Here is a 144,179-nt window from a genome sequence, read left to right as displayed (position 1 = left end):
TAAAGCAGCGGAATAAATTTTTAAGCTTGAAAACTAGACAAAACCGAAAACATTCGAACGTTGTACGTTTTAAGTTCGCATGCTTCATAATAAGTCGTATTACAAGTCTTAAGATTTAATTTAAGACTTGAAATATTTAACACTTATAATAGGTCTTATAAAAAGCGTTAAAGACATACTACTTCAACGAGATAATCTTTTTAAAGTTTAGCTGAACAATTTTAAGATCAGTTTACCAGCGAAACATTTTCTTCAAAGTTGTGAGGGCAACTATGAATGTCTTGAATTAAGACATGAACAGTAGCTTTTATGTAGAAATAAAAAGTTTTGAAACATTTTCGCTGTCATAAATGCAAGAACGAAACAAAATCACTGTAAGATGATTAAATATTATAGAGCAAAGCATCAAATATTGTTAAATAAAATTCAATAATATATTTGAGCATTTTTAACAATTATTGTAATTAAATAGCACATTCATTTGTAAAAGATTAGGGGGTAATAAATTGTGGAAGCACAAACATAAATGTATCCTCTATTAAAATAACGCCAGTTATTAATTGAAATAACGCATTTGCATTCATAGTCCTTATTAAGAAAAATTAACAAACGAATGTTTATGAAAAATTAATTTAATGAAGCCGGTTAAATTCAAAACTACAATGCACAAATAAAAAGTTCATTGGCAAATTAAAAATAATAATAGCACTTACTAGTGAACCCTTTGCCGGCAAGAACAGTATTTTCTAATGTTTAATGATGTCTCTCTCTTAAACAAACCAGAGCTTAGCTTAAGGTTTTGTATTTATAGTTCGCGCAACCTTGCTCCCACCAAGAATATTGCGTTAAATCTTCTCCGCCAAGAAAATGCCAAAATTCCCCAAGATAACACAGAAGGGCAGCCAGAATCTCTACTTCATCACGACTTGGCGCCAAACAGGAAATTTTCCCCTGACCTCTAAAAGCGTGGAATCGTGAGGCATTGATAAAAAAGGGAAACTGGATTTGTAGACGAAACACGTGTGGAGAAAAGCGCTGAAACTTTCTCTTTCTTCTCCTCTTCGCTTTCTCCCTCAGGACTTAATTTGATGCTATTGATGCGGGAGATCATTAGTTGTTTACAATAAAAAAGCCTTATGTTTTCATAAAAATTAGGAAGGTCGTTTTTATACAAACATCGGAAAATATAAGACAATTCGTTGACATGACCGACATACATTTTTTTGGTTTTGTCTCTCTTTCTGGAATTTAGTTACAAAATAAATATTATGATTATATGGATGTTTCTGAAAGTTTCAACTTTCAAAATATACATAGGGTAACATCAACCAATAGACCGATACCTCCTATATTGGATATCTGGTTTTTTTTTTTTTTTTTTCCAATACATACATCCGACATCTGCGGAGATTGTCGGAACTAATAGTCTTAGAGTTGATCCTCTGTGTTGCGACCGGAAACAGTAGTCTGAGCTGCAGTTGGGGAGGTTATTGGTGTTTACTTGTATTACTTCCAAAAACAGTTGCTGTCCACCAGTAACAGACATCGCTTTCAGGTTAACTTAATTTTCTAAGCCTTTTAATGTATTTAGACTTTTAAAACTATTTTTCCCTCATGCTACTACATCGCATCTAATGTTTGGCAGCTTCTGGATCCTCTGAATTAGTTGATTCCATTTTCATTTGCTCGATTTCGAATAAAGGTCCGACCCCCAATAACAGACACCGAAAATTCTGATGATACCAGTAACAGACAGGGTGAGGAAATGATGAGTAATGGACATAATTCCCCTTTATTCCTCAAAATGTACAAAAGTTCTTTATTTTTAGATCTAAAACCTTATTAAATTCAAATGAACATGAAACATCGGCTGGCCACGTGGGGGTTGTTCATAACCTTCCACCACTGCCTTGTAAATAATAACTGGCTCATAAAATTCACTCTGATAACTCTAGATGGTTGCCCCGTATTAACGAGTCGCAACAACATCGGTTTTACTCGCCAAAAATTCGTATTATTTGAATCCAAACTTACAACTGCCGGTTACTGGACCCTTGTCTGTTACTGTGTGGTGCCGTACTCCCGGAAATCCATTATATACACACAATATGTGTATGCGATCATATATCACGTAATGTAACGAATCAATACCTTTGTACTTGAAAATTAAATGAATGAATTACCATTTTTTGCAGTAATTTACAATTTTTGTGCAGTAAAACGTTGGTAATTCATTCATTTAATTTCCATAATATGTCTAAAAAATATATGATAGTCCCTGTATATAATAGAGATAGAGGTGCCGTGAGAAAAATTCTTCCAAGAGTGTCGCGAATCAGAAAAAAGTTTGAAAACCCCTCATAATCTTTCTGTAATTTCATAGTAGTCCCGGTGAAGAAACCTGAATCTGTGATGCTTTTCAAAACTTATTTACACATCAACTGCACAAATTTCTAAAATATTATTCACCTGCAATCTTACTTATTCCTGGTTTATGAAGTCATGCGCGGATCCAGAGGGGGGAGAGGGAAAGGGTATGAGAATCATTACTCCCACGGGCGAATACAGTCTACCATTTTAGGGAGGATCATAATGAAAAATGCCCCTCCCCCCTTTGAACGAACCTACGGTTTTGGGTACGAAAAATTTCTGAAACTGCTTGAGTGTCAATAAAAAGAACCAATTCACTCAGGAATAAGAGATAAGACACCTATTAAGTTCATAACGTTATTAATTACTTTTATAAGAAATGAAAGAAGAATTATTTCAAATGTTTACTATGAAAAATAATTAATGAATTGAAAAGATTACTAAATCGCCTGCATTTTATTCGCAAATTTTTGGACACAATGTGAACCGATAATATTGTCGACGATTTGGGAGAGGGGGTTGTCATGACCCCGATAGCCCTCTCCTTGGATTCGCCCCTGGTTACTCCTCCCACTTTAAGTCGTCAAAGATAGATTAAACTTGCGTAATAGGGACTTATATTTTGAAAAATTCGTCACAAACCCCTATATGTATGAATGATTAAACTTGTGCCCCCACCCCTTCTGGAAATAACACAATCCAAAACCTCAAGATGGATCCGCCCTTGTTTGAATCAATATTGTACCTCATGAAACAAAGAGCGATGTAGATTGCATTGCTTCCATTGAATTTGTCATTTTAAAATTTGAGCCTTGTCATAAAAGAAGGGGTGTTGCAATTACATCAAATTAGAGCACTTTCTCTCTTGAAGAAAAACGTTATTTTTGTTTTGCTGTCAAACCTCAGGAAAACTGATAGCTCTTCGAATAACTACGGTATAGTCCTATACGCATCACTAACATTTTTTAAGCTGGACACGTGCGATCAACTTTAACTTTGCAATAGTAACGCAGTAGATAGATACAAAGATTGTCTTTCAAAATAGTTTATCTCAGTATTACATCAGAAGAAATCCACTTTCTATTATGAAAAACCACAATGAAAAACCACAGATTATTTAAGAGTTTAAGAGACGTATAAGGAAGTCATGTGGTGTCCGCGTTAGATGACTTTGCTATAAATATTGAAAGCGTTTTATTCATGTTTAAAAAATAATCCCCATACAACGAATTGCATAGCTATTCGCAACTCCAACGAACTATAGGGGGCACTGAAGTCACTGTCTAATGGCGGACTTAAAAACTAAAACAAACGCACATGGTAACGAAGAAAATGCTAAAAGTGTTGTGATTTTTGTTCGTACGTATGATTTTTTCGCTTTATTCTTTTTAAATTAATTTTCGAAGTCTTGTGGATATTCTGGCCCACGTAGAAAGAAATGAGAATTCAAGAAGCATTACTAAACGTCAAAGATTAATGCAAACTACGTAGTTCGTAGTTCTAAGCAGCTATTTCCACGATGTTGAATTCGATATTTATCAATTCTAGATAAAACTAAATAATAATTGTGGCCTGACAAGAATAACAATAAATGCTAGAAAATTCAATATGACATTACAAATTGTTATCGAAAGAAGATGATACTTTTTTGCCTTGCTTGGCTAGCGCTTATTGTTTTCATTTGTAGCTGAGTTATTTCTCTCGAATTCCCGAATCGGTTAATTTAAAAAATTTCTGTTTCGATTTTTCTAATTTCTGAGTTACGATTTAATTGTGTCATGTTATGCAAATCATCAACAAAATTCTCACGGATATATGGTGGTAGTTTTCTTTTCAGTTGATTGACCATTATTTCTTTTCACTTATCGAATTCTGTAATCTTACTACCATTTTATTCCACTCATGATACAAATTAAAAATGGTTTAACTAAAAACGCGAAATCTCGCCAAGGCTACTTTGCTCGCACTATACTAAAACTATAACCCTAAACAAATTTGGCGAAACCTTTCAGCTGAGAATAAAAGGAATAAAGTAAATTCTTTCTCGGTTATTCATTTTGTTCTACGATAATATATTCAAGAAAATATTTTGCATACTGTCCATTCCAAGTAAATGCTGCTGTAAAATATGGTAAGTTTAATTAATTTAAGATTTAAAAAAAAAACCCATATTCTTACAAATTCGTACAAAAAAATAAAAAATTTTTACCTTGTATAACGTCATCCAAGTTTGTTAATCCAGAATTTTCGCTTTCACCAATTATTAAGGAAATAATGAAAACTAACATTATTTTGAGAAGCTCGAGAATACTACTAAGGGACGAATTAATTTCTGTAGCTGAAAGCAAACTAGGACACATCGATTGCGTTAATAAATACTCAGAACAAACTGCCTGTGTTTAAGTCAACAGACACACGTGGAACGCAACGTGGCAATGTTTTAGTTTCATTTGCAGTTTTGTAAATCACCGCAAGGTAGCGTATTCGAGCGCGAGTTCCGAATAGATGCAACTTAATATCAGAGAACTTGAAGTCAGAAATTTAAGAATTTCAAAAATAAAAAATATTATGTGTAAATAAAGAAAATAAAATACGTACAAAATATACACAAAAAAGTTATAGAACATTCGTTGCTTACGTGAAAGGTGCTGCTTTTCTGAATTGGCAACGTATCTAAAGTGCCTCGTGACGCCATCTTTTAAAAATGATCTCATCCAAGGTACCACAGATTTTCTCTTCGATATACTAAAAAGATTTAACTAAGATTTTTGTCTGCTTGAGCATAAAATGCTTGATTGATAGTTTACCGATCACATAGGTGTCAAATTCATGCTATTGGCTCTAAATTAGGACTTTTTTTATTTTTTCTTTCACTGAAATTTTTATATAATGCGTATCTTTAGAAATTTGCATAGAGCATAAACCATATAAATTTACTCTGCAAAAAAATTGTGAAATAAGCACATTTATTATTTCTATTATTTCATTCAAAAGAAGCAAAACTTGAATTTTATCGAAACTATAACCAAAAAAAAATTGCTACGATAGGATGAAAACATGAAGAAATACATCATGGCAAAGTTCTTGTCAACAATAGCAATTTGGATCCCAGGACGTATAAGCTAAGAAGTGTTGGGATCATTGAGAAGGAATACTAATGGATGGAGCCATAGCAAATGTCTCAGTGAAATAAGCTTGGGACCCAATGTTTCCCAGGTCAGGTGACTTGTTTGGCTGGGAAGTTGTCGCGGTTTGGCACGCAATCGCTTTTTTGGTATTAAATATTTTTCAGACGACGCGACGGCGCTTATTATGAAGTCGGGGCTACAAATCAGAGCAAATCTGGCTTCAACTCCTTTACAGCATAATAATAAATAAATAAATAAATAACGGATACAAATACAGGCTTATCATTCAAACTCCCTCTCCCCACTTCTTTCCGGCTTTTAAAATATAATGTAATTGCATTTTTCATGTATTTTGATGTTTATTCCCTGAAATGGTGGGCATGTACAAATAGTTTAAAGTGTTCTGTTATTGACTGAAAATTTATGGATTCATATGTATTGTAATCAATGTTTTGAAATGATTTCATACGCAGGCATACTAGTATTTAAACTGAAGCATAAAAATAGCAAATCTTTATTCTTGTGCATCTGCTGTTCACAGGAGCTTGGCGAGAAGATACTCGCCAACAAAGCAAATGTACACAAAATGCTTAAGTGCCGTTAAAATAATTACTAGTTAAGTAAAAAGTGTTTTCATGGAGCTAAAATGTTATTTGCACTCAAGATATACAATGTTTTATAATTCTATAGGTAAAATAAGTACAAAAATTTAAAAATTATAAGCAACTGTGGAATATGTACTCATTGAATGCATATAAATGTTATTTTTTCTTTATTTAGAAGTAAAAAACATTCGTACATGCTAGGGAAAAGTTACTGGACCTCCTGGTGTGACTTTTTCCTCACAATTTACAATGCTAGAATACTGCACTATTACTATAAATCTAATTTTTCCCTTCTACAGTTAAAGGTTGTTATCATGCATGGCTTCAGTTAATGAAAACTTCTTCAGCGGTTACGGTCAACTCGAAATTGCTCCCCAGGTCACATGGTACTGTTGCTGTATCGAGATAGTAGGATTGCACTCTCTCCATGTATTCCTTCTCAATGGTTGGGAGGAAAGAGAGAGAGAGAGAAGCTAAAAGAGAAGAGTTAGGTTGAAAGAGTCCCTCCCCCTTCCTCAAATGGGGAACCTTTCATTTCTTTTTTGCTGCAGCTCGGTCTGTTTAGCTTAGAAAATGTTAAATCTGCGGATTGATTTGGCCTGTGAAGGACAGTGGGAGTAGTAGCAGATTTACTAGGGGGGCTATGGGGGTGATCGCCCCCTCCGTAACCGTCATTTTCTGAAAACAATAACATGAAATTGAAGAAACTAATAGCAATAGCAACTATTTTAAAGAAGTAAATTCTATAAATTTGCTTTAAATTAGTTTTAGACAGTACTGTAGTTGAGGATGGACGGCGTTACCCACTTTTTAATTTTAACATAAGTTCGCCCCTTACCCCCCCCCCCAACCCTTTTTTTAAAAACTTTAATAACACTGCGCGGCAAAAGAAAAAAAAAACCCTTCAAAATACTTCTGACATAACTCCTGCTGATTCTTAAGTAAAATGATCCTCTGAATCCAAATATTACTACTGTTTTCCCTCTATACGCGCCACTTTTTAGAAATGGTCCCCAATTGTTTTCAGTTTTCGACAGTTTTATAGCCATTATTTTCATTAGGAAGGAAAAGGAGCATTGTATTCGCAATTAACTCTTCTGAGAGACTAGAGAGGTTCAAAGTTTTAAAAAAAATTAACATTTGAATCAAGTTGGGAGACTTATGGGGGTATTCCCCCTTAAATATTTAAAAAATCAACAGAACAGATCTTTTTTTCCTAGTGACTTGTTTTACAATGTTTTCAGTTATTTTCGGCATAAAACCAGAATATAGGACTCACTTCTATGAGCCCCATGTCCAAAAAATGTTCACTTTGTTAAAAAAAAAAATCTAAAAGGGTGGGGGGAGAAATTGACTCCCTGACTCCCTCCTACGTGACGAGTTTGGGGGTGGCTTTACGGTTTTCAATCGCCACTCCCTTGACTAGACTAAATCCGCCCCTGAGTGGGAGAACTAACTTTTTATGTGCTTGGGTTGGTCCTTTAAATCATTATCCAGTTACGAGGTGAACCATTGAAGTTTTTGAAATTAATAAAATTACATTGTTTAAAATTTTTGCAATTTATTTTTCCAAACTGGCAGGAAATGCTTGCAAATTAAACTTATTTGTAGGACGTATGTCTAAGTCCACCCTGGCCGACAAAAGTGAATATTATGAAAGTTGAGATTCGCGAGTTCTTCAAAAAATACTTTTCAGACACGACAGTGTCTTTGATTTCCTTTCCTCCCTTTCTATCAATTGATATGTATCGGTATTTTTGTACTTTTACGCATCATTCCCAGAACACCTTTATTGGCTCTCATTGATTAATTAGTCCAGTCATATTATACTAAAAAGGCCTAAAATCGCAAAGCACGATGTAGTTCTGATTTTTTAATATCTTGTTTGGGTCTGTTAGGGTAGTGTAAATCTAAGTTTGCAGCAAGGGCGCCCGTATGCAAAATTTAAGGGGGGAGGGGGGCTCAGATATTTTCCCCGTGGTTTAGCAAGATATTTATCCCACAGAAACCGATTTCAGTACAGATTAGAGTTATTAAAATTTTACATTTTTAATTACTTATTCATTAATTGCTGGAGAAGAAATGTTTTTACATTTTTGCAAAGAAAAAAGTAGTAAAAGCAAGGAAGTTCTAATTTCAAAGGGGGGCCTGAGCCCCTCTTGCCCCCCTATATGGGCACCCTTGGTTTGCAGTTTTCAAAAACCTGTGCTCGCTGCGTAATTCGCGAAAAGCTGCGAAATTTTCGGACTATTTTTAGTTGTTCCTTTATAACTTCTAAACTATCCCACTTTTTATGCTAAATGTGTTACCCATTTTAAAGCTCATGAAATTTTGAACAATTTAACCTCAAGTAGTGCTCTGTACGACCAGTAGTTTATGGATATCGTACTTCAAAAATTTGCCTTTTTTGCAAAAAATTGAAAAAAAAAATGCTTCGATCACATTTCAGGTCCAACATCGACATAAATTCCTACTATACAAGCCAAAATTGGTTATTCTGTTGCAGTAACGTTATTTGGCTTCCATTTAAGCCCAAAACAAAGTCTGTAGATCAGCGGTTCCCAACCCATTTGCCGCGGCCCACAAGTGGGCCGCGAACAGTGTGCTACTGGGCCGTGGACACTGGTTGAGAATGTTAACCAAGACTTTGGGTGTCAATTTCCGTTTTTTGCGAAAATTCACCTTTTAGATGTACCGTCATTCAAAAACTCACTCTGGCTCATCATAGCCAATAAGGAACTTTGAGATTAAGATTTTTCATATTTCTGAGAAACTTTCCCCTTCAGAATCAGAAACTTCTCTAAAGAAAATTGCCAAAGAAACTAGAATTAGCTTTAAGCTTCTAGTTAAAAATGGTCCTCCTTTGTAGAACTGGCATGAGTAACTAGTGAATAGAGTCACTTGAGGGGCTCTTCGACTATCTACCTATTTGAATGAGACTTTTCATTGAAGTTTTTTTTTAAAAAGTTTGAAAAAAGTATTTAGTGGGCCTCAATGGTGTTTTCCACAAAACTGGTGGGCCGCACAACTAAGAAGGTTGGGAACCGCTGCTGTAGATTTATTAGTTCTTTTACAATCGCAAAACAAACAAATAATCTGAAAAATCGATTTTTGAAAAAATGAGACGAAACACTTCTCAAAACAATATAAAAGATCCTAATTTTAAAAAAGGTGCAAAGAATGACATAATACGACTCTCGTGTGTGTTTAATAAAGTTATCTGTGCTGGGGAAAACATACTGTTTATGAAGAATAAAAATAAAATAGGTCAGTAGTCGACAACCCTATGCAGGTAACGAAAGCATTCTCTCCCCTCCCCTAAGTATCTATACCTTTCACATTGATGAATTTTTCGCCGCATTTCATTTTTCGACTGAAAAGTTACCTACTGAGTTTTATTTTGAGTAGATAATATTTTTGAACAAAAGACTTTTAAAACAAAAAATACAACATTGATATACTTCTTTTTTTTTTTTTTTTTTTGTCCTTTTTGAACAGTTTTTTAAACTATTTTCAAAGATATAGATATGTATTTGTGTACGTATGATGACGTATTTTATCATTCGGTAAAATGGGAATTTAATTCGGTAAATTGAGAATTTTTGCCCTCCCAAAAATTTTAGTACTGGGAGCCCCTGGCACTATTGATACTGAAGTTGTTAAAACAGAGAGAGAAAGAGAAAAAAAAATAATGAAAAAGTTTTAGACAAATTTGAGAAAATATTTTTCATTCTATTGCATCAGGTTATGCAATTGTGTTTCGGCGGCACGATCAAAAGTGTCGGAAAATTGAGTAAGTACTCAAATGTTGTGAGAAAAATCGAGCAAGCAAACTGTTAACAGCATTTAGCTGAAAGAACCAAAAGCTGCAGATCCTTTTTTCTCCCTTCCTACTGATAGTTTACTTACGTTCAAAAGTATGTCAAGTATAAAAGCTCGTTCGTTGGAGACAAAGAATATCTCAGCATATAAAATAGAATACATAAGAGGAAAAGAAGAAGAAAACTACGAGCAACGCGCGAATCAAGGAGGGAATTTCCTTTTTTGTGATAGCTTCTTCAATTGTCGTTACAAAAATTATAAATAAGCAACTAATTCATTTATTTTCAGGATGCTTGAAGAAATTAATACTATTCCATAAGAAGCGATAAATCTTCTTAGGCCACCACTACGCTTTTTCTTTCCCAAATTTCTGTACTTAAAGGTTTGGATTAAATTTCAAAGGAAAATCAACAAAATTAAACAAGCACACAAACATGAAAAATATTGAAGATCCGTGTTTCGGAATTACAAGGAGCGTTTCTGAGATTGCACTATTCTCACTGCAAAAAAGACGTGAACTAGTTGATGTAATGACATCCTATAAAAACTTTAATGGATGTCTTTTCATCCATTAGCTCTTTGTTTATGCACTGAAAAGGGGTTTTCTTGAAGCCCCGAAACACGTGTCTGGAATTTTTTTACATGTTTATGCCTACTCATGTGGCTAATTTTACTTTTACTTGTGTGAGCCCAAATGTATTTATATTTTCTAAGAATAAAATTTGTTAGAAAAAATTACATATTCAAGCTAATAAGCAATAAGAACAGAGAACTTTGTATGATGGTTCTTGTAAACTTTAGTGTCATTTCGCTAGCGTCATTAATTAACCAACGCCACCCTAAAATTGGGTAGGACCGCATTGTTTTGCTTTAAATTTGTAATTGAAAATTTTGATATGCAACATTTTTAAAAAATCTAGGAATCGGAGTCGGTCATTTTCCCTCCGCCTACATTAGCCCTGGATAAGCAGTCAGTGTTAATCCACTCTCTCTTTTTTTTTTTTTTTTCAAATTTGATTTTACTTATCTTAACCTAATTTACTTTGTTTTGTTTTTGTTTTTGAGAGAATTATTCATTGATACATAATTGCTTTGATCTCATTCCCATTGAAAATTTATTTATTTGTTTTTACTGCGTTATTTACATTAACGGGAAAACCTAGAGAATTGTCTTTGTTCCGTCAATTCAACGCCAGCCTTGGTGCTATTTTCCTCGTCGCATATTTCATTACCTTTCAAAAAGTCCAACAAATTTCTAAAATAGTTGCAATATAACTACGTCACACTAGCGAAATATACTACGTCATTTTTTCTCAAACAATCAAGTCAAAATAAAAATGTTCTATAACATGGTAACAAATTAAAATTGAAATTTCTTGCGTTAAATGTATTTTATACAAATGAAATTGCAAAAGTTAATATTTTAAACTTTAGGAACGTAGTAATGATCTGTAATCGGACCATACATTACGTCACGTTATTCAGAAGTCATCCCTATTCGTCAGTTTTAATACGAATTCTTTTTTCATTCACATTTAGATATTTAGAATGGCAACAATATTCGAGAAACTTGTGCAATTTAAATATGAAGTTCATGGGGGAAAATGGGGTCCAATTTTTCATTCGCAAAAGACCTTTTTAGAAACATATTTTTTTATTACCGGTGTGACGTCAATGCAATGAAAAAAAAAGTTATCAAGAAAAATAAAGGAAGGCTTGTTTTGAAAAGTTCATACTGAATATTAGACGCTCGGTAATTGGAGTAGAAGTAAACCGGTAAAACTCATTGTATTAATTTCCTAATTCCTTTTCATTCATTCCTTTTCTAGGTTCAATCTTCAATGTGTTCTTGTAGTTTTAAATCATTTATGTAAGTTGTCAATCATTCTGCAAGTAGGTTAGGAAAAGTTAGGAAAAAGAAAGCTCTCATGTTAAAGCTTTCTTTTTCCTAACTTTTGTAAGCCTTCCTTTTGTAAGTTCTAACTTTCGGGAACATTATTATTTTCAAAAAAGGTAATGAAATGTTCATAAAACCTTACGGGAAAGATCACGGAGGAGGGAAGAGGATCATGGGAGTGGATTTATGTTAGAACTTTTTATTTCTTTGTTTTGTTTTTTTTTTTTTTTTTTAATTCTTAAATTTTAGCATGAGGAAAAATTATTTTGCTGGAATTGAAAAATACAGCACCATAGAAGACAGTCAGTGTTTATTCCACTTGGAAGACGCAAGCCAAGTTCACGTGATGAGTATGGATTTAAGGCAGCAATGTACGGTTTCTCATGAAGAGAGACCCTTTAATGGCAAGGAGTCCGATTTGGTCTCGATAGATATCAGTACCACTTCCACAATTTAGGCATCGTTCTGAAAGGGAGGAAAAGTCTTCATATAGTCTACTAGTGACCGACTACAGGACTTTTGTACCGTGTTCCCCATTTAACGAAGACTATGCACTGGGTGGGCATTCAGTAGCGTCGGACTCCGAACCTGAAACTCTCTTATTTCAATGTCTCAAGTTCAATGCCTTATCCACAAGGCTACCACGAGCCCAATTAAATATTCATGAATGAATTAAAGATAACGTGCGTAATAACGGAACATTTAACAAAAGGACAGTAACTTTCAAACAGTTAAAAAATTCGGAACCTTTAAAGTCCAGGGGTGTTCCCATAGGATGTACTCCATATATGCCGTATGCTCTCAAACATTTTTTTATACATATAACGTATACCCTCAATCTTTAAAAACTTTCTTAGAGGCAGTGAGAAACAAAGGGATGTAAGTGGACATTTTCAAGTTTTGAGTAGAACGCGTTTAAAGATAAGACCCTAGGTAAGCTTTCATTGATTTTTTTTTCTAAATCATGCTGTACAGCAGCAACTATCAGGGCTACTAGTACTATATCTTGCCCCAAGACAGAGGAGAGGTTCCCCTACCATTTGTACTTGTTATCACCATTTTTTAAATTTTGCCAATTACATCCCTTTGCTTTTACTGCTTCGTATTATGACATATATGATCGCATACACATATTGTGAGTAATGAGTTACTCGGAGTATACCCTCAGAAAAATTGGTGGGAACATCACTGTTAAAGTCACATTTATCAAAAAAAAAAAAAAAAACAGTAAAGCATATACTTTACAATTCTTTTTCAACAGAATATACGATCTGTAAACAACAAAACTTATTCAGAAACAAATTACATAACAAATCCCATTTCTTTATAACCGTTTAGAAGTTTCATTTTTTATTGAAGAAAAAAAGCATTCAAAAAATAATAATTAATATATATATATATATATATATATATATATATATATATATATATATATATATATATATATATATATATATATATATATATATATTTGCATTGCCCACTATGTAAAACTTTTATTTTGTGATACAAATCGTGAAAATATGCTTGACTAAATTTTTGAAATACACTATATGACCAAAAGTATTGGGACATTTTAAAAAATTCACATTTTTACGGATTTCTTGAGAAATAACAGATTAATTGCTCTGTATTTTTTTCACATAAAAAGTATACTACAGCTGTAATTTTCCAATAAAAATTAAGTCTACTATTCAATTTGGGGGACCAACAACAAATTGAGGAAACAGTTTTTGATCATTTTTCATTATTAATAGCTGGGAATAAGCTATAAATTTCAGAAATAAGTTTAAAAACTATCAAGGATTTATTTTTATATTTTCGTGGAAGTATCTCTTATACCCACGGAGATATAAGCATTTCTTTCAAAAACGAAAAATTTTTTGAAGGATTTCGGCTCATATCACGCAGAGTTTTCCGTCAAACGTTACTAAACTTTCAGAATATTTGATAGAACATTAGAGAAACCTAATAATAAATTTTGAAGTTAAAATATTGAAAACTTAATGAAATATAAATGTTTTAAGCTATTAATTTTTCACTGCGCATGCGCGAAAGATAGCAATTTATAACTTTCATAATCCAAAGCTCAGATATATCCTACAACTCATTAAAAAATTCCATCTCAATATCTTTAAAATTCAAAAAGTTATCAGCGATCTAATAAGGCGAATTTCTATAATTCTTGGATAGGTGACGAATGGTAAGGAGTCGTTTGCAAACTGGCAACACTTTCCTGCTATCGTTGCAGAGTGATTCTTGATATAAGAAGGGATTATTGGCGAACGATGCCTCACGATTCGTCGCCTAGCCAAGAATTATTAAAATTCATCTCATTAGATCGCTGATAACTTTTTATATTTCAAAGATATCCATGAGGAATTTTTCATGAGGTGTAGGATATATCTGGGCTTCCGATTATGAAGGATATAAATTGCTATCTTTCGCGCATGTGCAATGAAAAATTAATTGCTTTAAACGTTCATATTTCATTAAATTTTCAATATTTTAACTTCAATTTTATATGTTTATCTAATATACTGTCAAATATTCTAAAAGTTTAGTAACGTTTGACGGGAACTCTGCGTGATATGAGCCAAAAACCTTTAAAAAAAATTGCATTTTTTAAAGAAATATTTATATCTTCGTGGGTATAAGAGATACTTTAGTGAAAATATAAAAGTAAATTCTAGATAGGTTTTTAACTTATTTCTGAAATGTATAGCTTATTTCCAGCTATTTACAATGAAAAATTATCAAAAACCTTTTTTTGTTTCCTCAATTTTTTGCTCGTCCCCTAAATGAGTAGTAGATTTAATTTTTGTTGGAAAATAGCAGCTGGAGTGTACTTTTTACGTGATAAAAATCATAGAGCAATTAGTCTTTTTCTTTCTCGAGACATGCGTAAAAATGTGAATTTTTGAAAGTGTCCCAATACTTTTGGTCATACAATCCGATTATAAAAGCGTGAAGCATGCATGTAGAGGCGTTTAAAATGCTTGAACTGATTGATGTTGCTTCAGAGAATAATTCTGTGTAGAGTTACGTTATTCTAAATCAAGCTCTTTTTAGCACGATTTTTGAATGTGTACCATAAAAAAAATTCTCGGAGGGAAGTCGTTTGCAAAAGGCGTTTTCTTGTTTAACTTCGTTATTTCCTTGAGTTAGGAAAGCAGACAAACGGTAAAATTCATGTGCACTTAGTTTCGTGTTGTCAGTGTTTTTTTTTTTTTTTTTTTTAACTGTATCTTACTAATTATCTTTTATAATTCAGCGTCATTCATTTCTTGAAAGTAATCGGCTTTTTATCTATTTTATATATTTCATCTTTGTTTAACTAAAAATCAAAAAAATATCTGCTTTAAGCAGATCATTCTTAGAATAAGTAAACTCTTAATTAGCTATCAGATCCCAAACTAGATATTTCTCTCAAAAATTAGTCGAAAAAAATAAGAGACATTCTGATAGAATGATTCACACCCATTTCCCATAACTTAACAACTCACGATCCACCCCCCCCCCTCAACTCTTTCCCTATAGAGTAATTTTTTTTTCTTTTTTTTTTTTTTTTAATGTTTTACTTCGTTGCTTTTTGTTAAGGAAAAACAAGTTAAAAAGCTCTAAAACATAGATCCCGGGGGAAAAATGTCAACTTTTTTGTGGGGCCAAGGGTTCTTTTCTTTTCTTCTCCATGTTAATAATAATACATGTTCATTTGTAGAAATATTATGATTCCATTGAAGTAAATGCTTGCGCTCGAAAAGGACTAATTAATGAAAAAACTTATGCTGACCAGCGCGAATTGCATCAAAAAAATATCATGTACACGTGTTATATATGATGAGGTGAGACTCTTGGGGTCGGGAGCAATGATGGGTTGTAAATATTAATTTTTAAATTTAATAGTGTAATTAATATCTGCACCTCAGAGCCAGAATAACATAGGTTCAAAAATGGCAATTTTCAGGTTATTATTGCATTGTTTGTTGTAGAATCCTACTCCGCATTGAGCCACAACAATGCAGGGGAGCAGTGGTGAGTGAGACAACAGCAATTTATTTTCTGTTTGGATATTTTCAGCCTGGTAAAACTTATGAAAAGTCAAGCATGAACAATATTATTGAAAAAAATGTTCCTTTTAAGTATCATGCAAGAAAAAAAACTATATCATCATAGTTTGAACCCATCGAAGTAAAATATCTCAATTGTCTGTTGCACCGTTTGGAAACTCTTATATAAAATTTAGATTGGGGCCATTCACGGAAAAGTAAACCCTTTGTCCCCGCACGTGACGGTTCATATATTTTATTAAAAAGTAATACTTTTAAAGGGTAGTGGCTGAATTCTTCGTTTAATAAATCACACATAAGTTTGTAATTTGTTAAGCAGAAAAAGTCTGTTTATTAGTATTTTAAAGTATTAGAAAATCGTCCGTCAAGATATGACGGATGAAAATTGCTTCTACATTAAAACGAAGCCATTGCCTGTGTGGTGATATTTTGATAGTTCAAATTTTAGTCCTAACTCCAGTGGATTAATTTTAAACTCCGGTAGATAGCGGTCATTGTTTACTACTTTTCTGTTTCTTCATTCCCCAGAAACGACACAGTCTTACCATAAACAGTTAAGTTACCGGATCCAGGAGCGCAATGAAAGCGTTTCATCTTCATCGATAAAGAGGCCTACAGGAAAGATCTTTCGCTTATTAACTTTCTTTTCCAAAATAAGCAACTTCTTTTTCCCGCCTTATTAGAGAACTGGCACTTTTTGGCCATTGAGTTCAGTTTATATGTAGTCAAGAATTTTATTTGTAACCAGGATCATGTGTCACTATATGTTTTTGTCATGTACTTATGTTTTGTTTTCTAATTAAATAAACACGTACGTCGTTCAGGGCAAACCAAACCGAGAAGATCTTACAATCATTCGGGCCCTGAAGGATGGCGCTTATCAGCCTTGTCACAATAAAGCATTTCTCTGCTTGTTAAACATTACCAAAACATATTATCAAATTATCATGCCGTGGTGCGTGTTTCATTGTTGATGATGTTACTCGATCATTGGCTATTATATGTATATATATATATACACATTGGCTAGTATATATATATATATATATATATATATATTATATATATATATATATGAGGATTATTTTAATGAAATATATGAGGCGTCCCGTGCGGGACAAAATGACCTTTCTCAGTGGAGTGGCCAATTGGTGTTATTAATCTTACATTAGCCTGCTAACTAATGGTTATTTTAGCACTAGAATGATGTTGTTAATTTTTTTTTTTTTTTTTTTTTTGCCTGAAAAGGGTAGCTATTGAGTTTGTATTTCGCAATGAGGGAACAGTGCGACAGGAACCGTGAGACACTATAACCACGTTGCTCACTGCTCTCATGGCACATTCATATTCAAAGTTTAGAAATTACACTCTGAATTAAATTCAGTTACAACTTGCCTGCTGATGCAAATAATAACAAAATAATTTTGAAAACACCGCATCAACAAAATAAGGATGCTTGAATAGACTTATGACTTTTATAAATATACCATTTAAATATTTCCGTTTCGTACTTATTCTATTTAAATTATTTTTTTCTATTGTTTCATTGCATCATGCTACGTGTAAAAATGTTTCTTCACATTTCAACCTGCCTAGAAAAAAGGAAGTCTGGTAAGCTATTTTGGAGATTTTCTGAAACAGAGAGGAAATAAGCTGTTGTACTAGTGACAGACAGGCTACAGTGAAAGCGCTCCATCCTTGTCAAATGCTACATCACAGGAGGACACTTTCAGTCAATTTACTAATCCAGAATCATTTTAATCATTCTATCTCAGTCCCAAATAGAACCCTTTAAAAGGGACAAGCCGACTTATCCAACATTTTGGTTCCAAGACCGTCTTGGAACCAACCCTGTCTCTAGTATTTATAATTACGTTATAATATTCACTGATTGCTATGTCGTAAAAAAAAATTGATGATAAGTTGAGTAAAATGTCCCTTAAGGTAAATCTAAAATGATAACTTTGTTCACAAATTCAACAAAAATGTATTGGAAATTTTTTACTGTAATGAACCTTCTTTTCACACTTTATTTGTTTTTAATTTGTATTATTTAAATCTTCATCATTTACAGAATCAAAAACTCAAACATCCATCAGGCAACACATCTATAGCTTAGGCACCTGTTTTCTGCAACGAGGATTTTGTACAAATAATAATTTTGCCACCCGACAATTGTGGAGCCAAAATGTCGGATAGGTCAGCTCCCCTTATATAAACCACCTTAGTTCAAAACAAACACGCGGTAGATAGCTCATACCAAAACCAAACAGTAACAATCATTCATATTTTTCCAGGTAAACGTAGAATTTTTCAAAATTTGCCAATTCCAAAAATATGTGTCTCGGGGGGGGGGGGGGGGGGGGGGACAATGAGACAAAATTGCATTTCGTTTTTATTTTTTTCCTCGTTTGTGTGAATTCGTAGTTTTTCTGGATCCACTTTAAAAGAACCTATTACAGAGACAAATATTGCACAATTCAAAATAAATTGATTTCTGTGTTTTTTAGTAATAAAAAATGTAATTGAATTTTCATGTCTCACTGCACCCACTTTTCCCCTACTTCCAAAAAGGTTTTCTTTGTAAATTATTTGCTGTTATAAGAGCAGGAGTCTCACCCTTTGTATGCATCAAACAAGCGTTTTTACGCTCTCCTGAAAAGTAGTGGTAATGTGACTGACGTTAGTCAGGCTTTGAGGTTCAAATATTTTCTTTTGTTTCGCAAAAGTGACACCATTTTCTGGAGAAATATACGTACCCTATTCTATCATTTTCTCTAATTTTAACCCCTAAATGCTAAGCACTCGTTGAAAAGACAATAAGTCAAAATTATTTTAACTTGATTATTATTTTTACTTAACTACTCTACATGGAATTTAAAAGCAACATATCAATCCAAAGAGAAAAAAAAATAAGAAAGAAAGGGAAACCTGAAAGATCAAAGGAAACAAAATCTAACATGAATTGATAAAAATTATTTTAAAAGTGTTTATACATGTATGTATTCATTCAAAATACATAAGTATACATTAGAGAATCTAGAAATCCTTTAAATAACATAATCTTATTTAAATACACATATATGAACGACTTGATAAGAACGTTGAAGTAAATGCTCAATAAATTACAATCTCTTCAGAAAGAAATATTCTTCAAAAGAATATCTCACTCGAACGAAATTATAAGATTTGCATAATTGTCCTCGGCAAAAAAAAAAAAAAAAAGTCATTTAGCGAGAAGAAAAATCGCAAAAGATAATGTTCAGCGTTTTGAATTTTAATTGAGCTCCAAGTCATTTGTTGAAAAACAGACATCGTTTTTCTTTTTTTCTTTTTTTTTAACTTTTTAAAATAGTCTTTCCCAAAACATCAAATCTATTTCTCAAAGACAGATTATGTTCCTTTCCTTTTGATGTAACGTCATCATATGAAACGATACGATTGTTTGAAATTAAAGAAGTTTTAACTTTTTAAGATATAACTGTAAAGAAATAAAAAAAAAATCATAAGCTACGTTCAACTATTAAAATCTACAATTCAAACCCTACCGAATGCCAAAGGATAACAAATAATTTTTTTCAAAAAAACACGTTTTGCACCCTAAATAAAATTACAGTAACATATATCAGAGCATTCTAGTTCTGCCCAAAAGTGTCAATTAGTCAATGGGGTGGTTTCCTTCAGTCAAAAGTACTACTTTCAGTCATTGAAATGGATAGAATGAGCAAAAAAAAAATTACAAGGACCTAGAAAATACTTTCATTTTCCCAACAGTTTCTTTTTAATTGACTTTTTAAAATGTCCGATTTTTCAAACAAGGCGTGATCTTTATGACTTCACAAATGATGCACTTTGCCGCATCTTTCTACTACGTTTCTACGTTATGATAATAAAGCGGCGTATTAAAATTGCGCTCTACGCTTGCAACCAACCATATCGTTGCCAATACACATGAGTAAAGATGCGAATTAAATATTTTGGACCGTGAATGGCAACACTGAATGGCATTTCCTCATTTGTGATGTCATCGGCAAAAACGTTAAACGATAAAAGAGCACCGATTTAAATAATTTTTTTAAAATATTAAACTTAGTCAAATTACTTAAAAATTGGTCAGATTCTATGTTTTTAAGCAGGCTCTTTCCGAAAAAAAATACTTTTAAAATTTTGGAAACGACCCCATTCAAACCCTGCCGAATGCCAAAGGATTACAAACATTTTTTTCAAAAAACACCTTTGGCACCCTTAAAGAAATTACAGTAACATATATCAGAGCATTCTAGTTCTGCCCAAAAGTGTCAATTAGTCAATTAATCAGTCGCTGCAGCCTTGATGAAGCACGTGTGCGAACACTGGCGGACCGAAAAAAAAAAATATTAAACTGGCTAACACTTTCTGTTTGAAAAAAAATCTTAAAAGCAAACTGATGTTTTAACTGCTAGCGAAATCCTCCCTGTCTCCCTACAAGTTCAGTGGTCAGATACTAACAATGCTGTTGTTTCACCTTTGCGACATCAGTTGCTTCACATCCATCCTAACAAAAGATTAATCGCTAATTCGTTCGGGTGAGTTTTTTTTTTCTCTCTCACTCTTCTTTTCTCTCTTTTTCTCCTCTTACTTTCAAAAAAAAAAAAAATGCGGATTAGGTTCAATTTCACTTTTAGTTTATTTATGGGAAATTGAAAAATTCAATTAGGATTCACTATTTAAATCCCGTGAGTCAAACTTGTTGCGCTCAATGTCATCCTTGAAACAATTTGTGGAATCGATTTCGATAATTTAGTAAGAAGTTCAGAAAAAAAAGAAAGTCAATGGATGGGGGAGAAGTAAGATAGAGAAATGAAATGTAAGTATGGAAGAAAAAACGACCTGAAAATACACGTTTAAATATATCATTAACATACATTTTCATCCAAACTGAATTCGGGGCAAATTACATTTTTAGTAAAATTCCCACAAATTAGGTATAAAATTCTATTATAAATCAAAAAACCACGTACTCGCATCATTGGCGGATTGGAGGGGGGTCATGTTACAGTTAAAGGAGTAAACTCCTTTTAATTATGTTTGCAATTTATAAACTCTCTACTCTATTTAATTATGTATTCTATTAATGATGTCCTCAAAAAATCCCTGTAACATCCAAATAAATGCGGTTCGCAGAACAATGGGTTCAACATATACGATTTTTTAAAAAAAAAATGGAATCATAATATGAGGCAGTGGGAAGCAAAGAGATGTAAGCGGATTTTTTTTAATTTTGAGTAAAATAAAGACAAAGTTCAAACTGCAGGTAGGTTTTATAAAAAAGGTTTTTTTTTTTTTAAATCATACAATCATACTGAAAAGCAGCTTCTATCAGGGCTACTAGTACCACCACCTCTTGCCCCAAACCATATGAGTTTTTTATTCTACCATTTGTACTAGTAATAGTCATTCCCCCCCCCCCCCCCCCGTTTTGATTTTGGCACTTACGGCCCTCTGCTTCTGGACGCTTCATTAGAAGTGTTTTTACAAAAAATGAATGGAAACCGAACTTGATGAATCACGGGATGTCACTTGATGATTTCAAAACAAGGTTTTAAAAAACTGCCCTGCATTAAACGAAAACAACATGGGCTCGTTGTTTTCAAAAAATAATGAAAATTAAGATTCATCAGATCATATATTGTTACTGCAATTTAATCTTTGATGAAATATGCTATTTTAGTATAAACAGATGCTTCTAGATTTAGTGTGATTAAGTTCCTTGAGACACTGGTTTCTAGATTCCCCGAAGCAGCCGTGACCACCGTTGTCAACACGTGCTTCCAAGACAACAGTAAAAAACGTACCAATCTACACCGTATGAATTCTTAGCAACTGCAATTAACTTTACGTGGACAAACCAATCGAGTAAGTGCCAATAGGGTTGCAACGTCCTCTAACACGCCTATAAACAAATTAAACCTTCTCCTTTCCAAAAGCGGACCACAAGCCGGACGGTTGTGTTTACTAAGTTTCGCAAGTGGCTCAGCGTAACCTTGCAGCGCGGAATCGGAAAATAAATGGCAAAAAAGAAACAGGTCTTGGTCCAACCCCGAGGGTGACAGTCTGCGAAAGCATTTTTTTCAGTTCAAGAACACCTCTTTAAGTCGGCTCTGCACGTGCGAGAATTCTTTGTCTCAAGAGTTAACCCGTACCGAAGATTCATGACAAAACGTTCAGAGCCAAAGGGTAAATGTTTTTTCCTCCGAGTACGCTGACGAAGATTAGATAAATCAACCAGTTTAATGCGTCAGATCGGCAAAATCAGAATACAATCAAGTTCATCAAGTTCTTTGAAAATATAGGAATTGCAATCAAAACTGCTTAGGAGACTAATTACAAACATTTTTGTCAGTTCGCGTTCTTAAAACAATAATTATAAAACACTTAACTGTATAACTATTTTTTATAAAACTAATGTTCTTCTATGAAGGTTTCAGTGCAAAGTCTATAGCTTTCTCACATTCAAAGCTTTTCCATTGTACTAAACCTCAACGTTTGATTTGAAAAAGAAGATCATACGGGGAGGAGGGGTTAGCAATTAAATGAGTGTATGCCGCACCACAAAGGCATCAAAAGATACAAAAGAAGAGGATATCTGACACCAAAAAAAAAAAAAGTCTGGATCTTAAATTATAGTGAGGTTATGGGCAAACAACCATTTGCATATAATCATGTTTGTTTCATACAGTCTGTGGAACAAGCTGTTGAAGATGATGAAGACGAAGATTGTAAAATGGCCATTAAAATGAGTGACAGAATTGACACCTTCGGATCAACGAAGTATTCTGTCATATTAGTGTCCATTATTGAAAAATTCTAGTGTATAAAAAATTCTCAATGCCCAGATGTCAGCATTAGCCGTCATAACTTTCCCACCTAAACATGTTCAAATAGACAGAAAAAAGTTTTCTCAATTGAGGCAATGAGAAGCACGGGAATGTAAGCGCCAAAATTTAAAATTTGGAGATAACCAGTACGAATGGTAGGTGAACCACTTCTTTGTTTCGGGGCAAGCGATAGTAGAAATAGCTCTGGTAGGTACTGCAATTCAGTGTGATTAAGAAGAACTTTTCAATGAAAGCCTACCGCAACTTTAAAGATGTTTTACTTAAAACTCTTAAACGTCTACTCACATCCCTTTCCCTATCATTGCCTCACATGAGGAAGTAGAAGCAAAGCATATAAGTGCCAGAATTTAAAATTTTATGATGGTAGAATGGTGATCCTACCACTGATGGTAGACCTCTCCCGGTTTTCGATGGTAAATTCGCAGCTCGATTATTCTTAAAGAACTGCTTGTTGAAGGTTTAGAGGGTTCAGAACTCTGCACTAGAGTTATGTGAACTGCTCTATTGAATTAAACAATAAAACATAAATACAATACAATACAATACCGCCAATAAACAAGTAAATTCCAAACTAAAACTTCGAAAATCAGAAATCGAAAAGAAATATATAACTTCATTTTTTGCACGACCAGTTCAATAATTTTTTCATGTGGAGTAAGACACGTTAAAAATCCTTTCACTTCCTCAGAAATACGTCTTTCTTAGCACAAACTATGGTCCAAATTAGAAATTAAATTTCTTTCAATGTGGTCAGAAGTTTCAATGGACTTGCTTTCTTACTGACAAAGTTCTTCCTGCACTAATAGAAACTCATTTTACCTACATCAGCATCCGTTTTGTTTTTCTCTTATGAGAGACCTAAGGATGATATATAATGCGTTGAATAGAAAAACACAGATGATATATACAGTGGTGCTCATCCACCACGAGCAAGGGCAACCTCCCAAATTGAAAAAATACACCTAAAAACAACTCCCAAGAAATTTCAATGTCTCCCTCACCCGGTTACCCCCCCCCCCCGATACATAACACAAACACGTGCGAACTATGTCACGTGTTCGTGTTATATATCATTGTTACTTCACAACTATCTCGAACGACTTCTTTATTAATTGATAGTATCATACAGCTGCTGGTGCATAACTTGTGACCTTCACCACTGTGGTGGCAACTGAGGCGTGAAGCAACAAATTAGGACAACTAAATATACTCAAGCGTAAAAACAAATGAAACTAAATTGCGTTACTATGAATGTTTTGCATAGCATACATTGTGAGCGAAGTCTCATTCTTTTTAGACGAACTGCCTGTCCTCAAACTAAGGCTTACATGAGAAGATAATCTACAATTGTAAAAGAGATATCTTACACATTAGGGGTGCGATCCCCCCCCCCCCCCCCCATTGCCCAGATTGCGTCAGTGAAATCTTCAGGGAGGTTCTTTTTCTCCACTTTAGTGCTCTTGTTCTTGAGGGGTGATTCGTAAAATTTAAGGGATTACGCCATCGTTCTTGTGGATAAGCATACCTGCACTTTTGAAAATACTTTTTTTTCGGAACACAGCTTACACTTTTAGAAATTTAAACCGAAAAAGATAATGATATATAAGTTGGAACAATCTCAAAGCATTTCCCACAAAAATAATATAATATGAATTTGAAAAGTGAAAAAACAATACCAGCCGAATATTCAATTGCTGATTTATTGTTGAATCTTGACAAATTTAGATTTTTATCTTTAGGTTTAAAAAAATCAAGATAATTTCGAATTACGTATGGTAATTTTTTCTGAAATGTTGCGAGCAATAATCTTAAATTGCTTCCATTGAAAACTATTAGCAACATTATTTTAAGAAAACGTTTTACCATCCAACAATTCATCACGCAACAGTGAGAGGGCTATCACCATTCATACAGCGCTTCTTCCGACACGTACACAATTACATTTCAGTCATGAAAAATAAAATGCGCTACTTATGGGAAAACAATGTTTGCAACATCAAAAAAAAAAAAATCAGGAATATATAAATCTACGCACATTTTTACCGGTGTGCTTTTAGCACATTGCCTTAGGATTGCAATGTATAGCATGTGTTACCGTTAACTTAAAAGTTTAGGGGGGTGTTTTGGGGAGGAGGGTCTTGCAGAGACTGATTTACGGTAGGACATTCGGGGCCCGGGACACCAAAGGAAAGGGGACAATAAATTTCTGTGAACAAATTTTTTTTTTTTTAGAGACCAGTGTTCTTGGAATCCAACTAAAGGGAACAAAAAATTTTTGTCATATGACAATTTTTTTTATCAAATGAAAGCACATTAGCCAATTGTTGCGGAGAACGATCATTTTCGCTATTGAAGAGAATTAAGAGTCCTTTGCGTACTTTCATTTCTGATGGTAAATTATCTTTATTAGCTCTATTACCACTACAAGAAAGTTTGACCTAAAACTTGATTATGAGGACATTATAGATGAATCCACTACAAGAAAACAAAGGAGAAAATATATAAAGAATCATTGATGCGCAGAAAGCACATATTGATTTATCTTTACCATTTGTATCATGGTTTTTCCATCTGCGACTGTAAAAAAATTTCTAAGATGAAAACCAAAATTTTCTTTTAGATTTATATTAAATGATTTTTTTGCAAGACGTCTTAATTATTAACTTTTTTCGTATGAAATCTTTATTTTAAACTTTTCTTTCTATCAAAATAATATCCAACACTTACCTTCATATTTTTTGTATGGGGGCACCATATTTGTCAGTGCCTGGGGCACCCAGGTGTGTAAATCGGTCCCTGGGGTCTTGATCTCCACCACTCAACCCTTGATCCGAGTTGGTTATCCACAATAAATTCGAAGAATTGAAATAACTTCTTTTGTTATCGATGTCAGCAGATCACTTATTTATTTTCTCCTACACTGAATTTAACCACGCAATAGTTGTAAAAGCGAGCTCATTTTCTGATCAAAATCAAACTACGCCTTATCTGACTAATAAAAGAAAAGGAATCAGCAGTACGAAAATAAAAGTTGTGTCAAGTGACGCATGTTCATCAAAAAAAAAAAAAAACTAGTTAAGTTTTTTTCCTTTTTTTAATAGTATAAATTTTCCCGTTAACGTGTAGAAAAAAAAATTTATGATTCAAGATTGAAATTTAGGCCTCTTTAGATTTTTTTTTTTTTTTTTTTTAATTCTAGAAATTCAGCTTTCGTCAAAATAGCCCAATTTTCCCAGCTACAAGTGCATTGAATTTACTCAACCATTTGGTGGAAAACCAGATTTTTTACTTGAAATATCTACATAATAGTTCTAACTTAATTACGTTTTTTAGCGATAATGTTGATTTAGAAATGAAATGGTTTCAGTTAAGAAAATTTTCTTTAAAACCGATATATTTCAATTAAATTACAGAGCAAAGGATGAATATTACTCGATTGTATTTCCCCTGATTTTATACTAGATGTGCACGAAGAATGGGTCGAAAATGTTCCGGTGCTAAAGATTCCATTTGTCAATGCAATGCCCATGTTGTATTCGCACAAGTGAAACAAAATCGTACTCGTATACCAAATGTTTCAATCATTTAGACTAGAAAGAGTTTAAAGCCGCATACAAAGTTAGTTCCATGTCCGGATCACCACCGATATATAGAAACAGTACTTCCGAACGTTACGGCAACACCTTTATGTACTTGCTCTTGCTTCGAAATACTTTCAATACTGCCGTGCTAAGCACAGATGTGGTATATGCACATTTTATCAAAATTGAGTTATTGTCATCTGGTGGTCGTTGGTAATTTAATTTACCTAAATCTCAAGTTTTTTGGCGATTTCTGAAAGCGATATATTAAAAAAGCTTTAAGAAAAAAGTCGTAACTGCACATTTTGCGTAGTTTGCTAAGGCAATTTGAACGTAAGTGACAAATACTAAACCTTTAAAGTGGTATCTGCGCAGTTACCACTTTTTTCCTTAGTAATTATCTAGATACGACTTTTATACCTTAGTAAAGCAGCATATTTAATAATGTAGCAGTTTATTGTAACAGAGTAGGCTAACATTAGTTTACCGTTGAATAGTTGATATAGGTCGATAATAAAAACTAATGAAACTTTTGCATAAATAAGAAAGTAAATATTCAGCTTTGTCTATTTAAATTTTTATTTAAAATACAAATTTTTAAAAATGAAATGCATGTAAAATATTCATATCCAATTCGCAACTCCAGAGCTCGAATACGCTACCTAGTGGTGATTAACAATATTACCGAAAAAGGGAAAACATTCTATTCCATGTGTTTTCTTTGGAGTAAATTACAGGCTTCAGACAGTTTGTGGTGTAATGTAATTTCAGAAGAATAGAAAAGAAAGCTTCCCACAAACACGATGAAAAATTACTGTCATTCACGAAGTGTAGATGCAAGTTATAAGTTACGGCATTTGTTTGTTTTACCTTTTTCATCCGCCATTAGACAGTGGCTGCAGCGCCCCGTATAGTTTATTGGAACTGCGAATCTAGAAAATAAAAGATTATAAATGATAGAATCAACACATCCTTTAATATAAAGAACAGAAAATTATTATGGTTTACAGTTTCCGAATTTTTGAAAATGGTATTTTTCAGAAGGTAGATTCTGTTAGATTTGTATAAACAAAATAAAGCGGCAGCTAAGTCCAAATAAAGCAGAGTATTATTTAATGATACATTAAGCGCGTTTTTCGTTTTACTATGCTATTTTTGTCGCATCTGGGCAGATACCCCTAAAAATAATTACAGTAGAACCTCCATTAAGGGACACCTCCGAATAAAGAACACCTCTATTTAAGGGACTTTTTTTTTTTGGTCCCAGTCCCTTTGAATAGGGGCTTCCATGTATTTATCTCTAATTAAGGGACACTCTGTTTAAGGGACAGTCACAAAACAAAAAAAAAAGCAAGAAATAATGTAATGCAGAACCTTTTATCCGGGTACCAAAAAACCGGGAAACCAGAAAACCGGCAACCTTTTGCCGATTTTCCCGTCATTTTTTAAAAATACGCATTTTTTTTTTTTTCAATTTTTGAAAAACTAAGCTTTTTTTTTTTTTTTTTGAAATACCTAAAAGAAAATGAGCGGTTTCTTAATATATATCATATTACTGAGCTATAACTCGGGAAATCATTTACAAAATGAACTTCAAAGGGTTGTCTTTAACGCAGGGAAAATTTTCCAGAAGATTTTCTTGAACTAAAGTACACACGTAAGTCTGAAACTTTTGTGTTTTATTCCAACTGAAAACTAAAGAAATAAATATTGTCACATTATAATGCAATATTTTATTGAACGGCCTTTAATTAAAACCGTTTAGAGCGAAAGTGACGTCGCAAAAACGCGTGAAACGCCGCGATTCTCGAATTTTCCGGATAGTTGATGGTGGAATGTAGAAATAGTTAAGCACAAGACTATAATAAGACTGCTTGAACTCATAAATTAAATTTCAATTGGTATTAACTTAGTGCAAAAGCAATAGTTATCAATAATCGCTAACGCCAAACCTTTACAAAAAAGTGAAAAAACAAAACGCGTTCATGAAAACAAAGACTATAGTAGAAGGATAGCACATTTACGTTCAAAAAAACTTGTTTCTTGTCCTTCCCTTCATTCTCTTTAACTTTACAACATCAAAACTTGGTGTTTTTCTTTCCTTTTCAAAATGAATGTGAGGGTCTCAGGTCTTATTAAATAACTTAGGGTTTTTGGTTTTTAAATTATTCTTTCACTAGTAATTTTTAATGTTTCGTTATTGATAAGCATTTCCGAACTGTTTTCTTCTTATTTAAATACGTATTACTATTTATTATAGTAATTCAAGCTTTATAAACAATGAGGCAAAAGCTCTTTTTAGTGATCCAGAAAACCGGGAAATTCAAATATCCGGGATAGCTATGGTCCCGAACTTCCCGGATAATTGATTCTCTACTGTATAAGCACATAAGAAATAGTGAATTTACTGGAATTCACATTTCACTTTTCCCTTAAAAATTAAATGAGGTAAGTATGACATAAACATATATGAAAGAAATAAGTAATGCATTGTAAAAAAAAAACTTGCTGAAATTAACATGCATAATTTGCCTTCTCAACAATTTATTCAAGTATGTTCAGGGCCGACAAAGAGTGCACAGCAACTAATTAGCTTTGTATATAAAATTTAAAAAATTTGGACATTAATTGTAATTCACATATTTTTACATTGCAAATTACATGACATAAAGCAAAAACATGTAATGATTTACTTCAAAATTATTTCTGTATGCTACAAAACCTTGCCATTACAAAATTTTTGATTAAATTTTAATAAATAAAATAATATAAACTTAGAAATTTGAATAATTATGAATTTTATTTAACCTAATGAGACATTTTCAGTATTTAATCTTAAGCATTAATAGTAAATGCTTATTGTGATATTATACTAAAGTACACAGCATGCATCAGTTCATCCACCTCCGAATAAGGGACACCTCTATTTAAAGGACAAAATGTCTGGTCCCCTTAGTGTCCCTTATTGAGAGGTTCTACTGTAGTAATAGGCATTACGGTGAAATTAACCTAATATTCGCAACTCCAATAAGCTATAGGGGGAGCTGCCGCCACTGTCTAATGGCGGATGAAAAAGCTAAAATAAACAAATGTCGTAACTTATAAGTTGCTTTGACGATTAGTGAATGACATTAATTTTTCATCGTTTTTGTGGGAAGCTTTCTTTTCTATTCTTCTGAAATTACATTACGCCACAAACTGTCTGAAGCCTGTAATATACCCCAAAGAAAAAAACGTGGAATGGAATGTTTTACCTTTTACGGTAGTACTGTTAATCACCGCAAGGTAGCGTATTCGAGCTCTGGAGCTGCGAATATGAAAAGGTTTTGAAGAGAAAATTTATCGTAACTGCATTCATTAATTTTAAATTAAGACTTTTACAAAAATACGCTCTTATGTAGGTTAGATAAGTTATTTACGAAACAACTACGGGTTGAACATTTAATTAAGTCACAAATCAAAGAAACGAGTTGTAAAACTTTAATCGTGAATTTCTCATTTTGAGCTCCACTGCAGATACCACTTTTGCGCTTAGCACGGCAGTATAATACCGTTCGCTCTCTAAAAACTTTTTCTCGGTACGCCCTTGAAACCATTTAAAATACAAATGTCATTTTAAAATGTTCCCACATTCTGAAAACTTCAAGTTTAGCAATTGAACTACAAGGAAAGATTGCATTGGCAAACTTTTTTTTTAAGATAGCAAACTATATTGCATTATTCCTGTCTTTTTTTTTTTTTTTTTTTTGAAGTAGAGTCTTTATTTTTATCGAGCCTTCTCCCCATTTACGAATCTAACTAAAACCAACTCAGAATTGAAAATGTGGGCAGTATTCACAGCGCGACGTTGTCCATCAACAAATAAAAGACTTTTCCCAGCAGGTTCAATAAAAGGAGCAAGTAAGGAAAAACTACTAATTTGCGTCATATAATTGCTTGTCATCCCCCTCGTGCCACAAAAGCTTATGGACAGAACTATTGCAACACACTCATCGCGAACTTCAAACAGGGTGATCATTTTACCTATTGCAACCAAGGTCATTGACTTCAACTGCCATTTAATTTCTGCCCCTATTGACGTCATTATGACGCATCGGTTTTCGACCTCCCCTAAGGGGTGTAATTATGCTGCACCTTAATTTTATATATTATGTTATAATGGATACTCGATTTTTCTGGTAAGTAGTAATATCGGTAACATTGCACATTAAAGCATTTGTAGTAACAAAATTAGTCGAAGGAATTCCCCACCTTTCTTCCCTCGACCTTGACTGAGAGCTGTGCAAGTTTTTATTTAGACATGGAAAATTAAAAAATGAATCATCATCAAAGAAACAATTTTAATAGTTAGAAGAAATTAAGTTTTTCCAGTTTTAATTCAATATCTATAATAGAGTATATTGAAGCAAATATTTTGCGAAGTAAAACAACATATTTTACTTCGCTGCGGTTGCTTTCATACAAATTGGTTGTAAAATGAAATACTTACTTAAAATTTCTGATTCCAGAGCATTTACTTGAATGTAGATACGGTGAATAACGTCAACTCTGACAGACGGAAACTCTTGACTCATCCCCTAATTCCTTTTTTTTGGAACAGGGTTTCCCAAAATTTTTCATCATCAACCGTTTAAAATGAGGGGGAAAAAATTCTTTTTGTTAATGGATACCTGAATAAATTTGTACAGCCATCTTTTATTCAGTTGAGTAATGAAGAGGGCAACTTGAATAATTCGGAGTTGAGAATCACCGGCACCGGAGTTAGGCACATTGGGGCAATGTGATGTGATGATGCGTGATGGGGCAAAAAGGAGAAAATTCTGATTCCGATATCTGGCACAAAGAGATTGCGGTTTTTAAAATGAAGGCATTAGAGGTAAAACAGCAAGTAACAGAATTTATTTGTGTGAAATAATTTTAGTAATTCATTTCAAAAGTCTGCGATAAATATTACTGATGACTACTGACATAATGGCAGCAAATATAAAGTAAAGGCACTATTACCAGATTTCTGAAATGTTCAACCGGTCAACCGGGACATCGGAAGCTTCCCCCCCCCCCCCCCAGCGTCGCTAGAACTCAAAAGGGTACACAACTGTGGCTGATTTTCGGAGTAAAGGGCAGTTTATTCCCAAAGCTATGAATAAATGGGTACTAACTATGATCCCAAAACAGAGGTAATAAAAAAGGCCATAAGCAGATAAATTTGAACACTTCACTTCTTAGATGTAAATATTTACAATTTATTTTAGTTAGAAAAAACACCTTGAATGAGGAATAAAATATTGAACACTTTTTAGATATACTTATCATTTTATAGGACTTTTTTAGAGTCTTTTATTGGTTTTAATCTGGTTGTAAAAATATTCGCAAACTAATCCGGTATTAATTTTCCAAGTCAATATTACAAATGAGGCAGTGAGAAGCAAAAGGATGTAAGTGCACATTTTCAAGTTTCGAGTAAAACACGTTTAAATATAACATCCTAGGTAAGCCTAAGTAATTCCTAAGTAAATTTTTTTCTAAATCATGCTGCACAACAGCAACTACCAGGGCTACTAGTACCATCTCTTGCCCCCCAAGACAGAGGAGAAGTTCACCTATCATGTGTACTGGTTATCTCCAAGTTTTTAATTTTGCCACTTGCATCCCTTTGCTTCTCACTGCCTCAAATGATGAAATAATTATCCAAAGCAATTCTTCACAGTTTATCTTAGACCCTTTTGGTCATTCGTAATCAAATTTATCTTTTTCTGGGACGTGAAGTAAACCGGCTGGGACACCGGGATTTTGTCTGAAAACCGGGACGTCTGGCAAGCCTACGCAAAAGAGCATGGAATTTCATTTGAAAATTTTTTCACTATGTGATTTTAACCAAAATAAAAAGGAATTTTATGTATTTGTTTTTTTAAAAAGTCTAGTAAGCATCAAGAATGAGAAAAACCAGACTCCCACATCGAAATCAAAGATGACACATTTTTAAAAATGAAGGCAGTTATAAGTATAGGAACGGGACATTAAAGAATTTGTTCAAAGTAAGGAAGAACACGTACTTTGCTTAATGAAGAATAAGAATATGACGCATTTGTTGAGGGATAATCATGATTGTGGTGCTACTGGGTACACACCAGGAGAAGGGTTGCATGGCGCCGACTGCAGAATAAAAATTTTGGGCGGCTTTTACTCTTTGAGTAGATTTATGATATTTGAGGAGTGTTCCTTTGATCTTGGATAGATGAGCACCGATGGATATTGGTAGTTATAAATTAAATTGCATCTTGAATTCACCGTTAACAATAACAAACACCAAATACGAAGCATCTAGTAGGGCCTAAGTTTGGGAGGGAGCAAGGGTACAAAAGCATAGGGGCTCAGAGCTCTAACCAGAAGACCCTAATTTAATACCAATATAGATTTAATGAAATCTGATCAAAATCTAGATGTATTAGTAGATTTTGGTTGCTTTTATGATATGCTAAATATATTTATTTTACTTTAACACTTAATTAAATCAAAAGTTCTAAAGTTAAGTTTTTCGTCATTGCGAAGAATTTGGATATATATTCTATTTCTCCCCCCCCCCTTTTGTTTTATTTTATTATTTTTTTTAACTATAGGTAAAGTTTGATGGTAAAACATGCACTTCTTATCTTTACTAAGATTTCGTATATGCATTGTGTCCCCGCTTAACCTGCAAGACCTCTATTTTCTTAACTTTTAGTCCTAGAACATACTTCCAAATACAAAAATGGTCAAAATAAGATGCAGAGTTCAGACGTTGAAAATTTGGAATGAAAAAAATTTTAGTTATGAAATCTAAAATCTTACTTTTTATATGGCCCCGGATTCATAAAGTAATACTTTGGGAAATTACAAGCATGCAAAAACAATTAGAATTTAAAAAGTTAGAAATTAGTAAGACTCGGCAGCGCCAGTGCCGGACACAAGGGGGGGAGAGGTCATGACCCCCCTCCGCCAAATCCGCGACAATATTTGAATATTTGCTTAAAAAAAATTAAAAATTAAAAAATTTTAATTCAAATTTTTTTGGACATAACATGAAGGTGTGGATACAAGGAGTGGTCATGAGTGTCACGACCCCCCTCCCTTAATCTGCGACAATACTTTGCAACCGTAATATTAATTTATTTTTATTTGTAATCGTTCATTGCATTTGAGCAGTGAAAATGACTGCTTGAAAGAAAAAAAGAAACCTGAACGAGAATATTAGAAAAAGTAAATAACTTTTGAATCCCTTTTTTGTGGCATTACATGTCATTTTTCTATTGATTTAGCTCTGCTTGAGACAGTTTTTCTACGGCAATGTCTTCAGGCGCCAGAAAATGAAAAGTAACGAAGAAGTGTCTGCCGCCCTAACGCTTTTTATGCAACAAATTTAATTGACGATCGTTGTTGTAAAACTATTTCCAGAGCTACAGGCATCGCTTCAATTGATAAAGCATTTGAGTGTGTAAATATTTTTTATGTAAAATCTGTGAATTATTATTCTTTTCTGACGTGATTTTTAGACAGTTTTGTTTTTGCTCGTGCTGAGTTTATTTGTAAATGTGTTGTAAACAATTGATTAGATTAATCATCGTTTTAGATTTTGTGTCGTGCAAAAAATGTAAAATTTTCGTTTCATGTTTGCGTGAAACCTCGTTATACGAGGGTTCCCTAAAATTAACCCTTCGTATTAGACGGAAACTGTACTGAAAAAAGCCGCGTTTATCAGAAAAGGACTACCTATTACAAAAACAATGAAGCTTTCGAGTTACAAAACATTGGTTGTCTATTTTTGCAAAGTTAGAAAAAGCTGATGAACCCAAATCCGATGGAAACATATTCCGAGTTCCTGTATCAGACTCTGAGACTAGAACGTCCTCGTCCACCTCCGATTTTCCTACAACTGGGGGGAAAAGAATCAATCTGTGAGTATTTATCAATGTTCGAATTACATTCATAAAATATTTAATCTTTAATTAAATTTTCGCCACATTTTTAAATGAAGTTTTAATAGTTTATTTCTGCATACAAGATGCATGTGTCGAATGAAATGAACCTTTTTTATGGAGATATCAGTACATAAAATCTAAAAAAGTGCAGTGACCATCGTAAGAAGCTATTATCATAATGTTCATTTTATTATTATTAATATGCAATAACTTTTTAGTTACATCAGTTAGCAGCACAAATTCAAAGTTCACCCCATTAGAACAGGAAATATCATACTGTTCCTTTACGGCTTTTACAAGATGAATCCCAGAGGTCCAAACCAAGTGATTTATTTTAATGATTATAATTTTAATTAAATTTAACCCAAGTTCAAGAAAATTGTCGTACGTAAGACTCCATTCTGAAGCATGACCAAGGGGTGTTCGTGATCCGAAATTTTCGAAAATCTTGGGTTACCGTTTCTGAAAATTTAGGGCTGACAACACATTCTTAACATGAAAAATTATTTTTAAAAACAACTTTAAAAATGGTTATTTCTATGGTTTCTGTATGCAAATTTGAATTTTTTTTACGTGAGGAGGGTGGGGGGGGGAGTGTCGAGCTTCCTCATAGTTTCCGAAATTTTTAGACTGTTTTCAGAAAATATTACTTGAGTCCACTATCACCTCTGGCCATGACATCCCCCCCCCCACCCCCAAACCCCCAAAAAATGAAATCCTGTATCCGCCCCTGAACAGCATAAGGTCTATTCTGGTGATGATTGAGGGTACTTTTGCATAAGATAAACTGCATACTGTGAACCTCAAAATGACTATGATCAAGATCCAAATTCTGCACTCCTAACCAAGAAAGGCGTAGCTAAAAATAAAAACTTTGCTTGGGAGATTTTTTTCTCAAATATTTTACTGCTTCTCTCGTTTGAAACCTTCCCTGCACTTGATATTTCCATTACTTATCCTTATTTATTTCAATCTAACATGTTTATAATTATATTGTGTCTTACAAACTTCCGTCGAATCTCGATAACTTGAAGCTAATAACTTGAATATTCCTTTATCTCGAAATTTTCTTCGGGTCCCAAACTCTTGAGACTGTTGTGGAAGCTTCCCCATAATTTGAACTACCAATAACTCGAACGTTTTGGCTGGTTTCTCGGGACTTCCAAGTTATTGAGAGTTGACTGTACTCTGAAATGGGGAAATGCTTCACAACAAAATGATGTCCTTTATGCTTAGGAAAAGTGTTAACCTGGTGTAATGTACAATTAAAATGCAATTGTATTTATTACATTTATTCTTTACACAAGCCATCATGACAAGTTTTAAAATATTTTAGTTTTCCATCAAAGATAGCCTCAACGTTAAGATTTTTATTTCAAAACATTGTGAGTGAGATTACCCGAACATTAACGTCACCAAATATAGTTTAAATTTTCATTTTTAAAACTTTTATTTTAAAAATTTGCGAGAGAAAAAATTCCCGAACGCACTCCATCTTTCCTTTAAATTCATGGTTGACTTAAATTTGCATTATAAAGACTCCAGTTTGAGGATAAAAATTCAGAAAGAGAATAATTCCTTTAGATAGCGTAAAGCTGCTTTTTATGACTCCTTTAAAAAAAAAAAAAAATCCGGAGATCTTTTTCTGAAGTCCCCAAACGAAGTTCAAGACTGAGATCTTAGGATATCATCAGTTCAAAAAAAAAGGGGGGGGGAGAATCTCCAAACCCCTTCGTTCCTCCATAAGTCAATAACAGAGAAGTCTGATATAACGTTTTAAAAGATGTTTAAAAAACCTTTTAAACTTTGCAAAATTTCTGAGAGAGAACCCTAAACCCCTTCCTCTAAGTTTGATCAAGATGGCTTTAATATGCGTCTTCAAAACATCAGTTTAAGATTTTTTTTGCCGAGAAGAGCCTTCCTTACCTTTTCATTACCAAAGACAGTCCAAACTTCTTCGTTATTATTATTATTACTAGAAAATGGCCTGTCAAGATATGAAGGATGAAAATTGCTTCTACATTTTAACGAAGCAACTGCCTGTTTGATGATATTTTGATAGTTGAAATTTTAATCCTAACTCCAGTGGATTGACCCAAAAGTCCAGTACGTAGCGTTCATTGTTGACCAATTTTTCGTTTCTTCATTCCCCTGAAATGACAGTCTTACCAGTAAACCAGTGAAGTGACCGGATCCAGTTCAGCCTTGTCAAAATAAAGCATTTCCCTGCACGTCAAGCATTACCAAAACATGTTATCAAATTATCATGCTGTGGAAAGAGTTTCCATTGTTGATGACGTCAGGAGCGTTACTTGATCATAGATTATTGGCAATAGATATATAAAGATTATAAAAACTAGACTTTATTTTTTTTAAAAAAAGTGTTACGGGGACAACCCTGGAAACTCCTCTCCGTTACCCAAACGTTGACAAACTCTATTAAAACGGCGTTTTTAAAACTACAATTCCAAAACAGTTACACGAGAAAACATCAGAAGCCCCCCCCCCCCCCCTCGTCACTCAAAACAGCCTAAAAAAGTCTTCAACTTCCTAAAAAAATTCCATATAGCATGTTAGTTTATATGATTATGAACAGCTCTTGTTCAATAATTATTACTGTCTGACCACGGATTGTATGGAAGGACAAACATCCGTTTTACAGCCGGAAATGGACGAATCTATTATTTTTTTACCGATGTCAGCTTTTGCAGAAGCAGAGTCTCATTCAAATGAGCGGAATACGCGCATTAAATTTTTACTTTTCCCTCTTATTCACATAGATTCGTCTTATCTGGACGTTTGAAAATTCCATGCAATCCGTGGTTAGACAGTAGTATGCTCCGATCCCTGCTCGTTGACGCTTGCTAATCCCTGGAAATGCTGACCCAGTCCCATAACGATCGCTGCATTTTTTTTGGTCTAGCCACAATGAGCCTTTTCAACTATTTAATACAGGTTATATGAAAAATTATCATATAAGCTTTGTGCTACAATATGATTAAAGTGAAAAACAACGTAAATAAAGCACAAATATTGAAGAAGATACAGCATATAGCTATTTCAAGGCTACAATGGAGCCTCTTCATCAGTGCAGAAAGCTCACCAACACAACCAAAAGTTGCAGGAGAACTGACAACTCTCTTTGAGTTCTCTCGCAGGAATTACAAAATTTGACAGATTTTTTATGTTACTCAATAGGCCCTAAACAAAAGCATGTTCGATTAATAAATTTAAATCTTGGCGGTTATTTCATTCATTGCCGCCATTATTATAAACGCGGGCTACTTTGGCCCTTGGGTCCTTCTTTGGCCCAAATGGAGAAAAAGAAACGTTGTCAACCATCAGAGGTTCAGGGCGCAATTTTCTCAGCATATTTTGACAGATTCCACTAGAGAGCAGTCCCAAGCACTCAGTAATGTGCACTCAGGAAGGAAGCATTGGATTGAAGTGAAATTTAATGTACAGAATAATACAGATGAGAGATACACTTGATCCCAAAATCTAGACAATTAAACTAATACTGGCTAAGAAACGAGATAAATACAGTGGTACTTCAATAGCGCGTTGGACCCCCTTTTGCTGCAATACATGCCGCAATACGGTCCGATATTGAGCTAATTTAACTTCTGATGTTGTACTTAGGCAGATGGACCCCCAAATTTTGAACAGCCACTTCTAAATCTTGTAGAGAGTAGCACAGTGACATCTGGGATTTCAGCTGATCCCATACATGCTCTATAGGGGACAAGTCAGGCGAGCGGGCTGGCCATGGAAGAGTCTCGAAAGGATGTAAGTCTTGAGCAACTCTAGCTGTATGCGGGCGAGCTTTATCTTGTTGGAAAACTGCTCCTGGACGGTCCTAGATGTGGTTGCAGAACGTCATTAACGTTACGCTGGCCCGTTAAGGTTCCGCGTACCACAACTAGAGTTAGGTTTTAAATGACTAAAACCGCGCTTTTCTTCGTTTGTGGTGTCATTTTCTTAGAACTTTTAAAAACTACAGGAATACTTAAATTGTCCTTTCTGATCCCGAAAAGTTATTTTGTCCTTTTGAGTGCATTATAAAAAGTGCTTAGTATTTTCTTTTTTTTAAATACAGTTATTTTATTCTTTTTTAGTGTAAATGCATTTCAGAAATAGAATAATGTTACCATCCCGAAATTTCACCTTATTTTTTCGTATAAATGCTCTGTACTAAGAGGAAAAAAACCTATATATGTGCCTAAAATTTTAAACAGTTGCCACTAAAAATTAATTCTTGTTCCTCTCTAGGATTTATTTGTTTGCTAATTTAATTAAAACTATTTTAATATTAAAGCATAGCTGCCAACATATCAACTTTAAAAATCTTACAATACATGCCGTGGGTGTATTTGTACACTTTTTTAACCAACACACAACAAACCCTTAAAACTAAAAACATTATACTTTCAAATCTTTACTTGTAATTAATCAGCACACAAAGGAAAAAAAAAAAACTGGATTCACAAAAGAGAAACATAGGATTACAATAAGCAGTTAGTTTCAAAAGGGCAGGCCTGTGCATTTAAAAATTTAAGAATACAAATGTGCAATTTTAAAATATTTTTAAATATTTTTCTGTAAGTTGCATCATTTAATATTAATCTTTAAAAATATTCTTTTGGAAGAAACTAATTACTTGCTGTATTATCTTACTTTTTCTTTTGTAAATTAATGCAGTCAGCTGCTTTTGCTGAAACTTATTTAACTAGAACTTAAGCTTTTTTAAGTTGCTGACTAAACATTCAAAAATTTTATTTCAATAACTTATCCAAAACAAAAGTTTTTTTTTTTTTTTTGTAAGTTCTTAATGATTAAAATGTTATCCAGATTATTGTCAGACAGAACTGCACAGCTCTGTCCTGCTCTTTCTGACACTACTGAATATTATTTTGCACTCTACATTGCTGTGAGGTATGGCTAGAATGGAAAGCATAGAAAAGGAGAGCCTTTCATACTTCAATAAACCATTGACATCAACTAATTTCTTCAAAGCAGCCTTTTTTTATCGATCCTCTCTCTTTTTAGCACAACATCGGGCAAATTATCTATTTGTACAGAGCGAAATTCACTTTGGAGCTTATCTTAGGCTCTTCATCTGCAGTTTATCTATTCTTCTGAAGCAACATAACAGGAAACTCACTAAAAAAAGCAATACCAGAGATCTAAAACCTAATTATCTTACAATTATGCCATAAGATCTTACAAACTTTCAATACCTCCAAAAATCTTACAATGTAAGGCTAAATCTTACAAGATTGAAAAGCGATAGCTTTGTGCAAGGTATATTAGATAAAAATGGAACAACCTTTAAAAGCACAAAAAGGATAAAAAGTTTTTTAAAACGCAGACATGTTTCGGAGGCAATAGCCTCCTTCCTCAGTGCGAAATGAACAAATGGATGAATCAAGGTCAGGGGAGAGTTTAAATGCGTAACCGGAAAAACATTGACCAATCAGCTATCAGCGAGTGCTGAGGCAAAATATGACATATTCTAACATGCAAGATTGAATAAGATTGGAGAAAAATGTGGAACAACAAAAGACGCATTGCAAAGATTATTTAAGTTTTTATGAATGTAAAAGGATTCCAGAAAATCTAATTCACCTACTGTTGTAAGTCTGCAAATGATCTTAGCCTCCGAAAAGACAAAATTGTGCCCTGTGTCCCAACAATGTTTAGCAATTGAAGATTTGTTCAGTTCCTATTTTTTAACGTAGTTTTCATGTTCTTTCAAACGAAATTTAAGCCCCACAGTTAAGTGATATATGCCCCACTGATCAGTGGGGCATACATCACATTCCTTGTCAATGTAATATTGGTTAAGTGGGACAGACAAGGCGTTCACTTAAATTTCGTTCGCACAATTTTGTCTTTTCGGAGGCTAAGATCATTTGCAGACCTACAACAGTAGGTGAATTAGATTTTCTGGAATCCTTTTACATTCATAAAAACTTAAATAATCTTTACAATGAGTCTTTTGCTGTTCCGCATTTTTCTCCAATCGTATTCAATCTTACATGTTAGAATACGTCATATTTTGCCTCGGCACTCGCTGATACCCGATTGGTCAATATTTTTCCAATTACGCATTTAAACTCTCCCTTGACCTTCATTCATCCATTTGTTCATTTCGCACTGAGGAAGGAGGCTATTGCCTCCGAAACATGTCTGCGTTTTTAAAAACTTTTTATTCTTTTCGTGCTTTTAAACGTTGTTCCATTTTTATCTAATAAATCTTACACGTTGGCAGCTACGTTACAGGCTACTCTAACTTATTGTTCAAAACATACAAGTTACTCATGATAAAGATCCTCGCGATATGTCTCTTTACTTAGCCCTGTTTATCGATTAATGACGGTGAATACATTTCATGCTTGCTTCAGAGAAGCCTTGATTCAAAATTTTCACTATGATTACTACAACACATTTACAATTAACATTACTGTTGCATGGCAACAAAATTTGTGACTATGGGTATTATACTTGAACCTTTAATGGGGGAAATTACATGAAATTTTCTGTTTTCCATCTTAACAGAAATAATTTTATTTTAGAATTTTAATTTTTCAGCGTTAAGTTGTACCTTAAGATTAAGCTTTAGTGAAATCCAGAAGTCCCTAAGTGGTCTAGTTTTTGAGATAAGCAAAAGCAGGCCTCAGATTTTTCCATGACAATCAATCCAAGTATAATAAAAGTGCTCAAAAAAAGCTAAAAGTAAAACTCAAAGCATAGAAAAACACAAGAAAAAAACTGGAATTCTCAGCAACGGATAAAGAGAGCGATTACAGATTCAACTCATCAAGACTCAGTTACATGATTTTTACTATGGAAGATGAAGGGAAACTAAAAATTGTAGCAGGTTTAGAAAAAGTTGACCCAGTTGCATCTACTTCTTACAAATTTTATTAAATTTCTTTAAAAGTTGGCAGAAAATTGTTGTAGAATGGAATGAGCACAGATTTTTGGGGATAGCTGTTGATGTAGAAGAAGGAGCTTGATATTAAGAGCAAAATGGAGCACACCAGCAAGATTTGATAATGGCCGACAGTTTAGAATCCTTTGTTTTTACGAATGATGTTCTGTTAATAAAATTATTCAGCCTCCACAACTAATGAAATTATGACCGTTCTCTGCTGAAAATTTCCCCGAGACAATAACTAGGTATGCATCGACATTTTAAAAAGATTTTAAATTTTCCTTTAATCAATTATATGACTCAAATTTCTTGTAAATAAAATTTATTTTTCTTTCAAATAAAGAGTTCATATGAAAACATCTTTCTTTGACTCTAGTTAGTTCTACAATGGCTTAATGGTCAAAAATTTTCATTTTCAAATGAAAGTTAACTTCTGTCAAAATTTGAGGCAATTTTTTTTGATAGATCGATATTTCTTTAGCAGTTACTTAAATATAAACTAAGTCAAACATGTTACAGATCTAACTGGAATGGTCATCATGTGTTGATTTATTTTAAATAGGGAAAATCACTTAGGGCCAAAGAAACCCAAACGCAAGGCTAACATTAGCCCAAATAAAAAATGGTAATAATGCAAAGAAACAAAATGATCACTATTTCAAGATAAAATTAAGAGAAATTTAGATGTGTAAATTAAGTTTCCGCAGCATAAAAATATGAAGTTACAAAGTGATTGAGAAAAGTTCCAAAATGTGGACCAAAGTAGCCCTTGTTTACGGTACTTGGTTTGGCGACAAAATAGGTTTTTTTGTCCTTTTAATGAACTTTTAAACAAAACTAAGAGTTCCGTTAAAATAAATAAAAATAATTTGCCATTTTAAAATAAGCCATTAAATAAAGTGAAAATCTTGATTAAAGTAACCTGCCATCTAGACAAAACATTTAAAACGCCATTAAAATGTTAAATAACCGATCAAATAAAAATTGTGAAATAAATTAAGATAGAATTTATTGCCTAACTATGTAACTTTTATATACATAGATTTACCTAGGGGTGATAGCTTAAAGAACTAATATGTATATAAAAAAACAAGTCTGGTTGTAAAGACTAAAATTTAGACATAAAAATATCTACAGCTTGAGGCTCTTGGCCAATGCTTTTAGTTTAAGTACGATGAAATATAAAATTCTAAAGCTCAACATCATAAAAAATAGCAGAAAAATCTACAAATCACGAATTACTAATCCTTTTATATGCTCACCAAAGCTCATTTCTTTTTGAGGCTCAAATCCGGTTATCTCTCTTTTAGTTCAGGTGATATTTAAATGATTGAAGATAAATATTCAGAAAAAAGTAAAAATAGTACATCCTTTACAAGCAGAATTAGAAGAACCCAATGCAGTTTCATACTACAACAAAAACACGGAGCCCTATACCATGTCACACAATATTACATCGAAAGAAACTGGTGCAAAAATTGAAAGATAAGTGGATTGTCACATTTTAAATATAAAGCAATGAAAACATGAAAAACAGATGAATTGTTTTGATTTATTGCTTTATTTCTCAAAGAAACATACAATTCAATTTTCTATATTGGCCATAATGAAATTTTGTTTCAAAGCAACCAGTAACAAAATATACAGTATGCAGGCAGAGTTTTAAAATGTAACATACAAGGAACTTTTACTCAGTAAAATCAAAACTAAAATATAAAAAAATACAAGTTTTAAGACCTTTCAATTATTTTTATTCATTCAATTTATTTTACGAACATACTTTTTTACATTAGAATGTGTGACTAAATAAATGAGATTCTAAGAATTGTTTTCAAAAAAAGGTATGCTCTTCAGTTTTAACTTAACAATAAAAATATAAAACTGAAATAAACAAATAATTTGATAGTTTTACAAAAAGTTTTTGCATCTTTCTTTTTTTAATCATCATTAAAAATTACTTGCATTGGCATTTAAAAATAAAATATTTATTTATGCATCGTCATCAATTTAAATATTTATACCTGAATAAAATTTACTTTAATAGTTCCTTTTGCATCAACTGCTATGTCTTCACATTTATAAAACGAATTAAAACTTGTGAAATTAAATTTACATTAACGTCTTTATGACTTCTGAGAAAACTAATTGATTCAAGAAGGAACATTATGAAAAGGGCATTTTTATTTTTTATTTTTTTAATCTTTATCTTTGCGCAAAATATTTAGTACAAGCAAGATCCATATCAGAGTCTAAAAATATGCAAAAACATCTATCAAATACAAAAATATCAAATTTTAAATATCACAAAATATCAAAATATAGGTGTATTAAAATTAAAAAAGGTTCTGCACAAAAAATTTATATTCTTATTTTCAGCATGTTTTCAAGCTTGATGGCATCAGCAGCAAATTTTCTAATACCATCTGCCAATTTATCACAAGCCATTGGATCATCATTCAATTCCCATCTAAATTTAGGTTCATCAAAAGATACTTTTTCGATGTTCATATTTTTAGCTACAAAAGAACAAAATATAATCACCATTATACAAAAGAAAAATGAAATTAAAATGATTCAAAATCTGTACAAAGCCTAGTCAATAGTTTAGATGATCAATTTAGATTTAGTCAATAGTTAGCTAATGCCACTATTGTCAAAAATAAGCCTTTTTCTTAACATAGTTTCTATTGAAAGCTGCATCGGTAGAAAAACAAGTGACTCCTAAAGCTACATACAAATAGAGAAATCTGTTGTATTTAAACCCACTGACTACATTAGGGGTCTTCAACCTTTCTGTATCAAAGAGCATATTCTGAAAAAAATGGTCCGATGGTGGGCACCATTTTTTTTTCTCAAAAAGTTATTGTCATATACGTTAAAAGTACATACACTTTATATACGAGGGCTATCCAGAAAGTAGATTACGTTTTCGTCTGTGTCCGCTAGGGGCGGGGCTAGCGCGGCCATCTTGGGGTCAAAGCGTTGCGCAGCTCAGTCTGCATCTAGCCGTGCTAGTGAGAGGTTCGTGCTGTGTTCGTTCAGATACTGTGACGGTTTGAAATGTCTGCGTTAATTGAAAATCCCGCGAGCTGCGAGGTGCGCGCAGTAATAAGGTTTCTGACTGCAAAAAACTGTAAACCGATAGAAATCTATCGGCAGCTTTGTGAAGTGTATGGGGACAACATTATCACTGAAGGTGGAGTGCGTCAGTGGGTCATAAGATTTAAAAATGGCCGAACCAATGTTCACGACGAAGATCGAAGTGGGAGACCCAGCATAGTGAACGCCGAACTTCTCGAAAAAGTCGATGCTAAAGTCCGGGAAAATCGAAATTTCACAATAACGGAACTTTCTTTAAGTTTTCCACAAATTTCGCGAAGTTTGGTGCACGAAATCATCAGCGAAAAGCTTGGTTACCACAAGTTTTGTGCAAGATGGATTCCAAAAATCTTGACAGAGGACCACAAAAATCAGCGAATGGCTGCAGCGTTGAACTTTTTGGACGCTTACCATAAGGATGGTGACTTTTTACTCGATCGCATCGTTACTGGTGACGAAACATGGGTGAAACACGTGAACTGTGAAACGAAATTGCAATCAATGCAGTGGGGGCACACAAGTTCTCCCCAAAAACCCAAGAAATGCATGCAAACAATGTCGGCAAGGAAGATCATGGCGACTGTTTTTTGGGACAGAAAAGGTGTGATTTTGGTGGACTTCCTGGAAAGAGGCACTACAATAAACTCTCAAAGGTATTGCCAAACTCTCCAAAAACTCAGAAGAGCAATTCAAAACAAGCGCAGAGGAATGTTGAGCTCTAAGATCTTGTTGTTTCACGACAACGCCCGGCCCCACACGGCAAATGTCACTCGTAAAGTTCTTGAATCTTTTAAGTGGGAGTTGTTTCCTCATCCACCGTACAGTCCCGACCTGGCACCGAGCGACTTCCACCTATTCCCAGCAATGAAGAAGTGGCTGGCTATGCAGCGTTTTGATGACGACGCACAGCTGCAAGAAGAGGTAACGGAGTGGTTGAAGGCGCAGGCGGCCGAATTTTTCGACGAAGGAATTTCCAAGCTCGTACATCGCTACGATAAATGCCTTAATTTGTATGGTGACTATGTCGAAAAGTAGTATTTGAGTGTGGCTTTCATCTGTATATAATAAAAAAAATTTCCTATACTTTGTTTATTTTTTATTCCAAAACGTAATCTACTTTCTGGATAGCCCTCGTATTATTAAAAAATTGTTCTAAACTGATTAAACGCTTAAAAACGTTAATGTTTTTGAGCAGAATAATTATTAAATAATTCATACACAATCACTAGGATATAAAAAAATAAATTAGAAAGACAATGATTTGACATTGCATTTCAATGGCCAATTGCACAAGTAAAGCAATCGTCATGTGAAATACGGGATCACCGTGACGTGGATGATGATTGTCCGGGTCGGGATTTGAACCGCAGACCTTTGTGATGCTAACCCAGTGCTTTAACCACTGAACCAAAAGGACCTCAAGGTTGGGGGGGGGGGGCAAAGTTAGCCATTATATTACATCCAGGTAACCACTACAGGTACTGGTGTTTTAATGAAGTCAAGTACCTGCTTAAAGTGTAAGCTATGACAGGAATAAAGATTTTCTTTTTAATTTTGTTACAAAAATTGAGATATATATGCACTTATACATTTTTAGGAATAACTATAAGAGTCGAATTCTCTTTGCGAGCAGTGACAAAATAGAACGCGCAAGTAAACAAAAGCATGCAGGTACAGTTGCAGTTAAACAGAGTTCGAGTTCAGTTCAGTTCTTTTGATTAGAAAAGCTAACACCACAGGCAAGATGCTGGCGAACACAGGGTTGGAGACCCCTTTACTACCAGGGTTTCCAATCCGATGCCAATCTCACTTCCGCAAGATTTCGGGATAGTAAGGATCCAATCTCGCGAGATTCCGTGACCCCACAGGATAGAATTTCTTCTGAAAGTTGATTTTTTGTGTCAAATGGAAAAAGTTGCACTTTTTAGGAAGGACTGCTTTTGTCGTTATCTCGAATTCCATACACTAATGTAATGAGTACTACAAAGTCGCATCTCAATTAGCGGTTATCATTTAGTACAAAAAGTGTTCTTTTAAGTCCAATTTGTCTTAAAGCATCGCTCGCATGGGATGGGAAAAGATTTTTGCAAAAAAAAATAATGGGCTTGAAAGAACGTGAAGTGGCTGTTGGTTTTACTGGAGATTAAATAATGGTGGACGTTTAACAAAAGATCCCCAAAAACTTCACCATCTTCTAAAATAGATTTTTCTTTTTTTATGTGGGTCATGTTAAAGGTTTTTGCTCATGAACTTAAAATTTCGTACAAAAACGATGTCTGCTTGATTTTTGTATTACTCTATCCAGTTTAACTTGCATTGTTGCTTCATTAACGTTGGTCATTGCATTAATGCTTTTGATTTATTACAGTAGGGGGTGAGGGCTGATCGGGTCTTAGTCTCAATAAAAAATGTTTAATAATTTCGCTAATTTTACCTCATTTTAAACAGACAATCTAAAACTTCAGCAGCTTAATGTACTGCACTGTCGTGCAAATCATCTAGAGTTCCATTCAAGTTTGTGTCGCCTCTTTTCGAGTCGTGCTAAATATTGCTCAGCTAATTCATCCAACATAATTTTCAAGTTACTACCCTCATTTATATTATTTTTAGTGACAAAGGCATCGAAAGGCACTTTCTACAGTGCAGAGAGCATAAATTTAAAAAATGTCTGGTTCTTTATAGTTTTCTTTAGAAAAAAATATTGTGGCAAGTTGAAGGTTTTGAGCGCATAGCAAGGAGAGCAACATTGCATTCAGGTAACAGCAACTAATTTTGGACTCTGTAAATATACTTTCTCAATTTTTTCTAAGGGCCAATTTTCTGGATTTCAATTTTTAGTAATGGTTTTCAAAAAGGCTTATGAGAATACCAATTAATTTTCAAAAAAATATACTCTATTTTTATTCATTTCTTAAATGGTTAATCTATTGTTCATCATATGAGACATTAAGTTTTTCTTGCTCTTCTTGCAGAAAGGTGATTAAAACTTCAGATGATTCTTGCAAAAAAATTCGTTTTATGGTTGGCGATAATTGGGAACAGTTTTACATGGAAAATATTTGCGGGATTGGAAATCCAACTATATATATTATGGGGGATTGCGCAAGAATTGGGACTGGAAAGCCTATACACCATGTGCAATTCAAAGTATGAAAGTAAGACTTAAGGATGTTACATCTCTTGCTAAAATATCTTAATAAATTCAAGTACTATTAAATTAAAAAGATGGCAAAATAAGAAAGTCCTTTAGGACACCTTTAAAGGTGGGAAGCCTTTGTTCAAAGGATATTTTCTGGTCAGAGCTACTTTGAATAAGGACTTCCATACATTTGCCCTTGATCAAGGGGTACTTAAAAAGAAAAATTACATAAAATAATGCATAAAAGATGAATAATATTGAATGTGTTGGAACTACAAGACTCAGTTTCTGTCTAAAAATTAACTGTTGCAAGTGTGACAAGTGAACAGGGTTCCAACAAACCTTGAATTGCATTGTAAATTGCATGATATCACGCAAATCCACATAACAAATTACTTCAACATTATTTTGATAAGCTACTAAACATAACTAAATTTTTGAATCAATCAAATTTTTAACCTGCAACAGGGGAGGTGAAAAAAGAGGACCTAACAGGGGACGTGATGTCTCAAAGCCCGCTCTATTTGAAAATTTCTTAAAAACTGTGTAATTATGATACATTCCTGTAATTTGCCTTAGATGTTCTTTGAAGTTTTATTAGCACGGGGAAAAAATATTTTTCAATTTTATATTGAAATATACCTTTTCCAAGGACATTTTGCTAGAGTCTTAAGTTTTTTTCGAAAAAAATCACATGCTGCAGTAAATGACGCACTACTCATAATAAAAATGAATCTGTTATTTATTAATGATTTCATTTTAGTTATTAAATACGTAAAGAACATTTTAAGACCGGAAAATTGATTATATCACCTTACTGGAAAATTTTGACAGCACCTAAACTATTAGTATATTGCGTCGTATTTCCAGAAATGATTAAGCTCTCATTGTCCCTTTAACATTCATTGCGTACCTTTTAAGAACATTTTAAACAAATAGCAACCTTATTTTGAACAATTTGCATCTCTTCTGCATAACGCGGATCAAATAAATAAATCCATATTCGCGGTCCAAATGTTAAAAGCCGTGTCTACTACTACCGAAAATTGTACCACTGAAGGGGAGGGGAGGTCTCACAGACCGCTCCTAAAGAATGCAATGAAACTTAAACAAGATGCACCTGCCAAAAGCCACTGACAAGCAAGGGAAGTGTTCAAGGTCACAAAACAAAAAACTATTGGGAAAAACCATTCAATCAGAATAAATATGAAGTAGGGGTGGTGGGATAAACTTTTGAACGGTCTGTGAGACCTCCCCTGTTACGGGTTAAATATAAATCACCATTCCAAATTTTATTTAGCACTACATACGAAACATTTTCAGTATTTAATAATTTTAAATGCTAATATTTTATGTTTATTATAAAATTATATCGAGTTAATATCGTTTTACCATGCATGCGGGAAATGAGCGAGGTTGACCAGCATGTCGGGAAATTCAAATTTTCGGTTAATTTCCTGGTGTGATTAAATTGCACTTGCAAAAGCAATACACATTCCTTTTTACTTTTGTATCTTTTTTCTTATAGGACTGGTACAATGACACAGAATCAAAAGTTTCATTTTTGCTTCTGCCTTGAGCAGAGTTCACATTGAACATTTCTTAAAATAGCCAACTATATAGTGTCACCTCAGAGCAACAGTACGATATCTTAGTGTTATTGCTGGGGTTAGATATCTTACTGTTGCTCTGATGCGATGATATATGTCAGAAATAAAGAATCTATATGTTAAGATAACAGTGTTATCTCAGCACAAAAACAAGAGTTACATTCAAGTGCCTTTGTCAGCTTTTACCATATAGAAAATTTTTTCCAAAAAGCTTTGAAACAACTGATTGCTTGTTATCGTTAAATGTGTTTATTTGACATTTCAACTGCATGTATGAATTAAAAAGTTTATAGATGTTAAGTGTTAAAATGGATGGGAGAAATTGCCTGTATTTCTATATAATAGCAACAATTAAGAAATTTCAACCTACCAGTATCAGGATTTAGAAATTTGAATACTTCATCTTGAGACTCTGCTAACTCTTGAAGTAATTTCGGACTAAAAATAAAATGGTCACAAAAATTATCCACATTATATAATTTCAATGAGAAACAAAACTAAATTATCATTAATAGATTTCAATAGGTTTTTTAACATATAATATGAACCTCACCTAATTGTTAAGAGATCACAGCCAGCCAATGCCCGAATCTCTCCAACATTTCGGAAAGAAGCTCCCATAACAACAGTTTTATATCCATGTTTTTTGTAATAATTATATATTTTGGTAACACTTTTGACACCAGGATCATCTTTTGGTTCATAAGATTTTTGATCCGTATTTGCAACGTACCAATCTAATATTCTACCTACGAAAGGTGAAATCAATGTAACACCAGCTTCGGCACATGCAACGGCCTGAAACAGAAATTACACATCACAATAAAGGATACATAACCTATAAAATACACTTGAGGGTTTTAACATTTAACAAGTATATAGTATATCACAAGAAATTCTTAGGAACTTCCAAACATGTTTTATTTGCAATCTTTCTTAAAATGAAAACAAAATAAAAGATCTGAATAATTTCAATACCAAAATTCAGACAACAATGCAAATATTCATGTTGTTAAGTTAATGTTATAAATAAAAAATCTTTATGAAATATATGAAGGTAAATTTACTCTTGAAGCATTTTTACGTAAATAAAATGCAAATGAAACATACATACTTGTGCAAAATTAAATAGAAGTGTCATATTGCAATGTATTTGATACTTTTCTTCTAATTCCCTAGGGAAATATAAAAAAAAATTCAGCAAATGTACTTAACTTAATATCCACATTTAAACTACACTCAAAACTTTAAGTGAATGATGAACAGGGTTATTATAAAACAATGGTGGGGCTTCAAACATGCATTTTTTCAGAGTAACAATGGAACGGAAACAAATATGTCACATTTAAATCATTCTAAAGATGTTGAATGGATCCTCCTCCTGACACCTGAATCACACACCTATACTTATACTCCTGCTGAACATGTTGTAGCATATGCGCAATCACAGAAGCAATTGCTGCTGTGATCCAATTTTTCAGCTGGTCAAGATTAGCAGGAAAGGGGGAGGGGATATAAACACCTATTTTCTTTTGTATACTCCCTATGTATATTTTATTGGGAAATATATAATATATTTCTCTTATATCCTGTATATATACTATTAAGAAACAATCACATGGTGTTAGGCCTGGTGACCTAGGAGGTCAAGAATGAAGTATTAAATCACCTTTGACTTGATTTGAATAACTGAATAGTAAATTACTGAATACTTACACATCATTTTGAATAACTGAAGACTAAAGAAAATGTGGGACACATTTGATAACATGTACAGACATATGGTGATAGCCAATTTAAACTTGACAACCTGCTCTTTTGTTGAAGCTCCACCAGAGAACAGCAGGTTCAATATTCCCTACCCTGTAAACTTATAAAATCCCCCCATTCTTTTTGAATCACCCTACATTCTTTTTCCATCAATATGATTTAACAAACAATGTCCAAAGCATTTCTATGGGTCATACAAAGAAACGCAAAACAAAAAAGGGATACTTCTGTGGGCTCTCTTTGTTCCATCTGCCTGCCTGGATGAATTAAACTGTCTCCAACACTGTATGAGACAATTTGTAGAGAAGGCATCAATAGATTAATGCAGGAGGTGCATGCTTTGTTGCTATGTTGGAAATATTTTCCTCATACAGAGATAAAAACTGGGGATAAGACCCCCTCCTGTCATGGTACAGAATGTGCTATTGTAATTTTTAGGGCGTGCTTTAAGGGGCTCTGTTTTGGGCGAGGGGCTCACTTTTGGAGGTCTTAGTGGTTTTTGGGAGCTGCACCCTTGTTCTTTGGGGACGGGGGAATGGCACTCCTGCATAAGGTTTCACTTAATATAAAGGGGGCATGCTCCTGCATAAGGGTGCACTTTCAGCACAAAAGCTTTCTGATTTATTTCGTTTAAATCGATGTACAGTATTTCAGTTGAGCTGTAATTTTGGCAATGGTTAAAGGCAATCCACAAATGATGCCATGCTTTGAGGTGGAGGGGGATTTGTGAAATTTCCAGTTTGCAACAAGGGGAGGGGGAGAGGGTAACAAGAAATGCGACAACACGCATTTTTTAAATAAACATATGCTTTTGAAAAACATGGCAACACATGCAACCAGGAGAGGAGAGAGAGAAAAATGCAGTGTATAACTTTAAGGCAAAGGAGCGAACAAATTTGTTGAAAAAAAAAGTGCGACATCATTTTTATGAACAGTTGTTTAATTCTTTTTTGGAAGTTCCATTAAAAAAGGATGTGATATTGGGCAAGATTCAAGTTGGAACACTTTTGCAAAACTGCTAGGGAAGTAATTCAACTCAACTAAGTGCCAAGTACCCTTCCCTATTTCCTAAGGAGGTATACATTGCTCAACAGAACTCAATTTATCAGGGTCATACTATTTATTATACCTTGGGTACCCTGTAAATATCCTGTTTTAATTTTTTCTAATTGATTTAGAAATTTTTGCTATAAGTATTTAAATGCATTTATTTTCATGAAAATTGCAAGTAAAAACTCATAAAAGCTTGATGTACTTGTAGGACAATAATGTTAGGGTTCAATTGAGGCTTATACTAAACTCTTGTGTGAGAAGCAATAAGCATTTTTGTCAAGCATATTTCTGCAGTTCCTAATGGGTAGGCTTCTAATAATGACTTTATTCACACATACAGCAATAGCGCTTTGAATCTCTCTATCTTATAGATTTAAAGCAACATTAAATTCACTTCCAAATCCAGCTAGCAGTCAGAATGGTAGCTAGGTATTTAGGAACTGCCAATCTTGATAGGTGGATCACTCAGCCAATGACAGATGGTAGTACAGAGAATTTAATGCTCATATCATCGAGGTACAATAATTGAAGATACGGTTTGCTGCTTTATTCCATATACTGAGTATACCTAACACAAGAAAACTTTTCCCAGGCCTTCAAGATGAATGAACAAGTTTTACAACAAACATAGGCAGCCAATGATTTACCCTGATTTTTGATGTTACCACCTAAGTAGAGTGCAGTTGTATCTCGACTTACGTGAGGGATGCCTTCCAAGACCAGATTGGAGTAGCGGAAAAGGGTATCTGTATGTTTTTTTTTTAACATACCTAATTATTTTAGGCAGTCATAAACACCTCTCAAACTGCTTTAAACCATTTATTGCAAACAGAAGGGAATTTTTAGTGTTTTTTAAAAAGCTGTATTATTCTACATAAAATAGTTACCTTGCACAAAATCAATGACAGAGAGAGACATAAAACAGTACGGTACGTACACTATATAGCAATATTTAAATGCAACCACATAATTGTACTGTACAGAAAATACAGCAATGACATTTATAACTTAAAACTTAAAAATTATTTATGCTGCGCTATCAGATTATCAGTCCATCCCTGACAACGACTGCAATCAGGAACCTAGTCTGATGAAGAGATAGATGAAGAAAGAATGATGAACTGATCTTCTGTTTTCTGTCCAAATTATTAGGCTAAAAATTTTTAAGTTGTGGGCGAGGAATTTGCCTATGCTCTAAAATTCATTACTCGAAAGAAATTCCTGTAACAGACATTTCGCGTAAGTCAAATCACATTGCAGCCAGAGTCGACTACTGCATTTCTATTGAATAAAACTACTAGCTGATGTCAGCATACTTATGTAACAGAAATTGGCCAGAGAATGTCCACATGAATAAAGTATTGTTGTATTCATACAATTCCGAAAACCACCCACTTTTAATCTCTCCCCTAAAATATATGACTCTTAAACTTTGATCTGGGTTTTAGAGGACGAAATATAACGTTTTGTATTACATTCCTGCTTTATTTATAATCCTAGACCAACTACATCTTGTTTTGGCAAAATCAAAGCTAGTGCTCAACTTCAGCAATACAGTAGAGTTTCGAAAATCCCAGGTAATTGAGGCTCGTGCCACCTCGGATTACTGAAAACTCTGATCAGCCAAAAAATTCTTTTGTTTAAGAATGTTATGTATCTTTTACTTCCTCACACTATGAAAACAAATATTGTCTCCCCGAAAAATTATCACTCGGATTTCATCATAAATTTGTTTTATTTAACACTAAACTAGTTTTGATCTGAACGTAACTTGCAGGCAACCAAAAAATACCGTTTGATCGTCCTCAAATAAATTTTGATGAGTTTTGTCTTGATATTTGTTTCTGTGTAGTGTGAGTGTACGTATATAACCTCACATAATACAAAAACGTCAGTCATCGAAGGATAAAATTTTGTATATATGTTTTGTACAGAGTCGAGTTTCGCACTTCCCTTTTGAATTGCAATTGGATATTCCAAAAGAGTTGTTTGTTCTTTGAGGCAAAACAATGGTTTAATTTGAAGTTGTTTTTGTACAGTGCCGGCCACTTATAAAATCACTGGATTATAAAATCAGCCGCTTTATAAAATCAAATCTGGAAGAACAGAATCATTACTATATCAAAACATGTTAGAATTATCCTTTAATAAAATCATCCTCGCCATTTTATAAAATCAAACTTTTGGAGAGCATATGTTAATTCTTCTCTGAATAGAACCAGGATTTTATTTTTTCTTTCAAGAATTTAAAACAGTGCAGCACTAATAAAATAACAAATTCCACATAAACAAAAAAAAGGTGAAAGTTGTACGTTTTTTTTTCTTATAGTGTTGAATGGGAAAAAAAAGAATGAAGCAGCCACAAGAAAACTGTGTCAGAGCCATATATTTATTTAGTGCTGCCTGTTTCCACTTCGCAGATCTGTTTCGACTTACAGCCCTGCTCACTGAGTTTCAATCAGCTCGTGCTCATTCAGCTATAAACAGGGATTGACAGTTAGTTCATTTTCACAATTGAGTTAAAATTGTTAGCTAGCAAGTCATGACGACTTGAATGTGAAAGATTAATTCGAAATTTTGAATAAGTATGACAAGTTTCCTAAATGTAGTTATTTTGATGCTGCAACTAAATTAGGGATTTATCAATCTTTACTTTTAAATTCTCTTACTCAAACAACAATAAGTCAATATTTTAAGAGCCTTATGAAATTTTAAAAATGTACCTTATGTAAGTTAAAATGTCAATTGTATTTTGCAACTGAGCTAAAAAAAATACAATACAACTAGACTGAAAATAAAATACAATTAATCGTAATTTATTTCTTTTTTTAGAGATACTTAAAAACCTTTTATTTTTTCAGTGCATAAGTGCCGGTTTATAAAATCAGCCTCTTTATAAAATCAAATGTCCTCAGAACGAATGTGATTTTAATAAGCGGCTGGCACTGTACTTCCTACTTTCTCCAATTCATCTCTTAATCCATCTCTAACAGTCAGTGAATATTTCATGTCACTTGGCAAGTGTTATGACGTAAATCTTTCAAAATATTTTTATTACCTTATTGTATGTTTTTAGGGAAATTCTACATAGCAAAGTATTTCGATTTTCAAATTAAAACATTTTGTCTTTCAAATGCATACCTTAAAAATATCAACAAAGCGCCTCGAACTAAGCGGAACCTCGGACTTTTGAGACTGCTGCTTAGAATTGCATCTTCTAAGATTTGATGCAGTAATATTTTAAAATATACACAGTGAGAATGCCTTGGTATAGAGAAAATGGTAGTGACTAAATTCAGATTGTTGATAACAGGGGTGAATACTATTATCAATTTCACTGTACAGAATTGAAATCTGCTTTCAAACAATGTAAGAAATTATATGCTCCACAAGGCTAGGTTGTGTACGCTTGCAAGGGATTCCATGATTTTTAATTGGGATTTCTATAATTGAGTAGTAGGGCTTTCCGCAATTGCCTACTTTGCAGATGCTAGAAAGCGCCTGAGGTCATAAGGCACAGTAGTCTAGAGGCGACTAGAAAATCCTGACCGAACAGCGGGATAACATTTTACTTAATGTTTCTTGACCGCTATTCAGGAGAAAGGGCAAATTGGCTGCATATCTTGCAAAAATGCCATTGTGTAGAACAATAAAATAGTTTGTGTGTTGTGAATATGGCGAGTCTATTGATCTCCTAATTTTTGATTAATGACAACTAGAAAAAGAAGAAATGGGAATTCCACTTCATTACATACAATGAGTCAGATATTTTCACTACAAATCATAAATATGTGCTGGACATATCAATATTTGGTTATGTTTCATTTTTCTCAGCAAATTATTAGCTGGTGACAATATTTGAGGGCAGGTGGTAACCAAGATTATGCAGAATTTAAAATGTTACCTGTTTAAATTCCCTAATGCAATAAGATAAGTTACTAAAGAAGGGATAAGTTTTAAAAATATACAGAATGAAATATGAACTTCTCTACATGCTGCCAAAGATTGGATGGCATCCTTTTTGATTATCCAATCAAATGATTCATAAGATGAAGTCAGATGCTAATGCTGGTTGCATAGTCATGTAGCATGTGCTCATTTATAATTTTACATTTTAGCTATAAGTAGAGAAATAAGATTCTGGAGAAGGACAGCCGTTTTTTGCAGCAAATTTCAAAGAAATTTTTTGGAATTCGCAATCAGCTCTTGAATTTGATCCAGGTATGCCCAAAAGATTGAGAAGGATAAGGCTTCTGAGCTGAAAGTAAGCATGTAACATACTTTTCTGCAAATGATAATTCACAGACGGGTGCTCACAAGCAAGGGGTTATAGCGCAGATTGCAGCATTGAAATTTTTACAGGGGAGTTGCTTTTAGGGGCTTTTTTTTTTCTTAGGGCACATTGTGGTATTTAAAGGGGGTGCACCATTAATCTTGAGGGGGGCACCTGTAATTCATAATATCAAGGATGGGACACTGCTGCACAATAAATGCATTGTATATTATGACATTTTGAAAAAAAATTTTTAAACAACTTAGGGGGAAAAAACATTTATAAATCGCCAGATCAAAAGGAAATTTCTAGGGCTTCCAAGTTTTAATAAATAAATACAAAATTCAAAGCAAGACATTATATATAACTTACTTTGCAGCTTGAATTCCTTCCCATGTAGAAGCTAACTTGATTAAGATTCGATCTTTGAGAATGCCTTCTTCCTCATATAATTTGATAATTTTTCGAGCTTTCTCCACAGATGCTTCTTTGTTGAATGATAACCTGTGTGATATAATTGCAGTGCTTAGAACATTTTGAAGTGATGCAATTCATAAACTTTTTTTTTTAAGATTAAGTGCATTTCATTACATAAAGCATAGGGAATAGCCATTAACTCCCTGAGACCCATGGGTGCAAGTTTGGTGATATGTTCAAGACTGAAAATATTTATTTAAAATATTTTCCAAAAAAAAATTGTAAATTTGTAATAAATAATTTGTTTAAAATATTGTAAAAATTTTTAGAAAATTGAATTTTATAAAATTCTAAAATTTATTGAGAGAAAGCCTTCAAATTCCCTCTTCTTAAGTCCTCCAAAGATTACCCAAAGCTGAGTTCTGAATACTTCAGCTTTGAATATTTTTCGGGAAGGGGAACCCCAAACCCCAAGACGGTCTAAAGTTTTGCTTTTAAGACTCCAGTTTCAAAATTTCGCCCCTCCTTCCCTCTTGACATTGTGAAAGACAGCCTAAAAGTTTTAAGACTTCAATTACAAACACTTTTCAGGAGAGTATCCCCTTTAACTTAAGTCATTTAAGTATAGCCTCAAATAGTTTTTAATACATCAGCTACAAAATATTTTCATGTTAGAACACCAAAACCATCGCTCATGAATTCACCAAAGATTGCCTAAATTCATGTTTTTAAGACTCCAGTTTTTGATTTTTTTTAAACCTCCCCTCCCCACTTTTGCATCATTAAAGACAGCCTAAGACTTATTGACTTCTAAATTTTTAAGAGTTTGCAGAGGAGAAATATCGAACCACTCCTAGCTTCAAAAATGGCTTTCAATTCAGTTTTTCGATATTTTATACTGGAGCTCTTGAGTAGCCACCCCCTCCCCCTTCTTAGACTGTCCAAGATATAAACGTTTTAAGACCTCGATATCGTGGGTTTATTTACGGACTTGCCCTCTTTGCAAGAGCAGCATTTTTTCGCAAACTCGTGCTGCCGTTATTTTTCTAGTTTCCTTTCTCTCTCTCTCTCCCCCCCCCCCCCCCTATATCCATTCTAGCCAGCGTTAAGATTCAATGACATAGGAATTTGCGATTCCTCAAGTCTTTGTCAAAAATGCAGGAACGGTTGCCCATCAGTGTTTCCAAACAGCTTGAAATTCCCCCCCCCCTAATTATTTCCAAAATTCCCATTTTCATCAAAATCTTCAAAATCTGATAGTTTCCATTTTACCTGATATGTGGACGCCTTTGATATGGCGAAAACATTTCATCTCTTCAGCAATCACTCGCAATCGGTGATTCAGATTCAACTCTTTTCTTTTTTAATTAAAAACTAAAAGAAGGTCATAGAATTTCTTTCCATCTCGGAAATTTTGTCCAAGACGGAAATCCGTCCTGAGACGGAAGGTCTTGCACCCATGCTGAGACCCAACACCTCGAAGATGTGAATATTTTTTCAACTACTGCTTTTGTGAACAAATGAGTTTTAAAATGACTTCTTCAAAATGAGTATTTATTTAAATTTTCATATTTTGCTGGGGAGTAAAACCTACACCCACCCCAATATTTTAACATCTATTTAAAATGGATGTTAAAACCATAAACAGAACAAAATAATGAAAATCATGGATTGAGACATTGACTCAAATTTTTATTCAAATATTATTTGAATGCTTTCATTTGAAAAATGAAGCTTTACTTGTAATGCTACAAATTAGTATATTGTAGCTGCATCTGTTTCGAAATGAGATTGCACAAATATGAAAGATGAGTGATCTAGCAGTGTGAAAAAATGAGAAAGAGAAAAGCTCAGCAACAGCATTTTCCATGTGAATTATATATTGTACTATAAGAAAAGTATCTAAATACAGCATCTAAAAGTTCATAATTTTTCGCCTTTATAATCGACACAATGAGCAGTACATTAAATTTTAAAAGATAAATTAAATCCTCTTAAGAAATGAAACAAGAAAAAATGTATGCAATGTACCGACAACCCTGTTATCCCATTCAGAGTCTACAGTTTCGTCGTAGTTTGCAGAACTAGCAATCAATCTTGACAGTTTTTCAAATTCCAGGCTAATCTCAAAATTAGGAAATTTCTACTTCAATAAAGCTCTAAGCATTTACAATATTTTGTGGGAAGTAGCTATAACTTGAAGGAGTGGAGTGAATAGTTTTAAGAAGAATCTTGATCTTTATTGGGGATTGATAAATTAATTAGGACCCTAGAGCCAGGGCAACTTCCAACAGCAAAAAAAATATTAGAATACTTACAAGATGTATAAGGATGGAATCTTAAACATGAGGTGCAATTTTGTGTGAAGTACTAATTCAGTGTTTTGCATGTTTAGGAAAAGTAAATTTCATTAATTAAAATATAGAATAAAATAAGCTAAACTAATGAAATATCTGCTAGAATAATTTCCAACTGTCCAAAATAATGAAAAATTTACAAGATGCAAATGGAGTGAAAGTTTGCAATGTATGCTTTTAATGTAGACATGCTTACAAAAATTAAGTAGCTTATTAATTAAAGAAAAGGAAATCAAGGTATAAATGTGAATTGAAATTGCTAAGAAAATAACATTCAAGGTAGTGAAAATTGAAATTGTGTGATTAAGACAGAAAAAATAGAAAACATATTGAAAAAGAAAGATTCCTTTATGAAAAACAGAAAAAAAATTAGAACAGTAACCTCTGAAAATATGAACTAATATTTCTTTAATTAGAAAAGTTAGAAATTGATAAGTCTTGAATGACTGACATAGAGGAAGATTATGTTGTCTTTCAGTAAAAAAGAAGTTAGTACCAAAATGTATGAATTTGAAGGGCCCTTCAAAAGTTTATTAGTGAAGGAGTATTGGAAGAGTTTCAAGGAGTGTACAAACTCTGCCTTAGATTACTTATTTAATACAAACAAATTCTAGTCGTTCATAAGATATCCCTATAACTAATCATATACAGTAGACTCTCGATTTACGCAGGTTTATTTTACACGGTTTTGATTAGACGCAATTTAAGATTTGACACCTTTATTTTATGCGGATGAGTTTCGGTTTTACGCAGATGCTGCAATGCAAACAGATAAAATTTTCCCCTCTTTTCAAAACCCAAACACTTAAAGATTGCAGATTATGCGTAATCAACTGCATTTTAGCGTGCTAATAACAGAGCTTGGACCATTGGAGACATTTTATGTGATTGGTTCCAGACCTCTTTTCAGAAATAAAGTTATTAAACTCACACAATTCAGAACTCACAGGAAGAAGAGCTTGTTAGGAGTGACAAAGGAGGACAAAACCAACGAGGATACCAACAACAATGACACACAACCAAAAACGTTCACATTGAAAATTTTGAGCCATTCCTAGACAATAGAAATGATCTTTACGATTCATTAGTGAAGGAAGATTCTGTCATGGAAATGACGCAAGTGATCATGGATGCGTTAATGCTTTGCAAAGAATTACAGAGAAAAATTCTTAATGACTACAAAAAGACTATCATAGCCAGCTCCTGTTTATAAACAGGACACGAAATTAATTTATGTTTTCTTTACGCATGTTGTGCATAAAAGTTGATATAAGTACACATTAAAATTATACAATTAGTCATCACTAAAAGAGCAATTTGTTATCTACGCAACCAAATCCCTATTTTAACACTAGTATTAGGTCTCAATTTACGCAGCATTTCCAAAGGAATGTAACCCCCACATAAAACAAGTGTCTACTGTACTACAAAAAAAATTGTTCTGTAAAAGAGTAAAATACTGATGTTTGACATATATATTTTTTTACATTTAGGTAGCCTTAACTTATTAAAAAAGAAAAACTTTTGGGCTTTACAGAATACTTCCGATTAAAATACATGCGTGGTGACCACTTAAACTACTGTCCTGGACTTGACAAAGTAATCATAAATACTGCTATGGATATTGATTTAGGAGTTTTCCTGAACTGCATTGGGCTGCCTCGCATAGACTATTGGAAGTCGGGTACAGTTCTGGCATAGGTTTAAAAAAAACTTTAGATTAAAATAATTATCACTCAATCTTCCATGCATGCCAATGGTAACTTGTGCACCTTAATACCTGATATTGCCATTAACTTTTCCAAGTATTCATTATAAATCAATATCTCTGAGGCAACGGGATCAAGGGTTACTCAACTCCTGGTAAGGATCAAAAATATTGAAATATTCATAAATGGTACTTCCATCAAACATTTCCAGTTTTGTTGTGCTCATGTTAAAATATAAACCACCACATAGTTAGCCACAAATCGGGAAGTTTATTTAGGCTTGATTTCCCAAACGGTATAAAGAACAACATAACTTAGTGGATGGGATGGGGTGTCACATAATGTTGTTGCACATAATAGAACATAAAAAGAAACTTTCAAGATAGTTTCAAATATAATATATCAAAAAGTAAACCCACAACTTATTTTTTCGTCAATTTCCGATTCATTTTAATGCCACACAGTACAAAGAATAAAATCAGTTATTTAAAAAAGAAGTCCTCCCTCCCTTGCCCAGCAACAAATCAAAACATTAATTCAAAACTAACACAAAACTAGAAATTATACAGTTTTCAATTGCATGTAAACATACAAGTTCTTCAATGTAAATTTTATCACTAGCATGAGAGATAAAGAAAACCAGTTTTTAATTAAAAAGTTTTATATTAAAGAGCTTCAATTGCATTTAGTTAATATAAGGCATTAACAATAAACTAAGGAAAAAAATCACCTGGCATCTACTTCTGTCGAAACACGGCCAGGAATAATTTTCAGTATCTCACAACCAAACAAAACAAATAATTTGTCCATAGCAGAGCTTAATTGTTCATCTTCAGTACTGAAAAGCAAAAACACTTTGATTATCTCCAATGAAAATACACTTGATAGAACCACATTAAGAAACTAAACCTTTATTTAAATACAGTTTAACCTTGATTTAACGATTGTTAAGGGACTGGAAAAAGTTATAAAATCAAGGCTATTGTTAAATCGAGGAGCATAGACATTTAATAGTCAAATCCAGACCAGTAAAATGTATCATTAAATTGAGGAAATCGTTTAATCATGTATCGTTAAATCGAAGTTATACAGTAAATAATCTCATTAAAAACTGCAAAAGTGATAAACTTTACATGCAATTAACAAAGAATTACAAATTGACAGCTATTGAAATTCATACATTTATATAAAATTCATATCAGATTATACAAAAACTTAAAACAAATGAACGAGTCTATATATGGCCATAACTTTTTAATAATATCGGTAGAATAGTACAGTACACCTTATATATACACCGAGTAAGCAGAAGTTTTGTATTATATAGATCTTACAAATGTAGAAAATAATATTCAATTTGCACATCAGCATGAGTTTAAACTGAAATAAGTATTCGAGTTCAAAATATGAAATTTAATTATTATTCACAAATATGTTTTGTAATTAAAAGAAAATGCATTAATCAGCACTTTCATGGTTTGCATAACATCTGTATATTCAAGAACAATCTGGTTCTTTTTTACAGACTGTGATCCATACTATTTTTTATTGAAAAGCTTTGAATTTAAGATGGAAAGCCATTTTTTTTATTATTTAGTTTGCCAAAGAATAGTTAGGTTATTTTTCAAATGCCGTATCAAATGACCACTAGGTCATTAAACCATAGACTTTCTAATATCTCTCAGCAACACAATTAAAATTAGTGTGGTGCAATCGTCCAGATGAGCTGCGTCCATGACTTGTCCAGAGTTAAATAAAGTATGGGTTGGAGAATCTGTCAGGTGAAAACAGCACAAATAGGCATTCAGACAATCGAATAGTTATGTTTATAGCAAGGCAGAATAGAGGGCTTTTTTAACTGCGAAACTCCTTGTTTGCATCTGAAAAGTAATGCAGTTTATTTTTATAGGTTGGTTTTATAAAGGTATTCTACTGTACTAGTAAAAACAGAATTTACATCAAAACCAAGATGAAAATAAACAATTCAAGACAGCAGAAAACATACTTTGGATACTAATATTGAAACATTCAGAAAAACTTTGAACCAAATCACATAACACCAAAACTTTTTAAAGCCTTTAAGCTTTCTTGATTTACTTCAAAACTGGAAAGCACTAACTAACATAGCATAAAATAGCTGCAGAAAATATTTGTTTAACCAAGTTAACAGTTTTAACATGAGAATGAAATTGAATTAAATGTAAGAATGCTCATGATAATCAAAACAATATTTTTATAGGTGTTCATTTTGATTGTTTAAACCCTTAACAAGAGAGATCTGGTTTTGTAAATATCTTACAAAGTTAGTGAATAGTAGAACACAGGGCCGGATTTAGGGGAGGGCAGGTGGAGCAACTGCCCCGGAGCCCCCACAATAAAATTTTACAAAATATCCTAACTTTCACGAGTCAAAAATATTGGATATATATCAAAGTATCAGATATTTTCGAAAATATGATTATCTTTTCAAACCCTGATTAGGGGGCCTCCACTCCTTCATTGCCCCGGGGCCTCCACACTTCCAAATCCGGCCCTGGGTAGAACATGAAAATTTAAAATATATGCAATAAATAAAAGCTACTTGAATGTAAATTAGAAAACTATTTGCCTTTTGTATGTCTTAAGACTAAGTTCCTTCTTTTTGAAATTTCTATGTAGTTCCGACATTAAAATCAGTGGAAAGTAAGATCATTGAATACAGGATGAATGGGACTTCATACAAAAAAGTATTTAGTCAGAACATATTCAGTAAAGCAGAAAATACTTCTAATTTTTGTGGCAAATTTGACAGCTTATGTTTTTTGCACAATCAGAAAAATACCACACAATTAGTGATGTAAAATCACGGGTGTAGCTAAGGGGGTTTTTTAGGGACAACCCCCCCCCCCCCCCCGAAACGTTAGTCGCAAAAAAAAGGGAAAAAGAGAGAAAAGAAAGAAAAAAAAGAAAAAGAAAAAAAAATCAAAACGACTTTTTCTCTGAGTAACAAAGGTCAAAAATTCACTTCGCTCCCCCCCCCCCCCAATGCCATTGAAAATCTGCTCCATGTGTGACCCTCAAGCATAAAGACGCCTCCCTCTGCTGCGACAATTTTTTGATAATTGAGTGAAATTTGACACTTTGCTTTAGAAATGAGATTGATTTATTAAATCCACGTATATGCAGCCTTTCTTTGTCATAGATTCTGCAAATTGTTAAATATGTTTAATTTTATGAACCGCGCAGTGGGAATAATGCATACAGTTGAATCTATATATATCGAATTTCACATTAAAGAAAAAAAATCGAGATAAAGAGATTTTGAGATACGGGGGCTTTAAGAAACTTTTTATAGAAGTTTGAAATATGATGGTGAAAATTTGAAATCGATACTAAAGACAATATGGGCTCTTGATTAAAATTCCTCTTTATTAGTTTTGTTAGGTATTTATTCTATTATTACATTATTAAGTGCTTTATTGCGAGTTTAAGGAATCATTTTGACAGTAAAAGAAACTTTAAGCATATCTTTTTCAAGAAAATCTTTTATTGCTTTTTGGTCCCCGATTTTTTTTTTTTTTTTTATTCATTATTTATCCTTTTGAGGTTAGCAATTGTTGCAAATCTAACTTGGCCAGTATTCTACGGTTTTCCTTTTTTCATCACTTGAAAAAAACTTATACTTTCTTTTCACTCCTATTGTTTCGGTTTTCTAAGGAATCACACTTTTAAGAAAGAGAGCAACCAAAGAACAGTACTAATCCAGATAACAGAGCGAAATGGCTTTTAACTTGAATGACCTTTAACCATGAACTTGAAATGTTCATCTTACATGTCAAACCTGTGAATATCACCCATTTACTCTTCTTCCAAGAAAGTGCGCGAAAGGACTGTCCTTTGGTTAATCTTCCTGGAAAGCTTATTCGTGGAACGCATTTCTCCCTTTTTTTTCCCACTGCCTCCTCAGCATGGGCGGATTTATGGGGGTCAGAGGGGGGCAATGCCCCCCCAGTTTTGGGAAGACTATGTAGTAACAACACATATTCCAAAAATTAAAAAAAAAAGTTATTATTATTTTTTCTTTTTTCAATAGTTTAGAAGGGCATGGGTGGATTTATAGGGGGGCATAGGGGCAGTGCTTCCCCAGTTTTTGGGACGACTTTATGAAGTAACAACACATCTTCCAAAATCTTAAAACAAAAAAATCGTAACTTTTTCTTTTTTGAATAGTTTAATGAAAATGAAGAGAAAAGCGAATTTCGTTTTCTGATGGGAGGAAAGAAAAGGGGGGAAAGAACGAACATTAAATACAAATAATACAGCTGTCACTGGGGTGCTAAAAATGTGTCTAAATTCACTATTTTGGACTGAAAACCATTTGAGCAAGTATATGAATGAAAATATAGGCTAAACGAGCTATACATTAAGCTGCAACACTTATAATAATTGACTATTATTTTAACAAATTAGAACCTAAAGCAAAGAGGAAAAATCTCCCTCTCCCCATTCGCGCTAACAGAAAGATCTACTTGTTATGATTTGTGTCCACATTTAAAGTATTATTTGTGCATAATATTTATGTTCTTAGTAGATTAATTGGTTTTTTGAGAAATTCTAAAAAACATAGTTCTTTTTCCTTCTCTCTCTCTCTCTCTCTTTTTAAAGAGAGAGAGAGAAAGAGAAAATAAAATACTATCACAAACTGAATAAATTTCAGTTATCTGAGCATTCTGATTAAATGAATCTTTTTACTTAGAGGGAGAGTACACTTTTACTTACTTTATAAATACTGTTTAAAATGTAAGGTAAGTCATAATCATCTAAGTCTAACTGAGTAAGTCCTTGTCATTATTGAAAACTAAATGATTGAGTCAAAGATTTGTAAAATCGTAAAAATCCTTTAACCGTAAAAACTGACGAATTTTCGTAAAAATTACAAAAAAATCAAACAAAAATCTGCAGGTAAGAGTGAATTACGAACAGGGCCGATGGCCGAATTTGCCTATAAGATAAACAAACTATTGCTTAGGGTCCTTTTCTTTGAAGTGGATCCCTAACTCCCAAAAAAAAAAATTCATGATTCGTTCCTTAAAAAATGGAAATTGCTTGAAAAAACTAATTTCATTTTTAAGTTCTTGAAAACCTTGAATATTTGAAAACGTGTGGCTACAAACCTTAAATTTTAAATTTTCTAGACAAATGGTAGAGGGAGAGGAATGCCAAAATATGTCAAATTCAGCTCCTTGCCACATCCTGTATTAAAAATGTAAAAATCATGGTTCTCACGTTTGTAACATATTATTTGAAATAAATTTTTGTGACTCACTTGTTTCATATTTTGCTATTTATTCAATCCCGAATGCAGTATTTTGGAAATTTTTTTCGTATTGATTGCTTTTATTTTACTTCTTCTGCATATTGTCTGTCTGTTTTAGCACGGAAAAAAATACACACTACTTCTATTTCTTTTCGTTTTCTGCCCTACTTGCAACTGAAGAAAAGTTGTTGTCATTGAGAAATCTATGGTTTCTTTTTTCTTTTAAATTTAAAATAGTTATTTCTCCCAAAGTTAGAACAGGACTGCAAAAATTTACAATCAAGTACTAAAATACCAGAGACTGGAAAGTACAAATGAAGTGCGTTTAATAATTTTATTTATTCTGGAGTGCTTGAAAATAATTAGATAAGTCTTTGAAAATCCTAAGCAAAGTGGGTTCCAATTACTTCTACACCATATTGTTAATCTATTTAGCCAGGAGAAAAAAAAATGATACACTACCTCTATTCCTTTTCGTTTTCTGCACTACTTATAATTAAAAAAAGGTTGTTGTAGTGAGAAATCTATAGTTTACTTTTTCTTTCAAACTTAAAATGGGCTGTTTCTTACAAAGTTTGAACAATACTGTACAACTGTAATAATCTAGTTATTAATTTCTATGTCTATCCAATTAACCTTTATAAGTCTTCAAAATGCAAAATTTTATATCCATTTTACAAAATTTCCTTCGGGGGAGAAACCCCCGGCCCCCTAAAATTGGATATATTCTTATTTCTCACTTAAAGGGAGCCCTGCCGTCACTCTCTTGATACCAGCTCCCTCTCTTAAGGTCAATTCAAATCAATTCAAAAAGGACAGCATGAAAACACACATTAATGAAAACGACACACAAAAAAGTAAAGCATGGATTTATGCATCACAGGAAACAGACAAAAGCATGGGATTGGGGGGCAATAAAAATGCCTGCTCCAAAAAAAAAAAAATCCTGCCCCTCCAGGAACTCAGTCCTAAATCCGCCTATGCTCCTCAGCTCTTGAAGACAATTCCCTCTGTTTCTGAGTTGAAGAAAATGTTTTTGTTTGCTTCTTTAAGATCATTGGGCTTCGAAACCGAAAGTGATAGCATAACGGGAATTCGAGACGATAGAGGTTTTTGTTGGTGGTTGGTCTAGTGTGTGTCTCGTGTGTGTCATAGATCATAGTCAAAACGACCTTTGCTAACCAGAGTATCCATTGCAATCACATTGATTTTTCAGCCAGTATTTACTATGTATTCCTTTGGAAACGTACAGTCTGTTTAAAATAGTACATTCTAAGTGAAAGTTGTTGCATAATGAAGCGAGCAAAACCGATAACAAGCTTTTTTAAACCCAAACAAAAAAATTAAAATGACGAAAAGGATTATTCTAAAAAAGAAAGTTAACGTCGTCTGAAGAAAACGTTTGTCTGAAAAGTACAGTCTGCAAAGCAGCATTAGACTCATCGGACCCTTCTGAGGGTAATTTTACTTTAATTCAAAAGAAAAACTGCTTAGCATTACATGAATAAAATGTTTAAAAACGAAATGAATCTAGATTATTTCTGTTGAAGTATGAAGTGAAAAGGGGGGCGCTTGAAACCAGCGCGAGCACCGAGACCACAGGTCTATTGTACTATCCCCGCTTAGGCTACTAAAGGAGCCCAGTAACAGAAATAATAGAGATTATTTATAAGTAACAGAGATTATTTCTGTTAGCTTGGTTCGCATTAAAAAGTTGAAAATAAAAAAGACTTCTGTTTATAATACTCGAAATTTGCTGTTGCTCTCTTAAATAGATATTTATGTAAATTCTAAAGCAGCTAATAAAATTAAAAATAAAGACTTGAGTGGAGAACAGATGGTATACATTTGAGCGAATAACTTTCTACTGCCTATATTTCTTCCCTGACTTTTTTTATTCAAATTTTATTAACTGCTTTAGAATTAGCATAAATGTAAATACATAAAAAGCAACATATAAATATAACGATATGAAAAGCAATTTCATTTTTTGCTGGTTATAATTCAAGAAGTCTTTTTTTATTTTATTTTTATTTCATACTTTTAGTGCAAACCAAGTTGGGTAAAAATAGTCTTTATAGTCTAACCAAAAATGAGATTGAAAGTCAAACATCCAGTTTACAGGCGGAAATGAAAGTATCTATTAGCTTTCAGGGATGCCAGCTTTTGTAGATGTGTTAGCCTCTAACTTAAGCAGTCATACTGAAATGAACGGCACACGCTCATCAGATATGTGATTTAACCTTGATTTGGATAGACTAGTTTTGACAAGACGCTGCTAGAAAATTTCACTTTAGATTAAATGGAGGGAAAAGAAAAAAAAGGTTAAATTTTCCAGAACATTAAAAAAAAAAGAAATCTTTGCTTTTGTTTTGTTTGACACAAGTATCGAAATTGGGGCACCCCATTCCAAAGTATGCAAGATTCACCTTCCTCTTATTTTTTTTAAAACAAAAATATGTATATATATATATATATATATATATAAAGAAGTAACCCCCCCCCCCCCCGAAAGTCGGGTCTAGCTACGCCTCTGTGTAAAATACCTGGGTATTTATTTTTAGGGGTAAATACCCAGGGTATATACCCGGGTAATTACCCAAAATGGGCATTTATCCGGGTATTTATTTTAAAAATTCATATTCAACTAAAATACTTTTCTGTATGTATTCCACTATGTATATATACAGGGTCTATTCCAAAAGTAATGCTTTTTTTTTTTTTTGAAGTAATTTATTGAACAGATTTGCGCAAACACTCAAAATTCTTCAAAGTTACATCCTTGGGCTCTTCTGCACATTTCTTCCATCTTCTCTGCCATGACTGGTAAGTGTCCTGAAAGGCGTTTTTGGGGTCCTCCCCTAAGGTCTTCTTCGCAGCTAATAGGATCTTTTCTAGGGATGAAAAATGGGTTCAATTCAGGCCTACCTTAATCCGAAGGAACAAAAAGAAGTCTGTCAGGGCGACGTCAGGACTATAGGGGGCTGGGACAGCCTTTTCACTTGGTGTTTAGCCAGAAACTCGTGGATTTGCAGCGTTTTACGGCAAGGAACTTGCCTCACACTTTTCTTATCGTTAAATCTTGAGCAATGTAAAACACAGCAGTAGACAACATGTTCAGTTTAGTTGCAACCATCTTGATTGTCAACTGAGGGTCAAAGTCCAACAATTGAGGAATACGAGCTACATTATTGTCGGTTTTGCTGTTTAATGGCCGCCCAGAGCGTTTGTCATCTTGAACCTCTTCCCAGCCCTCTTTAGAGGTCTTTAACCACCTCAAAACTTGTGAATAGGACATAGAAAAGTCCTTGTAAGCCTCACGAATCATTTTGTTAGTCTCCTCAAGAGATTTTGTTGGTTAAGCAACAAAACTTAATCGCATACCATTTTTCCCCTGACACGGTCGATTCGCAGAGATTAACATTAACTTATGTCCGCCCACTTTCACAGCTCAGAGAACCCTGAGACTGGTTTTCCGGAAAACCTTAGGGTCCCCCTCACCTAAACCAAATACGATTATACTCCGACCAATAAAAGCGGCCTGGAAAAAACCATTGCATTACTTTCAGAATACACTTTGTATAACCAATCATATACAAAACAATAAATTTTTGCCCAAAATTGTATTTTGAAGAATTATTGTGTGAAACAACTTAGCAATCTAATATGATATTCACATTAAATGTGTTGGATATGCCTAATCAATGTTAATAGCCAAATTTCATTTATAAAAAGTCATTCTACAAAAAGTAAAAAGCTTAACTGGTTACAAAAAAAAAAAAAAAAAAAATATCTTCTCCAATTATGACACTGAAAAGAAAGATTCTTTGGTTCACGATATGTTTCTTTCATAATTTTTATCAACTCTCTCAATAAAAAAAGTTATAAACTGTGTAATACATATGCATGTATCTGTTTTACCAATTATTTCATATTTAGATTTTAAAAAAAAATTTTTTTTAATTCCCATTAACTTTTGCATTTTTTTGTAAAATGCCCAGTTTTTTTTTGGGAATTGGCCCGGGTATTTACCCAGGCCTTGGGTAAATACAAATACAAAAGTGACGACCAGCAACAGGCTCTGGGCCCAGCTAGACTGGTCCTAGTCGATTTACAATCCCCAGTGAAGATCAATGGCCCTCTTAAAACTGTCTACTCCTTTGCTCATTACCACCTCTTCCGGTAAGCTGTTCCAAGGTTCCACTACCCTGCTAAAATAATAATTTTTCCTAATATCCATGTTAGCCTGAGATTTAAATAGCTTAAAACAATGACCCCTTGTCCTGTTTTCAGTGCTAAACTTTAGCCCCGTAACATCTTTCGTTTTAATAAATTTAAACAGCTGAATCATGTCCCCTCGGTCTCTTCTTTGCTTAAGACTGTACATTTTTAGCCTTCTAAGCCTGGAATCATAATCTAAGTGGGAAAGTCCACTTATTAGCCTTGTAGCCCGCCTTTGAACCCTTTCCAATACATTAATGTCTTTCTTAAGATAAGGAGACCAAAACTGAACAGCATACTCCAAATGGGGTCTTACCAAACTTCTATATAAGGGCAAAAGAACTTCTTTAGATTTATTTGAAATAGATCTATTGATAAACCCAAGCATCTTATTGGCTTTGTTGCTAGCAATGCTGCACTGTTGGCTAAACTTCAAATCCTGACTTATTAGGACCCCCAGATCAGTAACTTTGTCTGCCTGACTAATGACTGAACCTTGCAAATAATAACTTGTACACTTATTTCCATGCCCTAAATGTAGCACTTGACATTTCCCGACATTAACAGCCATACCCCATTTATCAGCCCACTCCGTAATATGATCTAGATCCTCTTGCAGCTGATTTGCTTGTTCTTCATTTTCTACAGTCCCCGTAACTTTGACATCATCAGCAAAACAATTCATGTTCCCAGAAATATTTTTGTGAATATCGTTCATAAAGACAATGAACAAAACAGGCGTTAACACTGATCCTTGAGGAACCCCGCTTAAGACCTCACTCCAATTAGAATAATTTCCCCTTACAACTACTCTTTGTTTCCTTCCGGTCAGCCAATTTTTTACCCAAATGAAAGTTTTTCCTCCTATTCCTATATCAGCTAATTTGCTAAGTAGAGCAACATGCGGTACCTTATCGAAAGCTTTTTGAAAATCAATGTAAACAACATCTACAGGCTTCTTATTGTCCAAAGCCATGGTAACTTTGTCATAGAAATGTAATAAATTAGTTGCATAAGATTTACCTTTCCTAAAACCGTACTGAAAACTAGTCAATAGATTATTAGTCTCTAGAAAATTTACTATCTTAATTTTCATCAATGTTTCAAAAATTTTGCAAACCACCGAAGTTAGACTCACAGGTCTATAATTTCCCGCACTCCCTTTAGACCCTTTCTTGAAGAGCTGTGTAATGTTAGCCAGCTTCCAGTCCTCTGGCACTGTCCCCGAATTATAAGAAGCATTGAAAATGTTTGAGATTACATCTGCTAATTCCTCTGCACATTCAACTAAAATTTTCGGATAAATATTATCTGGCCCCGGAGCCTTAGTCTCTTTAATTTTTTTCAAATGAAGTAAAACGTCATCCCTGGAAAATACAAAGTCCTCAAGCTGTACTATAGCTTGTGTCTTGTTAGTGTCAACTGTTGAGATACAGTTATCATTAAAAACACTCGAAAAAAAAGTTATTACGAACATCAGCAATATCACTATCGTCCTGAATTAAAATTCCGTGCTCATCAACCAGTGGCCCAATATGACTATTTCGAACTTTCCCCGAATTAGCGTATGCAAAAAACCTCTTGGGATTCCTGTTTAAGTTATCTGCCAGTCTTTGCTCCAACTCTCTTTTCTGAATCCGTACCAAATACTTAAATTTACGCCTTGCCTTACAATATTGGAGCCTATCTGCACTGTGACCTGTTTCTCTAAACCTATGAAAAGCAGCTTGCTTGTAATTTAGAGCGTCTTTAGTTTCCCTGGAGAACCACATTGGCCAAATTTTAGTGTTGACACCCTTTCTCCTAAAAGGAACATGATCCCTAACCGTATTCGCTAGATTTTCCTTAAACTCTGCCCACTAAAGATTCACATCGCTATTGTCCAATCCAGAAGAAAAAACTGCTTTCAAACTCTGCCGAAGTGCCACAAAGTCAGTATTTCTGAAATTGGGCACAAACCTAAAATTCTTTACTTTGTGCATATCAAATTTAATCCCAAACCTAATACTGTTGTGGTCACTACCTCCAATGTGTTCCCCTACACATAACCCCTGAACAGAGCCTTCCATGTCGCAGAAAACTAGATCTAAAATCGCGTCCTGTCGAGTACCCTGAGTTACAATTTGATCTAAGAAACAGTCACCAATTACTTTCAAAAAATCCTCTTCTCTGCTATTACTATGGTAAAAATTATTCCAATCAATTCCTGGAAATTTAAAATCTCCCATTATGATGACTGACCCCTTGCTAGAAATGTCACTAATAATACTAAACATCTGTTCGTCTTGACCCTGGCTTAAGTTGGGTGGCCTATAAATATTCCCCAAACGTAGTTTTTTGCCCTTATTACTAATCAACTCCAGCCAAATCATATCAATCTCATTAGGTTTATCATTAATTACCAATTCATTGCAAATTAAAGTGTCTCTGACATAAAATAAAACCCCACCACCTCTTTTACCTACTCTATCCTGTCTAAACAAATTATACCCAGCAATAGATAATAAATCATCATCACTTTCGGTAGCCCATGTCTCGGTAACTCCAATAATATCCAACCACTCGTCTATAATTACGCTTTTCAATTATTCCATCTTGTTCCTAATACTATGAGCATTTGTATAAAAAACCTTAAGTAAGCCCATCTTACTTTTATTTAATGCTGCACGATTGTTTGAATCCCAAGTGTTAAAATCTTTTCTCTTATTAGCCACCCTATTTCCGTTTCTACTAAAATCCCGATAGTTAGTACCCTTTCGAATTCTGCTCCTTAAAACCATGCCCCCCATTCCAACTTAGTTTTTTGATTCTGAAGCCTCTAAACCAAACTACTAACCATTTTGACCCCTGTAGAGCTCAGATGTAGGCCATCCCTAGTAATCCAATCTCGTTTACATCTACTCCACACATACCCGGGTAAATTCCCAAAAAATATTTACCAACCCATTGGGTATTTACCCCATCCACATCACTACACACAATACATTTAAAAAATAAAGTGAGTGAATATAAAACACGAAACCATAAAAATAATTTTTGCTCATCCATAAAACAAATGACAAATTTTACCTTCCATGAGTCTTGCCATAATTTACTGCTTTTTCAATTAAGTGCTGGTACTGGTTCAGCTTTGATGCAGCTAGTATCAGTGAAGGGTTTGTTGTTGCATCTGTTGGCTTATATTCCTTCATAGCTACATAAAAAAAACATTATAAATAAAATTTTAAACGACAGGTTTTCTGTCTATGTAAACCATAAACAAAAATATTTCTGTGGAAACAAGCAAAGTTTAAAAGTTTATATTTTTAATTTTGGTATAGTGAAATGCAAGATACAGAAAAATCACAGTAAATGTAATTTCTGCCAAAAATATCGTCACAGGATCATTTTAAAGGTTTTTTTTTTTGAATCATTTCGTGTTCCGTAGCCTCCTGTTCCTTGCAGTTGTTTTCAAGGGGCGAAATTTTTTTCAGACCATGCTCATAGACTTATGCCTCTGACAACACAAAACATTTCGGCGTGAGTATGCATTTTTTTGTTCATTAAAACTTTGCTGCAAGAAAAAGATTTGAATACATCAAAGTTTTTTTTTTTTTTTTTAATTTCTCTCTCTTGCGTAGTTTTTAAAAGTAAAATAACATCGAAAGAGAGAATAGTTGTAGGTTAATTTGTGATCAGAATTGACAATAACGTAAAATTAAGTAATCAATTAGGACTGGTTATTTAGACAGTAAAATTTTTGAGCAGTAAATACTCGAGAAAACAAATGTCTTTTATTCTACTGCGTTTTTGTTTTGACACTAAATAAATTGCTAGACTATTCAAAACAAAAAACCACAATTTTCTCAAACATAAATTGTTTCAGTGTAATTTGGAGCTAAATTACTTGAAAATTAAACATCAACTTTTCTTTTGTTTTTTACTTTACCAGCAAATATATTATTAGTTCATCAACGTGTCTCCCACGTGTTTTTAAAATAAAATTGTCCATAAAATGACCAAAATTTAAAATATTTATAGAGTAAAGTATAGTTTCATGCTAAAACTACAGACATCCCATAAAATAGTGTGGACCACATAAGATATCAAAATATTCTAACCTTCAAAATCGCCAGTATCGGCTACAACCACTGTCATTTTTTTCAGCTGATCCAGAGACGACATTTTGAATGTATATTCGAAAAACTTCCTTACTTTCTAAAAATTAACTCTAGTTACTGCATTTAACGATTACTTGGAGGAAGTGACAGATATCTGCCTCTGCAAAGCCGCTATCGCATTCACTCATACCACGCGGAGATATTGCGTAAGGAAAGAAGTAATGCAGCGCCACCTTTCATTCAAGCCGTTCAAGCGAAGAAAATCAAAACCTAACTCCAGAAGATGGTTGCGCAAAAAAGCCAATAAAAAACCAAAAAAACACGCTTTAGTAGCAAAATGAACTAAAAAGTTAAAAATAATCTTTGGATGGCAAGTATATAAAGTAATTGACCAAACACTTAATTTTACTGTAATAAAAAAAAGCGTAGGGGGTCTGCTTGTTTACATTTTTGCATGGATAACAAGTGGAAGAAATTTAAGACAGCTGATAAGCCCCCCACGCTTTTTTTTATTACAGTAAAATTAAGTGTTTGGTCAATTTCTTTATATTCTTGTCATCCAAAGATTATTTTTAACTTTTTAATTCATTTTGCTACTAAAACGTGTTTTTTTTTTTTTTTTTTTTAAGTTTTTTAAAATATTATTTTATTTTTTACTTTTTAGTTCATTTTGTTACAAGACCGCTCGGTCACGAACGCTCATAAAGTGGTGGTATGTACTAACAGTAATAAGTCACTAACTCTTAGTGCAAAGGAGAGTTACTCACAAACACACAAGTGAAGCTAATGAAAGCGTGTTAAAGAAAAAATTCTGTTCTCTGATTTTTCAACCCCAATGGGGTTTCCGAAATTTTATAAGTATATTTTCTTTTTACTGAAAGAGCATGCTTTAAAACATACAATTTAACCATTTTTAAACAATTTGACAAAGTTTAGTAATTTAAATGGTACAATTTCATTGTTTACGCTTCTGCACATGACATCACAAGTGATGAAATGCCATTCACTGATGCCATTACCACAGAGCGCAATATTTAATTCGCTTCTTTACTCACATATACTGGCAACGATATGCTTGATAGCATGCGCAGAGCGCAATACTTAATTCGCTTCCGAATTATCATAACCTGGAAACGCGATAGACAGCAAGCGTAATCATTCAGCGCGCCAGTGGAGATGCGCCAAAGTAAAGCCGCTCTATAGGAGCCTCACGCCAAAGTACATCACTTGTGACGTCATAAAGACCATGCCTTATTTTCAAAATCGGACATTTAAAAAATTAATTAAAAATTAAGCATAGGGAAAACAACATGTTTTAAAATATTCATTAATACTTACAAGTGAACATGAGCGGAAGAAAATCTAAGTACCTCCATTACAACTGAATAAGTAATCCAAAGGGTTTCGTTTCATTAAGTATAAACACGGGTGTTGAAACTATTCACGCTTGAACACACAATATATATCTAATTATGGTCGCATTGGAAATTATAAAGAAGCAAATGGTTATTAACTAACTTAATAGCTGCGTACATCGTCTAAAAAATCAAGGGCAGTCCAAAATGCAAAGGCGTAAAATTAGTTTCGACACATTTTACTACTCTCTAGACATGAAATAACAAGTAATCCAATGCTAAATAGTTGCTAACTGCAGCAACCATAGATAAGAAAAAAATAAGTTCTCGGTATTTCCGACTCATTGGCGCCCGGGTTGGAAGGATGAAATAGGTTTCGAAACGTTGCGTCATCACTTCCGCTTCTAGATATCTTGAAATAACAAAAAGCTTTCTGAATATTGAGGTATTCGCTATTGGATGAAGGATTCCTACTATTTCGGAAACGTTTCCGATATATCTAGAAACGTTTCCGAAATTTGTTACAGTGTAGCAACGATATGCTTGATAGCATGCGCAGAGCGCAATACTTAATTCGCTTCCGAATTATCATAACCTGGAAACGCGATAGACAGCAAGGGTAATCATTCAGCGCGCCAGTGGAGATGCGCCAAAGTAAAGCCGCTCTATAGGAGCCTCACGCTAAAGTACATCACTTGTGACGTCATAAAGACCATGCCTTATTTTCAAAATCGGACATTTAAAAAATTAATTAAAAATTAAGCATAGGGAAAATAAATCTTTTTTTTCTCGCTCCATGTTTTTTTTTATTATTATTCTATCAATTTAAGTGTAAAAGTAGTACTTTTGACTAAAGGAAAATACCCTATTACTGCAGTTTCATTGAGTTGAAGTTAAAAAGTCATGTGATTTCCTTTTAATGGTGTTGTTTCTATCAGTCAAAAGTACTACTTTTAGTCACTGAAATTGATAGAATAAGCAAAAAAATAAATAAATAAATAAAAAATAACATGGCGCGAGGAATTTTTTTTATTTTCAAAACGTTTAATTATTAATAATTAATTTTTTTAAATGTCTGATTTTTGAAACAAGGCGTGGTCTTTATGACCCACAAGTGATGTACTTTGGTGCTACTCCACTGACGAACAGAATGTTTACTCTTGCTGTCTACCGCGTTTCCAGGTTATGATAATTGAGAAACGAATTAAATATCGCGCTCTACGCTTGCTATCAACCATGTCGTTGCCAGGTTGCCACTACATATGAGTAAAGAAGCGAATTAAAAATTGCGTTCTGCGCAAATGGCATCAGTGAATGGTATTTCATCACCTGTGATGTCATGTGTAGAAGCGTAAAAAATAAAAGCGCATCGATTAAAAGAATGTTTTCTATGCATCTTATTACAAATGTTATGTCATTAAACTTTGTCAAATTATTTAAAAATTGGTCAGATCCTATTCGTTTTTGAGCATGCCCTTTCAGAAAAAAAAATACTTTTAAAATTTTGGAAGCAACCTCATTGTTTTACCCTCTGATTTTAGAACGGAGATGACCATTCAAGAAGTGAAAATTATGAAGAGGAAAAAAAATGTCCCAAAATTAATTCCCGAATGCAAATGAAGACAACATCTTTTCTAAAAAATAATGGAAAAGATCTAAGGGGTAAGGCAAAATACAATTTTCCGAAAAACGTACTTTGCAGCTTGCATTCAATTTTAATAGATTTTACTGATTTAAATAAGTTTATTCTTTATTACATCATCAGTGTCATTTTTATTATATTATGTTAACGTATCTCTTCGCTATACAGTTCGTCCAATCTGCATACCCTAAAAAAATTATTTTCTTAGGTTTTAATTTTTGCAACACCGTAGGAAAAATGAGACGCGCCTTGTTACTATAGCAGTGGACTGGCGTAGACAATTCGGCGGGAGCTTTTCTCGTGATGGGCGGACAGTATATTAATATTACATGTAGTTCTGCCTTAGCCCTGGCTTAGGGGCAGTAACTTACTGCTCATGACTGTGTAGGGGCCTGGGAGCGGTAAAAATTTTTGGTCTGTTTTTTTCCCCGTTAACTTTTAATGTTTTAATTCTGCATTTCTTTGTGAACATTTTTATAATGGAAAGTATGCATCTAGGACACTGAATATAAGTTCAGGAGTTGAGCTCAGTGAGCTCCGGTACAAATTAAGCCCCGATGGGAAGTCATGGGAGGACACTGTGACCTTCTAAAATTTTCCTTATTTCAGGGGTGCCCATGCCCCCTAAGAGCAAAGGTGCACCTCCCCCTCTAAATTTCGCAGGCTCCCCCTCCAAAAGCAATAGCCTCACCCCCAATGAGAAAAATATCCTTAAAAACACCCCCACCCTAGAAATTTCAATAGCGCAGTCTGCGCCATGACCCCCCCCCCCCCAGGTGGGCACCCCTGCTTATTCGGCAATTAGGTTCTGACGATTCGGCAGCGTAATTGCACCATTGCTGTTTTTAAATCCCCCAATGCGCTAGCGCCGACTCTATGGGGCTTGAAGGGGCTCGCCCCTCCCCCCCCCCCTCGCCACCACAATAATTTGTGTGTGTTTGTCTTTTTTTAAAAAAGAAGTGACCAGTGCTTTGCTTGAGGAGAAGTTTCTTGCGTGAGGAGCGTCAATGACAATATTGTGAATTTTCAGGAATTCGTGGGCTTTTATGAAACTCTCGATATCATGGCAAAGACTTCATTTAATTTACTGAAAGATGTTTTTGTTCGCCTAGACTTGCCTTTTCCGAATTTCAGAGGACTGCTGTGACGAGCGTTAAAAATGGTGGTGGGGGGGGGGGGGGGGCAGTTTGGTGAACTTAAAAAGATGGTTCTAGCTCTGTAGCCACAACCAATATAATACGTTCACTGCCCATCTCACCACAAAATACGACTGTAAAATTGTTCCAAGTCAAGTAACATGATCTATTAAGTGAACAAGAAAATTTGTTTACCGACTTTTCAAAACACCCTGTCACATATTGCTGGTTAACGCAAATTACACACATCAGAAAATATGTAAAATAGCATTTTCAAGGTACAAAATCTGAACATTTTCCTGGGAAGGACCCCCAGACCCCCTTCACCTGAGGAGATTCCATACACCCTGGATCCCCCCCCCCCTCAAGTGACGTCCTGCCTCCTAAATAATTTTCGCGAGTCTGCGTCCCTGTCTGAATGTCCCTTTAAATTTGATTGGATACCCAAATTTTACCATTCGGCAAATTACGAATTCCGTTCTTCCAAAAATTTAAGTTCGGGGCACCACTGGCATCGATTTTCACTCATTTTAATTTGTTGTTCTCAAAAATGCTTTTATGCATTGAGAAAGACATGTAATCTGACTGGATGAACAGAATTTCTCCTTTGCTAGCAAGATAAAACACGGTGTGTAATTTATGAGTTTTTTTATCTGTACGTTTCCATCTACGTTAAATGAGGAAAGTTAAACAAATGTCGTCACCCTGCTCTGATGTCCTTTCACTTTATCATCCTGTTTTCAAGGTCTTGTTGAATCTCGCCTATTTTATAGCGCTATCCTTACGTTGCTAATCAATCAGAAATTAAATCACGCTCTGATCATGACAGCATTTGGCCCCGGGGCAGGAGAAACACCAGTCACCCGTCCCCTCCCCCTGCCACTTTCTTCATCTATCACGTTACTTTAATGTTCGGCTGCAAAATTCGAACACTAAAATTTAAAGTAAGAAAAACAACGCTAAAAAAGCACAAATTTGCGAATTACAGCAGGCACGTGTTTCGGCGTTACAGGGAACGCCTTTTTCAATGTAAAAAGTAATGAGCTTATGGATGAAAAGACATCTGACAAAAGCCAACTTTGACTTTGGCGTCGGTGTGCAATAATAAGTAAGCTTTTATTCATCTTATTTGCAACCCTTACATTTCGTTCATAATAGTCACATGTCATTAAAAATACTGCGTCTTTTTCTGAAAACACGGCAACACATTAAAAAAAAAAAAAAAAAAAAACTTAACAACCTACCCTTATACATTGCATTCTTAAATGCACGTACCCTAGCTTCAAAATAGTAATATTCGACTGCCATATTGATCGAGATACTTCCAATAAGTAGGCCTTTCAGATATGAGAACATCTTACAAATCAGAAATAAATTACGTATTTGAAATAAATTTTCTTATACCATTTTTAATATTTCATTGTGCTTCGAAAGTAAGTCTGGAAAGAAGCAAAATTTCAGTATGAACAAAACTTAAATTAGTCATTTTAAAATTGCTTCAACTTGCAACTATTTTTAAGGACTTACCTCAGTTACTTTCTCTGTCCTAATTCTCCCGATTCCGCCTTTTAATTTTTGGATAGCTGAAACTTTTGAAATAAAACATGTTTTTACAAATTTTCTCCGATTCCAGCCAAGTTACCAGTTTGAAGGCGTTTCTTAAAGCTTTATCTTCACTATATGTATACTTATTCAAATTTGTTTTTAAATTTGAACATGCAAACTTGCAGTAGTTGGACCGGATTAGGAGTAAATGGGAAGGAAAAGTTAGCTTTCTATTTCATTTTTTTTTTTCATTTGTTTTAATTTTTAGATAAGATTAGGTAACAGATAAATATGTTTTAAATTTGCAAAAAGATTACCTCAAGTTTTTTTTAAACGAAAACACATTAAAATAAAATATAAAATTTGTTTTTAATCTAAATTCTATTTCTATAAGCTTGGTTCGCATTAAAAAGTATGGAATTAAATTAAGTGTATGATTTGTTAATTACAACAGTCAAAAATTGCATTTGATCTTAATATCTTTATGTTTAGGACAGCTCTAAAGAAACCTATAAAATTTAAACTTAAAGTTAAGTGAAGAAGGAATAGGGATGGCATAGTAAAAGTTGTACTCTTGCACAGCTGTACAAGTCCGTCTTTTTCTCTACTTATTAATTTGAATTTTATTGGCTGCTTTAGAAGAAATCTAAATGTAGAGAATATTAAGATAAATGGCAATTTTTGAGTGTTGTAATCAAGAAATCATACATTTATTGTATTTCATGCTATTTAGATCGAACCAAGCTCATGGGAGAGGCTCTTAAGTTAACATTAAAAACAAATTTTTATGTTTTACAAACTTTGCGCAAAAAACTATTTACTTTAAAGCATATATCTTTTATAAATTATTAAACATAACTACCCACTTTTTGTTGATATCTTGTATTAACTTTAAATGTAAACTTACCCAAACAATAAGAAAATGTGCATAAATTAAGCTTTTCTTGTTTCCCATCAGACTTCAAATAAGCAAATTTCCTAATAAATGACTAAATATAAACTATTTTTCAACAAAACCACTTACAGTACAAAGCAAATCTGAAGAGCTAAATAGTAGGGGAATCAGAGCCCAAGATAAGACTTACTCGAGTATCAAGGGAACCTATTTCATTTTGTGTAGTTTAAACTTAGGCAAGGGCCCCCATTTAGGGGGGCAAGAGGGGGCTTAAGCCCCCTCCTTAGAAATGAGAACTTCGTTGCTTTTAGTACTTTTTCCTTTGCAAAAATGCAAAAACATTTCTTTTCCAGCCATTAATGAATACGTTATTAAAAATGTCAAATTTTAATAACCCTAATCTATACTGCAGTCAGTTTCTATGGGGAAAATATCCTGCTAAACCATGATGAAAATATCTGAGCCCCCCTTAAAATTTTACATATGGGCGCTCATGAACTTAGGTTATAAGAGCAAGAAAATGTTATTAAAATGTTCCCCTCTAGTGGTGAGGAAAGCATCTACAGCGCATGTGTGCACGTTCTAAAGATGGTTTTTATTACTTCGGGTTGTAAAATTCGGCAGATTATTTATTTATTTTCTTGATTCTTGCATTTTTTTCTTCAGAAGGAAAAAAATCAACCGCTCTTTGGAGGAACAGAGCTGTACACCAACCTGAGCGACAAAGTAGCAACTAAAGGCTAGGAGCCAAATAGCAACGAAAAATGCAGACATGTATTTTGATGCTGCAAGCAGTGGAGCTCTTTGCACAGGTGTCACACGGGTCGGTAACTCGTAGTGTCACCGAGCCCCCCCCCCCCTCCCCCTAAAAAAAAAGACTTTAAATGTTTTAGGAAAAATGAAATTCATACAATTTTCAGAATCAACTCATTCCTATTTTTGTGGTGTAACAAAAGTTTGGAAGACAAATAAACTGAATCTATATTATGCAAAATTTGCCCAAGACGCCATATGTCACCTCCTCCTCCCCCTGCAATATTGGGCACTCTATTTTTGTTAAATTTGTTAGGTTACGTATAATTTAATTTTTTTGGGTGGAAATTATCTGATTTTTTTTTATAAACTATGAAATCCTCTTTGGAGTGTCACCCAGTGCGGACCCCCCCCCCTGCCCGCTGCTGGTTACAATGAACCGTTTTTTAATGCAAGAATATGAGTTTTTGAATGGAATGAATGACTTTGCATCCATATTTGCGCACATATTTTTGCATTGAAAAAAAAAAAGAGGCTCTTTGTAATTTTAAAACTGTCTTCAATATTTTTCACTAACTTGCGCTTTTAGCACTGCTTTATTAGTGAATAATTTCTTTCAGGTGCTGTAATCTGTTAATTCTCGTATCTGACATAATATGCAATTTTTATATCTTGTATATATTTTGTAAAATTTAAACCAGCAAGTTTAAGTCAAAGAAAAAAAAGAAGTGAAAAAAAAGAAGAAAAACATCGTGATGCATCGCTACATCGCGATGTAAGCACGGGCGGATACAGGATTTCATTTTAGGGGGGGGGGGGGCATGCTCAAGAATGTAGTTTTACGCACGGCAATTTTCTTGAACTTAGGTTTCTTTAAATGTCAACAAAAGCATAAAATCGGCATTTGGTTGAAAACTTAATTAATTTAACTATTATAAATTAAATATACTTAAATTATTATTAATTAAACTAAATTATTAATAATTCAATGCATTGAAATGACCTAGTTAAGTTGTATTGTAACCTGTTTAGGGACCAGTATTCACACCAGCCAACACAATACAATGAATAAATCCTATGAAAATCTAATAAAAATTAAAAATGTTATGAACATGATACATTTAGATATTGATTAAACATTAGCATAATACTCGACACAGGACACAGATCCATCTTGTATGCAGAAAAATACAATAAATAATAGTAAAACATGCGACGAAAATCTTCTTTAAAATTAAATATTTTATAAATATAATTCGGATATTGATGAATACTCGCCGATTCTTTTCAACTGTCGAAAAATCAGAGGTGAATGAAGACGTCACAATCTCAGAGTTTTATACAAGAGCTCCGGATATGTTTCCATCGGTTTTGGGTTCATCAGTTTTTTTAACTTTTCAAAAAAAGATAACAATGTTTTGTGTCAGCCGAACGCTTCATTATTTTGGGTACAGGTAGTCATTTTTCTAACAAACGCGGCTTTTTTCCAAGGGCGTCCATATACAAAATTTTGAGGGGCGTTCAAAAATTTTCCCCATGGTTTAGCAGAATATTTTCCCCATAGAAAACGATTTCTCCACAGATTAGAGATATTAAAATTTGACATTTATAATAACTTATGCATTAGTGGTTAGAAAAGAAATTTTTATGCATTTTTGCAAAGAATGCATAAGAAAGCACTAAAAAGCACTAAAAGAATGAGAAAGCACTAAAAGCAAGGAAGTTCTCATTTCTAAGGTGGACTTGAGCCCCCACTTGCCCCACTATATGGGCGCCCTTGCTTTTTTCACTCCAGTTTCCGACTAATACGATGGGCTAATTACGGAAACCCTAGTGTAACGAGGTTTTGGGCAAACACGATACTAAAATTTTACATTTCTTGCCCGACAGTAAGTCCAAAACACTGATTTAAACTAACTATTTACAGCTACTTAAAAATAAACTGAGAACAAACAAAAACGAAACTATCCAAAAATCACTACAGAAAAGAACAATCTACAGAGACTTTACATACAAAATATTGACACATTACAATAATTATCGGCGATTAAATTTGTTCTATTAAAAGCAATCAGGCGGCAGACACTTCTTTTCATTATACTGGCGCCTGAAGACAGCTACCGCGAAGAAGAAACTGTCTCAAGCACAGCTAATTTACTCCCTACATATAAATACATAGAAAAGTGACATGTAATACCCCTAAAAAAGGGGGGAACTTAAAAATTATATACTCTCTCTTGTGGTTTCGGTCAGGTTTTCTTTTCTTTCTTTTTCAAGCAGTCATTTTCACTACTCAAGTGCAATGAACCTTATAACAGATTAAAAAGTGTTGTCACAAATTGGGGGGAGAGGTGTTTTATAACTATCATGACCCCCCGGCCCCTCCCCCCTCTGTCTTTGTATCCACCACTTCATATAATGCCCAAAAAAATTGAATTCAAAAAATATTTACTTTTTCTAGTGGTTTCGACATTTATTGATATTTTTTCAAGCAAACATTCAAAAATTTCCCCGCGGTTGGAGGGGGGATGTCATGACCCCTATGATCCCCTCCCTTGTATCCACCACTGGATGTAAGTTTGGTGATGCATCACGGTGTAGAAATTCCTACATCGCCCAGTCCATATAGCATGCTATCTTTTAAACAAAAACACTTTTTTTTTTCTTTTAACTAATATATTAAGATTCTGATGTCTCAATAACATGAAGAGAAAAAGAAACATAATTTTGCATTCGATAATTTATAACATAGCGAAGGTTTAAGGAAGATATATATCCCACTATGAGTCTTTTAAGGGTGAAAGTTCTTCACATGGAATAAATGTCACAAAAGTGAAAATGCCAACTCTTTCATAACGCCTTTTCAGAAGTTTCATTTATGTTGAAAGCGTAGATACAAAAATCTGATAGAGGTTAGTTACATCCTGCAGATAAACTCAGAGTTAACAGAAGCACTGAAAAAAAAAAAAAAAAAAAACTCAGGATGCCGCTTTTGTTATCATTACAGAGTTCGTTATCGAGAGTAAAATCGTTTGTGTATTTTAATTAGAGAAGCTCGTTGATTTCCGGTTTGATGTTTTGCACAGGTTTAACATTCATTCAAATAAAAAATAAACAAATTGACTAAGATTCTACTTTGCATCCAATCCAACGGCGTATACTGCTTCCCCCACGAGACTTATACCTTGCGCGCCTTTTTAAAAGTTGTTTCTACTTTAAATTAATTCTTTTATCATTTTAAATTTGTTTATTCATCATGTGAACCTTTTATTGATGTTATTCTCACAGTTAAAATGCTTGCCTGTAAACAAACAATGATTAACACACAAAAATCTTAAATATTTCAGTCTGGTCTGAGATAATAATAATTATTATTATTGTGTGTGTGTGTTTTTTTTTTTTTTAAGTAAAAACTTATTTTGAATGCAGCCATGAAATCTCATTTTTTTCTCTTTTTTTACAGGGCTGCGGATTCCGAGGGAAAAAGGACTGGCTCCGGCTCCGATATCTTTGCCCTCAAAACATCCCAACTCCGACTCCACAACACTGACAGAGTTCGAACTTGGAGGGAAAATAACCGACTCCGAATTCTGGAATTTTAAACCTTCGTCTCTCTCCCGAATCCGACTCTTGACTCCTTTGCCCCAAAATCAAGCCCGAGTCCGACTCTTCGACTCCGACTTCGCAGGCCTCTGATTTTTGGTGTTTTTCTTCCCACCGTGCATTTTCGATTTCATAAACAATAACTTATTTCTACTCTGATTCATAAATATTTAAAAATTTATTTTAAACAAAATTAACTATGTGTCAAAAAAACTGGTATTTTTAAACAGAAAGAAAAATAATTCATTTCATAAATCCGTGGGTAAATTTCTTATAAAAACACCACTTACATGAGTTAATAATCTTTTTTCAATCTTCTGTAACCCATTTGTTATATATTTCGTTATTTGTTTTGATTCTTTCATGCGCAAGATAATATTCTCCCAAGAGGTAATAAAAATACGTACTAGTCGACCCGTGCGGAACTCCGCACTGTACTTCGAATCGTTTCATAAGGCATTTCGCTCTTTAAAAATTTCAAAGAAAGAATATTATGAAGAAAAACCGAAAAAAGTAAACGGAAAAAAGTAAGCGCACAAGAGAAGGCATGTAATTTGAAGACATCAGTAACAAAACCTCGTTAAATACAACGTTGTGATAATTTGATCATCGCTTCCCTTTTGGTTGTACGTATTTTCAATGCAAATATAAATATAACTAAAGAGGGCGGCTGAGTGACACGTGAAAAATCAGTAATTTTGCATGTAAAAAAAAACAGGTTGTGGCAAATACAGTCCTGTCCATTGAGCATCTAAAGGGAAAAAAAGAAACATTAAAGAGATATTTAGTGGCACAGATTCGAATTGGCGCCATTCTGATTAACAGTACGACGCTCCAACAAACCTAACAACTGTGCCTTCCTTTTCGAATGCTATTCATTGAAGGAATGCGTAATAAAACACAGTAAAAAAGTTTTTCACCGAAAAAAATTATGATAAGATCATGCGTCCATGTTTTGTCATTAGCCAGCATGATACGATTTAAAATTATTCGTATAACATGGAATTTGATTAAAGAATGAGGAAGATCTCACGTAGCGATTGAAACAAACATTCTAGAGAAGTAATAAATTCGGTTGAAAAAATTTTTTTTTTTTAATTTTTGAATATTCAACAATTTCCCATATCAGGCTTCTTTAACATGTACGGCTTAAAAGCCCGCACTTGTTTTTCTTTCAATCGAACACTAAAAATTCAAAACCAAAACCAGTTGAACTAAGTCCGTTTTTTAAGTGTAATTTTTTCGAATGTAGACAAAAGTTTTTTTTTTTTTTTTTTTCAGCCGAAAGCAGAGTAGTAGAAAATGATTTCTTACTAATGAAGTTGATAATAATTTTAATGTTTTATATCGTATTCGAATAAATAATTAAAGATTTACTGGTTGAAACTCGTAGTTTTAATTTGGCGTAGTATTTTTTCATTTGTACAAAAGTTCGAGCACTGCTATTAGAAAAATCTACATTTCAGCACACAATGAAAATGTTTTTCTGCACGAAAAGGATTCCCTTGAGGTATATCTAATCCTTTTTTTTTTTTTTTTTGCTTACATTATGCTCAGTGGTCTGGACGGAGTCAAAGCTTAAAAAAAAGGGAAGAACACCATTCGATTAGCAGTCAACTTATCTGAATGATAACTGTAGCCCTGCAAAAAGGAGTCGAAATACCAAATAGCATTCCCACTGCATTTATTTTATTACGTGTGTTATCTGTTGTATGTTATGAGTACATGTAATACGTAATATTATTGTAAATTTGCTATTATGTCGGACAGTCCGAACTGGCCCGAAGTTCAGACAGTTTATAGCCGAACGCTCTACCGAAAAAAAAAAAAAAAACCCACAGGTAATTTTAAATTTTTTTTCTTGCCAAGAAGTGTTTTTATTTTTAATTTTTTTTTTTTACAATTTGTTATCGCAGGCTGTTTGAACCGTTATGACTTAGATGGCAGCACGTGTTTATCATTTAACAGTATGGTTAAAATACAAAATAATTTGAAGTAAGTTCCTTTTTAAAAGTAGCTTTTCAAATGTAGTAAAAATGTGATACGCTATTTGTTTTTTTGCAAAAAGAAGAAAAATATATATATTACCCTTTAAATTGAGGTAGTATTTTTTTTATTTGTACAAAGAGTCGAAAACGCATTAGAAGAATCTATATTTCAACATACGATTTATGATATTTTACTGAACAAAAAACAATTCCAATGTAGTCTGAAATCTTAAACTTGATACTTATATTTTCGCTTACATTATGCTTTAATATTCTTCCCGGAGCCAAAGATTAAAAAAAATACCTTACAATTGAGTATCAATTTAGCTCCGTGTTGCATCAAGTTTTCATAACAGCTAGGAGCGTTGCAACCTCATGTATTCCCTCATATTTGTTATTCATTGTTTATGTAATGCGCCATATTTTTCTAATTTTTGGATGCAGATTGTCCGGACGTGGGCCCGAACACGCATTCTCCTGGTTACCAGTCGAACGCTCTGCCGATCAAGCTATTCAGCTCTGTCGGTAATAGTGCAGGTTAAAGTTATAAGTTTAACCGAAAACCTCATTCTGGTTCTTTAAAACAGGTTTTTTTGCCCGAAAAAACAATTTTTAGACCGTGGGTCTATTTTTCGTCAGTAGCCTGCACGATAAGCTTTAAAATAAGGTGTAAATCAAAGAAATTGATCAAGAATTGAGGAAAATCTCGCGTAGAAACCAAAAACAGGCTACAGAAATAATATATAAGGATAAAATATCAACACACACACAGAGTTTTTTTTTTTTTTTTTGACGAAAGCGACGTAAAAAATTGAAAAACTGCATTAGAACTTTGCAAAAAAAAAAAAATGCATAAGAACTACAGGCTGCATCAAGGTTTTCAAACAGCAAGGGGAGTTTTCGAAAACTTGATTTTTCGACCGTAAGTCTATTTTTCATCATTAGCCAGCCTGATAAGTTTTAAAATGAGAAGGGAACAATATATAAGATAAGATATTGAAGAGAAATGTTTTTATTTTTTAAAATTTTTACAATTCGTTACCGCAGGCTGCTTGAACCGTTATGACTTAGATGGCAGCACATGTTCATCATTTAACAGCACGGTTCTATTCTATTCTATTCTATTCAAGAGTCACAACTGACTACAACTGTATTATGTCGAGGGATCTGCATACTATGTGCCTTGCCTCCATTATTTTTATATACCGATAGATGGCAGCACCATCACCGGATCGGACAGTTAATGAGAATTTAGAACTAGTCCAAGAGCTAATAGCTACCTGGTACTAGCACCCCAAGAGGTATCGTTTCACTTGGAGGACATTGAGACCACGAGCATATTTAACGTCGCCCAGTCCCCTTTAATGACGACGGTGGGTCTTCGACCAGCGGGGATCGAACCCGAGCCCCTCCGGCCCCGAGTCCAATGCCCTACCGATCAGGCTACCACGGCCCTTAACAGCACGGTTAAAATACAAAATAAATTGAACTATGCTATATTTTAAGCGTAGCTTTTCGAATGTAGTAAAAATGTGATAAGCCATTTTTTTTTTTTTTTTTTGCAAAAAGTAGAAAAAATATATATTTTACCCTTCAAATTGAGGTAGTATTTTTTTTATTTGTACAAAGAGTCAAAAACTCATTAGAAGAATATATATTTCAATATACGATTTATTATTTTTTTCTGAACAAAAAACAATTCTATTATAGTCTGAAATCTTAAACCTGTTACTTATATTTTCGCTTACATTATGCTTTAATTTTCTTACCAGAGCCAAAGCTTTAAAAAAAAAAAATACGTACAATTCAGAAGCAATTTAGCACAAAGTCGCATCAAGTTTTCATAACAGCAAGTAGCATTTCCTTCGCATTTATTCTATTCCCTCATATTTGTTATTCACTTCATTAAGTGTTCATGCAATGCGCGATATTTCTCTAAGTTTTTGATGCAGATTGTCCGGACGTGGGCCCGAACGCTCATTCTCCTGGTTACGAGGAGAACGCTCCGCCAATCAAGCTATTCAGCTCTGTCGGTCATAGTGCAAGTTAAAGTTATAAGTTTAACCGAAAACCTCATTCTGGTTCTTTAAAACTGGTTTTTCGGCTGAAAAAAACAATTTTTAGACCGTGGGTCTATTTTTCGTCAGTAGCCAGCACCATAAGCTTTAAAATAAAGTGTAAATCAAAGAAATCGATCAAGAATTGAGGAAAATCTGGCGTAGAAACCAAAAACAGGCTGCAGAAATAATATATAAGGATTAATCGGACGGCTTATCTGCCGCCTTTCACCCTTTTAATTTTCTTTAAAACCAATTTACAACCTTTTTTTCTCTCTCTCTCTTTTTTTACTTCCCTTTACAAAAAAGGAAATATTGTAATCGCAAAATAATTTTCTCTCAAAAATCGGCCTTAATTTCCATTTTGCTCACCCTCGAATGAATGTTGACTTTTTTTTCGAACCGACCACACGTGAATAAGCCTAAGAACGTACAGACACCCGAAATATCTATTTTGACCATCCCCGAGTTAATTACAGCGAGTTTTCTAGTGACGTTCGTTTGTACGTATGTATGTGTGTATGTACGTATGTATCTCGTATAACTCAAAAACGGTATGTCTTAGAAAGTTGAAATTTCGTACGTAGACTCCTAGTGGGGTCTAGTTGTGCACCTTCCCTTTTGGTTGCATTCGGATGTTCCTAAAGGGGTCTTTTACACCTTTGGGGGGGGGGGTGGGATCGTTGTTAATTTCAATGCTAACACAAGTGGTGTTATAATTTGTCAAACACTTGGCGTTATATCGCCAAGTTTTTGTCCGCCAAGTTTTGTCACCAACTTAGCGAAAAACTTGGCGATTTTTTAAAAAATTTTTTAAATCTGATTTAATTCCGCTAATGTAGGTGATATTTAAAGAGTTAACCACTGAATGACATTAAAATTGCCAATAATGGGGAAATTACGTAAAACGCTTTTTTTGCTTAGGTTCGCAAGGAACTAGGGGGGGGGGGGGATATTTAGTGTTTCCTTGCTTACTCCAAGGTGCTATTATTATTAAATTGGCGTAAAAGGAAGTCATGTGATGCACATATCAGCTCGTTTTTTTACCAATTACCATTTTGTTACGTGAGGGGTGACTAGGAACGCCCAATGTGTAATTTTAGAAAAAAAAATTTACACATTAGGTACGATTCCGACTACATACGCTCGATACTCTTAATTCAGTTTTCTTATTTACTTTATTATTATTATTTTTTTTTACTTTGAAGATATTTTCAGATCTCCCTTAAATTTGAAAGAAACTTAGCTTTTAGTGTCTTTAAGTGGTCGCAGATATTAAATTCTACTACAAAAAATATATATATATTTCATATTAAATGCGTCAGCGACTCGTTAAAAACAAAATGACGAAGCGGGATAAGCTTCGTTTAGAGAACAGAACAGCAGAGATTACAGACTTGATTTTGAAACTCTCGACCTAATTTCTAATTTGTCCATGGACAACTAAAAACCAGAAAGCATTCAGTGACCTCTACCTTTCTCTTGAATCAAGTCAGTGCTTTTTCTGGGCGAAGCAGTCAACCGAATGCCCTGCCTTGTCTGTGTCGGTGATGTTTGAAAATACGTGATAAAATAAGAAGAAAAAGTTTACATCTGTGCCGATATCTACTAATAATAAAGTCTCTCTGTGTGGATCTCTGTACGAATCTCTCTCTGTCTGGATCTCTGATGCGCATAGCGCCTAGACCGTTAGGCCAATTTTCATGAAATTTGGCACTAAATTAGTTTGTAGCACGGGGTGTGCACCTCGAAGCAATTTTTCGAAAATTCGGTTTTGTCCTCTTTCTATTTCAGTTTTAAGGACATTTCACCGAGCAAATTATCATAACGTGGACGAACAAATTACCATAACGTGGACGAGCGAACTACCATATGCGACCTTGAGCAAGCAAATGAACAAAGCAAGTTGGCAAGAAATTCATTATCCATTATTTGTAAATATACAGGCGAACCAAATGACCTCTTAATTTTCTACTACGGCAAAGCCGTGCGGGTACCACTAGTACTAAATATAAAACCATCGTTAAACGCAAAAATAACAATAAAGATTGTATACACTTGGCTACAAGAAACCTTTTTTCGTTTTTTTTTTTCTCAAAGCATAAAGATGAAAGCTAATGGAAGTAATCCTGGTCATCACAGGCGGCTGATGCACCAAAGAAGGGGGGGGGATCCAAAAAAGGTGATGGGGAGGGGGACAGCACACTTGAAGCTTAACTACTAATTAATTACAAGGAATAGTCCTCTAAAAATAAGGAACATGGCCTGAAAAATGAGAAGGAATGGCCACCGTAAACTCCTCCTTAACAATTCTAAGTTCCATTCTTATGAAATAACGTGAGAGAAGTCCATTTGTTTGTAATTTTTTGCTTTTATTTTCATGAAATAAATCAATCCACCGTATAAAAATCCCTTTTCACACAATCGGTTATTAATTTTAACTCCAAAAAGTGAGAAGGCAGTTGCCCTCGAGTTTATGCGTAATATTTTTACATTTACCTGCCAATCTTACAATTAAACATTATTATGAGTAAATCATTTTTAAAGTGTTACAATTAACTTATGCAACAGTTTTTCAATACTTAGCATTTGTTGAAAAATAGAATCAAAAGAAAAATTGACCTGTCCGCGAAATTATTTTAAATTTCTACCTGTCTGCGGATTAAAAAAAATGCTGTATTACCTTTTTTTTTTTTTTTTTTTTTTTGCATTCCTATTTTGACGAAGGATGCTTTTTTTTTCTGATATAACGAAAACAATATTTGCTTTGTTTTTGCTTCTAAGATGATTTTTTAATGATATCTGCTCACGAGCAGTTAGGTTACCACTGTTCCTCATGTAAAAAAATGTATCAGTACTCTGCTGTCATTAATGCAGCATATCACTTTAAACTATTTTAAACTAAAGTAGCATATCAGAAGCTTGAAGAAAAACCTTCTTTGGGACCTATTTTAGCACTAAACTTTCTACGCAACTCGTTTTAAAATCGTTCCTATTACTCCTGGATGTTACGCTGGATCAAAATAATCAATTCATAAAAAGTTACTTACATTTAATTAACTATTTTATTAATATTATGCATGATTCATCGACAAACTTTTTAAAGAAAAATATGGACGAAACCGATTATAAAATCTCGTCGTTAGGGAAAAGATCGTATGCTATCTAAACTTGCCCCTAGTTCCAATGCTTGATCTCAAGCAGTCCAGAAAATTAGAGAACTAGAAAACACTAACGAAGTGACGGCATGAATTTGTTTTTCCAAGGAAAAAAAATCAAAACCTCGTTCTTATATACGAGGGTTATTTAATACAATTAAAAAGACAAACTGACCTATATATTTAAAAAAAAAAACGTTTTTTTTTCTTTTTTTTTTACAAAGTAAGAGTTTCAACTTGTCAGCATAATCTTCATCTACGAGTTAGTAGCTTTTTTATACCGACTGCAAATAAATTTTTTGTAGTGTCGGAGCCAATTTCCCACAGAATTTCTTGTCATCCTCGTTATCCTGGAACTTCTTCCCACGTAATGCCGCCTTCAGTGGATTAAACAAACAGAAATCAGAGGATGCTAAATCTGGGATTAAGGGGCATGAGGTTATACTTCCTAGCCCATTTTATGAATGGTTTCAGGGGTTAATTGAACAACTTGAGAACGTGCGTTGTCTTGTTGGAGAATCACACTTCTCCTCTGAGTATGAACAGTGCCAAAACTAATTTGAACTTTTCCTTTTTTTGAAATAATTTCCAATGTGATACGGTGGTCTGTACGATTTTGAGTTCGAAGTAAGGAAGTTAAAACTTCAATAGGCCGGCCGGTACGGTATTCATCAGACACTCATTATCGACCACTTTCGAACTGTTCTACCGATTTGTGAAAATCTCACGTTTCATACAACTTTCACCGCACACTTTAGTCATTCTTAAGTGCACATTAACAGGTGTTTCACTTCAACAATTAAAAAACGAATCACAGTATGTTGCTCAACCAATGTAGAATTTTCAAGAAGATCTGACATCGTTTAACTTAATTTTGAGGTTATAAACAGAGCAATGTTGATCAATAAGTTGATTAAAACTCATCTCAGAAAGTCTAACTTGTCTACCGACAGTATTTTCTCTGCACCAATCTGTCTCTTTAATTGAATGATCCTCGTATAACGAGAGCGCTGAATCTGATGGTGAGAATCTTTCGTAATTTTCATTTTCTGGAGATATAAGCGACTGAAATATAGCATACAATGGTATATTTCACAAGCGTAAGTGTCGACGGTAAGCTATACAACGCTTATGAAGTTTTCCGATACTCATTAGTCATTCTTATAAATACCGTGTTAGCTTTCAATTCCTATATTAAGTTTAGTGTCCAAGTATGAAGCAGTCCCAATTTAGTTCGATTATTTAAAAAATGCATGAAAATTTTGCAGAAACAGAGACTGATGCCATTACAATATACTATTTCTTATTTCAATCGTGTATATCTCAAAAGCGGGAAAATTGCTAAAAACTAGAATTTCACCATCAAATTCAGTGCCTTAGAGGGGAACTATGTTAAAATTTTATTTTCGGAAAAAACAAGTTCATATCGTCCCTTCGTAAGTATATTGGGTCAGGTAGGTTCTAGAGACTTATATCATTTTATAGGGACATAAAGTTTCTCTTTGCCAAAATAACTTCCCTGAATATAAAAGTTATATATATATATATATATATATATATATATATATATATATATATATATATATATATATATATATATATATATATATATATATATATATATATATATATATATATATATATATATATATATATATATATATATATATATATATATATATATATATATATATATATATATATGTATGTATATATATATATATATATATATATATATATATATATATATATATATATATATATATATATATATATATATATATATATATATATATATATATATATATAAAAGAAACAAATGCTGTAAAAGTGTTTTCCTTACAAGCGCAGCGTCAATGCAGAAAAAACAGCCTGTCTTTTACTGTCATTTTCGACCCATACAAACAGATGCAAACATGTGTTCTGAAGTTTCAAATAACCCCTTTTTAAATGCAGAAAGATGAACTTTCGGATATAGTCACTAGATAGAAGTTATCTTTTGTGCTTTTGTCTTTGCATAACAAGCTTACTTTGTAGCACAAAGGTTTTTTTGATTTTTTTCTCCCTCAGTTTTACTTAGCTAAATCTGGGTTGGTTCTATTGGTTTTTATGGCGCAGAAGCTCTCATAAAAACCTCTAATGCTAGCTTGCATTAATTCAGCCATGAAATTCATGAGTCACATCTATTGACAATCAACTTCATAATTTTTAATTTTTGTTTTTGAAAACGATTTGAAAAGCTTGTTCCACCGGCTCCCTTCTCCAAGAACAGATCAAGTAAAAAAAAAAAAAAACTAAAGCCAAAAGTAAAACTTAAAAAAAAAATGGTAAAATAAATATTTAATAATAAAAAATCTAGAAAAAACAAGTGCAGTCGAACCTCCATATATCGAACCTCCACATATCAAAATTTTCTATATATCGAAATCCCAGCAAATTTCTATGTTCATTTTATAAAAAAATTGTTTTTATATTTTGAAAAAATCTCTATACATCGAAATTTTTTTCGAGACATTCGTAGATTTTTTTTCTATTTTAGATTGCTTGTCTCATGAAAAATAAAGGTTAGAGGAGAAAATTACGCTTACTAAAGGTTGCTACGGAACTCATAAGAAATCTAAGGTTGAAGGGTGTGTAGTTAAGTCGTTGTTCCGTTCTAAAGTTCTTAAATTCCCTCAAGTTTATTTCAAATCTTTGCTGTAACCAGTAAACCTGTAAAACAAGTTTCAAATTATCCCTTTTGTTTGTTGATTATCATTTCTAGTCTTCTTAGTTTCAGTAAAAATCGTTCAAGTTAAGTAGATTGATTTTTTACTTTTCTCTCGATCACATTGTTAAAACGAAAATCTCCTAATATTACGATCAAGTTGAATTGCCGAAGAATATGAAGATGTACGGTTGGCGTAAAAATGTAATTTCTGTTAATTTTTTAATCATCAACTTTCATTTAATCCGATACTCGTATAAATTATAAATTGGGTTTCATTCACGAAAATCAGCTTTTATTTTACTGTTTTAGGATACTTTTATAATAAAATTAAATCGTTTCCATGTATCGAAATTTCTATATATCGAATTTTTTTCCGGCAGTTTGCTACTTCGATATATGGAGGCCCGACTGTACTTGGGGAAATGTATCAGTCAGTCTTTCAGGGAGGTTTTGTAGACAAGTATAAAATGAAAAAAAAAAAAAACGTTTGGCATTTAATTTATAAAATAAATACTGTGTGAATATTAATTTTGGAAAATGACGTACATTTTTACTTGAAATTTCGAAATTATTTCGAGTTCAGCAGCTTCTCTGATATGCTAATAATGCGTTTTGGAAAAGAAAAAATATTTTCAGTATCACAGTTAACGCAACTTTGAATATCTATCGAATCTCTAAGTGATGCATAATTAATAAAACTTTTATGCCTTTGCCTGTAAAAACATGACAACAGGAGCAGTGGCGCAACTAGAAAATAGTTTTAGGAAGAACATTGAAAAAACATTCTCTTTTAAAAAGAGGGGTCCAGGCGATATTTAGTAACGTTAGAACAAGGGATGGAACTATGGGATTCCACCTGACGTTTTTTTTTTTTTTTTTTTGAAAAATAGATAGAAATCAAGTCCTTTCTTCTCCCCTCCAATTTTTCGAAATTGAACTTCCAAAAACGCATTTGTAGGCAACTTGAAAATTTTTACAGTAAAGTTATTCTGGGGCTTCTTTTAGAATGTTTTTCAAAATTCAACTCTTAAAAACTTCAGCAATATTCTGTGATGTTAGGGGAAGTGGTTCAGAAGCAATTCCACTTAAATTTTTCGTAAGTCATGTTTAGAAAACCTATTTTTTGATGATATGCACGAATATTTTCTGAAATTGAAATCTTAGAAACGCGATTGTAAGACCATATTTGGTAACATTAGGGCCGCAATCTTTCGAAATTAAAGCTCTCAAAAACGCAATTTTAGCTGATTTTCGAACGCAGTTCAGTGTTGTTTGGTATTCGGGGGCATTCCCTGAAAATTTTGCGATATTGAAGATCTGGAAACGAAATTTGAGATGCTCCATAATGATTTGGGAGGGGGGGGAGGGGAAGATTCGGAGGAGGTAGCATTTAGAACTACTGGAGTAGAGCATTTTAAGACTTTCTTATATTTAGAAGAACTAGAAAAAAGAAAAATAATAAAGAAAAAAGGAAAGAAATAGACGGAGGGGGACGAGTAGCAGATCAACAGCTGTAACTATTAAAAACTTTTAATTCAAAGATTCCTTTTCAAAAAATAATAATAATAATAATAATATATAATAATAATAATAATAATAATATATAAAAATAATAATAATAATAAAGTTTTACCCCAACAATTATTATGTTTTTCTTATTAAAATCACTTTGTCCTACAAAGAGGCGTTTTTTTTTTCTCTTCAATAAAAAAGAAATTTTTGAAAAACATTCAACTCTGCATTCTGGAGGTGAGGGGGCACAGGGTGGGGCAACCAGAAAGGTGTCCTGTAACCCCCCCCCCACCCTCTGGTTGCGCCACGGAGCAGGAGGGTACTGATTATATTTCTAAATTAAAGAATAATATTGTAGAGAATATTCCACCTTAAAATCGGAAACTGAAACTTGCTGGTAAAACGAAAAATTCTAAATTACAGAATCATTAAAAAGGCATTGAATATAAAATCTGAAACATACACATTTTCCAAAGCTCTTTCTTTAACTTCATGCACAAATAGTTGAAGAAAAAGGGGGTGGAGGAATCGAGTAATTATGGTTAAGTCGGTACTTTCGGAACTAAAAAATTAACCTAAATTATTGTCTACAATATATGTGTATTATGCACAATTAAATTATAAGCAAATGGGCGATTCTCGAAAAAAAGTTTTTTATTTTATTGAACAATTAATTAAATATGGGATTAACTGTTATACTTTGATAGTATATTAAAGCATGTATTATTCCCCCACAGCATTATTTTTTGAAGGCTTTGGTTAGCTGGAAAAAATAAAAAACTTACCGTCACGCACGGGACATTTTTTCGAGAATCGCCCAAATGTGCTTACCGTATTTTTTTATGTATGATAACATAAAAAAAAATACGGTAGTGGATTTACCAAGAACAATAGTTAAAAATCACAAACAGACATATTGCACAGATTATAATACAACATATTCACCATAAGAAGCAAAATGGGGAATAGCAATTTTCCTGCGCTTCGTATGCTCAAACTTGTGAAATTATAGACATAACGAAATAGCATTTACGGCTCCAAATATGAAGAAAAATACAAAAGTACGCATTAATTAGCATCATGTGCTTTCACTGTAAACGAAAGCGCTTTTGAATAACATGTTTAGCCACAACATGTGTGCAGTATAATTTCACCGCCACTATTAGATAAAATGAAAAGTTCAATTTTATTTTTTTATTGGAGATCCCCCCCCCCTATTTGGAGCATTTTTGATTGGTAGAGCTCGGCGCCTTTTTGACTCTGGCGCCATCGTGTGATGCACGACCTTGCACATAGGGACGGCGCGGCCCTGCAAGGCAGTATACTACTTTTACGAACAAAAGTACAGCTGATGTGTCCAACTAATTTTTAAAATAGCAGGTTGATTTCGGGCATAGACCCCGCACGTTGCAGGAAGATGAGATAGTTGACCTCGCAAAAATTTCATAAATATGTCTCGCCACGCAGAAATACTATGGAAAAGAATGATAAAATTTGCTTCGGAAACTGTTAGTTTTATTGTTACGAGAATTTCTTATTTTATAAGGGGGGGGGGGGTCTCTTACTATAATTCATTTTAATTAATTTCTTTGTTGTTGTTGTTTTTTTCTTTTCTTTTTTTTTCAAGGATGGGTGAGGGAAGCGGGATTTTCGTTTTGTTCTATTTACAATGAGCAATATTTTTTCTTTTAGGAGGGTTCGGTGTTTTTATTTTATTCTAATTGTAATGTGTACATCTCCCCTCCCTTTTTTTTTCAACCAAGTGTGAGGGACTTTTCGTTTCCTTCCACTTGTAATGCGTCTTTTTCTCATGGGCGGATGTGGGAGCTTCACTTTGTTCAAACTGTAGACCGTTTTGCCTATTTTAATTAAATACTTTCTACCGAGGGGAGAAACTATCACTTCGCTCTAATTGTAAAGCGCATTTTAATCAAATTATTTTTCATCGAGGGCGGGAAGATTTTTAGTTTGTTCTAATTATGACGAGTATTTTAATTATATTCTTTTTTCTACACGGGTGGGGGAGAGCGGTATCTTCGTTTCATTCCAGTTGTAATGCGCATTATAATCAAATATCCCTTTTTTTAGCGCGCGGGGGGGGGGATTTCGTGGAGTGTCATTTTGTGATTTGTTTTAAATGATTTTTTTTTCTTCGAGAGAGGGTGCTTTGAGGGACAACTGCCGTTAATGCCGTTCTAATGGGGGTTTTATTACAACACGGAATGTGCTTTGAACTTACGTTGAAGACTAAACGCATTTTAGTTAAGGAAAATATTTCCCCCTTACTTTGCGGGGGGGGGGGAGGGAACTTATAAAAGAAGAGACTTTCTTTAAATTTCTATTTTGAACATCGTCGTGCTGGTACAGCTAGTTATATGTGAAAACAAATATGATCATATCGACCATGGCAAAATTGAGCAACGTAACCAGAAACGCATGATGATTGAGGGATAAGTTTTTTATTATTCTGTAACAATAAATGATAACAAGCACAAGAATAAATAAATCAACGAATAAGTAGAATAGAGAAAAAAATCTTTCAATCATATTTTCTCTCTCAACTTTCCTTATTTACAGATTCATTCATCGTTACCAAACTTGCATACGTTTGTATTGACACCTGCGCAAAACAGCTGAAAATGTTCCTCCAAGTGTCACATTCGAAACTGTGTTGAATAGAGGCAAAGCTTGAGACAGATTCTAAAAAGTTCCAATGTTGTTTGTAGCTATGGACTTTAAAACGTGTTATTCTGCTTTTCAATTGATAGGGGCAGCTGTTTGCTGCTTTAAGTTAATGAAACTGTCATGTTTTGTTTTCGAAAATATCAGCGTTAAAATAAAAAAGAAATGCGGATGGAGTTTTCGATGGTTGAATTTAGGGGAATGGGCTGGTAAGCAGATTTTTATCGTCATTATTTAAAAACTACCCTTGTCTTACTGATTGTGATCTTAAAATTTTGTATTTCCTTGTAGTAGTTACAGGAGGTACTGATGGAATTGGAAAAGCATATGCTCAGGAGGTAATTGCTAAAGTTTAATAAGCTACTCGTTTTTTTTTTTTTTTACCCAGAAAAGTAATGATTGACAAATTTATTTTTAGTTGGCTGCTAAAGGCTTCAATATATGTTTGATTAGTCGAAACATCGAGAAGCTTATTAGTGTAGCTGAAGAATTAGGTATGTACGAATATCATTAACGTAAATGTTGCATTTGTGATTTTTTTTTCTTTTCAAAAATAAAACTTAGTGAAAGCTGATTGTAAATAATCGTCAGTTGTGAAGGTGGGGGAGTTACCTCCAAGCTTTGAGATACATAGATGATTGTATGTGTCGTATATATCTCTAGAAAAAGTTAAATAACAATCTTGGACGAATAACACGATTGCTGATACATAACATGTTTAATGTTTTGAATTATATATACATATATAATGCTGCAAATTAAATTTAAAATTTTCTCAAACAGTATGATGTATTATTATAAATGTATACCCTTAAAGAAATGTTGAAAATATAACTTAGAATCTATAGTAGATGGTTTTGGAGAGATTTGCAGTTGGGATTTAAATGTTAACATCTAAATATTTTTTATTGAATGTAAAATTAATTCATGTTGTTAATTAAATTTCGGTTTTCAAATGTCAAATGGAGTACTTGGTTAACAGGGTCTGATTTAAGTTTGAGCAAACATATAGCAGAGGATGAGGGACTTTTTTTATTTTAACCAAGTATTCCACACTTTTTGATTTCATTAACTCATACTTTTATCTAGAAGCATCCTCCCACCTTTTTTCTCCCAGAAATACACTTTTGAGTCAAGGCCTTCAGTCTGCTATGTTTGGTAGGCAAGCTCATCAGTTAGAACTCCAGATAGCGATTGAATCCCCCCCCCAAGCTTTAATATATATATATATATATATATATATATATTTACACAGTCATTTAGGAGGGTTAGGAAACAATTGGAACCCTCCCCTCTCCGACTTTGAAAAATCAATGCACAGTGAATCACCGTTTATACGTTTTTGAAGGGACTGTATGGAAAAAGCGTATAAATGAAAAACGTATAATAGGTATAGGTTAACGTGTACTAGACTCTGCAGGGATTGATTTTAAAAAACGCATAATTGATAACGTATAAAAGATAAACATATAAACGGTGCTGCACAGTATTTCCTTATGTGGGCTGGCTTAGTTTTTGTCATTTTTCGATGTAATCTAGATTCAGTTTATTCTCTGAACTTATAGGCCTGTATTTACATACATGTGAGCATGGTGTTTGACCTAATATGCTTCTAATTGCTTTTTGCAATCCCCCGACCCTCCCCATATTTTTTAAAAAATAGTAAGCCTGTTAGCAGGAGCTCCAAAATTTACCACTAATATTCAATAAAATGTTTTGTTTAAAAATCAGTTAATCAGATTCGGTCTAAACTTACTAAAGTTTGCCTTGGATGTCCATGAAACTGGTCAACTAAGAGTTTTAAAAATATAGGCTACAAAATTTCTAGAAAAGAAGCACATGTAACAAGAGTGCATTGTTCGCAAAGTCATAAGTCTCCTTAGTAGTGAAAGTTTTATGTTTTACTTTTTCCTTTCTTCAATTACATTCAAATAAGTTGTTTGCTTAAAATTTTTACATCTATTCATAGACATTTTTATTTGTGATAAATACTTGAATTTTTTTCAGAACAAAAATATAACATAATGACGAAAATTATCAATTGTGATTTTACACGAAGAGAAATATACACAGCGATTCAAGAAGAGCTCGATGAATTGGAAGGAGGAATTGGTGTATTAGGTGAAGTTTTAATATATCTGATTTTACAGCAAATATATATGATTATTTTTTAAAATATGTTTTTTATATTTTAGTTAACAACGTTGGAATGAGTTATAAATATGCAGAATATTTCCATGAACTTCCAAATGGCTTAAAGGTATAATTGTTTTTCATTAGAAACTTATCCAAAAGTGTATAAAAATATCAAATTAATTATATTTTGATTTTTAGGCCATACAAGATTTAATAAATTCCAATGTCACATCCTGTACAATGGTAAGTGTTTCAACCTATAAATCACATGTTAAGAAAATCAACAGTACTAAACATATGAATGAGTTTAGAAAATATAAATAAATACCATGCAACAATTTGTCTAACATTACAACTATTTTTTTAACCCTTAGCGGGTGAGATATCTTCTGGGATGTTCTGTAACTTTTTAACCTTTTTCTATATGGATAGTTAATTTTCAATTTTGTTTCTAAATAATTTTATGAAGGAAATTTCAAGATCTCTACATTTGCATAAAAACATTTTGTAAAATTTATATATATATGGCTTTATATATATCATATGTTTTACACTTACTGTTTCAGTAGTAATAAGTACAAAACATAAAAATCACTGGAAATTTTCCAACTTTTAATTTGCCAAAATTTGCGGGGCACAAGAAATATTAATTTGAGACAAAAGATCTCGGTGGATTTTTTTTTTTTTGGCATATTTATGTAACAAAAAATCACTGTACCTGGTAAAGAGATTGATGAGGAATTTTAAAATGATATTTTTAGCAGTGAAATTTTGTGCTCAATGTGAGACATTTTTAAGTCTAAATGGGACAATTTCTCTACACCAAGAACCAAATATAAAAATTGATACACACTTAAAAATTTTAAGTGACAAGTGAATTTTATTTTAGTCCTTAACTGAGAGTAGGCTTCAATGTTTTAAAGCAGCAGTGCCCAACCTACAACCTGTGGGATACATATCAAACTTAATGCCAAATATTCAGAAGTTGGTTTTTGGGAAACAGATGCAAACTTCAATTTAATAAAATATGTATAAAGTAATAACAATCCTTGGTTTGAAATTTTCTTCCTTTTCCTATGTTATTGAGAACATTTCTAAATACAGTAAAGCCTGCTTATTAGAATATCAGTTTAAAAATATCCCACTTAAAGTAATACATTTTTAATGTACCAAACCATTGATGTCTATTATTTTAATCCCATTCAATGTATTATCCCACCCATGGGCATAATTTTTCGTTGGAAATTGGCTATTCCATTAAGCGGTGTCAAATGCATATTGAAATTTTATAATTGTTCTGGCCCACAAGAATAATTTTAATAGGAAGTAAGGCACTCAGGAAAAATAATGGTTGGGCACTGGGCCTGATTACTGAATAGGCCAACTATGCCCTGGCCTAGGACCTTCAAATGGCAGAAATTACTTTAATCTATGACTAAAATTGTTTCTGCCAACGGCTAAAGTAATAAAGTTTGGACACAGAGGGCCCCCCCAAAAGTATTTAGCCTAGGACCCCTCAATATCTTAATCAGGCCCTGGTTGGACATCACTGTTTAAAGTAAATAAAAACCAGGAAACTTCATATTTTGAACATCCTTAAAAAAACTGTATGAAACTTGTGGCTGACAACAGTAAGAGTAGAAATTGTTTCTGTATTACACTATTTTTTCTTTATTACAAAAATAATTAACATGAACATTTTCTAATGGACACATACTTTCAAGATTTCTATTGAGGATTCACGTCCTTCCATAAAACTTATACTACTGTTAAGGTAGGTTTGCCCCAACTTAGTTTCTGACTAGGCTGACATGACTTCTTGTTGAACCCAGGGGTGGATGCAGGGCGAGGGTCATAGGGATCATGCCTCCCCCTCCCCCCCAAATCATCAACACTATTATAAATCACATTGTGTTCAAACAATTTATGAATAAAATGTAAACGATTGCAGTAATGTTTTTAATACATTTTAGAAGTAAACATTTCAAATACCACTTCTTTTCACTGCTTATGAAAATTAATCAGTTAATTTTTTTGCCTTATTAGGTGCATTATTCCTGAGCCATTTGGTGCTTTTATTGACACCCAAGCAGTTTCAGAATTTTTTTGCACCAAACATCGTAGGTTCGTTTTTAAGAGAAGAAAGAGGGGGGAGGGATCATTACTTATAATGACTAGCCCCACCTAAATGGTAGTCTGTACCCACTCCTGGTTGGACATGCACACAATCCTAATGGTATTCAAAATAGACAACATAAATAAATGCAACAGAAGAATTTTGCATTCTTTCTCTTTGCACACGTTGAAATTTTAAATCTTTTACATTGGTGAGAAAAATTGCAACTAATGTTCTTGCCAGATAAGTTTCTGAACTATCCTTCATACAGGGGTGACAATCTCTTCCAAGGGCAACCCCCTCCCCCCATACAAAAACAAGAAATACCTTTAAAAATCCCTCTTTCCGTGAAAATTTCAAGTCTACTCCATGATTTTATTATTCTATGAGGGTACCCCAGCTTTTAATTCTTTGAAACTGATTAAACTTAATCATGGTAATTTTACCAAACAGTGTAATGCCATAAGATGTCAACCTATTGACGCTTCACAATGTATTCCTATACAAGCAGTTTTGTTCATTACTCATGTTACTGTTCAATGCAAAATTGCAATCATGATACTGATTTTGAATTTAGCCATTTTTATAGTTTTTCATTTAATGTAGATGATGAGAATAGTGATGCCTCAAATGCTAAGCAGGAGAAGTGGTGTCATTATAAACATATCGTCTCTCATGGCCGTTTATCCAATGCCTCTTTTAAATGTTTATGCAGCTTGCAAGGTATGTATAAAAACACAATTTTATAAGCTTAACACTAGAACGACTGACATTTTCTGTATACCTAGAAAGACTGAAGGGGCCAGTGTGGCCCCTACCCATTTTTGGGGTGAATTATTTTAAAAAATCTTCCTGATAGTGTCCACATGCCCAATGCACCTTCTTTCATGACTAAATAAAAGCTTAGTATGCAATTATTTGTAGTGTTTCTCTCTATACTGGCCAAAAGCTTGGATCAGTTTTTCTTGTCGAGCAATGGCTACCATTAGGCTGGTAAGCAGTCAGTACTGTTTATAGCATTTAGATATCCAACTGGCTGTATAAAGCCAAAGTTACAGGTTAAACTAGAGAGAATTGCCTTTTTTTATGCTAGAACAATTAGGAGAAAGGAAAAAAAAAATTTTTTTAATTGTAAAAAAGCTTAGGGGCCACTGTGGCCCCTCCCGTCTTTCTAGGTATAAGGATCAATATTTACAGTACTATGAGGCGTATGATAAAATGATTAAACAAGCATTCAAATAGTGTCATATAATGAAAAGTCAGGAAGTTACATTACGTTCCGTTAGACATTATCCGAGTTATTAAACAACAAACTATGCGAGGGGCCACACAGGCCCCACCGTCTTTCTAGTGTTAAGATAATGTTCCTAGCATTAAATTACTGGATAAAAAAAAACATAAGCAAACAAATAGTAATAGTAGTTTAAGACAAATCTGTACGGTGTCATGTTTTACCTATTCTTTAGCACTGGAGCTAATTACAGTCATGACTTACTTTTAAATATTTTTGCTTTGAAATTAACCGATTGAGGTCCGTTCTTCAAAAAAAGTTTTTCTAATGATGAAAGCCAAATAGATTATAAAACTGAACAGTGTCCCAGGATCATGTTTAGAAACCCTATTTTAAGTCTGCGAAAATTATGAAGCAGTTTAAACAGGTGTCAGACATTGCCAGACATAGTTTTTAATATTGATCGAGTTCGATGTAGGACGGTAAATTTTTTTTTGTAAAATGTAAACTTTTGTAACAATTTAGGAAGAAATCTATTACTTTCTTTGTATTTCCTTTAATAATATGTAATGAAAGGAAGAAAATAAGAAAATATAGTTTGTGAATTAAAATAGAAATTAATCTAAAGATTTTGCATCCATACCCTAAAATATTTCTGTAGAAGTCTTTCAGCCCAGCACATTTGCTTGAACTTTCTCTACGGCCTTTTCTAGGAATGAGGCTCTAGAGTTTTAGATGAATGCACCTTGAGAATAGATGTAGTATTAAGAAGAATAAGTTGAAGTAATTCATGCAAATAATAATGTTGTCTTTTTTTTCTTCTTTTTTTTAAAAAAATTAGTGTTGGTGTATGAAACTTTTTTTCAAAATCAAATGAGAAAGCTTGAGCAAACTTGACATAAATTTTACTCTCTATTTTGCAGGTTTCTACTAATAATAAAAAAAATACATATCTTCTATATAAGGCTGTAGACCAGACTTTTTTACTATATGTGCTAATTTGCCTTTTGTTTGTAATACTTAGACATCTATTTAATGTTTATAAATTAAAGTTAGCTTAATATTTTGCCTTTTAATCAATATGCTTTTTGAATTCATCATCACACACAAAAGCTTAACACAGTTACAATTATCCAAAAGAAAAGTAAAATTATTTTTAATGAAGTACTCAAATATACTATTTTATTATATGAGCAAAAAAAAAAAAAAAAAAAAAACTTATGGTTTCATAACAAAAATATTTTGATTTGCAGGCGTATGTCGACTACTTATCTAGGGCAACACAATTTGAATACAAGAATAAAGGACTTATTATACAGGTAATCAAATTTTTAAAAAGCTTTAAAGAAAACCAACAAAAATTTTAAAAATCAGATTTTTAAAACTAGCTTTGAAATATTCTTAACAATAGCAAATTTTTCTTTTAAACTGTGAGTTCTATTTTTGTTAATAATTTGTTTTAAAACATCAAAAATTATTGTTCATTGCTTTTGTATTTTTAGTCACACATTAACTAAATCACTTACATAAAATATATAGAAAGTGAGCATAACTTAATTACTTCATTAAGAAATTAAATTTCCATACATATAAATAATTAATTTTCAAGTTATAACAAGTTTTTTTTTTTTTTTTTTTTTTTGTGAATGAAAGTAGTATGAGAACTTTTAATTATTCAGCTTGAATTTCAATTTAAAAAAATGACTCTACTTGTTTGAAATAGATAAGAATAATATAAGTAGCTTATGTGTCACTTCTCGAAACTCGGAAATTAGAAGGATTTTTTTTTTTTTTTTTGAAGTAATGATGTAATGTTCGAGAGAACTTCTTTATATTTTCATACCAATTCATACTTTCTAATTCTGAAAATTTCAACATTTCAAATAATTATTTAAAGTTTAGCTCATGCACAAATTATTTGTGAATATTATTTTGAAGCATGTAGGATTTTTTTTTTTTTTTTTTTTGCAAAACAAATCGTTGCCATTAATTGAATGTTGCAAATTATTCTAAATATGAATGTCATATCACTATATTTGGATGAAGGTATGAATGAATTTAATGAACAATTTTAGAGTGTTCTTCCGGGCTATGTTGCAACCAAAATGTCAAATAGAAGAATAAGTTTAGAAGTTCCTACAGCTGAAACTTTTGTGTCAAAAGCCATTGAAACTGTCGGAGAAGAAGATCATACATATGGATATTTTGCACATAGAATCAGGGTAATTTTTTAAATTTAATTAAAATATAAAATATTTAAAATGATGTAACTTTAAATATTATGGCCACAAGTTAATTTAATTATTTCTATTTTTTTTTACTCTTGTAATAATGTTCAACTTTTGATGCATATTACAAAGCACCATTTATCCTTTTAACAAGTAATAGTAAGTTTCCTAACTTGACTAATGTAAATTTTTCCAGGAATAATGCATGTGTGGCAATATCCTTAAATAATTGTATAAAATCATTTTGAAACATTAGACGTCTTTTCTCAGATTGCAGTGATGTAAGATAAAATATATACAGTATTTTTACAGAGCATCAATTTATTTCAATTGGTGGTGCTTTAATTTGATAAATTTAACTTGAATAATTCCTCATGCTATTATTTCGTTAGTATAAGTTTTTATTTAGGCTTAAAAAATGTGTTTTTTTTCTCACTCTTATTCATTACATTTTCAACTTTATTTTAGGGTTTTGTTCATGAATGGCTAAAAGCAAATATGCCAACTCGTGTAAATATGGCAATAGCTATGTATTACATGAGAAAAAATAGAGAAAGTTACTTCAAAAGATTACAGAAAAGACGAAATCAAGATAAGTGAAAAGTAGACTTTATTTTGTAAAAGTTCACTCTTTTGAGACAAATTGGAAAAAAGATTTGTGAACATATATCATTAATGAAAAATGGCAAATTGTTGAATTCATTAAATTAATGTTTTTTTATAAAAAGAAATAAAATAAAACAGATTTTAGATATCTTTTAAAAAGTTTCCAGTATACATGACTATACAAACAGAACAGGACTAGGTAAACACTCTTTCACATATTAGCTCATTCCAAGATGTTTTCAAAATAGAATACTGATAACTAAGCGCATATTTTTTCAGAAAGAAAAATAATACAGTCAGACCTGGATATAAGGTCACCCCTTGAGACTTCGAGAATGTGACTTTATAAGCGGAGTAATCTTATAACTGATTCATAAACTTATCAGAAAAATAAATTCTAAAATATGTTGCCAAAACTATATCACTTGATTAAGTAACGATGTTTTAATTAAGTTGAGTCAATTAAAGTTAGAAATTAGGAAATTATTTGTTAAAATTTTAATTCAGAAAAAAATTCTGTACAAATTAAACGCATCCGTCGTAAATGTGCTTACGATGGACACGTAAACTATGGGGGACCTGCCTTCGAAATTTGTATACATTGCTAAAAGCCATCTCTATTGACCTTGACTCTTATCTAAAAACTGTCACCCCAAATCCGCAAAGCATGAATAGGGACTAACATTAAGCAGCCAGAGGAAACATAACTTTATTTTTACCTGCATTAAGGGGGGGGGGGTGAAGGATCCCTCCTACTCACTCCAGTCGTCTTCTCTCTACAGCATTCCCGTGTCTCTACTCGCCTTTCTCCTAGAATTTGGGGGGATAAAGAGTTTCGTGGAAAAGGTTTTCCTTTCATTCGTTGAGCAGATGGCATTTTGTCGATAAAAGTTCATGTACTAGGGAAAATTCGTGGACAGTGAGGCTCTGAAATCACTCAAAGAAAGTCAGACAAAAATGACCTTATAAGCGATGGCGATATTTGAGACCTGACCATATATCCAATAATCCATTAAACAGAATCCCTATTCAATGAGTCGGGACTTTAAAGGAAAGTGACCTTATAATGCGGGGTGACCTTATATCGAGGTCTGACTGTATACATTAAAACAGATCTTTAAAAAAGTTCAAGCAATAAAAACTACAATAAATAATAGAAAAGTTGAAACAGAACATTGTATTTAAAAATCTGAATCTTTCAGGACTTGTTGTATAAAAGATCCTGAGAAAATTCTCTGCCTTCCCACAAAAAAAAAATCTAAAATGACAAGCAATTGTACTAAGTTGACAAAAATATATAAATATTATTGCACAGTTTCTTTTTCAGTTAACACAATTTAAACTTTAACTGTACAACAGTATGTTAACAGAAAAATAAATACAGTACTGTCTGAAATAACACAAAAATTTTACAAAACAGGAGAAAGAGATAACAGTCACACAAGAATGAATCATTTTTTTCTCCCACAAAAAGGGAGCCTCAATAAGCATAAATTGCCACTCGTTTCACCGGCAAAAAAGAGCATTTTTTTTTAAACTTCATACATTTGACATACACACAACATAAGCTTAATGTTTTTATTCACATTAACAATACAACAAATTCATACTTTGAACTTATTAACAAGTCCACATAAAAGTCCATAATTTCATCACCAGGGGCTAAAATTTTGATTTTTAATTGGAGAGAGACTTCTTTCCACGTTTTATGGCTAAAGAGGATACAATTTTTTAGAAGGGAGAAAACATAGCCAGTATCTTTTGACTGTTTTGACATATTGTGTATTCAAACATTACAACAGTATGTGTTTCTTTTTTTCTTTCCTTCTCCACAATTTCATTCAAGCATTTATTATTTGCTAATTTTTATACCAGAAATCTTACACAAATATTCTAAAATTTGATAAATATTTTAAGTTCTACTGAAATATAAATTCAACTTTTGGTAGAGTAGTGTTAAACAGAAAATTAGCATTAGGGTTTGATTTGTTTCTGTAACTTAAAAAATATAGCTTAACTTAAAATATCAAATAATATAGACTCACATTGAAGTGATTAATGTTATAAAACTGCGAACGGAAAAAATAGGTTTTGTTTTAAAAAAGCTGCACTACATTAGAAAAATTCTTTACATGATGATTTTTTTTTTTTTTTTTCATTTTCACTTGATCATTCTTAGCAATATTTAAATATGTTTCATACTAAAAAAGTTTTTAAATTTTCAGTAACAATTATAAAAACAGTTTGGTGCACTATGAAGTAGGTCATACTTGGCAGCATAAGAGGAGTAGCATTAGCAATACTGCATAACAGATGTCAGCCACCTGCCTCTGTATACGTTTTGACAATTTTCTTTACAAGCGGCATTCTGCTCGCCTGGACTTTTTTCAAGGAACATAATTGAAAGATTTCAGTGGGAATCGTGCCATTTCACCCTAAGTCTTAGCCCCTGATTATAAGCTACACATCAAGTACATCTAACATGGAGTTTTGTGCATTAATTTAGTGAATTGTATGCTTAATTGATTCAGTGGTATGATATAGACATTTTGATCCTTGCAGTATTTCTGCTTACATGATTAATTGGACTTTTAATAGTTATTTTTGTTGCAAAAGTAACTAAAGCATTGTAGAAATGATACTAACCTTAGCAATACAGTACAGGCATAGATTATGCACCTGTTTCAAAGTTGCATGCAGGTTTATAATAAATACAAAATACTACGAGGCAAATGCATATTGCAAGAGGACTTTAAATTGCATCACAACAAACAATTCAAAAATTGCATTAATTCATACTCCTTTCTTTTTTTCCCTTATATTAACAGTTGGAAATATTTTAGTTTTAAACATTTTAACTATCCTATAAAAGGCCGTACTACTCATATCAAATATAATAAAAGTGTAATTGTTCAAAGAAGTTCTATAAGTGTTGTTCTTATGGATATGAGCAGGGATTGAGCACTGATTTTACAAATCATTACGAACATTTAAGACTAATATCAAAAATAAGATTTTTAGTTCTTAAAAGTGATACTAAATACGTATTTCACTTGTTTAAATACAATGGAATGTTACAAAAGCAAACATTTGTGCGATGAAAAAGTTGTATTTATAGTTTTTTTTAATTTCAATTTGTAAACTTGAACTTAGTCACTTTTTCTAAAACTTGAGCGGGATTCATTTTCAATAATTTTGAGAAAAACCAGAGATATTGTCGAGCATTTTCGTTTGCTACAAATGTTAATTAATGCAAAGTACTGCTTAAATGCTCTTGTAAAAATGTATAAATTGTAGACATAAGAAAAATTTACTGTTAATAGGTAGGAAGTACAAGAAATAATAAAGAATATACATGGGTATAATCAGTCTTTTAATTCTATAAGAAACAACATTTTGAAAAATAGTGTTGAATAGTATGTACATATAATACAGAATTTCAATAATTCAAACTCTAATCAACGAATACACAATTGTTTAAATCAATTCATTAGAAATGTGATTGGAAGATGTAGAAGGCGTGAGTTATGGGAAACAGTGAAATTTTTAATACTCTTCTATTCCTTAATTTAATTTCATAAACAACTAAGATAGTTTTTCTAACATATGTAACCCACAATTTGGATAATTGAATCTCTGCTTATTTTATGTATTATATACAAACATGTATTTTTTACTTTTACAAATATAAATAAAACTGTATCCCATAACATTTGCAAAAATAATAAATTTTAAAAATCAAGTAAAGGAGGACTTTTGATGGATGCAATCATTCAAGATTAATTTGAACAAATTTTGTAAGAAAAAAATACAAATATTGAAACCTATTTCAGTGCAAAAAATTTGTTTCTGAATGGCAATGGTTAACAGTTTATTCTTTTGTACATTGAGTGTTTCACAAAATTATTTCAGGGGTAGAACTGCTACTAGTAGAAAAGTTTGAAGATAACTTAACATTGTATTCGTTCATCAATGAATTAATCAAAATGGACATAGATTTGCATGCACATGTAAGTGCATTAGATTCAATTTTGTTGACTATAAGTGCCATCCACAAGCAAAACGCAAGTGCAATTGTTGCAATGAATTGAAAGAAGAGAATAATAATACTAAAAGCTCCAATATCTTCAACAAGTGATGTAACAAGCAGTAAAGCCATAAGCAGACAACTCAGTAGAACGTACACAAGCCGATTGTTTTGTAGTTCTTTGAGATTCTTCCTGAGAATAGTATGACTATTGTCAATTGCTTCAAGTCTTGCTTTAGGGTTTCCCTGATGAGCAGGTACTAGAGAGCAAAAGCAATCTTTATAAATATCTAGAAAGTTGAATGCCATATCAACTTTATTTGACAGACTTTTAATAAAATTGGTAATTTTTACATATAAGCTTAACTCTTTACCCAAATGTTATAAAGAAAAAAAATCATAGGCAAATCATTAAATTAAAAAAGATTCATATTTTCTAAAAACACAAAGGAAAGATTGATGCAAAATTCCTGAAATTAAAAGTTACTTTTTTAAAATGCCATTTTAAAATTTTCTCTAATTTCACTTATAGTTCAAAACAAACATTTATCTTTTGTTTTACTAAAACAAGAGAAATGTAAAGAAGGAATAACAATGTCAAAAAGCACAAATTAGACATGTTCTTAAACCTTTAAATTTTCTAACATCCCATTTTTACATTGGTGTTTAAAAGAGAACAAACAGCTTTCATCCGTACAAAACATCACTCAAACTTATTATATTGTCCCATCAAAACTTGAAATGGAATAAATTTTCTGCATTTTATAGATTCTTAAATTATTGCTAAAACTTTGAAACAAAAAATTCCTAATTCCAAGAAGCCTGGGAAAATTCTGCCGATTTTTAACACAGGAGCTGCAAATGGTGTGGGGGAAAAAAATAAAAACTTTATATCTAAACTTTCATCTAGTTTTGAAGGTGCTAATATTGAATTAATAAGAACAAATGCAGGATAGGGCTTTCAAAAAAAAAAAAAGAAAAGAAAAGAAAGCACTTACTAAATGATATAGTAAAGTAGAATGGAAATCAATAAATTTTAATGCAGGTGTTGTTGTTTTTTTTTACCCCCATTGATCTGTAAATTAGAAATACTTTTTTTTTTGCAATAAAATTTTAAGATATAACTAAAAATGTACAATTCAAAAAGTAAAAAGGTAGATGCAACTGAATGAATACATTTTGCCACATTTAAAACTATTTTATCAGTTTAAATCACAGGTTAACAACATACAAGTCTACACAAAAAAATAAAATGTAGCTACTTTCAGCTACAAATCGCACCTCTGAATTATAACTATAGTACTCTTCATCTAAAAAAAATGATAAATCAATAAATGAAAAAACAGAAAAGGAAGGGAAGCAAGTAATGAAGACCCATTAAGAATAATACAAATTACATTAAATTTTTCTGCCAGTTATTTCAGTCACTAATTTGATTGGAAGTAAATTTTTTAACACTTGCAAATGATTAACAGTAATAACTGATAAACTATTGTTCTCCAAAATATTTAAAAAAAAATAGGGACATGCAATACAAACCTGCTAATGACTTAAATACATGTAATTTGGCAACAACTGCTTCATGATCAGAATAAGGAATAGAAGTTCCAGGTATTTTTCCTAAGGGTGTATCACAAGAAAGGCAGTCCACATGAATACCTGGTCAAAGAGCATGAACTTTATTTTACTAAACTAATTTTTAAAAAAAAACGAATTTTAAATATAAGAATGTGTTGAAATCTAATTTTGAAACAAAACAGGTAATAACAGTTAAGCATCTGCAACGAATATACAGTTAAAAATCATGACACCGTTCGAACTAAAGCTTGACCATGGGGGATGACCTTGAAACGGAAATTTCATTTGTAATAGGTTGATTGTTATTCTTTTGTAATGGATAGGATTAGCGAGAATACGCCTCTTACTACTCTACGCTTTCTAGCTGATTCACCTGTGATAAATTATATGAATGAGTTTTGCACTTCATAGTCAAGCTTTGTCAACAAAACGTAGTCATGAGTGGAGCAATGTCTTAATTGGCATAGCTTCAAAATACATAATTAAACAATAACTTACAATAAAATTAAAATGTAATGAAGTAAAATATGTTTATTTTAGATTCAACTAACAAAATATTTAATTATTAAATTAGACAAAGTTAAAAATAATAAATTGCTTATTTTTTTAAGTTTCACATTAAACATTAATATTTTAATTTTCTTCTGAACAAGATATATTTACTATAGATGTATGTGTTAACGTCAACTGATATAAGAAAATCCCATAAACTAGTATGAAGTATCAAACTAATATGTATTTGAAAGTTAATTGAGGACTGGCATTCTTAATCATTAATTAAGTGCAGAAGCTTGTTGATTTACAAAAAAAAAAAAAAATGTGGTGGCGTCTACCGTGTACTGCTGTATTTTTTGAAGCATTATAAATTTAACAAGAAAAAAAATCTTTGAAGTTTTAGATTTAACATTTTTTTCTAATACTGAAGATTTCAAAAGAAATGTATCTTTCAAATATTTTAAGATAAAGAATTGCACTTTTTGGTGTAGGTTTTACTTTTACTCTTTTATGTTAATTTAAACTGGTATTCATTTATTTTTTTTAGTTTTATGCATTCTTTTTAAAATTGCTACATGGTCTAGCATATCACACAAAATTTTACTATAAAAGTAATAAACTCTGAGAAGTTATTTGTCAAAAGAAAAAAAAATCCTGGTTTCAGATATTTTAATTTTTGTTGAACTCTGCTTCAGAAAAAAGTAATGTAAATATGCACTTAGTAATAAAAAATTTAATAAACAATGATGTTTAAAAATAATTAAATAGATTTATTCACTATTTCATGAATAAAAATATATTTTCAAAAATTATTCATATGAAGTGCAACAAGTGGTGATAAAAATCAATTGAAGGTATTAAAAAGTGATTCTTACCACTTCCACATTTGTACAGAACATAATCTATTCGTTTTCCTTTAGGACTATGGCAGAGCTCTTTCCTACTAGTATAAATATTATCTGGATGACCACAGGTTGTCTTCAAGCATTCCTAAAATTTGTAATAAAATGTTTAGTAAACTAGTTATTCATTTTGCTTAATTTATCTATAAGTTACTTTAAAATATAATATATTTTTTAATAGATACAATGAGATACTGCTTAAAGTTTTTGATCAAATTCAAACTGTTAGGTTCATTGCTTGCTAAGAAAAAAAAAAACTATGAGCATTAAAAGGTTTTGCATAATTTTGGGAAAATATAAGGGTTCTTAAGAATATAAAATTACCCCTCCCCCCACCTCCTCAAAAAATGATACTGAAGGCTAAACAGCTGTTAATAAAATGAAGAATCCAATAAAAATATCTGAAATACGACACCCCCCCCCCTTTTTTTCCCTTCAAATTCAGATCTGTTTAGAAAACATGTATGATAACTCACAGACTAGGTTTCAAAAATCATCAACTATGAACATACCAATGCATCAATGTTCTTCTGACTGTCATAGGAATCCAACAACCCAGCATTATGAATAATGATTCGATACGGAAGATCAGTTGGTTCAGTATTAAAGTCGCCAGCCACAATGCTCAGATCAGCTGTTTCAGAAGTGAGCTGCACGAATTGACTAAATTCAAAAGCTTGAGCTACTCGATGAGGCAAATATTGATCATGTAATGCATCATATTCTGCATGCAACTGCAAGAGAAACAAAATTTGTTTATAAAATTTCAACGGTATACAATTTAGATAAATCGTGCAAAAAAAAAAAAAAAAAAAAGAAAAAGAAAAATCAGGCTGAACTAGTAAATTACAAACTGGATCAGTCAAGCATTAGTTTCTAGTCTTTAATCAAAGGTGCCCATCCATGACAATATTAATTTGCAAATTAAAAATAAGAAACAAACTACAGTTTAAAAACTGAAAATATAATTTGAATATTTCATTATATTATTTTTTTTTCCACATTCGTTTGACAAATTAAAAGTTTTTGCAACTAAGGATTGCAATTTCGAAACATTTGTCTTCCCTTCACTTTTCAAGTTTCTATGATTTGGAGTTGATTACTCTGTGTTTCTATAAGTTACAATTTTGTATAAATTTAGTGTATGTTTCAGTTTCTTTTTTTTTTGGGGGGGGGGGGTACTAAATATCATACAAAATGAACACTCATGAATTGCAATATTTTAAAAGTTACAATATGTGAAGGAATAATCAAAAAATAAATGATCTAGGCAGTAAGAAATGTGCATAGCTGTAATATGAAATGAAACATTAAAAGCCTATAGAATATTATTAATGAGTAAAATAAAATAAAATAGCGCCATTATCAACCATAAAAATGTGCAAAAGTTTTTTTTTCCTTTAGTTTTTCAAATACAGAACTAGGTTTTAATTTGTTATGATATGGGTAAAAAAAAAAAACGGCTTCTCTCGTTAAATGTGTTGTTAGAGCAGTTACAACCCACAACTTCATTTAGACAATGCAGGAACAATGGGGTTGTTTCCAAAATTTTAAAATTATTTTTTTCTGAAAGAGCATGCTGAAAAACATAGGATCTGACCATTGAAAAAATAATTTGACTAAGTTTAAATGTCTTTAAAAAAATTACTTTAATAGATGAGCTTTCATTGTTTACGCTTCTGCCAATGACATCACAAATGATGAAATGCCATTCACTGTTGCCAATCACAACGCACAATATTTAATTCGGCTTTTTACTCACATGTGTTACAACGATATGGTTGATAGCAAATGTGGAGCGCAACATTTAATTTGCTTTTTGATTATCATAATGTAGAAATGCAGTAGACAGATGCGCTAAAGTACATCATTCGTGACATAAAGACCACGCCTTATTTTCAACATTGGAAATTTTAAAACATTAATTAAAAATTAAGTGTTGGGGAAAATAAAAAATTTTTCACGCTCTATGTTTTTTTTTTCTTATTCTATCAATTTCAATGACTACTTTTGACTGAAGGAAACAACCCCATTGTTCGTTGCTCTTTCCCTTCACTATTTTTTTTTCTCTCATTAATTTATTTTTTGGATACAGTACTTTTTGAAGCAATGTTTGGTTTAAAATTAATTTTTCAATTCACATTTTAAAAAAAAATAATTATGTGTCGCAGCCGCTGTGTTCTGGTTCGTTTGTTAAGCAGTGTAACAATGCTGAAACAAGCTTAAGATTTTCATTCTAACAAATCTGAATTTAAGATTTGTTAGCTTGCTCAACAGAGCACCAAAGGTGCCTGATGGGAGGCTACTGTCGCCTCCTTACTTGGCAAATTTTATCCGACAAATTGAACAATTTGGAGACAATATTACTTTTTTTGAATTATTATAGCCTTAAATATATTTTGTCATTTTGTTTAGATATGGGTGCATTTGCATGCTCATATTTTATCATTTAAATAGAGATTTTATTCGGTAAATTGAGAAATTCCTCCCTCCCAGAATTTTAAGTCAGGACGCCCCTAATATCTTTTTCTCATTTTGACTATGAGTATCGAGACATATAGAAAAGAGATAGATATACATAGATTGACAATTAAATTAACACTAGAAAGACGGAGGGGCCTGTGTGGCCCTTCGCGTAGTTGGTTGTTTAATAACTCGGATAATATCTAACGTAACATAATGGAACTTTCTGACTTTTCATTATATGACAATATTTGAACGCTTGTTTAATCATTTAATCATTCGCCTCATAGTACTGTTAATATTGATCCTTATACCTAGACAGATGGGAGGGGCCACAGTGGTCCCTAAGCATTTTTACAATTAAAAAATTTATTTTTCCTTTCTTCTAATTGTTGTAGCATAAAAAAAAATGTCATTCACTCTAGTTCAACCTGTAACTTCCTTTTTATGCAGCTGGTTGGATATCCAAATGCTATAAACAGACTGCTTACCACCCTAACTTCATACTGCTCTTGGAAAGAAAAACTAATTCAACCTTTTGCCCAGTATAGAGAGAAAAACCAAAAAAAAATTACAACCCAAGTTTTTATTTAGTCATGAAAGATGGTGCATCGGGCATGTGGACTCACTCAGGAAGAATTTTCAAAAGAATTCACACCAAAAAATGGGTAGAGGCCAAGCTGGCCCCTTCAGTCTTTTTAGGTATACAGAAAATTGTCGTTCTAGTGGAAAACAGATGCAAATAAATAGATAAAATGCAGTAGGTTAATAAAGATGGATTATATTTATGTTACTTTAATTCTGAGCTTGGCTGACACACTGCCGTGGGTCTAAATTACTTTTAAATTTTTGATAAACATGCAGGCAGGGGCGGCATTTCATTTGGGGGGTCGAGTTTCTTAAATACGAATTACCTCAGTATGGAACAAAACACATATTGGCTAACAGCAAGTAATCACGATATGGGGGGGGGGGGCAGACTGCATAGTTAAAGAGCCCCAGAAAAGATATTTGTTGATGCAAGATATGTTTTTCAAAAATAGTATGTATCTTTAAAGAGTATCTCTGAAGGCAAACTATGCATTGAGCAGCTGAAATGTGTTTCTAGCAGAAGAAAGTGATGAACACTCATTAAATAGACACACTTAAAGTATGAGCGTAACAACGAATGTAAAATAACAAGGTATTTTCTTCTGAAAATCATGCAGCCACACTACTGCACGGGCCTCTCATAACCATTGTTACACGGAGCACACAAGAACGAGATATTTAGCTTGTATGAGGAAAGTACATCTTTCGTTAAAATTAACCATGATTCTTCATCAGTTTTTTCTGTTCTAAAAGAGGCCGGTAAAGGCTTGAAGAATTTCTAAAAATTTAAAAAACGGAAAATACTTGCTCTTGTATGGAAATGTGTCAAGTTTCATCAACCATTACGAAGAACCAGCAAGATTGTTTTTCTTCAGCGTTGATTGGCGATTTATATAACTGAATTTGTTCACTTTTTTCATTCCTCTCAAAAAATTTGGGGGAGCGACAACCCCTCTTGACCCCCTATCTGCCCCCCCCCCCCTGCATGCAGGAAGAAAAATTGTTTTACAAAATGTTTTATGAAATTCATACTTGAATGGATAAATACAGAGCTAGAAATAGATTAATTTTGGTAAAAATGATAGGGTTTAGGGGCTGAAAGTAATTTTTAAAATGTATTCTTAAAATTAATATTCATATAAAGTCACAGATTGATAACTATAGAGAGAGAGGTAGGTTAATGTAGAGATAGGTATACATATTTATAATTCTAGAGATGCATAATTGGATGGGTATAGATAGATGCACAGAGATATAGGTTAAAATAATTTTAATAACCTTCGAAAATTTATCAAGTCACCGCCAAAGATCCCTTTTTGGCGTAAAAAGGGCAATGGCATAAAAAGTGAATTTTGTAAAAGAGCGAGCTAGCATAGTGGCATAGAAAAAAGGAGGGTCCTTGGGGTCTGGACTCTACCCAAAATGAATAAGAAAATTCACAAATGAATGTTTGCCTTGAATCTCTATGCTCCTCAATTTAACAATAACTTTTTCTAGTCCCTTGACAATTATTAAATCGAGTTATAGTGTACATAGGAAAACTCCGATTTGAGTACATGCAAATTTCATTGGACCCCCTCCAAAATAAAATCCTGGCTATGTTACTGAAACAGCAAGCAGTCAACAAGGTGGTTAGTAAAGACAAAATCAATCAACCAATACTGGAAATTTTATAATCATTAATATTATAGGTGAGCAACTTACATGAGTAACATATAAATTTATCTTCAACCCATGATGAATAACTTTACAGACTCCAACAACTTTTCCTCCATACCAATCACCATGCAAAATTTTGTGTGCATAACCATTCAGTGAATATTGACACTGAGCAGAATCTACTATGCAACTTTTAGATAATATACATACACCACTTCCATAAACGCCACTGTAAGAATAGAAAAAAAAGAAATATTTTTATAAGTTGGATTTAAAAATAAAAAACACAATGAATATGAGGAGAAAAACATGTAAACAACTGTAAGACTTAACTGACACTGGTGCAGGGCTGAAGGGGGGCCACGTCAGCCTAGTTGGGAACTAAAGAGCCAGCCCACGGGGGAGGGGGGGGGGTGGATTGGAGTTCTTGTGGTTATATAAATAGTGGATAAGTTTTCAGTTTTATGGGAGGAGGGGGGTCAGTGATCAAACTGACAAGAGCTTCGCTATAGAGCTACTCTTTTTACAAATGTACTTATCATGTTACACATAAGAAACAAAGAATCTTGCTCTTATTGCTAAAAGTTACTTTTGAGTGAAACATTTACAACCAGCAGGGTGGCATACCAACATTTTATCACATGCTGAGATTAAACTAATTTTCAAAATGTATAACCATTGTCCTTTGTAGCCCGACAATACACTAATTTATTAGAGGCAGACTGGTTCAAACTCACTTTCGCCAACTGTAAATATTACTTTGCACTCGTTTTACAAATAACTTTGTCAATTATGTTCCAATTTGATTGATTTTTTCATAGGCCACACAAAACCGGTTTAAGTGTATAGTGCAAACCGTAATGTCCTCCATGACTCAGAACTATTTTCTATTACATGCATCCATGACAGCAATTTTATCAACTCAGGTTGGAAAATTTTGTATCAATGGATTCTCATTTATTGTAGTTTGAGGCCACAAATGTACAGATCAGATTGCCAAAAAGGGTTGCAAACTGCCTCAGCTATCTTATTCTTTTCCTTTTAAAAGAGCTTGTTTCGTGGCAAAAGAGTACATTTTCATAACTGAAAACTGAATTATTTCAATAATTATCAGTATCCCCATAACATAGTTTATAATTTTGAACCCTTTTGTTGAGCTTTTTTTATGCATCAGGAGAAGAGATAGGAGGAATATATAGAGAGCAACCTTACCAGAACTTCACAAGAACCAAAATAAAAGACTGATGAAACCACCTCTAAGTATTGGAAGAATGTTATTTCTAACTAATATTCAGTCATAAAGACATGTTACTACTGCTTTTTTTTTTTTTTTTTTAACTGTTAAAAAATTTGTCAGTCTCTTTTACTAGCACCTTCTTTGGTTGAATTCAAAATGTTATTTTTAAAATATTTTTTTATTAAATAAAATGAAGTCCCTTTAAAATCTGTCCAAAATGTTTAAGAAATTGGGTTCAAAAGTCAAAGACTATTCACTGCTCAAAGTTTGGTGAAATTTAAATTTGTGTTAAACGTTTAAACACAAATATTGATACTTTAGGGTTTTTTTTTTTTTTTTTTTTGTTTTTTTGTTTCTTCAAACACTTACACAAAATCTTTTTATACAGATTTCACTCATGAATAATGGCATGTGACAATATTATGAAAGGGCGTTTGAATAAGAGACCAGCAGTGGCACATTGATGCAGTCAGGTACACATTGTGCTGCACAAAAGAATTCTCCTCTCCTCCCCCTAGTTATCTGGATTCTTTCAGCTATGGTACTGAATTTCTGAGATGTGCAGTTATATAGAGTAAAATTCTCATCTTGCTATTTCAAATAATATGGAAGACATGCTTAAAAATAATCGAAACATTTTACAAAATTGGCGAACTTTTCGGTAACAATCAGATTAGTAAAAAAAATGTCACAAAATTACAAATCTTCTCTGACTTAACAAGAGTGAAATAAGCAAAATTGTAGTGACCATTCAAATTAAAATATAAAAACAAAATGTTTATTAAAACTGTATTTTCAAAGATATAATTATCTCTAAAACAAGTATAAGCATTTGCAAACAAATTATATATAAAATACATATATTCAAACAACAGAATAGGTAGTAATACTTCAATATTGCTTAAAGTTATCTGCAATTATAGCTTACAATTAAAACATAAACTTTACCTATGGAAGTAAAAAGAATATGGTAAAACATCAGCAGTCTTTTTGCATATCATTTGATAATCATCCTGACTCCAAATCTACATTTAACACAAAAGAAACAAGTTAAAATTGAATTCAAAATAGCAAATAGCTCATTTTTCTTTTACTAAACTCAAAATAAAGTCAACAAAAAGCATCTCAAGGTCAATATAGATATTAAAATAATTTGCAAGAAAATGAATTCATACCAAATGAAATATTTTACTGAAAAAAATTCATAAATTCATTCCAGGTCTAAATGGAACTTACTGAATAATAATGAGGAGTTATTATTATAATACTTGTACTTCAATTAATGCCAACAATCAACTAGTTTTGATAATATACTTTCAGTTAATCATAGCAATCAACTACCTATTATAACCAATCTTTACAAGGTTACAGATTAAATTTTACTTTTGATTGTTGCCTAAAATCCTGTATGGCATCCTTAAGGTGACCATACGCCATGTTTTCAGGTAGCCTATTCTATTGCCCACACACACAGTTGTGAAACACTGAAATGTCCTGTTTTTTGAATTGACAGAACACACAAAATGTTTCAACTGAAAGTTGTTGGGTGCTATTTTTTAAGTATTTTCTAACCAATAACTTGAATCATGCCACCTTTTGCATAGTTCTTGAACTTTTTTTGTTCTGCCTCAGTGGTTGAAATGGTATTCTCATTTATGAATAAATTATAGACTTACAAAAAACTTGTTGTGAATTGTAATTGTAAAGCAATTTTAATGGCAACAGAAGGTGTATTGTATGAAATCCTGCTAAAAATTTAATTTAGATTTAAAATCAGAATGTTCTCAAGCAAAACTATGCATTTGAAATATAATGCTAAATCTTTTTTTTTTTTTTTTTTTAAATGTTCACTTCTATTATTGTAATAAGTGAAAATTATAAAAATATGTAACGTTTTTTGTTTAATTTCAATACACACTTGTAGTTGCCTAAAAATATAGAGCGTCAAAATTTGTGGAAAGACGTATATATGGTCACCTTAGTATCCTGCTAAAAACAAAAACTTTCTTCTGGTTCTCACAAAGAAAAATAGATCCGAAATCTAGCAGTTTGTTTCTGAAAATGCTAGTTCTGGCTAGTGATTTTGCAATGACGAAAAAAGTCTAAGGTTACCAAAATGGGTGATATAGCATCCTGGGGTGCTGTAGGTAGAAACGAGGGGGATTTAAGAGTTCATTTACTTGACAGACTACAGTATGACAAGTTCCTTTCTAAGCTTTTTTACTTCTCTCAAGAATTTGCTGCCAAAGTGGCTGTGTAGCCTCGTCTATTGGTAGAAATAACACCACCTTTTCATCCTAGGTTATTTTAAAAAGCTTATTCTTTGAATACACATATTATATTCAGTGCTACAGTAGGAAAATAAAATGTTTATGGGAACTCATATTACTGTTTGGAGGGAGTCACCAAAAGAATAGTTAATTTGAACCAATTTGTACTATTTGAAACAGAGAACAAAGCAAAAATTATAGTTCTTCACTAATATGGCTATGAAAAATAATTATACAATATAATATTCCTCAGCTAAAAATGAAAAAAGAAATACAAACTTTTAGTTTTTTTTCAAAAGAAAACCCTTGTTTTCACACAATCAGATTATAACATAAATCTGAACCTTAACATTTATGAAATATTTAGAAAATTTATCCTAACGTTATTAGTAAGCTGCATGGAAATATTAATTCAGAATATTTTCATAACTTTTAGTAGGATACTGGACATGTGATTTTACTAAATAGATAGTAAAAAACATTACGAGATTAAAACACAATTGCTTCGATTATTTTCAGCTCTTAAAAGTAAAAGAGAATTCTAATTGAACTTTCTCACTTTTTCTACACTTACAGTGTAATTATTTCTGGTGCCTTTAACAATAAATAATGTGATTTCAGTCATGCCATGCACAAATTGCTTTATCTTTGTATACCTTAAAGTTTAGTTAATGCTATGAAAATAGCTTAAAATATGTTATTGATATATTTTTAAAATATTGTGCTTGTATATATCTATAAATGTAACATAATTAATACACAGACCCTAATTTCTGGGGTATGGCGTCTCCCCCGCTTACTGTTCAACAACATTGTAATATAAAGCATAACAGGACATTGTACCAAATGTTTAAGAAATATATAAGCATCTTACCTCTTGGAGAAATACAAAATCATAATTGGAAACTGCTATATGAGATGCAATTGCTTGCATTCTTTCTTTTCTATGCCTACTAATACCTACAATGCCCCTAAAAAAAGAAAATAACAGTGACAGGAAAATAGAATTATAAAAATTGTGCGAGACTATTGAATCTACAGTAAAACCTCTATTATACGAACCTCGATTAACCGTAACTCTCCTCTAACCAAAGTTGGTTTCTTTTCATTCCCCCCCCCTTTCAACCATCATCCAAAATTTTCTATTAACAAACATGCATTTGTAAAGTCCCCCCCCCCCTCTACACACACACACATTCCCTTTGTATGCAAGCCATCCTTTCCAAACTACGAGTGCAGATAAATATTTTGGAATTCCCTTTTTTAGAATTTCTTCTCGCAAGCTCAATTCTCGGTATGAGTGTACTCTTCCCTACTTTGAAAGGGCCCTGTTCTAAGCAAAAACACACCCCACTTCAAAATTTGGAAAATCGAACGTTATTGCACCCTATGATTGTAAGCAAGTGCAAAGAAGCTAACCTCTTTTGTCATCTCAAGAACAGAGAAAATTTTCATTGCAGCAGAATTTGAAAAGGGGGAGAAGTCACTTCATGTTCAGATTTTCTTTGAGATATTAATTTATTTTCCTTTATAATTTTAATTTATTTAACAGTTAAAATAATCATAATAACCGTTCAAAGACGATTCTAAATATAAAACTAGATGATTATTGATGAATTTTTAATAATCTGAAAACTTGAATTGTACGAAGTAGGTTCGGTCCCAATTGCTTCGGAAAATCGAGGTTCTACTATACTATAAAACACTTAGTCATATCAAGTAAATCCATTATTAAATCAAGAAAGTTTTATAATTAGCTCCACTTGTATTACTTACATTCCCAAGCTCAGAACTGAATGAAGCTTATTGATTAAGAGATTTCGAGGTATCATGAATAAAATATGTTATGTAACATTTTGCACAGCATAACATTGGTTTACTCATTCAAGGTTTAATACTCTAACAAACACAAAAAAAAAGGAAGAAAAGATGCACGCATCAATAATAGTTGAACAAAAATAGTGGAAATGGTTCTAGAAATTAGGTAAATGAGAAAACACTAGAAGGCTGTTTACAAAACATTATTGATCACAAGCAGTAACTTTTACTTTTTGTATTAATTGTTTAGATATTAGTAAATCAATTATTCTACTTGAACAAGTCTTACTTGTTTAATGAAATTATTACCAAGTGTTTGTGGCTTCTCAAAATACTTTGGGTAACAAAAAAAATACTTGTGGGCTCAAAATACTTATAATGTAAGTATAATATTCATGTCTAAGTGCTCCTTTGGTAAAAGTTATTGTGTACATAATTCATCAAAATCTTAAGAAAAACATGAGTTAAGTTGTTAGATTACATCAATTATCACTGATCTGCTCGCAAAACCAGCCCTAACAAAATTTGTACTTTCTCTCTCTCTCTCTCTTTTTTTTTTTTTTTTTTTGTTTTAAGAGAGACCTATGCTGCTAAAAGACCTATGCTGCCGTGCTAAGCACAAAAGTCATATCCGCAGTTGAGTTCAAAATGAAATATTGCCATTTAAAGTTTTGAGTCTCCATAAATTTGATTCAGATGCAATTTTTCCAGAATCTTTTTTCAAAATATTTCCTATTGACAAATGACCATAAAACATTACGTATTTAGGTGAAATATTTGACAAAGAGCCACACGGTGACAAAACTCAATTTTGGAAAAAAGTGTAGATACGACTTTTGCGCTTAGCAAGGCAGTATGGCATTTTAGTTGTCTTTTTTTTTTTTTTTTGCCTTTCCACTTATAAACCCCAATTGCTATCTCTGGCATGAAGTATGAAAACATCAGTACTTCCTTTGCACTCTGTTGATAATCATAGGCATGCTCACTGCACCTCAATTACTTCACCAAAACAAATAGGAAACTTATGCATTTTATATTAATTCCATACCTACAAAGCAGGGCCTAATCAAGCCAATGTGATGCCCAGGTCCTTGTAAAATTTGGTGCCCCCTCACAAGAAAAGGGAAGAACGAATGAAAATTTATCTTATTTGGGTGCACCCAAAATTATGGTGCCCAGGTCTACGTACCTACAGGACTCTGTTGTAATCAGGCCCAGCTTAGATGATTAAACATGAAGCAGCATTAACTACTAACTATATCAAAACAGTTTTGGGTTGAATCTTCAAAATTTCTCAGAGTAGAGCACCTAGAGCCCTTCATTTGAGAGCAACTTAAGCTAGGAACAGATACAAACTACAATTTTAGGGGGGGGGGCAAGTTGAGGAAGGATCCCCCCCCCCACACACACACAAACAAACAAACCTACGGTTTTCTGAAACTGCTTGGGTGTCAAAAAAAAAGCACCAAATCTACCAGGTGCCTGACCTGGGAATACCTGATAGGGCATAAACATTAAAAATTAATTTCATAAGCAGTGAAAAAAAGTAGTATTTCAATTATTTACTAAAATTAAAAGGTCTTTTGGTTCGCCTATATATTTACAAATAATGTATGGTGAATTTTCTCGCCAATTGGCTTGTACCCATGTTACGGTTCCACGTTATGATAATTTCGTATCTCGCCAATTGGCTTGTGCCCATGTTACGGTTCCACGTTATGATAATTTCGTAATTTACTCGTCCATCTTATGATAGTTTTGTTCTTAAAATTGGAATAGAAAAAGAACCACATCGAATTTTCGAAAAATCGCTTTGAGGTGCACACCTCCATGCTACAAACTAACTTTGTGCCAAATTTCATGAAAATTGGCCGAACGGTCTAGGCGCTTTGCGCATCACATACATCCTACAGACATCCAGACATCCTCTGGACAGAGAGACTTTCAGTTTTATTATTAGTAAAGCAAGATAAAGATAAAGATGATGGTTTGAGGGAAGGGGGTCAGGCTATGACCTTTCTCTCGTATTCGCGCTGGCCGCTTGACCCTTCAGTACAGAGGCACCTCCAACTCTAAAGCTTTGTGTATGATGCCTATATGTAGATAATCATCTGCACAAACAAACAAACTAACTTTTTTTTTCTTGTGCACAATATGTTAAAATATCATTCAATGGACAGCATTTCAGTGACAGTATGCCTAGAGCAGGGTTGTCCAACTGGCGGCCAGCCAACACATATTGTGCGGCCTGCCAACTTCTTATTCAGTATATTTCTTTTTTCAACATTTTATGGAATCAAAAGAAGCATCCGATACTACCATTCTTGGTCAAGCCGGGGTTCCCAAAATTTCCTCTTGATCGCTCTTTTACTCTTTTCATTGTATTGGAGGAAAAAGTTACACAGGACAGCTACAGGTCAAGTTCAAGCAGTCCTGCCGTGCACGCTGGTGTTCAAACAAATTCCTAGAGTAAGGATTGCCTCGCATGGGTGGGGGGAGACAGGGAGAAAGGAGAGAAACATTTCAGATAAGCAAAACCTGCCTGCAATTGGTTAAAAATAAAGACCCCCCCCCCCCCACTGACTCTACGGCCTTTGTTGATTTTGAAAAAGAAATTGAGAGCTTGCTCTCGTCGATTCTCTGCTCTTTTCCGTTGATAATATTGATCTGACTGGTTGCGACGAATGTTAGGTTCTCAGATAAACGTGCATAAGCTCGGATAAGCATTCCAGCCCTCGTAAAGAAGGCAGATCAACCTCAGTTTGACCCATTAAAATGTAAAAAAATTGTTTTATAATCCTTCCATTTCATTGTTTTATAATTAATAATTAAACTATTAATTATTATTGTAAGAGATAATTGTTCAACTTTTACAAACTATGACCTGCCAGGTGATCAATGACCAGAATTCTGGCCCATGGGCTTTTTGCAGTTGGACAGCCCTGGCCTAGAGTAAGGCTGAAAGGCATTTAAATTTCTCAAGCCATTTGATCATGCAGCTATGAAGCTCAGCAAAAACGTGAAGCATGTACAATAGACAAACTACTTTGAATCTAAACAGAAAGCATTTTTTGGTGCAACATGGATTGGATATCTTAGAAACTATTTAAAGAAAAAATAAAGTGAATTATATTATGAACAATGCTTTCTCTAGAATAGAAATAGTTAGTGTTTGTAGATCATTAGTTGGTAAATTAAAATAAGCATTAAACCAGCACACCAAACTTTTCTTCAGCTACTATGTTTGGAATTTGTTCCAATTTGCATACAAACACAGAGAAGTTTTGACTAGGACCAGCCTAGCTGGGCCCAGAGCCTGTTGCTGGTCGTCACATTTGTATTTGTATTTGTATTTTTTTTTAATGCACATGAAAGAAAAAGACTGCATTTCTTTCTTCATGCATTTTGGGGACAAAATGTCAACATAAACATGAGAACGCAATGACTAATACTTTTTGTATACATCTCTGCAACAGATATAATTTTTTAAACAGACAATATGTTTGTTCGTTTTTTTAATTCAAAATAAAGTCATTTAATTGAAAATGAAAACGAATCAACGCGTGTTTAACGTAAACTGAAAGGTGGCATGGATTTCGAAATTCAAACGTCGCTTACAAAAAAAAAAAAAAAAAAAAAAAAAACCCTTACACAACAAAATAAACAATCGCAAGCAATCACACAAAACAATCAAATGTGAAAACTGAAACAAAAAAAAAGAAAAAAACTCACCAACAATTTAGAGTAAATATATCCAATTTTAAATCCATCTTCATTCCTATTTCTGTATCTAGATCCTTTAGTTTATAAACAAACAATACACAAAATAGCTATTACTCGAAATCATCCAACATCTGCTGGCCAGCAAGCACATTTTTGCCTCGGAAAAGTGGAAGAAGCAGGAAACCAGGAACTGTGGAACTGAATGACGCTGCTGCTGCCTTCTGTTGGTCTTCAAGTGAAACAAGGTCACCGATGTCGGTCAAAGAACTTGGAGTATGGATATCGGGCACTTTTACTTTAGTGGTCACAAGGAAAAGTGTTTCATAAGTGAGAGTTCACATCCGTGAATGTTTTTTTTTTTTAATACTATATTATTATTCATTTATTTTTTTAAAAGAGCACCAGCCAATTACTCTTCGAAGAGGAGGAAAAGAAAAAATAACACTCTTTACCTTCTGCTGTTATGAAAAATACTAGCTGTACTCACAACGGCTGTGCTCTTGCTATAAGGTTTTAAAAAATTAATTTTAAAAAAAATAAAAAATAATAATTTGAATTTTGACATCTTGAATTCAAATTATGTTTTTCGCAATCACGAGTGTGCGTGTGTGTGTGTGTATGTAGGCATGTGTGGGGGGTATGTGTGTTTGTGTGTAGGGGGTATGTATTGTATGTGTGTAGGCATGTGTGTTTGTGTCTGCGTGCAGGTATGAGTGTGTGAGTAGTTGTGTGTATGAGTGTTTGTGTGTGGGGGGAATGTATATGTGTGTGTGGGGGGGGGAATGTGTATGGTGTGTGTAGGCATATGTGTTTGTGTCTGTGTGCAGGCATTGGTGTGTGGGTAGTTGTTGTATGCGTGCGTATGTGTTTGAGTGTGTGTACGTGTTTGTGTATGTGTGTGTAGGTGCATGTATGTGTGTGTGTATGAGTGTGCGTGTGCGTCTATGTATGCGGGTAAGTGTAGGATATTGACGCAACCTGGAGACTTTGCTCTCTAGAGGAGCAGCATATCGTGAGGCGGCCGATCGATGGTGGTGCTGCAGAGGGGGGCGGGGGGAAAATAAAATCATAGGACCTCAAAACAGTCAAGTGAGAACAATAAGCAATCGTGATTGCTCAAAAAAAAAAAAATTCTTTGAGCATATGATGTAAATTTCCTTTTCCGCTCCAAAATTAAAAGTAAAAAAAATCTGTTCCACACATAATCCCTCCATCACTTTCTCAAAAACGTCCAAAAATGTTTTTAAGTTGGATTTTTAGAGCCTCAATGGCAAAATATCTCCTGGAAATGGATATTCCAAGTACCCTCACTCTCCCTTTAATGTCAGCAAACGTTGCTGAAGGTGCATTTTTAGGCTCGAGAGCAGAAGAGCATCACCCACCCCATTTCATTCACCTAATTTCTCAACAACGGCAGAATATTTCGATTTTTAAGCTTCAATTTCAAAAAGCATTTTGGGGTCAGCACCCGAACCCTGACTTTTCTTCTCACATCATCAAAAATAGCCTAAAATGCGTTTTTACTCCTCTTACTTTCAAAAATTACTCCGAAATTTCAATTTTGAAATATTTTCGAGGGAATTTTCTTAATCTGTCAACCGTTCCTAACGTTTATAAAGATAGCCTAAAAGTGAGTTTTTAACTTCATTTTAATAAAATTTCTGGTGAGTTTTGGTTTAAAAATTTCGGATGGCCCCTCCCAAAATGATCGGCTAGATCCGTCACTGAATATAGGAATACTGCAAATATACGAATTTTATTCTTGTAAGAAGGAGCTGTGATTTCATTCCACAAACTTTTTTTTATTTCTTTTTTAGGATACTCACACAAATTTCCAATTATTTTTATACGAGAGTTTTTTTTTTTTTTTTTTGATGAAGATATTTGTTACAGAGCTGTTGCATTTTTGTTTTACGAAAAAAGAAAAAAGGTACTTTGCTAGATCACCCAACCAATTTACTTTCACTTGATATACCACACACATAAACTTAATTGTGTGGGGGCACTTAATTGTGTATTTATTGTTACTTCCTTAAACAAAAAAAGTATTGTGTATTCGCGAAAAAAATTTCACTCAAAAATCGACCTTAATTTCCATTTTACTCAACCCCGAATGAATATTGAGTCTCTTTTTTTTTTTCCGACTCGATCACACGTGCATACATACCAAAGATCTTATAGACGCCCAAAACATCCATTTTGACGTTTCCCGAGTTAATTACAACGAGTTTTCTCGTGACGTATGTATGTGCGGATGCGCGTATGTATGTAGCATAACTCAGGAACGGTTAAGTCCTAGAAAGTTGAAATTTGGTACGTAGACTCTGTAAGGGGTCTAGCTGTGCCCCCTCCCGCTTTGGTTGCATTCGGGTGTTTCTAAAGGTGTCTTTTGCTCTTTTTTGGGGGGAAATCATTGTTAATTTCGATGTAAACTCAAGTGGGGTTATAATTTGGCGGACACTTGACAATATATCGCCAGTCTTTTGGTCACCAAGTTTTGTCGCCAGCTTGGTGGTGACAAATTTGGCGTTTTTTTTTTTTTTTTAATCTGTTTCAATTTGGCTACTGTCGGTAATATTTAGAGAGTAAACTATTGAATCACGTTAAAATTACCAGTAATGGGGAAATGACATTAAATTGGAGTAAAAGAAAGTCATGTAATGCACACATCAGCTCGTTTTTATTTCAGCATAAAAGCGTATTCGGCCGTCCCATTCATCTTAGAGCCGCTATACAAGGACCTTATTTCATCTTAAATTAATACTATCACTATACATTGCTTTTTAATTGTTGCATTAGCGTTATATCATAAAGCTATTAGACCAGTGATTTCACATTTTTCCAGGAGAGTAAGGACAGTGGAAGGGGGGGGGGCAAGAGCACAATATTCAATACATATATCACATAGAAAAACAGCAGAAAAAAAACATTCTAGCTTCGATAAATCAGTGTATATGTAAGTACGCTGATTTATCAAAGCCGGGTGGGACCGGGGGCAATTGCCCCTTCCTGCGGGCGGGTGGCATATTCAAAGGGCATGCTAAAGGTCCACTAAGTATCAATTAGACTTGGATAATCTGAATTACATTAAATCTCTAGTTTAATTTTATGTGGTGCGCGGTGCCTCTCTCTTTAGAAAGAGTCGAAATTCTCAAGTGGTATCCGCCGATAGTGATGTCACATGAAAAAATGAATGCAACGGGAAATGCACTAGTGAGAAAGAGCAGTGGCGTACATAACACTCCCGCGGCACGGGGGGGGGGGGCTTCAATTTCATCTATGATGATGTTTTTCATGAAAAAAAAACGTAATTTAAACCCCCTTCCCCTTTTTGAAAGCAAAATCTGCTTGATTTAAGCCTTGAATGAACGCAAACGGTTCATAACCATGGCGACGAAAATTTGTCCTCTTAATAACTATCAAAACAACGAACTTGCTAGAAGCTAGAATTATTCTCGTCTCCATATGAAAAATCAGAGCAACATCAACTTTGGTCAAGGGTCAAGTATGCAGCTCATGATTGCTCAAAAACTAGTTGATGAAGTTACTTTTTTTTCTATGGACCTCAGAAACCGAACGCCTTGCAGGTAGCCAAACATGATGAGATAGCAGGGTACAATGACATCATCACACAGTCTGTGTGGGGTAATGGTGTGAGGCCTTATCGCTGCTACTAAAGATAGCTGTGATTCAATTGTTTTCAACTCACGTGTGATGCTGTAACGTGTCAGTTGAGTTTTTAACGTGGGGGGGGAGGGGGAGAAGGGCAGACTTCTTTGACAGTTTAAGAAAAATTCATGTCTGTATTCTTATCTTTTTTTTTTTTTTTTTTTTTTTTTTTTGGACCGATTTGTAACCAGAATTGATTGTAACAAAAATTTCAAAACTGTACAAAAAGCATTTCCTTTCAGTTATGTTTTCAGTGATTGACAAAATTTTCGAACCTAAAAAAAAATATTTTTAGACTGCAGAGTTCAACCCTAGAAAGACTGGAAATTGCCTCATACCTAGAAAGATTAAAGGGGCCAGCGTAACTATGGGGTCTTGCGCCCCTGGCGAACTAAACAAATCGCACTCCCCCCCCCCCCCCCCCGGAGTCACCCACATGGGAAATTACCGAAGGTCATTGTGATTGAAAAAAAAAGATTTTTTTTTTTGGAACATTTTGACTAATTGATTCGACAAATAAGAGGCAGCATTGTAATTTTTTTTTCTTATTTTCTTTATAAAATTGTTTTTAATGATGCCCAATGTTCCTTCTCAGTAGATGTTATGCATATACCTCCTCTAGCTCTTTTTCTTGCGAGTTTTTTAAAATTTTTCAAATCATTTTTCAAATTCTATAATCAAAAAAAAAAACTTTTTTTTTTTAAAAAAAATCAGTCGAAATGCCGCCCCCTGGCTGCTGCGCCCCTGGCGAGAGCCACTCCTGCCAACTCCTAGTTACGCTACTGGGACCCTTCTTGATTTTGTAGAAAATTCATAATAAATTTCTTTCTGAATAAGTCCACATGCCCACGCATCTGCTCTATTAATTAAATAACGACTGAAATGCATAGGGTCTGATGGGGTAAAGTGGTCATAAAATCGTAGGTTTTTAACTTAGGTGGGTAATAAATGCAATAAATTCTTTAAACACTTCAACTTTTTCTTTTGCTATTTTACATTGCATTATTAAAGAAAACAGTACATTGAATTTTAAGGAAAAAAATATTGATTTAAAAAGTTTTATAACACTTTCTTTTCCTTATGTATTTATGACCACTTTACCCCATGGGGTGGGGGAAAGTGGTCATAGCATGGGGTAAAGTGGCCATAGTTGAAAATAGATGCAAAAGCATTATAAATAACACCATGATTTGTTTATTTTGGTTATTTTTTTGTTACAAGTATATGCACAAGTATATGTGTGTATACACGAGTCGTGTAAATATGAGTTAACACGTTCATGTATGAGTAGATGTATAAATCAGATACATGCACGCACGTGCCTACTCAAGTATATACGTGTATACACGAGTATATAAGCATGTATACGTGATTACCTATAGGAGTGTGTACGTGACTACACGAGTATATATGTGTCACGTGTATATACGTGTATATCCGCGTATAAACGAGTATGATAAGCGTATATGCACTTGTATCTCGAGTACGTGCATACCCGAGTACATACGTGTATAGCAGACGAATATACGCATATGTAAGTGTACATACATATATCCATGAGTTAATTCGTTGATACATCCAGTGCATGTTTGTACGTGTCTACTTGCGTATATATATATATATATATATATATATATATATATATGGAAGCACGAGTATATACAGGTATGTACAGGTGTATAAGTGTAAACACGATTATATACCTGTATAGACGCATATACGTGCATTTACGTGTATACACCAGTACTTGTTTGTATACACGAGTATATACGCTTGTACACATGTACGCATACAGAGTGAATCCAAGCTAAGTAAAAATCTAAGAGGTTTGAGAGGAAGGATAAGATGCAAAGAATCATAGGGAACTTATGGTAGCTGACGCGCTACATGCACACAAAACCAGAAACTGATGGATGCAAAACAGGTCACAAATTCGTTGCACAAAGATGATTTTACCCAACATTTCAGTTTTTAAGAAATATTTAGAGCAGTTGTTAAAAGTTACGGACTGTAGGAGCTCTAATACACGCATCGCAACAAAGGCGCAGCGATTGATGAAAGTTTTTTTAAAAGTCTCGTTATTGCGACAGAGAGTGCTTTGTGATTGCGACGCATGTATTACAGCTGCAGGCGTTTCATTAATAGCTTTAAAACTAATAATAAAACTAATAACCAAAATGTTGTGTAAAATTGTCTTTGTGTAGTAAATTTGTGACCTGTCTTGCATCCATCAGTTTCTGGCTTTGCGTGCATGTAGCGCGTCAGCATTGTGTTTATAACCTCACCTCATATTCTATACATTTTTTGCTTCTTATCTTCCCCTGTAACACATTTTAATGATTTGCCCTAGAGTTTAAACTACCCTGTATACTTGTATATTATATACTTGTATGTAAGTGTCTATTCAAATACGTACGCGTATATACGTGTCTACCTGAGTATATAGGTGTTCGTATATATACGAGTATAAACGATCATAAATGTGTATAGTTGGATGTATATCTGTATAGATAAAAAATATTTTCAGATGCCCACATACGTATTTATTAGTGCATTTATATGAATACGACTATATACTTGCCTACACGAGTAGGTATGCGTATGCATATACTCGTATATTTAACCGCGTTTACTGTTAAAACAATGCTTATTAAGTGATATTAATATTTAATTTATATCTGCCACATATTTAAAGATTAAGTGTCATTAGAAGAACAATATTCATTAAGTCTAATATTATGACCACTTTACCCCATCTTACTTAAAGTGTTCTTAAAAAATTATCTAAAAATAGATTTAGCTAACTGCTAATGAATAAGAGTTCTTGAGACATGTAGGAAGCTTCCTGTGCAGTCAATCTGTTCATAATTCTAACAAACAAAATTTCCCAAGGAAGTTAAAAGAAGTGTTTGGATTTTTAAATTTTTCATATTCACACAAAATATTTTTTTTTTACAAAATAAAATTTTGCCAGTTGTAAAATTTTGAATTCAAAATGTAGTTTCTAACCGGCTTACTCTAAAATAAAACTTTCACATTCATTCGAACATTTATTTCTAAACTATAGCCATTTATTTGACGTATGACCACTTTACCCCATTGACCACTTTCCCCCACCAGACCCTAATAACTTTTGTGTTCGCTAAAAATGTGAAGTGTTAGTTTTTCTTTCGAAGAGCGATCTGTACAATCCGGTTGGTGGTTAAACTTCTGTTAGGCTCAAAGGTGCCCCACATAGGGAGCGGGGGGGAGGGGGATCATAGCGTAGGCTGCGCCATTGAAATTTTTAGGGGGGGATTTGAGGGTATTTTTCACTTTTTAGGGGGGGGGGGGAAGCGGGCTCTTGCTAGTTCTAATTAACTTAAAAAGCTCCGAACTCAAGCAGAAAAAAAATGGTTCTTTCAATTCTCATGAAAATTTTTAAATGTGAATGACTGTGTTTCTACAATCAAATTTGCACCATTTGTTCTTTTTTAAATACAGTTTGAATTTATCGTTTCATCAATCCAAATCAATACCGTTCCACCAATTTAGTTATTTTCAAAAAAAAAAAAGTGCCCATTTCGCTCGAACTTTGGAAAATGCGTCCACTATGTTCTTTTTCGAGTTCAAAAAATGTTTTTGTTGAACAAAAGTGACAGTTAGATTTTTGGAATAGAATGGTTTAATCATAAAACAAATAAAGTCTGCACATTCACTAGTCGGTGAAACTGCCATGTTCATTTTCCCAACACGTTGCGAATCTTTTCCACACTGCACAGAAATACAGTAGCTTCGAATGAGGTTAGTAAGATACAGTGACCCCAAAGGAAATGATGGTAAGGGGGAAAAAAAGATAACATGGCTCATCTGATTTCAGTTTCGAGCGAAGAAAGTTTTTTCATTGAAGCGTGACCTCGTTTGACGTCGATTCTGGAGCCATTGTTGGCCCCATTAGTTAAGGAAATGTATTTTTAAATTAATCGATTTGGTTCGATAGGGAGAGCGGAATATTTTTTTTCCTATCCGGAATTTGACATTTCATCATTGATCCAAGGCAATTTATTGTGGAATCATAGCAAAACCCAGAAAATTCTAATATGATAAAATGATAAGGATTTGAGATAGTATCGATAGTACACCAGTTGATTTAACAAATTTAAAGATTACCGTTTGTTTTGACAAATCAAACGCTTTTGTTTACTTTTTTATTTCCATTCAGTGGCGGCGATCCGGGGGGGGGGGGGGGGCGACTGCTCCCGCACTTTTTTCATCATCAAAGATTGCCTCAACGTTAAGATTTCAATTTCAAAACATTCTGGGTGAGATTGCCCAAACTAAACGTCACTAAATATTGCTTAAAATTTCAGTTTTAAATCTTAAATTTTGAGATTTCCGGGAGAAAGCCTCCGCCCGAACGCACACCCTCCTTCCTTAAAAATTCAAAGATGACCTAAATTTGGGTTATAAAGACTCTAGTTTTAGGGGGGGGGGATCAGGAACAGAATCCCCCTAGAAAAAAAAATCCGGAGATCTTTTTCTGAAATTCCCAAAGAAAGTTCAAGACTGAGCTCTGAGAATTTCATCAATTCAAAAAAAAAAAAATAAATAGATAAATAAAATAAAATAAAAATAAATAAATAAATAAAAAATACTGGGAGAACCTCCGAACCCTTTCGTTCCTCCTAAGTCAATAAAAAAGAAGTCAGAAATAACGTTTTAAAAGTTTAACGTTTAAAAAATATTTATAACTTGGCAAATTTCTGGGAAAGAACCCCAAACCCCTCGCTCTAAGTTTGCTAAAATTGGCTTTAATTTGCGTATTTAAGACATCAGTTTGAGTATTTTTTCCGGGAAGAGCCTTCCTTACCCTTACATTGCGAAAGACAGTCCAAACTTCTTCGTTTTTAATATTGTTATTATTAATTAGACTTTATTTTTAAAAAAGCAAATCATTACGGGAACAGCCCTGAAAACTCCTCTCCATTGCCCAAACGTTGACAAAACTCTACTAAAACGCCGTTTTTAAAACTACAATTCCAAAACATTTTCGCGAGAAAACACCAGAAGCCCCCCCCCCCCCCTAGTAACTCAAAATAGCCTAAAAGTCTTCAAATCCCTAAAAAAAGTTTTGCCCCCGAACTTGAAAATAATTTGTTTTACGGTTTTAAATATTTAGAAAAAATATAGAAATGACAAATAAAACGTGTTTAAGCAGGGTCTGATTACAGCACAGGCCAACTAGGCCCGCGGGCCTGTAGCCTGGGGCCCCATCTTCCTAAGGGGCCCCAAATTACTTAACGAATAATGCATATAGCATTACAATTTTCAAGAAAGGGATTTATAAATGTACATGATTAATGATTTACATAGTTCTGTGATAGAGAAAGAGGTCCCCCAAAAATGCAATCTGACGGGTGCCAAACCTAATTCAACCACTGCATTCCGCTATAGAGTCTTCAGGGGGACTCCAAATTATTGTGGGCCTAGGGCCCTGTGTTTAAGGGAAAGAAAAACTTTTCGCAAAACATCGTTTCTTTTGCTCTTCCATTAACTGTAAATAAAGAAGTAAAAACATAACTTTAAAAAATATTTTTAAGAAAAAAAATGGAATTAAATTCAACTGCAGCTGGAAATTGCTCTAAAAAGTAAAAAATAGTTTCACTTTTTGAACACCATCGATACACTACTATTAAACATGATTTTGGAAATCGGTGTGATAACGATAGGGAAAATGATTTTTTGTTTGCTTTTTCAATGAAAACCAGTCAAAATTAAGAGCGAAACATTTATACCGTTATACACAGATATGTTGTTATCAAAGCAATGTTCGCGAAATCTATAGAACCTAGGTCCATTACCATTTACATTTGTAATCAAAATTATGGTAACCAGGGCTGCGGAGTAGGGGGAAAAATGACCGACTCCAACTTCGACTCCATGAATTTTTAAAACTTCGACTATGACTCATTTACTCCAAAATCAGTCCGACTCCGACAGTCGGACCATGGAGATATAAGACTCCATGCAGGCACCTTGCCTTCAGAAGACAACACAATAGATGGGGGTGCCATATGGACAGTTCGAGAATTTAGAACCAGGTCAGGAGCCGAATAACTTTCTGGTCTGGCACCCCCAGAGGTATCGTTTCACTTGGAGGACATTGTGACCTCGAGAATATTTAACGTCGCCCAGTCACCATTAATGACGACGGTGGATCTTCGACCAGCGAGGATCGAACCCAAGACCCTGGCCCAAGTCCAATGCCTTACCGATCAAGCCACCACGGCCCCTGACTTAGCGAGAAAATGATCGACTTCGACTTCTTCTCTTGACACTTCGAACCTTCGACTCTCGACTCCTTTACCCCAAAATCAGTCGTTCACAACCCTGACGGTAACGCATTATTTCATCCATTACCTTTATGCTGATTTTAAAAATTAAGTTCAAAAGTAGTATTGATGGTGTTCAAAGAACAAAATTTTTCTTTTTTTGGAGCAATTGGGTTGTTTCCGAAATTTAAAAAATATTTTTTTCTGAAAGCACATGCTTAAAAACATAGGATTTAACCATTTTTTAAACAATTGGACAACTTTTAATATTTTTCAACAATTTACCTGAATTGGTGCGTAGATTCAATTTCCTTTTTTACACTTCTGCACACGACATCACAGGTGATGAAATGCCATTCATTGATGCCATTAGCGCAGAGCGCAATATTTAATTCGCTTCTTTTCTCTCACGTACTGGCAACGATAGGGTGGATAGCAAGCGTAGAGCGAAATATTTAACTCACTTCATAATTATCATGATCTGGAAACGCGGTAGACAGTAAGCGTAAGCATTCAGCGCACCAAAGTTCATCACTTGTGCGTTGTGCCGTCATTTAGACCACGCCTTATTTCCAAAAACGGACATTTAAAAAAATTAATTAAAAATTAAACGTTGAAAAAATTAAAATCCCCCCCCCCTTTTTTTTTTTTTTTTTGCTTTTTTTTATCAATTTTAGTCACTAAAAATAGTACTTTTGACTACAGGAAACAACTAGGACTGGGCGATATACCGATATATCGTCATATTTCGATATATATCTCTATCACCGCGGTTGACGATACTTAGATTTCTATCCGTCCGATATAGCGTTTTGAAACAGAAATACGGAACATAATTACGGATAAATTAAAATACTAACTCAAAAATACGCAATCTTTGATAATTCTGTGTGATGTTGTGAGGTGTTTGAAATTTCAAGAAATTATCTGCATTCTTCAGTCAGTAATTTAATATTTAATTATAGTAAAAGGGAAAATTAACAGGGCCGCCGAAGATCAAGGTGGACCCATTGTCAGTTTGGTCTCCGGATCCCATCCCCCCTATAAATTTTTCAAAAGCGGGGCCCTTCTAAGGACCGTGCCCCTAGTTTCTGACAAGGCTAATATGACCTCTCGTGGGCCCTAAAAAGTGAATGCGTGTTGGTTAAAAAAGCATCTTAATGCAACAATTAAAAATTAACCAATCGAGGTATCAACACGATTCATAATTCTAATTAAACGTAAACCATTGATATTACGCTGAATAAAAGGTTTGCGAAAAAATAATGAAAAGAAATATTTGTATTAACAAGAAATTCTGTCTAGAACTAAACGAGCCTACTTTCCCGTATACCAATATCGACTTTCTAGTATCTGATCAGTATTCGCAAAATTAGCTAAAATCGTAAATTATTTCAAACATATTTTTTTAATATTTTAAGCTGATTTCGAGAAATAAAGTATGTCGCTCATCTAAAGAATTAGATACGTAAAAAATAAATAAAAGAACAAATAAAATAGCAGCACCTTTTAAACAAAGCAGCTAAATACATTTTTTCCATCAAAAAAACAATCTTCAACTGCTTTCAAAAAGTAAAAAAAAAGAATTCAAATTAGAAGCTCATTTCATAGACTAATAATAAGAGTAGACCGAGCTATGGTAACCCTTTTGCTGCTCATAAACCAAACCATGTGACTGGTGGATATCCTAGCAACAGCGGGCGTTAATCGTAGCAGACGATCAACGCCAGAGCGAAATAAAATAAATAGAATTGACGGAACACGGAAGAATGATCTTTTAAGGAGTCCGATTTGTAAATTTGTTATTCTAAGTTGTAAATATTTTGTTAATATAGTGAGTTTTTCGTTTAGATAGTATTGTGCATTTTCTTTAGTCAATTTCAATAACTCTCTAAGCAATAAAAGATGCAAGCGACCAAGAAGAATCAGCAAACAGTAAGATTTTTACCTACAGTTTCAATTTAAGATACCGATTAGTACATTTTTGCGTTAACGCAAAACGTTTACGCCATTTCGTTCACGCCAACGCTGACAGCTCCAAATGAAATAAAAGTTACCGAAAACTGATCAAAAACTATTACTAATGTCAAAATAATGCATAACTAAAAGAAAAACAGTTCAATCTCTGCACCTGGAAGTTTTTTTTAATGAAAACACATTGTCTTAAAATACATGTCGAGTGCCAAACTATAGATAATGCTGCCATCTAGCAACCATGCTGCCAAAGTCTTCGCCAAGCCCTTCCACTAGTCACATGATACATCTATGAACCAATTTTCTTCAGCAGCAAGAATGAGAAAGCTCGGTCTACTCTTATTATTAGTCTATGGCTCATTTTAATAATCATATTTAAAAAATCGTTTGTTTTTCCCCTGTTGCCAAAAAAATTTTTATGAATAAATTAATGTACTTTCAAAAATAAATAAAAACAATAAAATGTCAACTTAAAGAAATAATTTTCATTGTCAAATAAAAAAATCGTCTGCGCATATCTTTATGTAGTATCTTTATGTCTGCCAATATTTGCAGAGACGGAGTAGGACTTATTATTTGATACAGGAGTTGGAGTCAGAGTCGAATTTTTAAAGTCGGAGTAAGCCATTTTTCCTCCGTGCATAAATTTTTGCCAAAGCTACGAAGTCAGATTCAAAATCGGGAAGTCAGAGTCCGAGTAATTTTCGGGCACAGCAGTCGGAGTCGGAATCAGGAGTACCAAAATTATCGGAGTCGGAGTCGGGAGTAGGTCGTTAAGAGCTATTTCCAACAAAGTTTGTTTGACGTGAATCCGCCTTTAAGTTCGGAATCTATATTGACTTTCAGTTTCCCCGTAGGCGCTAATGTTAAGAGATTTGAACTGTTCAAAATTGAACGAAAACTTGTTTTTCATCAAAAGCTTTTTCCTACAAAGTTTGTTTGAAGCAAATTCGCCTCACAGTTCGGAATTGCCTTGAATTATCTCGTAGGCGCTAATGTTAAGTTTTTTTGAACTGTTCAAAATTGAAAATAGTTCAAATCAAAAAGTGAAATATGGGAATGAGGTGTCCTCACCGAGATCTTTCGAACAAAAAAAAGTTTGTTCGAATCGGACTATTCATTCAAAAGTTATTAGGGGGGGAGGGGGACAGACAGGCAGACCGACAGACATTTTCCCCCATCTCAATACCCTACTTTCCAATTTTTAATTTTTCAATATTTATCTAACTATTTTATTTATTTTTGACTTTTTTTTTTTTTCGGGATATTTTTAAGATGCGTTAAGCCTTCTTTCATGCTTTTTTCTTCTTTCTCTGACTTTTACTGGGAAAGTAGGCTAAAAACGAGCTGATGTGTGCATCACATGACTTCCTTTTACTCCAATTTAATGTCATTTCTCCATTATTGGCAATTTTAATGTGATTCAATAGTTAACTCTCTAAATATCACTAAGAGTGGCCAAATTGAAACCAGATTTTTTTTTAAAAAAAGCCAAAATTGTTGAAAAGTTCGCGACAAAACTTGGCGACCAAAAGACTAGCGATATATCGCCTAATGTCCGAGAAATTACAACGCAACTTGAGTTTACATCGAAATTAACAATAATTTCCCCCAAAAATAGGCAAAAGATCCCTTTAGGAACATCCGAATGCAACCAAAAACGAAGGTGCACAACTAGACCCCACTAGGAGTCTATGTAGCAAATTTCAACTTTCTAGGACATACCGTTTTTTGACTTATGCGAGATACATACACACATACATACGTACATACGGACGTCACGAGAAAATTCGTTGTAATTAACTCGGGGGTCGTCAAAATGGATATTTCGGGTGTCTGTGCGTTCCTAGGCATATATCCACGTGTGATCGGGACGAAAAAAATACTCAACATTCATTGAGGGGGTGAGAAAAATGGAAATTAAGGTCGATTTTTGAGTGAAATTTTTTTCGCGAATACAATACTTCCTTTTTTGTAAAAGGAAGTAAAAATGAAAAACAAAAAAAAAAAAAAAACTAATGAGACTACTTCTGTCGTATATTTATCTCATTAGCAAGTGCATAACTTATCCCTTTCGGACCGCAGAAGCTGAACGAATACAACTTATAAGTCCCGAATTAAGAGGAAAAATATTGACTTCGTTCATAACACACGGCACCACTTGAAACGGAATTCCAAGTACGTATACCAATTTTAAAATCGTTATCGCTGGCAGCCCTGACGGAACGAAATTGAAACTGAAACTTCCGACATCCCTGTTGTCGCCAGACAGTTTCTATGCATGTGCAGACATAATAGTGTTTTTTGTGTAAGCTCTATACGCATTTACGTTGGGATTGAAGTTGAAATGATTATACGAATGCAAATTCTAGTTTGCACGGACATAGATATCTTTGTGAGAGAACTACGCATTTACGTACTTGGGGTTTTTCGATTGATTAAACATAGGTTGAGGAATTGGCGTAGCATATAGGATTTCCTGTTTTTTGCGAAACATAGATTGTCTTAGAAAACCGAAAATAAACTTTCATTTCTGAACTTGTATGGTTTTTTCGTCCTTTTACGAAAAGGAAATATTGTATTTGCGAAAATATTTTCACTCGAAAATCGGCCTTAATTTCCATTTTGCTCACCCTCGAATGAATGTTGAGTTTTTTTTTTCAACTCGACCACACGTGGATATATGCCTAGGAACGTACAGACACCCGAAATATCCATTTTGACGTTCCCCGAGTTAATTACAACGAGTTTTCTCGTGACGTCTGTATGTACGTATGTATGTGCGTATGTGTGTATGAATGTCGCATAACTCAAAAACAGAATGACCTAGAAAGTTGAAATTTGGTACGTACTCCTAGTGGGGTCTAGTTGTGCACCTTCGTTTTTTGGTTGCATTCGGATGCTCCAATGGGGGTCTTTTGCCTATTTTTGGGGTGAAATAATTTTTAATCTCGATGTAAACTCAAGTGGTGTTATAATTTGGCGGACACTTGGCGATATAGTCTTTTGGTCGCCAAGTTTTGTAGCCAACTTGGAGATAAATTTGGCGATTTTTTTTTTTTTTTTTAAATTTAGTTTCAATTTTGCCACTGTTGGTGATATTTAGAGTAAACTATTGAATCACATTAAAACTGCCAATAATGAGAAAATGACATTAAATTAGAGTAAAAGGAAGTCATGTGATGCACACATCAGCTCGTTGCAATTATGCAAAGGAAGAAAATTTTAATGTGCAGATGATTTAAGTATGGATGTTACCTCCCCCCTCGAAAGTTTACATGGCTCCTTCCTCCCCCTCTAAAAATGTTATTCCCCAATACTGAGATCTGTTTCACAAAGACTTGAAAATTTTCAAATACCCTTTATAATATTTCAACAATTTGGCCTGTGCCTTGTGACCCCCCTCACCACATGAGCGGGGGGGAGGGTCGTTGTAGCGAATATTATTGAAAAATTGCAGAAATACTACTCAATTGCAGATCTTGATATGCATAGATATATGTCCAAGTGCCTCCCCCTAAAATAACCTCCTCAATTCCCCCCCCCCCCCCGAAAATAAACATGAAATCTCATTAAAGACATAAACATGACATCCCATTAAAATCCGTTTAAGAAACCTTCATTAATTATTTCAGTGGTAAAGTTTGTCTCATGCCCCCTCCCTCCCAGGAAAGACACTTAGAATAAATTACTGAAATATTTTCAGATCAAGATTTACGATGACATTTCTCTACTGCAGATCATGTAGCTAGGAATTCTTCCCAAGTGCGATGCCCCCCCCCCCTCTATTTTACCAAACCTCATCCCCCCCTCCTAAAA

General features: G+C 33.3%; 3 protein-coding genes across 3 annotated transcripts; 1 reads left to right on the top strand and 2 right to left on the bottom strand.

Moving 5' to 3' along the window:
• Nucleotides 1–42,796: 42,796 nt before the first annotated feature.
• On the bottom strand, nt 42,797–74,473 carry LOC129225252 (transaldolase-like). Its single transcript, XM_054859837.1, has 8 exons — nt 74,291–74,473; nt 73,260–73,383; nt 61,404–61,511; nt 56,563–56,694; nt 50,209–50,269; nt 49,648–49,892; nt 49,465–49,532; nt 42,797–43,762 (listed from the first exon to the last, which is right to left on the bottom strand). The coding sequence occupies exons 1-8, from the start codon at nt 74,352–74,354 to the stop codon at nt 43,605–43,607; spliced, it is 960 nt and encodes a 319-aa protein (XP_054715812.1). The 5' UTR covers nt 74,355–74,473; the 3' UTR covers nt 42,797–43,604.
• Nucleotides 74,474–99,350: 24,877 nt separating this feature from the next.
• Nucleotides 99,351–110,592, top strand: LOC129225245 (very-long-chain 3-oxoacyl-CoA reductase-like). Its single transcript, XM_054859823.1, has 10 exons — nt 99,351–99,535; nt 99,618–99,664; nt 99,745–99,820; nt 101,334–101,447; nt 101,522–101,586; nt 101,661–101,705; nt 104,185–104,301; nt 106,063–106,128; nt 106,885–107,031; nt 107,506–110,592. The coding sequence occupies exons 1-10, from the start codon at nt 99,358–99,360 to the stop codon at nt 107,635–107,637; spliced, it is 987 nt and encodes a 328-aa protein (XP_054715798.1). The 5' UTR covers nt 99,351–99,357; the 3' UTR covers nt 107,638–110,592.
• Nucleotides 110,593–111,538: 946 nt separating this feature from the next.
• LOC129218949 (putative neutral sphingomyelinase) lies at nt 111,539–128,540 on the bottom strand. Its single transcript, XM_054853269.1, has 8 exons — nt 128,416–128,540; nt 123,740–123,836; nt 121,544–121,620; nt 119,404–119,587; nt 115,158–115,379; nt 114,619–114,733; nt 113,210–113,329; nt 111,539–111,930 (listed from the first exon to the last, which is right to left on the bottom strand). The coding sequence occupies exons 1-8, from the start codon at nt 128,457–128,459 to the stop codon at nt 111,539–111,541; spliced, it is 1,251 nt and encodes a 416-aa protein (XP_054709244.1). The 5' UTR covers nt 128,460–128,540.
• Nucleotides 128,541–144,179: the final 15,639 nt, after the last annotated feature.

This window comes from Uloborus diversus, chromosome 1, assembly GCF_026930045.1.
Source record: "Uloborus diversus isolate 005 chromosome 1, Udiv.v.3.1, whole genome shotgun sequence".
NCBI classification, from domain to species: Eukaryota; Metazoa; Arthropoda; class Arachnida; order Araneae; family Uloboridae; genus Uloborus; species Uloborus diversus.
The sequence above is the reverse complement of the archived record's forward strand: the minus strand, read 5'-3'. Positions and strand labels throughout refer to the sequence as shown.

What these genes read in the sequence shown, in the direction of transcription:
- LOC129225252 (XM_054859837.1), bottom strand. Translation starts at nt 74,354, where the DNA reads ATGTCGTCTCTGGATCAGCTGAAAAAAATGACAGTGGTTGTAGCCGAT. An exon ending in TCGACAGAAGTAGATGCCAG is followed by an intron (nt 56,695 to 61,403) that starts GTGATTTTTTTC and finishes TATATCACACAG; the next exon opens with GTTATCATTCAACAAAGAAG. An exon ending in TTCTATTTAATTTTGCACAA is followed by an intron (nt 49,893 to 50,208) that starts GTATGTATGTTT and finishes TTTCTGTTTCAG; the next exon opens with GCCGTTGCATGTGCCGAAGC.
- LOC129225245 (XM_054859823.1), top strand. Translation starts at nt 99,358, where the DNA reads ATGTTGTTTGTAGCTATGGACTTTAAAACGTGTTATTCTGCTTTTCAA. An exon ending in TAGTGTAGCTGAAGAATTAG is followed by an intron (nt 99,821 to 101,333) that starts GTATGTACGAAT and finishes AATTTTTTTCAG; the next exon opens with AACAAAAATATAACATAATG. An exon ending in ATTTTGCACATAGAATCAGG is followed by an intron (nt 107,032 to 107,505) that starts GTAATTTTTTAA and finishes ACTTTATTTTAG; the next exon opens with GGTTTTGTTCATGAATGGCT.
- LOC129218949 (XM_054853269.1), bottom strand. Translation starts at nt 128,459, where the DNA reads ATGAAGATGGATTTAAAATTGGATATATTTACTCTAAATTGTTG. An exon ending in AGAAGAACATTGATGCATTG is followed by an intron (nt 114,734 to 115,157) that starts GTATGTTCATAG and finishes TACAAATTTTAG; the next exon opens with GAATGCTTGAAGACAACCTG. An exon ending in TGTATTTAAGTCATTAGCAG is followed by an intron (nt 111,931 to 113,209) that starts GTTTGTATTGCA and finishes TTTGCTCTCTAG; the next exon opens with TACCTGCTCATCAGGGAAAC.